The sequence below is a fragment of the Lineus longissimus genome, chromosome 15, assembly GCF_910592395.1.
Source record: "Lineus longissimus chromosome 15, tnLinLong1.2, whole genome shotgun sequence".
Taxonomy (NCBI): domain Eukaryota; kingdom Metazoa; phylum Nemertea; class Pilidiophora; order Heteronemertea; family Lineidae; genus Lineus; species Lineus longissimus.
In genome coordinates this window covers 2,446,703-2,590,881 of record NC_088322.1, presented here as the reverse complement: position 1 = coordinate 2,590,881, position 144,179 = coordinate 2,446,703, and the positions used below count along the sequence as shown (strand labels likewise).

Genomic DNA, 144,179 nt, shown 5'->3' with positions numbered 1-144,179 from the left:
GCACTAACTGTTGTTAGGCATGATGAAGCATATGAGGGTATAAGGGATGAATTCATCGGCAGTGAGGGTTGGTGCTACCGTTTTATGAAACGGCATGACCTTGTCATTCGGACCAGAACAACACTTGCGCAAGCCCTTCCAGCTGACCTTGACGTTAAAGTTATCAGTTTTCATCGATTTGTTATACGGATGCGTAGGCAGCACGGATACTTGATCTCTTGCATTGGGAACATAGATGAAACCCCTTGCACATTTGACATTCCAATGAATCATACTGTGCACAAAAAAGGCGATAAAACTATTGCTGTGAAAACCACCGGTCATGAGAAAACTCACTTTACTGTTGTTCTTGCCTGCATGGCAGATGGCACTAAATTGAAGCCGATGATTATATTCAAGCGTAAAACTATGCCCAGGGATAATTTTCCGGTCACAGTGAGTGTGCAAGTACAAGCTAAAGGGTGGATGGATGAGAACATGATGAATGTGTGGATATCGGAAATCTGGCGCAGGAGGCCCGGTGGAATAAGAAATGGCTTGAGTTTGCTTGTGTTTGACAGCATGCGGGCACACCTTGTTGATTCGGCAAAGCAAAACCTTCGTGAACGGCGTAACACACACTGTGCAGTCATTCCAGGGGGTGTACCAAACTCCTTCAGCCGATTGATGTTAGTCTCACTAAACCTTTCAAAGATGCACTTCGATACGAATGGGAGTCTTGGATGCAGAGTGATGATGACCACACGTTCACGGCAACGGGGAAAATGCGGGCAGCATCGCCAGGAATCATTTGTGCTTGGGTGAGTCGGGCATGGGATAAAGTTGACGCCGGAATCGTTCGAAGTCCTTTTTGAAGACGGGCATATCAAATGCACTAGACGGAGTTGAGGACGACTGGCTGTGGAGAGACATGAACCCCGACGAGAATGAAAATGTCACGGATGAAGACCGCGTGCATGCGTTCGAGGCAGCCGACCAGGATCAGGAGAGCATGGATAGTGACAATGACATTACCGATTGTCAACGTATTCGGGCGTTTGATGGCTACGATGACGATTCAGAATTCGAGGGATTTGATTCAGACAATTTGGAATAGGCCTTTCGCCATGGAACTCATGAAATAGTTATGTTAGACTTGGTAAGTGGCAAAAAACATTTTACATAAACTTTTGGAGCCAAAGTTGATCAGTTTTCGAGTTTCATTGTCCTTCCATTCATGACGGCCCTCTGAAAACAGTGAATGAATAATGATCAATCATCCAGAATAGAAGAAGCCCACAAGTATCAATCATATTGCAAATGAAAAACAAATTATGGCAATGAGCCATTCAGATGAAATCTGGTCTTGTTAGTTTGCTACAAGCATGAGACAACATATGGTCGCATGTCAGAAATAGGTGGAAAAAAGTGTAACATGACAAAAATAACTCATTTTGCTATTTTTTGTCCTAACAAACATACATACATGTACTTTCAGAAAGTGCAATCAAAATTGCTCAAATATGCTTACTTTTTTTTAAAGGGGCCTTAGAAGGCGGTCCTTTTAAGTGTCATTGCATGGATAGACCATGCAAAAAGTGATAACCTGGTGGTTCACCGATTTCAATGAAATTTGGTGGACAGGTACACTTGACCAACTTATGAAAGAATGCAGGATATGAGAAAAAACTATTTGTTATTTATCGAGTAAACTAACAATTTGTAAATTTCGGGGTCGACGAGGTTATCTTCAAAGGATTTTCAATCGGTTATTACAATTGGTCCTCAACAAAAAACGACAAATGCTGCAATATTGCCCCTTTGAAACAAGCTTTCCCATCATATGGCCTGCTTAATTTCAGAAAACCAATAATATATATCCTGAAATTCTGGAGATAGGGGCCAAAGTATAGCCCTTCCACCTTTAACAGGGCCTTTGTGTCGGCAACTTCAAAGGCGAAAATCTCAACTGCCACAGGGATTTGGGTAATAAAACTTTGTGGATGTATGGCCACTTACACCATCTTTCAAACCAGCAATCAAAACTTCGTGCGCTAGTGTAGTCTTTGAATAACAGTCGTCGATAACCATCATGATTTACATGATTTTTCACGTCTGGACTGCTTTTCCCTATTACACCGGTTACACCTAAATCATGGAATGCAGTCTTCAATATATTGAATACTTAGCAGGAGGGCTCTGAACACCTATTGAAACATCTTTTCTAAGCCATGCATCCCAGAGAGGATAATTTGCATGGTTGTAGGGGGGAGTTGCTTGTACTTGGCTCCTTGCACAAGTCCATTCCAGGCTGTTCATGACAGTAAAATACAAATAGCAAGGTAATGTTCATCTGAGAACCTCTTCTATTGGGTTGTTGGGACGGCTTAGAGAATGAGTTACAGTAGGCCCCTACCATCAACAGGCCTTTGCACATGTACTCTCAACCATCATGTGAATATAACCGCATATTCCTCTCATTATGCCGCCATGTTCTCCAGGAGGATACCGCTAGAATTAAGGAAGAAATTAACAACAAGGTCAATAGTAGAGAGAAGCAGTCATGTGTTTCTCAGATTTTTATTATATGTAGAACTAAGAGTAATATTCAGACTATTATGATCATTACACAGTGAACCCCGATGATTGGTTATCCTGGTCAAGGCAAATGCACACTTAGTAATAGACCACTCAACTTTAGTCCTGTAATATGCCATTGAGTTTTGATTCAAAGCACATACTGAACAACAAAACAGACATACTAGTCCTTAGTAATACAAAACCTCATAGGCCTCTATTTTAAAACAGGGAGACATACTAGTCACACTAAGTCCTGTAATACATGTACATTATGTATCATTACATTACAAATCAACCTGTTCAATCACCTGAGCTCGCAGGCTTGATCTTGTCATCATGCTGTCAGCAAGTTGATGCTGGGCATCGGAATGGCTGTCAACTCTATCTCTGCTCAAATGACCACATTTCTGTTGGCAAGCAAGCCGGGAGAAATAGCTTGAGACCTGCTGTGTTGTTAACCACTCATCTTGTGGAAAGCGGCCCTTTATCTTCTTGGCTGAAAGTAAACAGCAGAGAGAATATCATACACTGGTATGCTATAATGTCGTCTTATGAAAAACAATGACTGGGTAGGCTAGGACTAGGAGTAGCCTTACGGTAGGCCTACCTGCTGTTGTTGATGCCGCACTTTTTCCGCCTCCACCGCCTCCTTGTGGCCTGAATCGCAGTCTTTACAAATTGCTGCAATGTAAAAGATCAAGATGTCAAGAACTACCCTAGCCTAGACTGATGCGATACATAGAACTGGAAAGGCCTCCGAGACCTAGGCCTACATGCATGTAGTATCAGTCACGCTAAGTTTGATTGTTGAAAAGAAACAATCAGAGATGGGAGCCAACCTACCTGATCCAATTGGCAGCAAAACATTCCAAATCTGGTTTATCTCCTTCGAGACTAGCGCTGGAATGGCACGGTCTTTACATGGCACGCTTCGAAGATACCGAATGGAGGGGGTGCTGGCATTTACGGGATGGCTTCCAGTCAAGGCCCAGTTTATATCGGTGGGTAGGGCAGATTGTCAAGTCCTGGTCGACATCACCAAACAAACCTGCACGCAGCGCGATCAGCTTCCATTCGGCCTTTGGGCCAATGCTACCTTGCACATGTCTGAGAAGGGGAACTTTCAGTCCGAGAAGATGTCTGTGTATATCCTTCTTACACTTCTTCAGAACAACACAACTAGCCTCGCCTGGATACTTCCGTATCAAGCCACATCTCAATGCAGGGAAGATGCCTGAAAACCCGCAGTTAATGGGCTTTGGGCCCTGTTTTTCAGTCATTTCTAACAGAACTGTCAAAACTCTTCATTCATGCATGCACTTCTTTCTTTTGCATTTACAAGTAAACTTGTAAAGACCAGTTCCGGAGCTGCCGTACAGGTCTGGTTGAACTATAAAAAACGAGTATAGGGCCTACCCTAAGTAGAAGGGTTGTTGAGGGTGGGTAGGGGGTATCTGGTGGCAAACATATGTCTTTTGATGACTTTAACTGAGGGAATGACGGCACTTGCTCGTATCACAGGGGTTTATGCCCATTTCCTGTGTAACTGAAAAACCACTAAAAACCAGGGGTGTTCATGACCCTCAGTAAAAGAAAGGAAAGTACCGCACAAAGTTTTGATTGTTCTAATTGAAAGATTAACACTTCATGATAAAAGATTATTTTCCCAAACCCTGTGGCAGTTGAGAAAACCCAAAATATGTTCAACTAATTTTTTGGGCCCTAAGGGACAGTGCAACTTTAAAGGCCATGATACCCTTAATCCCAAAATGATATGAAGCCCATTTTTTTTCAGAATCAGGCAAATGACCTATACTTCAAAACCCCTGAAAACAATATGTGGTAAATTAGCTGGGGCAGGTGCAAAAAATTGAGAAATGTGGTAGATTTTTGGTTAAAAAATCTCACTTTTTTAAAGGGGAAATGAACAAAACAGAATTTGACCCCTAAAACCGGACCACTGTGTTTTTTTGCCGAAAGGCTTTACCTGCCCACACCCTACCCTAAGACCAAACTTTGGGGCAAATATAAGCCAGATCCGTGATCCAGTGGGTTATCACCTCCTTTTGGTTTTTGCATGGTCCACTCATGCAATGACACTTAATACAATTTGCCTTAGAATACAACAACGTTTTGGGCGTTTTCTCGAAATGCACCTCATTTGGAAAATAACACCTAGTTTCCTTATTTCTGAATATTTTTTCACCTGGTTTGCTGCAAAATGTTCAGAAGAATCCCCTCTACCAGACTGAGTTAGAAATTGTCAAATAACACTTAGAAATCAATGAGCAGTGCTAGCTCAAAAACGTCCATCTAAATTCAGCGTCAAACATGTCAAAAAATGTATCCTACAATGAAAATGAATGATGACTAAAAAAACACAGGTTCTATGCATAGGTTAGAATCAGTAATGCTTGTCTATGCTGTAAACATGACTAAGAGGGACTTGGAGCAAGGTTAACATAACTAAATGAAGCACATAATATCTTCTGAAGGATGTATTGTTCGCCAGCTTGCACCAAGTCAATCCCGACATACAAGACACATTCAACAGGAATGATGATCTTAGCTGAGTTAGCTGATTTTTTATAGATTGTGCCCTTTCTGTTAGATTTGATATGTTCATAGTAGTACCCTTCAACAATGTGAGTGCCCTGACTGTAGCTGTGTCCGCAACATTCAACTGTCTCTGGAAGGCAAACCATCCCATCGGATGTAATGTTAAAAAGAAAATAGTCTTCCAGCGATTGACTGTGTGGCCTGACGGCAACAACACTTTCTTTACTAATCATTTCAAACAATGGGTTTTGGGGTGGGCCAGATTGAACATCATCTGCATTTGAATCCAACTGGTTCTCCTCCTGGTCATCCTCGTATTCAGAGTCAGCATGACCACTGCCACTGTCAACGGTCTCATCGGGTTTCTCCAAGAAATTGACAAGTCTGAATTGGTCAACATAAGATTTGTTGTCGCATTCGTCATATTTTCCCTCGATGCACATCACACAGTAACAAGACAGCATTCTTGTTTTCAGCTGCCCCTCGGCATTCACAGAAGCAACTGAATGGAGCTTCTGGGTTCCTTTTATCGTTTTGAATGTGGCACGGTTTCGGGCAGTGTTGATATCTGAGCGACTGAAGTGGAAGAAGCGCCTCGCATGAAGAGAGACATCCTTTCCGATCGGTTGACTTTTCAAATGAATAGTGGCAAACTCGTACAGGTCTTTGGCATTATGTATGCTTAGATTAGAATCTCTGACCACAGCCTTTCTGGCTGCAGTTTTCAAGTATCCAGCTGCTGAGTCGACCTCCCCTTTCCCATGCCCACTCCCAGAGTAACTACGAATTACTGGTATTTTCAGGTCAATTTCACTCCGAGACACATCCCCAAAGCAATGAAGGGACTTGTATTGAGCTGCACAACCGTCCGTACGTTGGTGCAAGACAGAAACTACACATTCTAACTTCTGGAGTTCTGGAACAAGAATTCGTTCAAGATAATGGTGAACAAAGTTGAAGTCATGAGTTAGTTCATCTGAAATAACTAGCCAGTGTTCCTTCACATGACTAGAATTGTCCATGGAATCACCTGCAACAGTTGGGCGAGTGACCACCATCGAATGAATTGAAACTTGAGTTTTGCTCCAGTGTAGGGACTGGATTTCCTCCTGGTATACCGTAGTGAAATTTTCCGAGAAGTCCATTTCTATAGCACAATGATCAGCTGGAAGGTTCTCAATAAGATATAGCCAAGCTTTCCGCTGCCATCTGGCAGTGAAAAGATGATATGGAAAGTTTTCGAGTGATTTCAGGAGATGCTGTATCAAGTCTCTTGGTGGTGTTTGCTTTTTTACGATGTCTAGATTTCGGACGGTTACACCTTTTTCTGTGGTGAAATCCACTTTTTCGTATCTAAACCACGTGACAAGGGAATCATCATTTTTCTCAGCATCAGTAAAGTTCAGGAGTTTAAGTCCACATTCCTCACACTGTTGCTTGAGGCATTTCAAGTCGTGGTAGGTTTGGCCTTCTGGTTTAGGACAGAGAGTGGACTTCACCATCTGATAAACGTCAGTGAAGACAGGTTCAATCTTGTTTTTCTGTCAGTAATTCATTAGTCCTCTAAATGCCTTCCTCACTGTAACACAACACTGACAACAGCATAGCTCAAGATCTCTCTGTGTTGCAGGTTTCACAAAGAATGGCTTGCATCATCGAAATGAAGATTCACAGATGGTAATTTCTCTGTGTTTGGACCTGAAAGCTTCATACACCTCGCGATACGATTTCGTACAAATATGTCGTGTGTGTTCCAGATACTTCTTGGTAGCAACACGTTTTCGCACAGTGGATCTCGTCGAGTCTGTTGTTGGCCTACTCCCATCCTCAATCCAGAATTCTGTCATTACCTTCGACCATTCAGCAGGGATTTTTAAACATCGTGTTTTACGGTTCACATCTGTGAAGGCTGCATCATCCCCTTCAATGATCTTCTGTCTCGTCATTTCTCGCCCCTTGATGTTCCTTACAAAGAGTCCTTTAGCTGCCTTTGACTTCTTCTTGATAGATTTCACGTTTTCTCCAATCAATATAGCCGATACTTTCTGTCTTATCCTGGTTGCTCCAGTGCTACGCTTTGATTTTATCGCCGACATCGCTGTCTTAGCATCTGCTATCACTGCTTTGCAAAGCAACGTCTCATCCTGACTTTGTGCTGTCTGCATAAGTCCCTTATTCTCAAGAATAGTCCTTGTTTGCTTTGACGGTGAAGCAATCATGTGTTCAATGACAATGGCCTTTTCAGTGGAACTTGTAGGTAATGCCCAATCAAACATCATTTTTATTCTGCTCTTTTTCATTCTATCACACGCAGTAGTTTTTGTCTCTGGAGTTAAGTTTGGCTCCTTGTTACTACAACAATGCTTTTCTAGTTTTGACTTCCTTGTCCATGATTTGCCACATGCCTCACAACGGAATTTCCTTTGATCATGAACCATCTGATGACGTGTTAAGTTTCTTTTATAGGTGAATCTCGCATCACACACTTCACACACATGAAATTGTGACTTGCACTGCCTCGTTACAACAGTTGGTTTTGTCATACTGTCGTTAGCAAGGGGTCGACAGACCTTCAGATGGTCAAACAGTGAATCTTTCCGTGCAAAGACTTTACTACACTTGGTACAGGGAAACTGGGGTTCACTCGCATGCTTCTTCTCGTGGCGTCTAAGAGCATCCTTCCGGGTGAATTCGGCATTGCAACGTACACATCTGTGAACTGAGGTTCCTCGAGAAGTCGGAACTGGTAGCATGTCATGAGTTCCTTCATGCCTCAATAGATTGTCCTTCCTGTTGAAGTCCTTTTTGCACACTTGACAACTGTACACTATGTTAGTTGAGTGTGTTAGCAAATGTCTTTTCAACATGTCAAGGCGTTGGAAATTTTCACCACAGACATGACACAGTTTTTCAGCAGACCCATAGAACCTACTTTCAGCTTTTTCAGGTTTGCTGTGGGTAACTTCATGTTTCTGTAGAAGGTCCAAGCGTGTGAACTCTTTGTGACAAATACCACATTTAAACAGTCTTTCCCCATGATTTCGTAGATGGCGATTCATCGATTTCTTCATCATGAAGACCTTCCCACAGCTGGGACAAGGAAAGGTTGGAACCGGCTTCTCATTATTTTGCTGCATAGCTGCAACTCAATCTCAACCTGAAACCAAAAAAGATCTAGTATAAGTAGGCTAAATCAGAAGATATTATTATTTCTGAAGGTTACCCTACCTCTTAGCTAAAAATTAAAGTCAGCAGGGCAGGGATTAAAGTTCTGCTGATACTGAAACTCTTGAGATAGAACCAACAGGTCATGAAACTGCTTACTGTGTGTAACAATCTTGTGCTTCTGACACACACAGCAGACTCGGCCTCATTATTGTAAACAATTCTATCAGACCTATCTGCACTTTGAGATACTAGGAGACATAAAACAAACCATGCCATGTGTTGATTAAAAAGTAGATGTAATAACTTCTGTTCTTACCTTGCATCAGGAAAAATCAAGTAAATTGGAAAAACAAGAGAATTTAGAAAAGAAGCCAGTCATCCATTGTTTTTATAACTAGGTCAAGTGTATGGAAATTTTTGTGACCTTGACCTAGTTATGGCTTCTTTTGACCTACTAAGATGACATCTAGTGGGATTACAGCTAACTGATGATAAAACAATGATGTAAAATGAAAACAACTAAGGCCAAAGCAGAAATACTGATCTGGCGCCACCCGGCGCCACCGCCTCGCCACCGGATCCACCCCCAACTTATTTTCTTTGAATACCCCCAGAACCTTTGTTAACCATCCAAAATTAGTGGGGATGGTCTCATATCAAAGAGAACATTCAAATAAAGAAAATAAGGTATTGTGTGCCTAATTAGAGCCTGTACTTTTCGAATTAGATAAAAATTAAACCATAAAAAAATTCGGACATGCTACAAATCCACCTTTTTTGGGGTGCCAGTTCCTGACATGCGACCATATCAGGTTAAAATGGACATAATTCTGACCTATGCGTATGCTCCGAAGTAACTTACATTTATAACAATTTGTTATTTCTGCTTTGATATGTTGTAATAATTTTCATACACGTAAATCAGAACTTTTGTTCATTTCATGAAGTCCAGCATCATGCACTGTGATGACTGACTGCTTTTATGCAAGCATTGTTCTCAATTATCAAAAAATACTTCATTGAAATATACTGATTGCTAAAATTAGTACTATACCCACACATGTATCTGCACTTAGGACTCACCATCGATAGCTTGAGTAATAGTTGAACTTGTACTAAGTGGTCCGGCCTGACTGACCATTGCTGCAAAAGGAAATTGAACTTTTGAAATTTTGAATGCCCAACATGTGGAAAGAAGCCAAAACAGTCTCTTTTAGTGGATTTTTATGTATACCCTGCTATGTTCTGACCACAAGGCCAATTAGATACAATTGTGTAAAATGCATTAAAAGGAACCACTTCCCTTTCATTACAAAACTTCTCTAGTGTAAATCATAGTTGACAGGCCTGAGATAACCAAAAATGATGAGGCTACAGGAGGAGTGAAATTTGTACGGTGCAACAATCCTGAGTGAAAAATAAAATTGATAACTAAAAGCCAGATGTTTCTGTCAGAAGGAAGGGGATGAGTTCATGCATGTACTACATGTATTTTCAAAATGATTCATTATTGTGAAATTAAGGTAAAACTAAATGAATCTTATTCAAATCATATGCCCAAGCACTAACCATTCTCAACTGTAGCCATTTTTATATGGTGGTATGGAATGACGTCTGTTAGTCTGTGAAGTCGTAAACATTGTGCCGGACCGAACAGCGCACCTCCATCATGTAGTTCCCCAGAGTGTTCACTTCACAAGTTCCACTGGCGTATTTATTAACTGTATTGCATGCTGAATATTGATAACTCTGAATCGGCGTCCATCTGTGTTACCCAGAATTTACGGACTTTCGAAAAATAAAAATCTGAATATAAATCTTCGTACCGCGTAGTAATTAAAAAGTGCTATTTTTAGTTTCGCACATGTACATGCTTCACGATCGTTTCGGCCTCATGCCGTTGTAGCGTGGTCGTTTCGCCCTCAGTGATTTAGTTTCGCTCTAATGCCGTTGCAGCGTGGTTGTTTTGCCCTCAGTAGATTTATTGTTTAGCCATGCAGGTTTGGTTGAATATGCCCAAGGAATATGCCGTAAAGTTGGTAAAATGAAGATGAATTGATGTAACGACCAATGGTGTACGAATGTTACCAAAATAGGGCAAAAAAGCATGGGTGAAACAACCCAGTTATCTTGTGTAGCGCCAGTTCGTAGGTCCATTTAGTCAATAGAGAGGTTGCGGACCGTCCCCACTCCCACTCCCACTCCGAGGTGATTCCGTTTTGGCGTATTACGTCATCACTGCACGAGGGATTTCCCCGTCTTGCTCCCATGAACTCGGACGATTTTACGAGTTCGTAAGTGTTCTCCCACTTGCATTATCTTAGCTTTTAGACATCTAAATCAAGTGACAATGAAGAAGCAATATCCCTTACACACTGTTCTAGCACGTCACCTAAGTTGTAACAAGATTTTTTGTGTAAAAGACGTAGAAAACTTGTTGTTTTTGAAGTGTTCAAAATTGTGTAGAACGGCCGTGTACTGACTGTGCGTGTACTTGTACACATGTACATTACGTGTTGGTTTGTTTGAAACTCTGTTCCCCTCTGTACTTTTTGGATCTAGTTATCTTAGGACTGAAGTAATTCGTAGTTTTACAATAGAAATACGCACATGCTACAGAGGAAACGGCTTTTTACTAGCTGTAAATTATCAAAATTGTAGAATATTTCGTCTGCTTTATTTACTTTTTTTCTCATACGTCGTTGATTTGTTTGATTTCCAGTTTGACCGTGTGACTCGCAGGCTGGCTGAATGACGTCTCCCAACTCGGTTCCCGTTGGTGCGCGCAACCTACTTTTCGACGTCACGAGTTCTGAGAACGACTCGAGTTGAACTCGGAGTGGGAGTGGGAGTGGGGACGGTTCGCAACCTCTCTAATGTCCACGATACTCGGAACATTTCGCATGAAAATAGTCTGTACAAAATATTCTTTATGCCTAGACTATGCTTTTAATAAAATAGCCTTTATATGTTGTGTTTTGTTCGGATATTGTACTTTCGCCCGCCCAGAAAACTAGATTTTTGTGACCTGCTAAATCGTTGCAGCACTGAGTGCCAGCCGAACTATTTTCGATAGACATTTTCGATAAACATCTTCATCTTAGACTCATTTTGTGGTCATCACCTAACCCAAATGTACATAAGTGCACATACCTCCCTCAAAACCATGCCCCAAAAACTTCCTGTCAACATAGCAGGTACCCCCAGATATTAATTCGGCAGAGAGTTCGCTGGCAGTAGCCAGCTCTGGTTAAAGCTGTTGACTTACATGTAGCCATTGCTGTTGACTTCGACGCTTGACTTGGTGCACATGTAGGGACTGACTTTGCCATTTGACTTGGAGCACGTGTAGGGGCTGACTTTGCCATTTGACTTGTTGCACATGTAGGGGCTGACTTTGCCATTTGACGTGGAGCACGTGTAGGGGCCGACTTTGCCATTTGACTTGGCGCACGTGTAGGTGCCATTTGACTTTGGGTTCCAGACTGAGGCGTTTGATATGTTGCAGTAGCTGTTGTCTTTTCTGAAAGAAATTAAATGTAATGAATAAATCATTTTGATGACACCTGAAAGTAAAGCTGTAGAAGGCTCAGTAGGCTATAGGTTTGCAGATGTGAAATGCAAACAAAACCAGCCTTTAGCAATGCCAAGCGTACAGTAAGACTGAAATTGTAGTTGAAGATGCAAGAAATATATCATAAGGATTGGTCAAGTTTTTATACTGATTGGCCCTTCAACTCACCTTGTGGAATTTTAATTTGAAGTGGCTCAGTTGGTAGAGAGGTCCCGTCTGGGTAACTTTCTCTTATACTAGCGATGACATCAACTTTATCTGCAAGAAAAGTGTTGTACCAATGATAAGTAGGTTCAGTCAACATGGTCTGAAGGAAACTGAGTGGATGATCATTTGAAATGGGCAGGCTGCATGCAGTGATGGCAGTTGAGTTGAAGAAAATTGCCAATGCATCATCTCACCAGGAGTATCTTATCTCCCTCCTGTTTGGTATCTTCAGATAAATCAAGGCACCAAGTCTGACACAAATACATGTTGGTAATAAGATTTGAATAAATGGGTCAGGGAAGTTTTGACAGTTTCCTTTGACCCATTCAATGAGTGTGCACCTTTGGCTTCAGGCTTTACAGTACCGGTCAGGCCACACTAGGTATGTCAGGACATGAGCATGATGATGAGGCCCAACACTGGCAGCACAGCTGAGATGAGCTGGGCTGGGCTGAAGCTGGCAATGAGGGCCAGGGGCCTGATGCACAACAAAGCCCTAATAAAAATATTTCATGCACTCATGTGCATGGGCATGCTCATCATGCTTGCCAAGGCATGGACAAATTAAGTAACAATGGCGAGATGTTCATTTCCTGTACCAGTAAGCCTAATTGGCCATTGTTTGGCGTCATGACAATGATGGTCAATCTGGACAATATAGTGACTGCAAAATGGAATTAGGGCCCATTGTTGGGCTAGAAAAACGCCATCTCGCCACCATTAATGCCGAATTTGTCCATAATGAGGAGCCGATGTCGATGGGCCGGGTGTGGCCGGACTGGGACTAGCTAGTGGGAGGATGGGATGGCCATGGGCATGGGTGCACACAGCCACTTCTTCTTCTTCAGATGGTACACATGTACTCCTGCCCCCCCCCCCCCCCCCCCCCCCGCCCCACATATTAGGGGTTCCCAAATAACAAAATTGAAGGAAACAGCATTTCTTTGCACCCCCTATTCGCGGGCTCTTCTTAGGAAAATGACCCCCTATTTGAAGGAAGGACAGGATATTGCCACCGTTATCGAAGGGAGGATTATTATTATTATTTATTAAATCCAAATAAACAAAATTACATATTGAGACAATTGCCAGGGCTTAGGCTGAAAGCATTAATAGCCCTGGTTACAATGGTATACAAAGAACAAGTTGAATCAAGATAAGGTACTTTGAATGGAAAGAAAGGGATGCAAGTAAAGGTAAAGTAACACAAATAGTTATAGTTTGTACAAAGGTAGTGATTGATGAGGGGTTCAATTGATCTGGCACTAGTTACCAGAAAAGGCGATAATATTACTGAGAAAAGTGGCTGTTTTTTCTACAACAAGCCTGTTTGAAGTAAGGTCCAATGAAAATTGACCATTAGAAGAAAATGGAGCCTCTCATCAACACGAAGATTGAAAAACCTAACAGAAGTAAGGTGTGGCAGCAAACCAGGGAGGATGTAGTGGGAAATGACGACATCGCCAACATCCAGACGATTCCCTCGCTTCAGAAACACAGTGCAGAAAGCGCAGGAACCAGAGTAGTGCAGTCAGGAAGCGACAGGAAGAATCTTTGCACGTTATATAGGCCTACTAAAACCCAGACTAAAACAGGGGCCTTTTTAAAACTATTTGCGGGGGAAAGAAACCCAAAGAAGGAAAACAGGAGAAAATATACCCGTTTTGAGTTTTTGATGGAAAAATACCAGTAATAACACCCCTTTTTATAGATTTTTCGGGGATTTTTTTCCTGAAACGCAGGTGAAAATTAACACCCTTTTTCGGAAATACCGGGAACGCGCATGTGGCCCCCTTGCTTGGCCTTGAGGCCCAGAGTGGGGCGCAAACACCAACACATTCAAGAACTATTGCATCCAAAGGACAATACCATCCTGGAACAAACTGCCGCAAACCACCATCGCAGCGGACTCAATAACGTCTTTTTACACCAGCAATGCTGTCCTCAGGCTTTGTACGCCAGTGCGTCATGGTTTGTGACGTGCGCCACATGTTCTGTTGGTGGCCATGCTGGAGGAAAGAACGGCGGCCATTCTGGATGATGACGTCCTACGGAATGCCTGCTGCATAGGCTCCCATTCTCCCAAGGGCTAGCCAAGCCGCCTAGCCCTAGCCTACTTCTACTAGCATTAGGCCTTAGCTACTACTACTTCTAACTGAGCCTAGGGCCCCATTAGTCTTTGATCAAAACCCGGCACGCTTACCCTACTAGCAAAGCTAGCAGGTTAGTGCACATTGCATACCTATGTAGCTAGGCCTATGCATGCTTACATGTACATGACATGCAGTATAGCCATACACGCACTGATCATGCTGATGACCACCACCACCGAACCAGTCAGTGAATCACACACTGCATGCAATTGCAAGAGCTGTGCACGATTGCTGTGCGAAATACTAACGTTCTGATATCCAAAGAACCTCCCTAGCTGAGGTTACGGACACATGGGCAGTTGGCCTATCATATAAATCGATTCAGAAGATGAATTTATCGCCCGTAGCCTTCAGCTTCTTCGCCATCGGCGCCATGTTGCTGCAATGCATTGTGGGACACTTGCACAAGTAACCCCATCAGCAAGGAGGGTTAGAAGGGCATGCCCTAGACATGTCCAACACCACTTTTCGAACGATGATGGACCAGGTCCGACTACTGACTTCCGGCAAACTACCACACTTGGACATGTCCTAGACAAGTAATCGAACGCACTCTTAATACATCATCCAATCTTTGGGGTTTGTGTCATAATAGGTATCCTCCACGACATGACCTAAGGACGGACGTATACCGCGTAACCTGCGTCGACCTGCATACTCTTCAGAAAAAGGGTTATTCAGCTTACAAAATAAATACAATAGTGATCACATAAATTGTGCTGGAGAGTCTTAGGTCATCGCCTTATCGCTTACCGTAATCGCGGCACTGTACTACAATTGGTCAATCTCGGTGTAATAAATATTCATGAACTACCCCACTTCACTCTCATTGGTTAGCGCATAATGTATACAACCATCGCTCGCCAGCAAGCCAGCGGTTTAAAGCTTCAACGAGATCACTGTCAATAGCGCCAATTGCGCCAATCAATTCAATTTAGTAGTAATAGACATCTAGATTGAAAACAAGTTAATTGACCATTATTGAGTAATCTCATAACACCATGCACTGATTCCACCCCAATTTGTCATAAGCAGAGGTGTTCGAAAGCCTGACCAATATTCGATCAAATTTAGCCGCGCATAGTCAATGTTGTTGCATTGTTTTGGATTCTGAAAGTTTTGAAGATGGAACATCGAGAGACTTTAAAACGTCTTCGGTGATGTGTGAAGCGTCGATGTCTCTGTTTCCTCCCGTTCAAAGCCAGGATTGCTTTGCATTAGCACTTGCAGCGTTCACCAATTTGGATGCCAGCAGCTTTCTCCCAAATGTCTCACCTCCGTCATTTAAAACGATTATGTTCCCAGAGCCTGGTCACCCGTTTGTTGGAAATGATGTTTTCGCCAGATTGCAGCACCACCATCACGTCTGGTTGGATGGTTACGAACGATATTTGCTGTCGCCCGAGAACAGACTTCTGATGACGTTGATTTGGTTGCGAAAGTACCCTGACTTTAACACCCTTTGTGCCATGTTTGACGTTAGTAAAGGGACGGTGATGAGGACGACAAGGCAAGTTATCGACTGTCTTTGGGACTACCTTCAAGAAGGCATAAAATGGCCAACTGGTGACGAGTGGCAGAGGATGAGAGGTCAATGGGAATCATTCCAGATGCTGTTGGTACCATTGATGGTACTGTGACGGAAATCTACATCCCCGAGACAGAACCACAACACCAATACTACAGCGGGCACCGACATCGTCACGCTCTATCGACACAGATAATTGCGGATGTGAAAGGAAACGTTCGATATTTGCAGGTAAGTATTGTTTGGACATAACCGGACCTGCTTCTCTAGCCTATTCCAATATAAACCAACGGCGGATGCCATCTTGGGCGGACACATTTTGGCTACATTTCTGCCAATAATTGCTTTCCCGCGTATTGTTTTCTGCACGGCCGTTCTGCATGTGTTTACTAGGAAAACGTGTAAAGTTTGTGCATACACGTACATGCATTACTTATTTTTTGGCAATTAATTGCTTTTGAAAAATTCAGAAAGAAAAACAGTCCGTATTTCTTGCTGCTCCATGTATATTTCAAGATATATTTAAAGAAAATACTTTTACATTTTAGTCTGGATTCCTTGGCCATCTGAACGATGTCGGTCAACTCCGTCTTATGCCAACCCTGGGCCACAACCGCCAGCTCCACCTACCTGCTGGCACATACCTTCTGGCAGACAGGATATACCCATGTGAAGATCCAATCTTGCCGCCATTGAAAGCAAATCGACTGCGTGGAGAAGGACGAGAGAGGCGTATCATGTTCAACCGAGAACACGCAACGTGCCGCATCACGGTTGAACACGCAATACGACATTTAAAGACGTACTCGATAATGAAAGGACGGTACAGAAATAGTAGAAACCTTTTCTCGAAAGTGGCCGATGTGTGTGTTTGCCTGGCACAGCGCCATATCGAGTTGATAAACACAATTCGTTAGGTCGTCACAAGGTTAAAATGCTTCTTGAACAAATCTTCAAATTGGGCCAGTAATTGATAATTTCCCGGTGACGTCATCACGATCATGAAGCCGGAAAAGTGGCACAGGTGGGGTTCATCACACTACATAAAACCATGCAATTAAATTAATTCTTTGTCTTCTGATGAGCGAGTCCGCTTCAAATGACAGCCTCTGTAACGATTGTAAATGCAAACATTATCATTTTCAATAACTTCGTACAAACACAAATCGTTATTTACTTATGCGTTGTCTTCACTCTTTTCCATTTTGCCTGCTGCCATTTATCCATGCACATCGTCCTGTCCCCGGGCCTGTCCCCCCTTAGGAAAAACACCCCAGGCAATACCGGAACATTACGAATAACAATAAATATGCACAAACTTCCATAGTATTGAAATATTATTTATGTTTTCCTGGCCGAATATCGGGCGGGTAGTGTCAATGTCCCTGAATCCAAAAGCAGGGAGCAAAGACTGGGATTAAGTAGGCGTTCTGACGACGAAGGCTGTCTTTTAGACATCCCAAGTGCGAACATTTGTCGGGCGTTTCCCTGTATTGTGCGCTGAAAGACAGAGTGACATGATTTCCTGTCTTTTCCCCTGTTAATATGGGATTGGAACAACCATACATGTAGGTGTTGCATTTTACAACGTCCAGCCACTTCTACGAGTATTTGTGTAGACTAATAAAATGAATTGGATTCTTGGTTATGTAATGTCTATAATGAATTTTATTTAAACTTAACAAGTCACGTAAACATAAGGCTGAAGTATTTCTCACTCTCGGTACAAATGATAAAACGTAAAAAATAATAAAACATAAACACTGATCATTTAATAAAATCAAGTAAATGATTAAGCCTACCTATCGCGTATGGCACGCCAAAGCGGAATCAATGCCACTTGATGAAAAACACCTCGTCCCCAGGGACTCACGTGTCATTTTACATTGGGAGTTTGCACACATCTTGTATACACCCTGAGCGCGAAGTTGGTAAACTGCAACCAGGATCCAGTCTGCCTATGGTTTCCGTCAGCTGACGACAGAGGGCGCGCGGTCTTGCCGATTTTTCAGTGTTGAACGAACAATATTCCTGGCCTTTTAGAGTTGAAAAAGTTTTTTTTAAGGTGGCATGTTTAAAAAACTGTTGAAGTTGAATTTAGTTTAGTAGTGTATAAATGACAGTTCTAACTCAGAGTCTAATCTCAGTCAAATTTATTCAGTCAAATCTCAGTATAAATTTATCTGAGTTAATTCCTAGTCTAATCTCAGTTTAATTTAATTCCTAGTCTAATTCCAGTCATTTCTCAGTCAAATTTAATTCCTAGTCTAATTCCAGTCAAGTAACTAATGTGTCCAAATTTCCTAATTTTTCTAAATTTTCAAAATTTTCTAATTTTTCTAATTTTTCTAAGTTTCATAATATTCCAAATTTTTAAAAAAGTGAAAAACTTTTTATATAATAAATGAACACCTTTCCATCAAATGCTGAACTTGAAGCACGAGTGACAGATTATACAAAATTTAAAGATCTGCCTATCAACACATGGTATAAAATTAAATCATTTCGAACAATCACCACAAAGATAGGAGAATCAACCATCCTTGAACTAGTAGACGCAGAATCAAAAGCATATACAGTCTGGGCGACATCTATCATCAAACAAAAGTTAAATCCTCACCACAATTACATAAGATTCACAGGAGTGAAAGAAACCAAACAAGGGAAGAAATTCTATGGATTCAATCTTTTAGATTAAAATAAATTGTAAATAAAATGAAAGAAGAATGTATCAATTGGAGACATCTTCCTGATAATACTTGGTATAAAATTGAAAAGATAGAATATTCATCATCAGATAAATATGGGTTTTCAATCTTTTTAATTCCTAAATATTCAACTCTAATATATATTGTAAAATTGACAAAACGAATCAAGGATAAAATTCTCCAACTGGATGAAAAATTAGATTTGAATGATGTCTTCATTTTTAAAAAAGACAATGATATCTCTCAACATTGGGTTGGTTAATACTCATCCTATATCTAATACAAATTATTTTCTTGTAAATAAAATGAAAGACGTATATGCTAAGTGGAAAAATATTCCTGATAATACCTGGTTTAAAATTGATAGATTGGACCATTTATCAATCACAGATAAATATGATTTCCTATTATGGATATACCCTAGAAATGATAAAAAAACAATGTATATTGTAAGATGTCCAAAACGAATCAAGGATAAACTTATAGACCTAGGTGATATAAGCCCTATTCTACACGATGATGTTTTCATCTACAAAAAAGACAATGATATCTCTCAACATTGGATTTTTTAAACAAATTATTTTAGTGTAAATAAATGAACAAATCGGTGAAAGTTCTTATAGGTGTCCTAATCTTGTCAATGACAGGAAATGTTATTTTGACAGGAGTTAATTTTGTACCAAGACATACTCCGATGATAAACATCACAGACTTGCCAATGAATGTCACATGTCTAATGTCTCAAAAAAGAGTGTTAATTAAAAATCATATCTATGGTCATGTGTGTTATAACCCATGGCTTGATATGTCTATCATTGACCTAAGATATTACAAAGATGGCATTGTAAATTTGACTGATATAATTTTATAAGCTCTTAAGCCTATAAAATTACTCATCCGCATTACTTTTGTCTAACCTTGCTACTCGCAAAGCTCGTAAGCTTTACAGCCCAAACTGATTATCTCAGATGAAGGTTAAGTCATTTCAGATTCTAAGATGAGCTCAAATTCACTCGCAGAAATAGTGCCATTGTCCAAATATCTGGACAGTAAATTATCAATACCTCGTAAGCATGCTTTTTTCTCAGTTAAAATTGCTAAATGTTTTTTCTCCTTTTTCCTCAACTTAGGAACAACAATTTTTCCAACTAAGCCTAATACTGTACAAATCGCAGAAATTGGTATGCTGATGACATTACTAATCACAGATGCCGCACCAATGGAGGCGACTGTAACACTGGTAATATACATACCAATTTCACAACCGTGTAAGATTTGACTCGCTTTTTTATAATGTTTATGACATTTTTTTCTTTTATCAATAGCTAGCTCTAATTCATTAATTTTTTCTTTAATTTTTTCAAGTCTAAATTGTTCAGCATCACAATCCATTTATTCTAATCGTAAATCAATGGAAACAGGTGTTAAAAATTCAATAGTCTCATCATTCTGATCTTTAACCTGTAGTTCAATACTAGTATGATCGTGCTTTGCGATCTTTACTTTTTGAAGGGAGGTATATTCATGAATATCACCATAATATTTACCTTTGGGAACAAGTGATGTAATAAGATCACTGCGTTGTCCATTCACTAAATTTTTATGACCATCCACAATGGAACAAGAAATTCTATACTCATGATAAGGCAGAAGTTTACAAGGTGCATTACCAGTCATGTCTGAGCTGATGAAGGTAATCTCATCACGCGTCATGCCTAATATGTCACCTAGTTCTTGATGAAGAATAACTCCAAAGGGTGGATTCACTTTAATGGTTATTTTCCCTAATGCAGGACTATAAGTTAACTCAAAGTCATCAGCATGTCCTTTTTCTTTCAATGCTTCCTTAATCGCTTTATTATACGTCGCAGGCGTATAAAATCCATCAGGAATAACAATGATATCCTGTGCTGTATATTCATCATTAACCACAGTCGCTAAGCGTAGATGACTATTTCCCTTCTTCCTTGAAAAATTATAGTATGTCATAGGAATAATAGCTCTTTCAACCTGTACAGTGTTATACAATTGAATACTACTTGGAAGTAGAGTCCTTAAAACATTATGAAATCTAACGTTCATTTATTTTAGCAGAAATTTTATGTGCTTTTTGTTTAATGGTGCCTATATTGGTTGATAATACTTGAATAATCACTAAAATAGTGACAGCGACCATAATAATCAGATGCTCTGCTAAAAATCCTACAACATTAGCGACTGCTTTCAAGAGAGTAGACACAATAGTGCCTAAAATGCCAGGCAAAGCGAGTAAAGCTTTCTTTCCTAAAGAAAGTAACCACTGTTTAAACTTGGTCAAACCTTGTGTAATTTTTCCTGGCTTAGAAGGAATACTAGGTCTTATAGGTTGACTAGGTCTATTAGGTCTTCCAGGTGTATCAGGTTTAACTGACTTAGAAGGAACACTTGTTTTGACTAAAGAACCTATAGTGCTGCCAATGGCAGACAATGATATAATAACTGCAGTTACAATAGTAGCAAGTTTAAAGCCTTTCAATCTGAATAAGGCTTCAAGTCTGTTTCTTAAAGAAAGTCTTGTATCATTGACTGTATCACGAAAATTGTAAGCTGTTTGTTTAGCTATATTCCTAGTGTCTTTTTTGAGTTGTTCAACAATTTCAACTTCTTCTTTATTAGCCTCTCTTAAATTTTGTTCTTCATTTTCAACTAATGACTCCATTTCAATATCCTCACTTTGTCTCAATCTGGTTATTTTATCCATTATTCGCTTACGTATCAGTCTAAATTTTTCCCTAATGCCACGTAACTTACGTCTGATCCATTCAATAGCATCATCTAACTTAGAATTATTTGTTTTCATAGGCTTGCCTGTTTCATCAAAAATATGTGTTTGAACATTGTCTGTATCTGTCTCAGGTTCAACGTCAACAAACGTTTTTGTTTCATCCGTGTCAAGATTTGTTTCTTGTTCAATATCTTCAGATGCATCCTGTACAACATTTGATTCATTTTCAACAATAACGTCAGGTTCCTGTGGATATTTTGATTCACCTAAGCCTAAATCACCATCTGGATCCAGATCATCACCAGCTTGATTCAAATTTTTTCTGACAGTATCGTCAACTTTTGAAGCATCTTTAGCATTGTGTAAAATAAATTCTTTTAATTGATCCGAATTTCCAATTGTTTTATTGTAATCAGAACCACCATATTCATTGGCACGAAATAATATTTTCCCTCGACCATCTTTAATTATCCATATTTCATTGGATCTTTCCAGGACTTTCTTTAGAAAGTCACGATCACGAGGTTTAATTCCATATTTCTTTTCCATGTGGTCAATAACCCTTTTTTTTCCCATCTCTTCTTGATGATTAAAATCATCGCCAGCTGGATCCATATTATCAGCAGCTTGATTCAATCTTTCACCTAAATCACCATCTGGATCCAGATCATTGTCGAAATTCAATTGTCTTCTACCTGTTTTTTCTCCAACATTTTCATGCATTGGAGTATTTACATTAATTTTTCTAAAAAAGCTCATAAATTCTGCTTTCCCTTTTCCTTTTATAGAGCTAACAGTATAAGGGTCTTTATTAGATCGTGTTAGTTTAATTCTCTCCCCTTCTATTGGGTTAAAAAATACAGTTCCGTTTGGAGTTATTGTCAGTTTGCTACGTAATTCATTTCTATTATCATTTCTTAAATATAATTCATTTTTTTCCATATATTTGTTGATAAATTTATCTTTTCTGTCAATCATGATCTCTTTGTCCATTATACTAATACTTGGACGATTTGGACAACTTTCAGCCAATTCTTCCTCTATCTGTTGCGCTTCCACATTCTCCATATCATCTTCATCATCATCCGGTTCATATCCTTGATTTTTAAAATCCATATCAATGTCATTACCACCTTCAGCCATTTATTTTAAATAAATTTTGATAAAACAGCTGATCCAATCACACTCCCTGCAATATAGGCTTGTTCATAATTTTTCTGAGATGCACTAGGTTTATAATTTAAAGTTGGCTTAGGATTCAAACTGTCATAACAGCGAATAGAATCTTTCATGTCCATCATGTCAGACTGTGCCTGATGTTTTGTCTGTCGTTGCTCTGCTAGGAAATCAAGATGTTTAATTCTATTGTGAGACCACGTGGCTGATTCCTTTTGTAATTTTTCATTTGCTAAATCGTGTCTTTTACGCTCCTCTGCAGCATTTTTTGCATCAAAGGCGTGAAACATGGCATTACCTCCCACAAAAGCAGTCGCATTAGCTACTGCTCCAAAAATCGTTGTTAAAATCATACCAGCCATTTATTTTTAAAAAATAAAGACTATGCCAAAAATGGCATAGTCAAGACCTACCAAATTGGTAGCTCTCCCTTGCTAATTAGTAATATTCTTTGGCAGTCCTTGCTTTTCCAAATAGCCTTTCGTCATAATAGCGAGTGACACCGCTCCAGTGAGCTTCACTGCTTCCATCATATCAGGTTTACTAGGGTCGCCAATATTTGACTTGAGTAGCTTTTTAGCAGCCATGCCATAGCCCACAACAAGTGCGGCTAAAACTGCAGAATGGTAAATGGTGTTTCCAATATTTTTAGTGTCGATCACAGTGCTCATTTATTTATAGTAAAATTCTTTTGAAAAAAATGGCACATCATGATATTGACCAAGAAGAAAATTTATAAGCTTAAATCATATTTTTGTTTAGGTTTAACATCATGTAATTTTTTTTCAATATTGACAGAAGGTGGTGGCTTGGAATAGAACCAAACAAAACCTGCTAAAGTGATGCCACCTATCATTAGTAAAGGATAAGGTATAGAATAATGTTGCTTAATGTCATCTTCTGTTTTACTTTTTTTCTTCCCTTTATTCAATTGACCTAATTTTTTACCCCATTCAACTCTCTTAGGATTCTTTGGCTTTTCAGTTGTTGTAATGTCAGTTGTGTCTTCACTCATTTATTTTATAAAAAAAAGTAGCGACTATTAAAGTGACTATTATTATGACTATTAGCGACTATTAAAGTGACTATTAAAGTGACTATTATTATGACTATTATTATGACTATTAGCGACTATTATTATGACTATTATTATGATTTAAAATGTGGTGATAGTTGATTTAAAATGTGGTGATAGTTAATAAAAATTATGTTGTCATAAATAAAACATGTTTGTAACATTAAAACCAAATGTTAGATTTGACAATTTTGAAGAAATATATGACAAAGTGGTTGACGTATTAGAAGATGCAAGACACTATCAACATGACATGTCATGTGTGCCCTATAATTTGCGAGAGCATCTTAAAATAGCTAGAAAATATGTGATGTTATATTGTAATCATTGGATATGTCAAGGCTGTTATTCCACCCATTGTACACTATTAGAGAATGAAGTGGTGTGTAATGATTGTGGTGATATAGATGGTGCTTTTGTTGGACCCTGTAATGAGACTCCATATTTGTGGACCAATGCTATTTGTAGATCCTATATAGCTGGTTCACATTATGGCATGGAAAAAACGCATACCTATGTGATATCTAAATTTCAAAAATTTAAAGAATTTGCACAAGATGAACCATTGTTTAAGAACGTGGACAATCATATCATTGCTAAAGATGTGAAAAGGTTAGAAGACCTGTTTGAAAAGAATAAAGACACGTTGAATAGAAAGTCCTTCTTTTTTAACAAACATATTTTGAGAAAATTAAATGAACACTATCTTTTAGCACCAGCAAGTATCACTATAAAGATGAGAAAAGAGTTGAAAAAAGTGGACAAGCAAGCAGCTGCAGCAGCGAGTGTCCTCACATCTTCATTAGAAAAGGTGTATGACGATTTTAAAATTTTGGAATGGCCTTAGATTTTATACAGTCTAGACTCTATAAAATTTTTAGGCCTCTTCACTTTTTTCAATGGCAGTTTCAGCTGTATTGACCACAATTGTACCTGCTGCTAAAAGTGTTGGGTTCATATAGTGACCCAGTTGTTTTTTTATTTCATGGTTGACGATGACATTGTCATTTAATTTATCATGTAATTTTTTTTGATCCAAATTTGGAAATACCATTTTTACTGCTTGAGTATAACCGAAGAGTAAGTTAGACACTACATCGTCAGCAATCTGAGTATTATATTTAATCTTATACTCATTATATAATTTTTCTAAATTTTTTTGTGAGGCTTTTTTAATCGTAGCCTCAGATGATTTTATGCCTAGTTTACTAAGTAAGCCTGATTGATAGTGTGACAGTAATTCACTTCGCATGGTGTCTACAGATTCTTCTTCCACACTAGTTTCCATTTATTTACAATAAAAAATACTCAAAAGGCATCGTTCTGCGCAGTATAAGCTTCTTTCCTGCATCAATCTGTGCCATTAAAATGTCTTTTTCGCTTTGTGGAATACAGCGATTTTCTTTGAAAATCTGATCCATAGAGAGTTGATCATTCATGGTGTGAATCACCATATGTTTACAATTTTCTCTAAAATCTTTGACAACTGCATTATATTTTTGAGTCAAAAGCCACACAGAAATGCCATAATGTCTTCCTGAGAAAGCTAGTTCAGTCAATTTTGTACACTTATTCTTTGATTCCCAGAGGTTCGCACAATCATCAATGATAAATAATGTGTGATGATCTTGACTTTTTAAATTGTCAATCGCATCTTCTAAACAACTGTTTAAATCTGTCAGTACTAATTTTGGAGGGTACACAATGACACCTTTATCTTGTGTCATCCATGCTCTATCTTGGTACGTTTTATTCATGTCAATCGTTGGACAAAAAAGCACAATGTCATCAAATTTTTTACGAAATTCTTTTTCAAGTAAATCTAGTATAAAGTAGGTCTTGCCACAGTCAGTCATGCCTACGATTAACATATTGAACGGTGGATCACAATAAAATTCATTGTTCATACTCATTTATTTTTAACATTTTGAAGATGTCTTCAAATTTGAAGACACATGTGACAACTAGTGCAAAATGCCCTTTACGCGTTTATTCTCAAGTCCTACTAATCCATCAGCAACAATATAGACTAGCATGTCATATTCTGTTTCAGTACTTCTGGTCAGTTCAAGCTGTAAACCATGTTTAATATTGCTCATGGCAGTGCCAGATCCATGTAAATAGTTATCCTCTGTACTTCTCAGATCAATCCACAGAGCATATTTATGATTTTCGTAGAATTTTTCGACATCCATCATGCAGTCTTCAGTTTGCTTAAGATCTTCTGACATATAAAGTCGTTTGACTTCATCAAATTGATTATAGGCTTTCATGCCTGACTTGTATATACAGTGAGAAATTCCTTCTGAAGTAATGGTCACATTAGTGATGTCTGGATTTTGAAAACTTGTATTTTCGGCATCATACTCAGCGTAATTTTTCTGGAAAAATATTAGAATACCCTTTGTAGATGCACGATTGACATCTACATTGACATTCATGCGCTTATTCTTCCCAATGGAGTCTGTCCTCAAAAGATGCACGTCTTCATATCTAAATCTAGTATCAGCATAAATTGCTTCGATTTCCTCACTAAGTTCTGTGGAAAAGACTGTTTCATACTCAAGTTGAATATCTTTCACAGCATATGTTTTTGATGATGCAGTTCCTGTCACCACATATTTTGCATCATTGAATTTGATGTTATATTCAATGGATTCTAAAATAGCTGATGGGTAAAAAGGTAGATGATCATCAAACAGTTCTGACTCAATAGGAATACAATATCTATCACCAAATGCTGTTTTAAGTGCATCTTTTCGTTGCTCCTTGTCAATACCTTGCTGAACACGATTTTTCCTTTGTTTTTCTGTCAACCAAAAGTCCTTGAATGTCGTGTAGATGTAAGATTTGTCCACTTCACTCATTGTTTTTCCACCCAATTTAGTAGTAATTCTTTCTACAATATTTCGACCTACATTCGCCACAAATCCAGCTGCTGCAGCATTGGCTGCATTACTTGCTTTTGATGAGGTTGACAACTTAAATGTAAGTTTCAAACTTTTAGGAACAATCACTTGTCCTTTTTCAAGCTGAGGAATTTTCACATAAAGTGTTTCTCCAGGATTCACAGCATTAGGATTGTGAGTAATGACTTCATAATTTCTTTTAGCTTTGAGTCCCTTGGGTACTTTGTTTGATCTATAAGGATCAAGATATTTACCAAACGATGTGTCCATTTATTTATAGTAAAATTTTTTAATTAAAATAAATGAGTAATTTATATTCTAACTTTGATCAAATTCAAGATGTGGAAGACAAGTTCAATGCAGACATCCTCAAGGTTAAAGATAGATTTAATTTGTGGGATTATGAGATTGACAAAGTACTAGTTGAAATTAAAGAAGAGATCCTCAAGGTAAAAAACAGTTCGTGGGGTGCAGACGTTATAACAGCGAGTAAAGTCAATACTAAAGTGGATCAACTTGAGATATCAGTGAATGACAGTTTCACCAAATTAGAAACATGGTGGGCTATCGTTGGAACTTATTTAGACTATATGGTCACTCGTAGAAGATGGAAAAATGTGCCAAAAGAGCTGAAAGAACTTCCTTCATTGCAAATTGAGTAAGCTGTTTATAGTGTGATTTTTTTACATTATAAACATGTTACTTCTTTCTCAACCGTGAGTCAATACTGTTTTCTTTATCAAGTCCTTCTTTATGTTTAAGTGTTGACTCAATTTTAGCTTCTTTATCTGCTTTCTCAACCTCAGAAGAATCAGCTTCTTCATCAATTGTAGCTAGCACTTGCTGCAAAGCATCAAGTCGAACTCTTTCATCATTATTTAAGATAGCATGAACACCTTCAATATGTTTGATAGTGTACGTTCTATTGCTCCAAATCTGTTTGTAACCTTTTGTAAATAGTGGTCTCTTCAATTTTTTTCTCCAATGTTAAACTTGTGTACAACAGGCATAGATTTTTCTGCATTTAATTCAACTAATTCAGTAGCATGAAGGTTAGCTTCATTTGGACTATAGTCTAAAATGCCAGAATGAGGTCTTTCATTGTATGCACTAATGTAATCTTGTAAATGATCAACCCATTTGACTGTATTTTTCTCTGTGAAATCTTTGAAGACCATTTCTTTAATAGTTCTAGATAGTCTATCAATTAAGCCTAATGCATGATGATCACCAATATCCACTGTGCCATGTCTAATGTTTAACTCTTTGAATAAATCTTGAAGTGGTTTGTTTAAAAATTCATTGCCTGAATCTGTAATAATAAGTGTAATACTTCCAGTATCATTATAAATTTTTTCAAAGCCATTTTTCACTTCAAACTTAGTTTTATTTTTTAATGCTTCAGCATAAGCTTTTCTTGTAAATGTATCAATAGCAAGTAAAATCCATTTGTAACCTTTATTTTGCCTTGAGTAATTACTCATGTCCAACAAATCCATGAACCAAAGAGCATTTTCACGATAAGCTATAATGTGACCTTGGATTTTATTGGACTGCTTTTTGTGAAGCTGATAGCTTTTCTGAGATTTTACAAATTGATCAATGTCATCAAATTTTATACTAGGATCCTTCTTTTTCATGATTTTATAAAATTTTAAAGCAGAAGGATATTTGTAACTTGCATATGCTTCTTGCACATTCACGCCGTTCATGGTGTGTTTATTTTAAAGAATAGTTTGAACTAAAAAACCTACAACAATTAACCCTATTGTAAAAGGTAGATGACTCGCTTCATTCATCAAATTTGATGAATGAGTTTGCGGTTGTTCTGTCTTCAAATTTGAAGACAGAGTTTGTGGTTGTTCGGTCTTCAAATTTGAAGACCGAGTCACTTGTCGCTTTTTTCTGACATTGATATGTGAATTGATGCCAAATGTTGTATTGTCTGTAGCGGTTAACAGAGAATTATTATACCCTTCAATCGTGCCAATATGTAATCGCATATGACTTGGCACAAGTTGTAATCCTAACCCAACAGCAAAATCTAATCGTGAACCTGCTTTTTCTAAAGCATAGGCATACGCTTGTTTTGAGTGAATGAGTATACTCGCTGACTGAAATGTTTTGATAGAATCGACTAATGTTTGACCTTGAATAGCATCTTCCACTAAGATGCTAAATTGCTTTTGCGTGTCCAATGAATCAAGAATATCCTGTCGAATCATGGTTTGTGAACCTAGAATACAATAAACATAGGTTCTAATCGATTCATTGATGCGACTCATGCCCGCTTTAGTCAATCCTTGACTGTCTAGGACGATAAAATTTGTCCAATCGTCTGAGTCAATGAATGAAAAATGATCAATATAAAGTCTATGATGGTCTGCATAGACATATCCTTTTTTATCGGCATTAAACGGAAACTTACTAGGATCTTTCAAATAATAGTTGCCATTGTCCATGACAATGTCTAACGCTAGTATTTTCCCTTTGTGAAAATAGTTGAAGTCAACAGAGCCAAATTCAAGTTTCAAATTTTCATAAGCTTGTTTATTGTACGGATTTTTTAATGCATTAAAGTCAGGATTTGATGGCAAAGGAACTTTAAGCTGGTGTAATATCTTTCTGATAGTAAAATAGACATGAAATCTAAAAATACTTTGTACTAAAGGATCAGCATGATTAATATGATTATGCCAGCTTACACCTGAACCTGATGTCGCACACCATAATGCAAATTTAAATTGGTTTTCCCAGTTATCCATCGTCGCATGTTTAATATACTCTTTCACTTGAGCATAGGTAGTAAATTGTCTTGGAGTCACCTTATCCGGAAAAATATCAATGGTATTGAAGTAAAAAAATTCAGTGGGCGTGACATAGATTTTTTGATGGATGAAAGGACTCTTTTTCAATGCATTATTCTTATACTTGAGAGGATAGCTGACATTTGGGTTAAATTTAAGATAGTTAGGAAATGTCATTTATTTTAAATAAATTTTTTCCTAGTGTGCCAAAAATGGCGCACCATTTTTCTAGCTCTCAAAGCCTCAAGGCTTTGTTTAAATCAAGGGCTACCAATTTGCCAGCCCTTGTTTAATGTTTAAAGCCTAAAGCTTTAGTGGAGATGCCATCTTCTAATATGGTACGTTTATCATCATTTGCATTCAATGCGACTTTACACACTTTCTCAGTATACAATTGATGATGTCTTGATCGAAACACATTCATGCTTTTTTCGATTGGTATTTTTTCCAATAGTACTGTCTTATAGTCTTCAAAGGAAATCTCATTTTTCACGACACTCTTCTTCACACCTTTACATTTTTTCACTTCTTCATCTTTGTCAGTTGTATAGGCATACAACTTAGACCTCAAAGCGATGAACTCAGTGATTCTGTGACCAGCTTCTTCATCCTTCATTTTTCCAAGGACTTTTTTATTCGTTTCATCAAACATGGGATGATCCTTTGGATAATTGGAAAAGTCGTATAAATGTGCATCTTCTTTCATATCCTTGTCAAGATCAGGTGTTTCATTATGATAGACTAAAGAATCAGTATCCGTGTACAACAGTTGTGCTTTCTCACCATACTTTTTTAACATATGATTATAATGGAAATTATACATATGTATTTTTGAAAGATCAAGAATCGCTTGTCCCATAAAGATGGGTTTATTTAAACACACTTCTGATTTTTGCGATTCTACCATGATTAAATTTTCACCAAATATTTTACTGGACCTGAAATTGTTCGAATTGACACATTTTCTGAGCTGAGGCACATTGGTCGTCAGCTTTATATTTTTTCTATCTCTCACATTTTCCATGGTTTTTCCAAAACATGAATTATTCATGAGTTTGAAGAAATCCTTTTCAAAGTCATTTTTCGCTTTAGCTCTCTGACTCGTGTTTAAGTCAATGTACTCTTTTAAAAAGTATGATTCTGTATAGCTTATACCTCTGTGAATCTTAGTCAATTTTAAACCTTGGCTCAGATAGAATTTTAATGCTTTGTGATGAACAACATATTTTTTCTTGTTGTGTAAATTAAGCATCAACTTACCATTGATATGTTCAGGGGCTAAAGGATAAGCATTGTGTAATGTGTGTAATTCTTGAGGATATTCTAAGTCTACTTCTAAATTACATGGTATGTTATTCCATCTTTTCAATTCTGATGGTGTCATCCATTTAAAATTACTTTGTGGTAATTTTTCACTCATGGCTATGCCATATAAATTATTCGCATCAAGATCAGCGATATAACTGATAGGCTTTTCTTGATCAAAATCTGTCACATCAGGATTATTCGCTTTTGCATATCTGTGACTTGCTTGACAGATGCCTCCTCTAATGCCAGATTCAAAGAAAAGGTGCATGTCAGCATCTGTTAACAATTCAATATTAACATCTGTTTTTTTCAGCATCGCTTGCCAAGATAGACCTGAGGCTGAGTAAGTCCACACTGGGTCTATATTATAGATGGTCATGCATGTCTGTCTGAAATTTTCTAAAATGTCTGCTAAAAGTAGAACATCTGTTTTGAGGTATAAATTGTGATAATCTCTAAAGGTTTTACAATCAAATGTTTTCCACACATGTTGAGCATGATTATAGTCTTCTTGCGAAATGTGTGTCGCGTTGAGGGCTGAGCTAAAGGCTTGGATAGGAGGTAATGCTGTTTCTTCAAATTTATGGTATGAATCTACCCATTCATAAGGATAGATGCCTTTTTGCGTGACGAGATTGAATTGTTCTTCTTTGAAATAGTGTGAAAGATGTTTCTTTTCAGCATTAGGAAGATTCTTAGCTAGGTTTGCTAGCGAAGACTGCATAAGCCTGTAAGAATCAAGAAATCGGATGGACAGTGTTTTATGCTCATCGATGTGTAATTCCTTGGAAAATGATATATAATTTTCAGAATTTTTCGCAATGACAGTCAATCGTCCTTTCAGATTTTTCACGAATAAATGTGCATCATAACCTGAAAGATTATGAAAGTATACTGGTATGAAGTTTGGAGCTTGTAATTGAAGGTTACACTTATTACAAGCTGGCCCTCTGTATTTGCCTGTGAAATGATTGTGATCACGAACTTTATGATTTTTTTCTGTGAACACCTTGTGACAGACATAACATGTTTTAGCTGTCTTGTGCTTCACCTTTTCTTCTTTGGTTAAAGCTAACATAGCTTTAGGGTTGGTGAAATGCTTGTCATAAATGTCATACACAGCTTTTTCAATCTCTTCACAGAATCTTTCTCCGATATCTTCATCAGAATGGTGGACACTATGTGTCACGAATAGATTGTCATCCTGAATTTGATGTGTGTCATAACATATGTAGAAACTGAATGAATTAGGAATATGTTCTTGAATTTGAACAGTTTTTTCACCGAGATGTTGATTGATTGTTTTTAGCGATGATTCAAAGTCTGCGACGATCATCACAGGATACTTTTGCTCAAATTTTTTCTGTTTAAATTCCATGATCTTTTCATGCTCCTTAGGCATACTCACTCTGACACATTCAAACGTTTTACAATTCTCACTGTGTTGATTGTATCTTTCATTGAGAAGGTTACTATTTGATGCTGATATCACTTTCATGCATCTGAAGCATATTTTCACCTGTCCATCATGCTTAGAATGTGAGGCAGATATAAGTCTTGAAAAATTTCTAATCCACGCATAGTGGTAGTTAGCATTATCTTTCACATCTTCTATTTTTTCATTATCTGGAATATCGTTCTCATCTTTATAGTACAGAAGATTGATTGGATTTTCTATATTTCTCTCAGAGAGTCTGACTGGTGAAATGGGGTAGATAAGACCCTTCTCTTTCTGCTTTGAAATAAATGTAAAGACATTGACTGCTAAATCAGGGTTATTCTTTTCAAATGTATCCATATCCTTGATTTTGACAGGATAGTCTAGGTCTTTGAACATGTGGTCAAAGTCAGGTTTATTGTAATTTGAAACACGTTTTGTGTTTTTCTCTAAGTTTAATAATGCTGCTTCTACTGAATATCTGAAGCATTTTTGATCATCATTTTGGACATTGATGACTGCTCGTTTCTTTTGAATATGTGATGGTAATGGAATATAGCTTGATCCTGACAGATGTGTGTAATTGATGGTATGTAGTTCCATCTTGATGACTTCTAGAAATTTCCAACCTGAACCTTTGTTCACTAGGTTTTCCAATTCATTGAGAAAGTCTTCAATCATCTTGGAATAATCTAGTTCTTGACTCACATAAAGTGTGTGCCTAGAACGCAGTTGAAATTCTTTTAATTCATTCTTCCTCTTCATAAGAATGGTGAGGACTAGATTAATTTTTAATCCTTCCTTATTTTCCTCATTCAATTTATCTTGAAGAGATGATTTAATTTTATTGAGATAGTTTTCAATGTCAATATGAGGCAAGCCTTCCAATTGAAAATGATTGGCAAATCCTCTGAAAGCTGAGTTTACTTTTTTAAATGTTTTAATTTTTTGAAATTTTTCAATCAGGTCTTGAATGACTTTCTTAGTCATGGAATGTTTCACATTAATATCAAGTTACTGTGCTTGTTTGAAAAGATCTGATTTTAAAATACGTTTGACTGGTTCTTTGGTCAGAAGCTCTTTCAGTTTCTTAATATTGAGATTCTGAAAATTTTTATGACCCAATTCTTTTACTTTTTCCAAAAGTGGTTTTCTAATTGATATTTTTGACTTTACAGGTCTTGGTTTAATGTTGGTCAGATTTTCTTGTGATATTTTTTCTTCAATGATATTTTCTAGCTGTTCTTTTTTGAATTTTCTTGGATTTAACCCTAGTCGTTGAGCTAAAACTCGTTTTTCAATTTGTGACAATTTGGCTTGTCAATTTTCACTTCGATGTCGTTGAAACTGTTGGGGATCTGTTCAAGTCCCTCAAGTAACTTTGCTCTTGATAGACTTCCATAATTTTTAAGCTTATGTCTATAAGCTAAAATTTTTAGCTCATCGGTAGACAACAAATCTTGAACATTTGACGATGTAAACATGTCTTTATTTATAGGAAAGTTTTTAATTTTTTCGTTGATGCTCGCTCCATTTTCAATAAAATAATTTGTATTAGATATACGTTTGGGGGATTCCCCTTTTTTTTTAGTTTCGGTTTCAATAACTCATTTTATAATCATAAATGATTATAAAAAAAGACATGTTACTAATAGAGGAGCTATCAACGAACGAGATAAAAATTCTAACATATAGACATAAGATAAAGAATTACGGATCTCTTTCAAGGTGAAATTTAAAATTCTAGTTAATCCTCAATTGAGCGAAAAAATAGAACTTAGGGCTCACCACCGCCCATGAGAATTATAGAATTATCATGGATGGAGTCTTCTTTTATTATAGAAAAAGTTTTTCAATTTTCTTCTAATTCTAAAAATTCAGAAGCTAGTGACACATTTTGATAATATAATTTGTAGTTATTTTTCTTACCTTTTTTCCAGTTTTCCTCCTTAGTAATAGGTCTCAAATTACGCCAGTTCCAACAAAGCTTAAGTTCTTCTTCAACAGTATGGTCAAAATGTGATTGTGGAATAATATGATCAATATGCCAATAATCTCCATGATTATTCCATGTCATATTTTCATCAAATTGAAACTCAAACCACTTGTACAAGACATCAAGGGAACAATCAAGATATTTTTCAAGATAAGATTTCTGTTGTTTATGTCTAATACAATCATTCAACCTCCAAGTTAAATTACATGATTTTTTAAAAGATGGATTATTTGACCTTTTGTGAATTCTATAGTTTGTTTTATATTTGTTTGTACATGATTTACATTTATAGGTTCTTCCAAATTGATATTGTTTATTCTTTTCAAAATCATTCAATAATTTCTCTTGAGAACACTTTGTACACTCTCTAACAAGAGATTCCATTTACCATAAAATAATTTTGATTAGATATAGGATGAGTATAACATTAGTCCTTTTTTAAAAATTTGGAATATTATGAAACTTAGAAAAATTAGAAAATTTTGAAAATTTAGAAAAATTAGGAAATTTGGACACATTAGTTACTTGACTGGAATTAGACTAGGAATTAAATTTGACTGAGAAATGACTGGAATTAGACTAGGAATTAAATTAAACTGAGATTAGACTAGGAATTAACTCAGATAAATTTATACTGAGATTTGACTGAATAAATTTGACTGAGATTAGACTCTGAGTTAGAACTGTCATTTATACACTACTGACCATACCCCACCCCATTTTATTGGACTTAGGATTTTCTGATGATTTTCCGGGTTCAGGAATGGGACAGGTAAGTGGGAGATTAGAGTAGTTTTTGACTGTAGCCGAATAGATGATAAATCAATAAATCAATTTGAATTTGAAATTTTGACTCTTTTATTTCATTTTAGCAGTGAGGATGGGCGGCTACAGGCGGTATCATTTCCAACAACATGTCACAATAAGATACCTTTTTCCCCTATGTGCCAGGAGTATGAGGGGTTGGGGTGGTTAGGTCCTCTCATTCCCAGCTGCCAGTCACAGTCTGGTAAATTTCTGTTTCAAGTATGAATTTTGGCAATGATCATAGGTCGGGGTCCTATCATTCCCAGCCACGAGTCACAATCTGGTAACTTTTTGTCTCACGTATGAAGTTTGGCAGTATCATGGGTCGGGGTCCTATCATTCACAGCCACGAGACACAATCTGGGAACTTTTTGTCTCACATATAAAGTTTGGCAGTGATCATGGGTCGGGGTCCTATCATTCACAGCCGCGAGTCACAATCTGGTAACTTTTTGTCTCACGTATGAAGTTTGGCAGTGATCAGGGGTCGGGCTCCTATCATTCCCAGCCACGAGTCACAATCTGGTAACTTTTTGTCTCACGTATGAAGTTTGGCAGTGATCATGGGTCGGGGTCCTATCATTCCCAGCCGCGAGTCACAATCTGGTAACTTTTTGTCTCACGTATGAAGTTTGGCAGTGGTCATGGGTCGGGGTCCCATCATTCCCAGCCGTAAGTCACAATCAGGTAACTTTTTGTCTCACATATAAAGTTTGGCAGTGATCAGGGGTCGGGGTCCTATCATTCCCAGCCACGAGTCACAATCTGGTAACTTTTTGTCTCACGTATGAAGTTTGGCAGTGATCATGGGTCGGGGTCCTATCATTCACAGCCACGAGTCACAATCTGGTAACTTTTTGTCTCACATATAAAGTTTGGCAGTGGTCATGGGTCGGGGTCTCATCATTCCAAGCCGTAAGTCACAATCAGGAATTTTTTTGTCTCACATATAAAGTTTGGCCAGGGGTCGGGGTCCTATCATTCACAGCCACGAGTCACAATCTGGTAACTTTTTGTCTCACGTATGGGCCCACTCATTGTTAATTCAAGAAGCGGATAATAGACGGCGAAAGCATCTGGCCAACTGTGAACTGTCTACTGTGTAAGTGGAAAATGGAGACAGTGAAGAGTTCACTGTTTTGTGCGGAGCATGCTCTGAATAGTGATACCGAACGCAGTTAGATGTCAGGACATGGGATGTACGTGCGGGTATCACAAGTTCGAAATTGAGTCGTTTCATGATGATCTGATAAACGCGTGCATATCGGCAGGCAAAGATTCAATACCAAAAATTAATCGTAATCGTCCGAATGGAAGAGCAGGGTGGAACCCCGTCCTCGATGAATGTAAACAACGAGCCATTTTCTGGCACACCATATGGAAAGAGAATGGCAGGCCCAGAAATGGTGTTGTAGCAGACATTAGACGTCGAACAAGAGCGCTGTATCACTATGAGGTCAGACAAATCAAGAAGGAGCAAGATAGGGTATCGGCAAACAAATTAGGGAGTAAAACAAACGTGTGGAATGAAGTCAAGAAAATAAGAGGCAAATCAAACGAATTGCCAAAGACGATGGATGATAAAGTGGGAAATGAACAAATTTGTAACCTCTTCGCAGAAAAATATAAAACGTTATATAACAGTGTCTCGTACAATCTAGATGAGATGGAGGAACTGCAGTCTGATATTGACAAAGGTGTGGCGGACAAATGTTGTAGAGGTTTATGTCATAGCAATCATAACATAGATGTCGAAGACATTAAAGCAGCGTTAACATGTCTAAATAGTGGTAAACAGGACAGCATCCCGAGTCTTTCTACGGACCACTTCATCCAAGGAGGGGATAGGCTCTCGGTATATATCGGTCTCTTGTTGAACACTATGGTGCGACATGGGTACTGCCCCAATGGTTTCTTGAAAACTTTGGTAATTCCAATTCCTAAGGACAGTAGTAAATCCCTAAGCGCCTCAGAAAACTACCGCTTTATATCTCTCAGTAGCGTTCTGGGGAAGATATTAGACAATGTCATTATCAGAAATCATAGCCAGGCACTGGCGTCTTGCGACGCCCAGTTCGGTTTCAAAAAGAACTTATCGACAGCAGATTGTAGCTCTGTAGTCAATGAGGTCATAAGATACTATAACAATAGAGGATCTCCGGTATATTGTGTCACCCTGGATGCAAGCAAGGCCTTTGACTGTGTAAACTTTGTGAAGCTATTTCGAAAGCTGATTAATAGAGGAATATGTCCATTGATAGCAAGGTTTTTAGCTTGCATGTATACAAATCAACAGATTAGCGTGAAGTGGGCAGATTACGTATCAAATCCGTTCACCGCCACAAATGGGGTGAAGCAAGGTGGTGTATTGTCACCGATATTATTCAATCTGTATTTAGACCACCTACTGGTGAGCATGCAGGAGTCGGGAGTGGGGTGCCGCATAGGCCATGTTTATGCCGGAGTGTTTGCCTATGCGGACGACGTAATAATACTGGCACCCACCATCTGGGCGTTGACAAGGATGTTAAAAATTGCCAAATTATACTCGTTAGATTACAAGATAACATTCAATGCGAAAAAAAGTAAATTTATTGTGTTTGCCAAAGGTTTAGATATCGTAATAGACTATATAATGTTTGACGGAAATAGGTTATATGCAGTGGAATCGGAGGTCCACCTCGGATTTCTGTTAGGTCCAGATGTACAGCGTAGAAGAGTTGACCTTGGTATTAATGAACTATATAAAAAGACTAATATGGTAATGGCGTACTTCGGTCATGAAAATGCAGACATTCGATATGCTCTCTTTAAGAGTTTTGCTACCTGTCTATATGGTTTTCAGTTCTGGGACACAACATCTCATTACATTGAAAATGTATATACAGCATGGAGGAAATGTGTAAGAAAGATTATGTGTATACCGAGTAGGACTCATAATCAGTTAATTCCGCTTATAATCAGTGATTGTGATATGGAGACACTTTTGGAAAGGAGGACATTGAGATACATCGAACATATATTCAAATCAGATAACATTTACTTAATGTTATGTAAGAACTTGTTACTGGAGGGAAGCGCGTCGTACCTGAGTAAAAACTTTATCAAAATCAGTCGGAAATATGTTTTTTGTAAATATGACGCTGTCCGCATAAATTGCTCATATTCAATTGTAAATGGAGTTGATGAGAACACTGAATCATTTAGAATCGCACAGCAAATCAGAGAGCTACTAAAATTGAGGGATTCCGGCCATTGTCTCTTATCAAAGGAAGAGTTAGGACAAATTATAGACTTCCTTTGCACTATTTAATAATACATAAGATACGTTTTTGTAATGCACTTAAGGTTCAAAGACAAGTTAATCTGCACTATGCACAACAATCTGTACTAGTTTTGTACGAATAAACATATATATATATTCTCCAAAAGTTTAAATCCTTTCCTGACGACAGAGTTTATGCTACGGATAATATGTACCTGGGCTAGGGCAACGTTCTCTTTTGGATTAGCATAGGCCAGCGCGAGCGGATTGTGTTGACCAAAGGTCGTAAATTTGTCTAGTCCTTCTTGGATATAAGAAAACGAAAATAGAGGATTCGGATGTTGTTTGTAGAGCTGATCAAGACTCGACAGCAAGGTTGTTTTTCCCGCCCCAATTTGGCCTTCAACTGCTACTAACAGTACCTTCTGGGCGAGCGACATCCTCTGTTTCTAATGGAATGGAACAATTGCAACAAAACCATCTGCAGTAGACGTTTCGAAAGCGAGCTTTTGCCGATTGTCCACAATCGGGTGCGTCTAGAGGAACCACCTCGGATTGTTCTGCACCCGAAGACGCAGTTGTTTCTGTCACAGCTGGCGCTTCTTTGGACATTGTTTTCAGCAGATAATGTGATTGGAAATTGTCACCTTCGAAAGAATGTACTAAATTGGGATTTGTAACGTTCGAAAATGTTCGATGAGTCTAGGCTTGTTTCTAGCCATTCACAAGACAGTCTTTTTCCGAGTCTGAGGGGAGGAGCCGAGGATCTCGTTTGACAATTGAATATTCTACCATGGATCCATTTCACTTGGCTTAACATTTTTTTTCACTTTCTTCTTCGACGATTTTGATGAAACGGGGGTTTTCTTGCGTTTCGTGTTTTTCTTCTTCTCCCGTTTAGTACGACTCTCCGTCCACGAGTCGTCCTCGACGTCTGTCTCATCGCTTTCCTCATGCGGAACCTCATCGGTGCTAATCGAGTCTTCTTTTTCTTCTGACTTCTGCTCTGCTAGGAACACCTCTCGAGCGGCGGACTTTAATTCGTCTTCAAGCGACAGCAGTTTTCTCATCTCCTCCGCGCTAATACTTAATGATTTTTTGTTCCTGTGGAAGTGGAACTACGATTCCTGTTTCCACCTGCTGACATTAAGTGTCAAGCGTGCAGAAACCTCTATGGCGACCAATTCTCTTGGTTGTTTAGACGAGGCCATCATCTCCTTTGACATAGTTGTTAAGACAACCTACGAGTTCGATTCACATGACTGTTTTTTTAGTTTTAGGTCTCGTTTATCAAGGGTTGATCTTGTGGCAGGAACATTATCAATTAACCTCGATAATACTCTCTTTCTTCTGACTTCGAAGTCTACCATTTTTTCATACATGTAAACATATGAAATACAGCGTCTTAACCTTCGCAAGCCCTATCAAAACTAGGCGAAGGTGAGGGAGATGGTGGCCGACGTGAGCATCGAAAATCGCCATAGGCATAAGTCTGAATACCATCGTCGCAAACCCAGCGTTTTAGATCCAAGCAAGAAAGTCCCTTCTTCTCAGCAGATATGGTGAACAAATCGTGTTTGATGGAACGAATTGTCTTGTATTGGTGTTACAGATCGGTAGCTTGTTTAGTCTTTGCTTGTACAAGTACTTGACAGTTTAAGTAGGCCTATATTTTGGTGAATCATAACAGGGTTTTTGTCTGTGCCGTGCCCAATCAAGGTCGTCATTTCTTATTTTAGCATGTGATTAGATAATGTTTGATGATATGTTTTGTAACTCGACATTGACGCTATGACAACGAAATATTATTGACGTAGGCACGAGTTTCATAAGGTGTACTTTGATGTATTATGTCATTTGGCATATATAAGTTATTGGCCAGCTGATTTGCTGATGGGACTGTTGCTATGCGATTAGAAAATATTTGGGTCCATACGTGGCCTTCGGGGGGAGTTCTGGAATAGCTGTCCGTACGACAACACCTGTACAGGAAACGCTGCCGTTCTCGTTTCTCGTTTCTCGTTTATCATCTATCGTCTATCTCGTCTATGCAGCCCTTATATATTTTGGAAGCCCAAGAATTACGTTTTTAAGTAAAGTACAAATAGTGATTTTCTTGTTTTGTCGGATTCACAATCCTAGAGAAACCTGCAGTTCCTTCTACAGACGTGCTCTCCAGTAGCCTTCTATCGACTGCTGGATGGGAGCAAGATCTTCGGAAAATACGTAGCTAGCAAACTACAACATGGTGGAGAACCCGGGTAATTGAAACATCGTCGTCATCGTGGAAGGAACCTCACAAAACAAGAATGGCTGTTCTACTCCCTGCGGATGTGGAAATATTATTACGAACAAACGGACTATGTGTGCAAAACGCCACTTGGAACTTAAGCGCTAGTTCAGAGGGATTTACAGTGACTCTAGAATGGTTAAGGTATAGTGATGGACCTGTTATTCCATTTAATCAAAACTACCATCCACTTGACAATAGATTGTTTAGCTACGGCGGCTGGAAACCTCCATCAAAACGAGATCGTGATCGTGAGCGCTTTGAAAGATTTTTGAACAGGAAGAAGTTAAACAGTGATTTCAAACCAGTTACGAAAAGTGAGGAAAAATCGGTGCAGGTGTGCATCTATGAAAACATGCTTGCAGATGTACCGGACTTTATGGAGGACATTCGTTACGTCATGTGCATTAATGAGACCGGTAAAGAGGATGCCAATGCAGAATTACACAACTCGTCGAAATCAGCCTGTGATTCGTCCTTGATATATAATTCCACCAGTACACAGACTACCAAAACCATATCTGAAGCCAGGGAGGAAATATATTTGAAACAGGGAATAGCTCAAGTCAACAGACCCCCTGGAGGACTGTGTTTGGCGCGTCGTTCGAAGCCATTTAGACCCGGATCGCAAGCCCAAAGGCCTACAACTACATCTATGATTGAAAACGAAGATACTACTTTCCTACAGCAGAGCCAACTAGCCCCGGGATCAAACCCCCCTAACCAAGGGAGAACATTCCGCGCCCGTAGAAGTCGGCCATTCCGACCAGGAGACGGTAGTACCCGAATTGGAAATATTACTTAGCTATAACTGTGATGAACAGAATTAGATTAACTTGGTTATAACGACGATTGACATTCGATTAATGGACTATCAATTTTTGTCTTTTTAAGATTCGGGACGAATCTTCTCCAAAGGGGGGAGTTGTTACAGATCGGTAGCTTGTTTAGTCTTTGCTTGTACAAGTACTTGACAGTTTAAGTAGGCCTATATTTTGGTGAATCATAACAGGGTTTTTGTCTGTGCCGTGCCCAATCAAGGTCGTCATTTCTTATTTTAGCATGTGATTAGATAATGTTTGATGATATGTTTTGTAACTCGACATTGACGCTATGACAACGAAATATTATTGACGTAGGCACGAGTTTCATAAGGTGTACTTTGATGTATTATGTCATTTGGCATATATAAGTTGTTGGCCAGCTGACCTGCTGATGGGACTGTTGCTATGCGATTAGAAAATATTTGGGTCCATACGTGGCCTTCGGGGGGCGTTCTGGAATAGCTGTCCGTACGACAACACCTGTACAGGAAACGCTGCCGTTCTCGTTTCTCGTTTCTCGTTTATCATCTATCGTCTATCTCGTCTATACAGCCGTTATATATTTTGGAAGCCCAAGAATTACGTTTTTAAGTAAAGTACAAATAGTGATTTTCTTGTTTTGTCGGATTCACAATCCTAGAGAAACCTGCGGTTCCTTCTACAGACGTGCTCTCCAGTAGCCTTCTATCGACTGCTGGATGGGAGCAAGATCCTCGGAATATACGTAGCTAGCAAACTACAACATTGGCAGCGTTGTGGTTTACTCGGTTCAAACAGTGCATCGCAGTAATCTTCAAAACATAACTTTTGCAGTGCTGTTTTTGGGATACCCTTGGCTTTGGCCTCTCTGCCATCAGATAGAAATTTGAAGCAGTACATTTTCGCCCGAACCCCGACGAACGCGACGATAGTTTCTCCTGGATATTCAATTTTGAACGTACTCTTGATTTTCTTATTCGTTGTGCTGTACAATTGGTGTGTTTCTGGGAAATTTTAAAAGTCAAAATACTGCGGCGCAAGCGTCGTGAAAACAACTTTTGGCTCAACATTCTTCACCAGGTACACAAGACTATCGGTGTCCGTCATCAACAGTTGGCAGTTTTCTGGACCTCCAAGAGCTGGTAAAACGAAATTGTAGTGAAATTTATACATGTGCAATTTGCTGAGTTCCAAGACTGTAAAACCAGCGACAAGCGGACTGTTTAGTTCTACGGCAGCTGGGTTAGACTGCACACCAACAAGTTTTCTGTCGTAGAATGTGACAGACTTGAAATTCGGTTGACTTGTTAACCTTTTGAAGGTTTTCTCATCACTGACTAATTTCATGTTGACGTATTTACTTTTGTCTATTAGCAGACGTCCAAATATGCTATTTAAGATTAGCTTCCAGAAGCTGCTCTCGAATTCAGAGACGGATTACGAACGTTTGTGCGTTATGAAGTTTACAAAATCTCGCATCCAGCACTTTTGTTCAAAGGCCAACACACGTCTTACGCGAAGCAATCGCATTCCGCATTTGAGGTAGTATTTCAAATTCTGGTAATGCACCACGTAGTCTCGTTTCTCAGTCAGATCCGGTACAAGTTTTTCAGGTCCGGTTTTGAAAAAAGACGGATCGTTCAGCTTGAGTCCGAGTTCGTAGGTGTAATCCGACCACTGAGCAGGAGGGATGGCCGTTTTGTGTGGAGCCAAAGGGTACATTGTGTGCGATTCATGGAGCTCTGGCGGGTAACTCAAGTCTACGCTAAGGATATAGCCAATCTTAGCATCGTCGGGAACCTCGCTTATCTTTAGTTGCTTAATTTCCTGTCTGGTCAACCATCGATAACTCTTTTCGGGTAGCTGTTTACTTAAGGCATGACCGTACAAGTTCGTACAATCGAGCGGCACGATTTCTTGTCGGGGTAGTTCTGGGTTGTAGTTCGGGCCCATTTCTGGAAGATTTGCCTCTGCGTGTCGTAGCATGACAGAAGCGACCCCACCTCTAATTCCTCGTTTTATCCAGTGCACCATCTCTAGATCGGTCAATATTTCCAACTGCACCTGTGTGTATTTCAACATGGCATGGTATGCAAAGTGAGGCAGAGTTAGAAACTTGCCGGTGTCCATTTGGAAATATTGCATTGACAAATTGCGAAATTGTTCGAAGCAACTTGCCAGCAATAAGACATCGGTAATCAGATACACCAGTAGATAGTCTTTCAGTGTCTCACATGACATTGCCCGCCACACATGTTTTGCATGTTCATAATCAGCCATTGTAATGTCGATCTGATGAAGCGAATCGTAAAACTGATCTCTTGGCGGAAGCGCGTCGAGTTTAAGTTTCTCGATCTCATCCAGGAAATCATAGCAGAAAACACCTTTTCTAGTCATGAGCTGATATCGTTCCTCGTTTCTCTGAACATACTCCCATAAGAGGGGGAACGCGATTGAATTGCGATCCTTTTCACTGCTCATGGTGCTTTTATCATTCTTCATAGAGTCTGCAATCGATGTCAGGGAGGCTTTCATGAACTCAAACGAGTCTTGAAAGACTAATTCTCCATCAAACACAGCTAAATAATGCTCAGTGTTTCGCGGTAAAATCCGTGGAGGTGATTTCCCACGTTTTTTATTCCGTCGCGCTATGGCCTTTATTAGAAGGTGCTGATCAAATCGTACGCCTCCATGAGCGAAACACGGTACTGATGCTGTTGTTTTCTCACTACCATAAGTCAAGTTACAACGTTTGCACAAAGCGAAGCGGAATTTTCCAGAAAGATGACAATGATCTTTGTATGGAGAGTTTAGCTCGGTAAAAGCCTGTCCGCACATTTCACAGGATGTTTGTCGATGAAAGCGAAACCAGTCTTCGCGAGTCATTTTCAAAGGCTGGTTTTCAGTAGCGTTTATGATCTGAATCTCTTGTCGTTGAGTGTCAAGCCAATCGAGGAAGCGTTCGACGCAATCTAGACCGACCCGATGATGTAGTGACGAGTTATACGTTCTATTGGAGTTACATATTCTGATCGCTGCCACAGCAATAGGCACGTGTCTACGTCGATTATTGTCTTCTGGGCAGGAGATTTGCATTGTTTCAAAGTCGTAATAGATGGCAAATCGGCTCATGGACATTTTTTTCAAACTGAGAAAAACGGACAGTTGTTGGAGCACTCGGTGTTTTGTAAAGCTGCGCTTTTTGGGAGCAGCAACTAATCCAATGTTCGGTCCGTCGTTCTTCTGTCGGGAATCTGCAGAAACACGACCGACAAACAAGTTTCTTTCCCTGAGAAACGTTATTACCTAAAATACGACTTAAACTTTTTATTAGAAAGTAGTGTTTTCGATACAGCAATAGGTCAGTGCAGCGTTCTTCCGTTGGGCGACTGGTCAAATTCTTGCTTAGATAGTAGATTCGAAGGGGCGGGTGATCCCTTTTTTGTTTTGTTTCGCTGATGTGGCGAATCGCTGGCCTCTCGAGGGGATAAGCGCCCTCGAAATGACCAGGTGTTCTTAGTAGATCTTGCCCCCTTAGTGCCGTGGCGATACACTAAGTGGCAAACCAACCTCTCTCGTTTCCAACACACAATTAACGCAACGACTCATATGAACATCACAAAATATACTTTAATCACTAAAGTACAATAATATCTAAAACCGGGAATCAATATGGACCAAATTGGTCTTACCTTTTTATGGGGGCGGGTATCCGAAGTATGGTATATCTACACAAGTGAACAGGTCTAAATCCAACTTGGTAGAAATTCACAATTTTGAAACTTAGAAGGGAGTCTGCTTCTCGTGATGATCTCTCAAGGTGGAATTCTGCCTGGATGATCCCGAACATTCCCTTATCAAACCCTTTCGCACCCACGTGACGCCCCCGAAATACCCTAACTCCGCCAATCAGAGCTAGTGTCTACCATAACGAAGGTGGTCCAGAGCACCACGTGGCTGTTTCCGGTAATTATAAAATGCGTGTCCGAGCACGAGATATTACGAAAGCTTCTAGAAGGTTCCAAAATATAATTGACTTGTTTACGAAAGAAGATAATTGACTTCTCACAAATGATTATCCAAACAATGAGTTGGTGTAACCTTAATAGGCTATACTCAACATGAAGAAAAGGAGGTGACAATTACAGACGACCTCTGACGCACATCTATCGCAAACAGAGATGCCTAATTGCCCCTAAAAGTGATACTGAGATCATATTTATGCAATTACCACAACAAATAATGAGTGGCATTGTTCAAGTGATAGGGTAGCTAATGAGGTGTCAAAACCACCTTAGACATGATCAGCCGTCCAGTAGAGTTGATAATTATGGTATCCAGTAATAAAGTGTTGCCGTACTAATTACAAGCGCGTGCATAACCTGGATCTGGACAAGATCAAGAATAAAATATTGCTCAAGGGTTTGATACTGAGAATCCCCAAAATCATCTCTAAAACGATACTAAGGCAAATATACAAATCAAGACAATGCAAATTAAAAGACCTAACTTCTTTTGGACGAAAGAGTCGTAACACTCCAAACATTTCGATTCCTAGTGAAACGTCCTCCGTTTGGGCCAGCCAAACAAAGGCCACTTCACCCAAGGACTTCACAAGACAAGCCCCAATCAGGCATCGTACCCAAGAGATTCCTAAAATGTGTCTATGATCTAAATAATCATGATTAACTAAGAATATACACTAAACCCTTAAATCATGTGAATACGAAATGTTCGTCATGAAATGAATCAACTAAATATTGTTAACAATGTGATACAAATTGGCTAACTGTAACACTGACTCCAAACACGCTCAGGACTAGAGAGGGAATGTTTCGTTCAAATATTGCCATTTGACTCAAAGGTGTAGGAAAACTTAAACCCGAAAAGTTAAGCGAGCTTTTCGTGTACCAACTCTCAACTTTATATCGAGGAGGTGGTTGTGTCCACCTTCCCCGATTTTCAAAGAGTAGTAAACAGTCACGGAAACACACATCGTCTTTGGCTTTCGGAGGAGAGACACAAGCGCGTTTTCCACTCAATGATCGGGGTAGTACGCTGTGTCGCCTTATAAACGGATCCAGTGCACCTCCTCGAAAAGGTGTGAAAGCCGATAGATAGAGGCGTAAGCTCTGAACACACACAAAGCTCCAGCCGGACCCTTCGTGGTGGAAAGTATCAACTTTCCCAGAAATTTCCTCTAGCTGTTCTTGAATATCGTCCCCGATCTTGTCTTGTCCTGGCCATGGGTATATACTGCGATTTTTAGTGTTGAACCACGGTTCTGCACTATGCTCTACGAATTCCCTAGCCGTGTTATCTTCGGATCCCTCCGGGTGAGCAACCGGTACCAATTTACTGAATAAAACCTGAAGTTCAACATGATACTTTAAAGCTTCATTGTTTTTTGCAGCAGTGGCTAGCGTCTTTCTAAGCTGCCGGACTATTAACGGACGTGCTACTTTAGTAAAAAAATAACTGTAAATCGTTACTCAATCGTACCGGAGGTCGTAAACATATTTTTGCGCCGTGCGAACTTGTGGTCCAAAAATGTTTTTGAGGCGAAACATGATCTTCGTGAACGTAAATCACAACACTAAACCGGTATATTGCTTTCTTGGATTCTAATCAGTGATAACACGACAGACGTTTTCTCAGATCAATTAGTTTAACTGATTGTCGATTGTCGCCTTCGAAAGTGCAAGGTACAAATAACCTTCCCCCAGGCAAAATTCACTTCTTCACCGGATTCGTGGCGAATGTCAATGTCTATCTCATTAAAGAATGTACCATTTAATGGTAAGTATCGAGGACGAACGAAAGCGTGTGAGAGATGTTTTGCGCGATCCCGTGGATTGACAGGAAGACTCATTAGTAAAGGCGTATACACATTGCCGACAGGCGTAGATTTTACAATGGAAGAGTATATGAACAAATTGTACGCATTGTAATCGAGATTTGGTTTGCGAGACGCTTTAATAAGGTAACGTTTTGCGTCTTTCAGTCGTTGATCTGTGGCGATCAAGGCGCTACTCGAAGGTCCAGAAGCTCGTTCATCGGTTTCAGTGTGCTGGTGAGAAGCTCGATCCTCTTGCATGTCCTCCGAGGTGATTTCACTCGGCATAGAAGTAGGTCTATCTATGTGTGCAGTCGTCTGTGGCTCGGACGAGCTCGCCGTGTCCGTGGAAGCCAGCCGAGAAGTTTCAATGTCTTTTTCCTTTTACCTTCTCTTCGATCGAGTCTTAGAAGCTCCCTCAAAATCCTCTTCTTCAAATTCGGAATTACCCGACGCTGTTTGTTCTCGTCGACGTTTCTTCACGGACTCTTCATCTTGCTGCTTACCCTGGACGATCAACTTGTCCTCGGAAAACGGTCCCTTTGTTTTAGACTCTGTGCCGTCATTGAAAAAGTACTTAGTATTATCAAATCCTAGAACTTCGGCCACATCAGAAGATAGCTCAATCGCTTCGCCTTCGAATAGATGGATTTGAGCAAACCCCGTCGATGACAAACGAAATTTTCCCGCCCATATTTTATTTGGTAAATGATCAAGTCGTAGTCGTCGGAGATTGAGTCCTTCGATGAGGTCTTCTGCACTGCCATAGTCCAATAGTTCTTTCCCTGCCGGAAGACATGCTTTCTTTACAACTGCGGGAATCAAGGGTTGTCGGATATCTGCTACAGCCACCTCATATGAACATCGAGATCCTCTGAAATATGTTGACCATGAGTGTGGAAATGTTATTTCTACGAGAGCTACTTCAACTTCGCCGGGTATTAAACTCACGTCTATAGGTTTCGGCAATCGAATCACAAATTTATTCGCTTTATTGGCAGGAAATCCTGCGGGTACGGGTGTATTCGAGGGGCAGACTACGAATCCGACATCGGTCACATTATGCGGGTCCACTCGAGAGGTCATAATTCTAGATGCTCAGCTTTGAGGTGTTCATTATACTAGTTCTAATCACATGGGGCTTTTGCATCAGACCTTTTAGCCGTTTGGAGAAAGAAATTATGAAACAAACAAAAAACCACGAGATAAAGAAGCACATGCTTTTTATTATTCTTTCAAATCACCCTTCGATCTTACAGCGTTGATGAGCCAGCCGTGGACCAGTTGATAGTATAAGTACGCGGCGCGGGATATTTCTAAATGGACAAGAAAACACTCGAGCTTTTGTAACGAGTCACGACAAACGATTTGGAACAAATTCCGGCGAACGTTGCACCTCGATTATTGTACTTTAGTCGACTGCGGCTCGCTTTGAGTTGGACTATACAGAAATATTTCCTTTATCGCCCGGAAAGTACAAAAATCTAGAATATCATCCCCGTCGTGTCGGTCTACACCCCCTAAGACCGGACGTTATCTCCGAATACTCTTTCTAAAACATTGATACAGGGGCTTTCCGGGTCGCATGCCCGACAGAGATGACCGAACGGACACTTTCGTAAGACCTCCGAAATGTTTTTAGGCCTGGCCAGAGTACCAAGTACAGACCGACGACGATGCAGCAACCGGTCGGTAATTTATTTATCTATTTATTTCGTACGAAGTACAAAAGACAGTGAGTTAATAGGGTGCATGTACATGTATATTTGTGCAATTACAGGCGTTATAATAAGAACATAGTTATTACATACAGTTTAATCAAGTCTCATCTGTACACACTACATTTAACATCTGCTCCATCTCTGTTTTACTTAGAATAGAATAATCCCAGCGGTCGCGCATTCTCAATAGGTCCCTAATTACTGGTCCGTTAGGCTCCGTTTCCTCAAATGTCTCCTTCTTTACTGGTAGGTTGTCTATAGTACACTGGAACAAGTCGCATATTTTCAGCAGATTTCGTGATGCACTCGTTCCGCCCAGAAGAGTCAATTCGACACTTATTGAAACTCTCTTGCTTTCACTGTTCATACAGCTTTTAAAGAATCTCGCAAATCTCTTAAAAACCTGGATATCGGACTGTTCATCTCTACAAATAGACGGCAGCAGTATACAATGGGTTCTGCAGGGTAACCTGAATAACTTTCGAATGCAATTTCTCCAAGCAGTGTTGAATCTGCTGAAGGATCGGTGAGAATAGTCCCATAGAGCGCTACCGTACAATGTCATAACATATGATTTAAACAGCCTGTACTTTACTTCGAAATCACAGAAACCGAATAATGATAACAGACAGTTTGTTCGTTTGTACATTTCCGCGATGACATCGTTAATGACGTTATCCTTAACGTCAACGCCAACCATGTGTCCTAGGTGTTTTGTGTGGTCTTGGGCAATAATTCTGCCGTTCCATATAATGAATATCTCCTCGTTTGGCTTCTTTATACCGTAGAAAAGCAAAATGCTCTTTGTGGGATTAAACGTGACATGATACTCCACTGAGAAAGTATCGCATATCTTCAACATTTCCATCAACCCGCTTTTCATTGGAGATAGAATGACAATGTCATCGGCGTAGCCAAAGGCCCCCATAAACACGTGACCAACATGACATCCCAGTTTGGAACATTCCAATCGTTGAAGGAGTACATCCATATATATACAAAAAAGAATTGGGGATAAAACTCCCCCCTGTTTAATCCCGTTTTTAACACTAATTGGCCTGCTCAGTGCGGTTTTCCACTTTACCCGACACCGTTGAGTCGCGTAAAGTCTAGCAAGAAATCTGGCTATAAGTGGACAACACCCTTTCTTTTTGAGTAGATTAAAAAGTTTGATATATTGGACTCTATCGAACGCTTTACTAGCGTCTAGGAACATAGCGTACACATTGGACCCATTCTTTCTGAAATAGTCGATAGTTTGTTGCATGGTAAAGGTGCATTGCGTGGTAGAACCTTTGCTTTTAAAACCGAACTGTAAATCTGATGACTTAAACGTGCCGGGGCACTTCTTAATCACAATGTGGTCGAAAACTTTCCCAAGAATGTTACTCAACGTTATACCCCTATAGTTTTCTGAGTCGCTCAAAGACTTTCTAGTGTTTTTAGGAATAGGAATGATAACTGAGTTTCTGAAAGTTTCAGGGACATATGAGTGCGTTAGCATACCCGTGAGTAATGCAGCCAGAAGTTCATCTAAGTCTGTAGTGCCATGTATTAAATGATCCGAGAAGAGAATTTTATGCCCTTCATGCTTTCCTTTGTTTAAAAGTTTAACCGCACCGCGGACTTCTGCCGGTGTGATCACGTGACTTTTGCAAGCACACTTATTCTGCATACAGCCATTGCCGATGTCTCTGTCCAGTGAATTAATCAACTCATGCATTTCTGCCTGGTCGTACCCCACAGACGAATAAAGTTGTTCATATTTGTCAGCGAAACTCTCAGCTATTGAATGTTCATCATTGGCACCGTCTACTTTGTTTGGAGTTGGTTTCTTGCCTCCCTTTACTTTGTTTACCATTTTCCAGAAATCTTTATCATCGTGTTGTAAATGGGCCTCGGCAATATGCATTTGTCTCTGCGCGACGTTCTGTTGTTTTAGTCCTTTTATAGCTAAGTGATATCTAGCTCGGGTTGTTCTCCTAATATCAGCAACCACTCCGTTTCGCGGACTCCCGGCATCCTTCCACATGGAGTGCCAGAATATTGCACGTTCGCGCACATCTTTAACGTGATCGTTCCACCCTGGAATGCCTCTGTTTTGGGTGTCCTTAGGTCGACCTTGAACAGGTAAACATTCTAAACCTGCGTTAACGCATGCTTTAACAATAGAGTCGTGAACATAGTCGATTTCGGCTTTGTGGTCATTACACATGAAGTTCCGACAACCTGACATCCCGATAGGGAGGTCTATTTCGCCCAACTTATTATCTAGACTTGTCTTATACGCTTGAATATCGGTAGGTGAGACCCTATTCCAGTTCACTACCGGTTCATTTCTCACTGCCGCACCATTGTCCTCATAATCAACGCTTAAATCTGTTGTCAGCTTAATTGGGGAGTGATCTGACAGGTTGTCAACCTCGTGACGTACCTCGCATGTTAAAACGTTCGGAACCATATCCTCAGACACGAAAAAGTGATCAATTTTGGACCGGGCAAAGTTTGCCTTACTTTCAAACGTGTAATCTATATTTGGCCCGCTACTAGCCGAGCTAAGCGACTCGTTACCTATAAAATATTCCAGTATTTGGGTATTTCTACTGAATATACGAAGTCTGTCCACATTATAGTCACCACCGAGAATAATGCTGTTAAAGTTTTCGGTAGCGCATAGTGCGCTCACACTTTGTAATGTTTCTAGGAATTCATCAACTTTATCTTCGCCGGGCATGTACACATTGATTATCAGACATCTGTGATTGGCATGTTCAGCGATGACCGCACATATTCGCTTTGAATCCATTTTTACTGGAATTACCTGAGCCTTGATACTATTATTCCACAGTATAGCAGCGCCCCCATACGGTCTCCCAACGAGTAACTCCGTTTCGTTCATACCGGACATCCCATAACAACAACAGTTATCTAGTTCCCTCTCGAATCTATGAAGCCCGTCGCTGAACTGCCAATGCTCTTGTATCAAAACAAAGTCACACTTGTCTAGTAACTTTTGGATATAGTTCATCCTACCGGCCCCAAGGCCTTGAGAGTTGTAGCTTGTAACTATCAAGTTCATAACAAACGCACAGATCAAAAAGATATTGTTTTTACTGTTATTACTACTTATCATCAACTGGTGGTTGAGTGTTCTTAGGCATCTCTGTTTTTCTGCCCTCCCTTGGAGGTGGAATAAACTTCCGGACACCAACACCCCGAGGCCACACGGAGTCAACGAACAACTTTGCAAGTTGGTCTTTCGGGACAATTACTTTAAACGATTTATATTTAGCATCCTCATGAGAGAGGCAGTTCACACCAAGCGCATTGAAACCATTTTCCGTTAGAAATGTCTCTAGGTCCGCTTCGCTTGTGGCTCTATCGAGCCTGAAGACGAAGAGATCCCTACCAGGCTCTGGAGCCCCCTTGATTGAACACTTGTCAGATGAGTGTTGGCCATACACTACACGTCTTCTTTGCTGCTTTTCTTTTTTCTCAGTTTTCTTATTTTTTACAGTAGTAAATCCTTGAGAATCAACGCTAGTGTTCGAATTCAAAGACGCGTTACTACCCCTTAATTTCGTCACCGTCGGGGGAGCTAACATGTTTTACCTGCCAGGGCCAGGGCCCCCGCCAGGACGCCTGCCCCTACCATGAGCACCTGATCCCCGTCCTAGGGGTGATGATGGAGAACAATATTTCGACTTATTTTTGAGGACATCCGAAAAAGAGTTAACTGTCTTTTCGACATTTTTTGAATTATCTGGTATTTTCCAATCCTCATCGTTCCACGCGTCAATTTTCACATTTGACCAGTCCCCCTTTGCCTTGTCATTCATTAGCTCTCTTAACTCGCTTGAGTTCTGCACTACATTGTTTTGCATGTCGCGAAGTTTGTCCTCCAGATCAGCAATGCGATCAACAATCGAAATGCTACAAGTTTCCTCAGGCTTCGATCTCGGTATTTTTCCAAGAGACAAAGCGGATACGACAATGTCGGGCATTCTCCCTGCCCGGTCTAGTTTATGCAGAGCCGAGATTATATCATTCAAATTAGCCTCACCTTCCGATCGGCCTCCTGTCATACGGCGAGCGATGTTCTTTCCCACCAGTTTTTCAGGAACATTATTCCACAAAGCGTTTTTTGCTGCGAGAATTTGTGCATCTAGGAAGAAGCCCATCACCACTGTCCTTATCTTCTCAACAGTGCCAGACTGCATCGAATATACGATATACGCCAACAACGGATCGCTTATCACATTCCTATGACCCTCCGTGTTGTCACCTCCACTTGCGTCATCTGTCGTGTTTACGTTGCTGGTTAATCCGTCAGTGTCAACATTCGTACCCATTTCGACCTCGGCCGATTGGCTTTGTTCATTCTCAGCTAATCTCACTACTTTGAGGTCTGGACTGGTCGATCCTTCAGCCGGCGAACGCTGATCGCCTTTACATTTACTCCCTGCCTGCCTTGGCGTTTGAAATAAGTCCTCAATTGTCGAAATGCTCACTATCCTTTCCGCCCAAGCGTGACGAACTTGGGATTATGTCCCGTACTACTGCGTTCGATCGAAATACACGTACTGGTATACTTGTGTGTACATATGTACATGCAAAGTTCTTGTGGCCGTTTTCAAGAAAAAAAACGGCCAGCTTTCGGCGACGTTTTACAGGATTGGAACCTGATTCTCACGTCTCTCACCACAGTCTATATTATCTATATGCTGTAACACTCACTTTCTTGATATCGATCAAAGTTCATGCATCTGCATTCCACTTTTTTCCATCAAAAACACTCGAGCTGAATAAATTCGACCGGCGCCGCCATTCGTCATGTCATAAGCGAGGGAGCCGAGGTGCAGGTCTAATTCTTCGCCATTTTCGGGTATCCATGACGGGTCCCGCATGGAGATATTTGCTCTCGAGAATGACTGTCTGAATGTCTGGTTCTACTTTGAATTTTTCATTGCAGACTATAGCGTCCATATCGCCCACAGAAATTAAGTGTGCCTGCTTCGGATAGGCTATAGTGTGTTCGAACACTGACAGGAATAAGATTAGCTTCCTCTAAATCGAAATATACGTAGTCTTTTTCAGCTGACAATTCTTCTCGGATTTTGGTAAGGATGCCATGATACTCGCTCTGAACGTGAGGATCCAATTTGGCCCATTGGGCCAAAGCGTACAAGTATAAGTAATAATCATAAGTAGCACCATTAGCCAATGTTAGTTCACAATTGTAAAGGAACAGATCTCGGGCTGTAGTTTTGCGATCAATCAGAAAGATCTTGGCTGCGTTGCCCCCGGCATGATGAGGGGATATGTCCCGATTTGCAGTAAAATACGCCATCGCTGGTTCTCGAACACGCACACTATACTTGTATTAGAATGCTTGGAAGGGGAGAGGAGTCACATAACAGAAAGTGTATGTCTCAGCTATTCTCCAGCAACGATTCAAACTAGACAATGAATTGAAAGTACACTTTTCTGTCGTCTTTCGCAAGCAATACGTACAGTACATTTAATATTAAAAACCAGTCGAACCGAATCCCTTCTCAGCCCTATCGGTTGGCTCTAAATCACGTCTCTGTTCCCAGAGAGGACTAGCGTAGGGTAAAATCAGGATTTGGGCAATTCTCATTCCCTTCTTCACATAAAACCTTTTGCGAGACGATCGCATCAAAATTCCAATTGTCCCGCGATAATCCATGTCAACGACTGCGTGAAGAACTTCCACTCCTTCGATAAACGCCAGACCGCTCCGACTCATGATCTGAGCATAATATCCTCTCGGAAGTTCCAACGATAAACCGGTACAAATCCGGACATACCGTCTATTCTTCTCCAGGATTGAATCGTTTGCAGCATAGACGTCGTAACCGGCCGATCCCTCTGTCCCGCGACTAGGTAAACGTGCGTCTTCGTTTCGTAGCGTAAATTTCACTACTAGATCAGCGCAACAAGCAATGATGTCAAGCACTTCTCAAGACAAAATTCTTTCGCAGAAAAGACAAAATGCTCAACAGAATGCGCTTTGTTTTCTTATGTTTCTACTCTTTCGAAAACTATTGCTACAAGACTGTTTTTAGACCGAGTTCTCTGTTTACATTTAGTAGGGCAATGTTGACTCCAATTCTGCACAGGGTACTCCCTGTTCTGCCCATTTTGCTATTTCATGGCCGTGGCAATGAAGCGGAGCACACCAGCAAGCTAACACACAGTTTTTCAATGTGTAGGCCAGCCGATCCCTGCCCCCAGCAATCATATAAGCGATGTATCGTTGGATGATGCGCTCACGTTCACAGGGCGTTGTTGCTTGCATCCGAAATGGATTGGCCCAATATTGTGCCGCTCGAAGTTTTAAGACGAGCCGTTTGTCAGCTCGATTCAATTGTTGAAATGCTCGAGATTTACGAACTTTTCTTTTTGTTCCGTTCAGAAAATGTCCCCAAGTCCGGCCGTCGTAATAACAACAAAATATTTCTGCCGATGTAGAAATGTCGGTGGCTCACCAATAGCCAACGCTTGAGATTACCTACATCTTGAACACGCACGATTCGGACACTTCCGTAACCGCTTGCCATAGACATGATAGGTTCGACAGTCAAAGAGCAATGGAATTTTAAAGGTCTAGTTTAGAAAAGAGAATTATCACAACGGAGCTTTCTAAGTTCTCTGACTGTGTTTAATAGGGTAACATCGACTCTAATTCGGGTGAAGATGACGGTCCCTTTCGTGCCCACTTAATCAATATACGGCCATGGCATAAGAAACTGGTGCAATTACAAGCGAGGACACAGTTTTCTAACGTACAAGCCAGTCGATCTCTACCCCTAGAGCCCATGAAGGAGATGAATTTCCTGACGACCCGATGTTGTTCTCGATTCGTAGCTGCTCGCGTTCGATACGGGTTAAGCCAAAATTTGTTGGCCCGGAGCTTGATGATAAGGCGTTTATCATTTCGATTCAGTCGTTGAAAGGCCTGTGAACCATAAACTACTCCTTTCGATCCGTACAGGAATGGAGCAAGATCTGCACGACGCAATAAAAACAAGAGATTTCGTCCAATGTAGATATGACGGTGGCTTACCGTTAACCATCGCTTGAGATCCTCTATATCTCGAATGTGAATCATTCGGATGTGCCCCTCGTCAGCCGTAGACATGTTAAATTATGCGGTGCAATAAATGACTCCTAAAGAAATTTACAGTGATTTTGATACCACAACTCGAATCTGCTGCGGATACGAATAACCGACCGTAAACTCGACAGGGCCAAGGCGCCATCGCAACACATCCAGACGGGTTCATAGCCGGAGGCGAGCAAATGATTCCGTCCAGAATCAGCCGCGAACGGGTTCTCGGCGTAAAGCGTGTCTTATTCACCGCGGTCAAACGCACCGCACACACGCGCAGATATACCAATAACCGACCGTAAACTCGACATGGCCAAGGCGCCATCGCAACACATCCAGACGGGTTCATAGCCGGAGGCGAGCAAATGATTCCGTCCAGAATCAGTCGCGAACGGTTTCTCGGCGTGAAGCGTGTCTTATTCACAGCGGTCAAACGCATCGCACACACGCGCAGATATACCAATAACCGACCGTAAACTCGACAGCGCCAAGGCGCCATCGCAACACATCCAGACGGGTTCATAGCCGGAGGCGAGCAAATGATTTCGTCCAGAATCAGTCGCGAACGGTTTCTCGGCGTGAAGCGTGTCTTATTCACCGCGGTCAAATAACCGACCGTAAACTCGACATGGCCAAGGCGCCATCGCAACACATCCAGACGGGTTCATAGCCGGAGGCGAGCAAATGATTTCGTCCAGAATCAGTCGCGAACGGTTTCTCGGCGTGAAGCGTGTCTTATTCACAGCGGTCAAACGCATCGCACACACACGCAGATATACCAATAACCCACCGTAAACTCAACAGGGCCAAGGCGTCATCGCAACACATCCAGACGGGTTCATAGCCGGAGGCGAGCAAATGATCCCGTCCAGAATCAGTCGCGAACGGTTTCTCGGCGTGAAGCGTGTCTTATTCACAGCGGTCAAACGCACCATGCACACAGATCAAGCTTAGAGTAGCAGGTTACTTTAGTGGTTGGAATCTCTGTTCACGTGCAAATCAACAAAGTTTGATAAGCGGTTCAAATATTTCATTATCACAATCAACAATTTCCAGCAGCAGTTCTGTCTCATCTTGATAGATACTCCGCTTGATGCTATTTATGAGTCAAACGTATTTGTGATCAGTAAAAACAAACAAAAATCCAGCACACAAAACAAAGGTCTTTATTCATTCTTTTTGAGACAAAGAATATAGCATTATCTATAAAGGTACATGTGTCTTCTATTTTGCGCTCAAAATGAAAAACTACATTGTGCATGAACAATTGGAGAAGGAAAGTGAACATCAAGCAAATAAAACAGAAACAGTATGTACATGTATCTTAGGAAGCTTGAAAAATAAGTAAAACGCTTCTGAGACTGGACTAAATCTTGTCCAATAAATTGTAAAGTGTCTCGATCGAAATTTAGCTCGGTTGGTTTGATCTTGCATCGGGAAGAAGAAGATGATCATAAGCTACAGCGAATATATTTTACATTTTACTTCACTAATGAACAACAAGAAGATTGTGAAGATCGAACGCTTGTCTTTTGAACATCCGGATGATTATTACTGATACAAGTCTAACTATACTAGTATATTCATTTGGCTCATTTCAACTTTTATATACTACCATAATTATGAGTAGGCCTTGTGCACAATGCAAGGTATACTCCAGTTTTGGTGATATACATGTAAATCTGGTTCTGAATAGAAAATGAATATACCTGTAGGATCGATGGTTGCTCGCGAAGCTTGGGAGTATATTCAATGCGAGTTAAAAATAACTTCGTGTGACAGAAAGTTGTGTGACAATCGGCACTACCATGTTCCAACTTGGGCCTTTGTTAAGATTTCTTAGCATCCGATCAAGCAGTCTTAACAAGATTCGTGAAACTTGAGAATGATTACGACTATTAATATATTGTGAAGAGGCTATTTAGTCAGTGTTGGTGCAAGAGTTTCACATCTAGACCCAATTCTACTAACAAGCATATACCCATGGAGCGGGCAAAGTTGAAATGTAATATACATTAGTTAAATGGGCACGATGATTGAACTACATTAAATTTCTAACGTTACTGAAGTTTTATTAAAGGTTAAACACGAAATGAACTGCATTTAGGGACTTTTTGCTGCTATCTACATGCAACCCCCAATAGATTGATTGGAGTACGCTATTTTGCACAATGCATTGAGACCAGTGACAGCAGGTCCTGTTCCAAATAAGGGCCTCACATATTAGGCATATCACATACCCACTCCCGTACCCAATGCCACTGTCGGACCAAAGCCAGGCGCATGGAGAGATGCAGAACGCAATTCAAACTGACAACATCAATCAGTAAAGAATAAATCAAAGAGCAAGCGCTGGCCACTGTACATATTTTGTCCATCCTGGCATAACTGTTTATTGATACCCTGACTGCATGTTCCGGTAGGCCACCCTGCAGAATTTGCCTTATCACTCCGGTCAGTTTTTCTCGAATAGAACTAAAATAGAACAGGCTAATCATTAATCTCCCTGCTAATACCCTGCACCATGGAACAGGTTGTATAGCACTACATACGTGCTGGAAGCTAATACTGATGTGGCAGGGAGAATATGCGTGAAGTTTGTGTAGCATATACCCATGGAGCGGGCAAAGTTGAAATGTAATATACATTAGTTAAATGGGCACGATGATTGAGCTACATTAAGTTTCTAACGTTACTGAAGTTTTATTAAAGGTTAAACACGAAATTAACTGCATTTAGGGACTTATTGCTGCTATCTACATGCAACCCCTAATAGATTGATTGGAGTACGCTATTTTGCACAATGCATTGAGACCAGTGACAGCAGGTCCTGTTCCAAATAAGGCCCCCACATATTAGGCATATCACCTACCCACTCCCGTACCCAATGCCACTGTCGGACCAAAGCCAGGCGCATGGAGAGATGCAGAACGCAATTCAAACTGACAACATCAGTCAGTAAAGAATAAATCAAAGAGCAAGCGCTGGCCACTGTACATATTTTGTCCATCCTGGCATAACTGTTTATTGATACCCTGACTGCATGTTCCGGTAGGCCACTCTGCAGAATTTGCCTTATCACTCAGGTCAGTGTTTCTCGAATAGAACTAAAATAGAACAGGCTAATCATTAATCTCCCTGCTAATACCCTGCACCATGGACCAGGTTGTATAGCACTACATACGTGCTGGAAGCTAATACTGATGTGGCAGGGAGAAAATGCGTGAAGTTTGTGTATGCTTTTGAGAATGAGCGGAGCTCTCCAGTCGACGTGCTCTCTGAAAAGTTGTTATTTATTCCAAAACCACCAAGATATTCGACGTATGACACCCTCAGTGACACTCTTACTTATGATCCACACCTACGAAACCAAAAGTTGCAAAAATTCGAGGCATTTTCGAGGCCCAATTTTGAAACAAAAATCGCCTCCTATTTAGCGGCCACAACGCGCATTATAGTATAGATGTACGCCGTTCTATACAGGTACCCTTCAAGCAGCGTCTCCACGGTATATTACGCGAACTAGTTCTTTCTACATGATATTTTGATCTGTTTATTGAAACTTCTTGACGATCTGCTTCAATTTCAAATTAGTTCGAGTGTTAAAAAAATGCAAAACTTGGTCGTATTGTCTGACTGCACGTTTTTCACGTCGAAAGCGAACAAGTTTATCGTACTTTTCTATAACACTTACATTTTTGTTGACAGGCCAGGCAAAATCTCTTGCTCTGTAGGGATAACTCGACTCCAATTCGAACGCGACCGGAGACGAGTTATCTAATTGTCAATTCGTACATGTACTTTTGGTTTTGCCCTTCTGGCGTTTGCCTCCAGTTGTAGGTACTTTGACCGGCCGAGTTGGTTTTCGAACACATTGAGAGGTGCTGGATAAATTGTCCTCACAACTTGAACGGGAGGAGCCTAGGTTTTTTTCGAATATTTTTTCTTGCGCTCGGCGCAATTCTTCTTCGGTTTGCGGGAAAATGTATTGAATTTCTGATGGTAAGCCCTCCTAAACAGCTCTTTACCTAAAGATTTGTCGTTTTGTTTGAACTGGCATTTCCGCTCGGCACAGCCAAAGCACTCACCCTTCCCTTCCCCAGAGAACCATCTCTCTGCTTTGACAATGGGTCTATAAAGGTTTACGGAGTCTTTTCTTAGCTTTAGGACCTCCTTTTCGAAAGCGGAGTTATCGGGCTTGATATATTTCAAGTCTTCTTCCACGCGCTCAACAAACCGTTCCGCCGTATCGCAGAAACTTGTCACTAACCTGCGAGCATCGGACACAGATTTGCGGATGTTTTTTCCTACTTCCAGCTCAGCAAGTTGTAACTGCTTTCTGTGCGTCAGGACATCAGCCCTGAGAAGGCGTTTCGCGTATTCATTGACGCGTGAAAAGACTTGCCGTTGGTTTTTTTTACTCCACACAGACTTCGAGAAACAGATCAAAACCCCAGGTAAAGAAATTTTCGAATAGCTTTCGCTGCCTAGGGTTGTTCTTGAAGGGAGTAGCTAAGTGTGAAAAAATGTAATCAAAAAATGATGCTAAATTTCGCTCCGGTAAAGTGAGCGAACTCACGTCCATCCGGCGCTGCAACCGTCGCCAGAAAAGCCCGAGAGATTGAGGATCATCCTCATCATCGACTGATGCAGCTATGAGCATCGCGCGACATTCAGGGGGGTTGACTTCAACATCTGTACGCAATTCGTTTTCCTCGGACGCATCCGGATCGATTTGCATTCAACTGTTTTCGCCGGAAGACACCTGATACATGTATCCGCGTCCTTTATCTTCAACAAGATTCTTCGTCTTTTTCTTCTTCTTTCCCCTTTTCTCTTTGACGAGCTGAAACAAAAGAACAAACAAATAAAAATCTTGACTTTGATCGTGTGGTCGCACTCGAAATGTTTCTTTTTTACATGCATTATCTCCCGATATTTTTTTAATACGGCCCTTGGCTGAAAAATCGAGATTGAAATTAAAACGGACAGAACGACAAAGGTCTAAAAAAGTATCAATCAGACTTGTGTATCCAAAACCATCAGGACGTGCAAAGACAAGCGATGGATCTTCACCTTATTTCTGTTGGTCTCCTGTCCAGTGAATTAAAATACAAAATGTATCAACTTTAGGGAAAGGACAAGCGATGGATCTTTTCAATCTTTCTGTTGTTCATCTGTCTAGAAAAAGGCAAAATGTATCAACGGTACCTCATGATTATCTTCTACTTCTTCCCGGTGAGGTGTAGGCGAATCTGGAAGAACTGTTTTCGGGGCTGCGTGATCATTAGAGAGGTTGCGGACCGTCCCCACTCCCACTCCCACTCCGAGGTGATTCCGTTTTGGCGTATTACGTCATCACTTCACGAGGGATTTCCCCGTCTTGCTCCATGAACTCGGACGATTTTACGAGTTGGAGGCCGCGAACTCGTAAGTGTTCTCCCACTTGCATTATCTTACCTTTTAGACATCTAAATCAAGTGACAATGAAGAAGCAATATCCCTTACACACTGTTCTAGCACGTCACCTAAGTTGTAACAAGATTTTTTGTGTAAAAGACGTAGAAAACTTGTTGTTTTTGAAGTGTTCAAAATTGTGTAGAACGGCCGTGTACTGACTGTGCGTGATATTGGAGGACAGGAAGACTCGCACGTCGTAGGCCTGTCGCCCCAAAATATAGTTTTATGAATGAAACTCTGTTCCCCTCTGTACTTTTTGGATCTAGTTATCTTAGGACTGAAGTAATTCGTAGTTTTACAATAGAAATACGCACATGTTACAGAGGAAACGGCTTTTTACTAGCTGTAAATCACCAAAGTTGTAGAATATTTCGTCTGCTTTATTTACTTTTTTTCTCGTACGTCGTTAATTTGGTTGATTTCCAGTTTGGCCGTGTGACTCGCAAGCTGGCCGAATGACGTCTCCCAACTCGGTTCCCGTTGGTGCGCGCAACCTACTTTTCGACGTCACGAGTTCCGAGAACGACTCGAGTTGAACTCGGAGTGGGAGTGGGAGTCGGGACGGTTCGCAACCTCTCTATTGTCTGCATCATCGACCTCTTCGGCAAGCAGGAGATGACGTTCAGGAGGATCGACTTCAACACCTTCGGACACCGCGCGTATGTCCCCAACAAAATGCTCTCCTTCATGATTCTTTTTCCTCTTTTTCTTCCTCTTTTTTGTAGTGGCCAGCTGAAACAATATCATATACATGTATATATTTCAGAGATAATATATCGAGAGCCGTCGCACTCGAAGTTCCTTTCTATTATCGCCAGATAAATTGTATAGGGCTGTTTGCTGAAAAATTTAAATCAAAATTAAAATGCACAATGCAAATGCTTAATGCAAAATGCGAAGAATATTTGAAAAAAAAAAAAAAAATGGGACGGAGCTTTTCATCTGAGAAGTATAATCCGACTTGTACATCACTCCGGACGGTGCAAAAGACAAGCGATGGGTCTTTTCGTTGTTCACCTGCTCAATGAATTGAATTGCAAAATGTATCAACGGTACCTCATGATTATCTTCTCCTTCTTCCCGGTGAGGTGTAGGCGAATCTGGAAGGACTGTCTGCGGGGCTGCGTGAGCATTGTCTGCATCATAGACCTGTTCGGCAAGCAGAGGACGACGTTCAGGATGGTGCTCCTCGCGTCTCGCACGCTTATGGGAATCTCTTCCTTCATGATTCTTTTTCCTCTTTTTCTTTCTCTTTTTGTAGTGGCCAGCTGAAACTAGAACAAATTTATTTCAGAGATAATATATCGAGAGCCGTCACACTCGATGTTAGTCCTTTCTATAATCCCCTGATAAGGGTGCTGGCTGAAACGAAGTGTCGAGAAGGACAACAATGCATATATATATAGATACGCACACGCCTAATTTCAGAGACTAAGCTTACCATCTCAGAAACAGATAATCAGATTTTATATGTCAACAATAAGCATCCTGGCGAGCAAAAAACAATGAGCGATGGATCTTCACAATTTTCCTATTGTTCACTAGTGAAGTAAATAAATATATTTACTGTACCTCATAATTATCCTCTTCTTCCCGATGCAAAACAGTTGTTTTTGCTATGGGTGACAGACACATCATCGGCCTGGTTTGCTCTGCAAGAACTCTGTCCGAACTCACAGCATGCGGTAAAACTCTAAACGCGAATCCCGTGGCCGCACATGAGAATTTCTCCGCCTCTGAATCCAAAAAGTTTAACACCACTCTTAACCACCTAAAACAGTCTTGGGCTGGACGTTCATCTGTGTTTGAATTTGCTGAGGTAGCGAGAGCGTTATAAGCGTCCATACTGAATTGCACAAGATCAAGAAAGACACCACTTGTAGACTCTTTTGTTGAAAAAACCTGAGCTAGAGCAGGTGTTTTGAGTAATTGGTGTGCAAATTTAGCCAGTATGCTGTTAAAATGTAAGTCTGGTTGATTCACCAGTCCAGAGCACACAGCCGGAACAAATGCCATCGTTAAGTCAAGAAGATCTTCCTTCAAAAAATATGTGATGTAAATAACATCTAACGATGAGTTAGATGCATCGTCTCCTAGATAATACTTTACATCCTCGGGTAAGTCGGTTTTACCAACACTCAAAGCAATGCGCAGTCCTGTATATTTTGCAACAGTATCTACAAAACGTGAACTAAAAGCGGGTGAAAACAGGGAATATGAACTGGTGAGTGTCTGCAATGGTACCATCAAATCTAAACTGTCTGTTTTAATTGCACCACCAGAACATTCTATGGAGAAACTTGAGAAAAAATTACAAAAGTCTACGTCAAACGTAGCAGATTGGACTATAATTCGTTTAGGTATCATCTTGAGATTGTTCGCTTGAGATGACAGTATAGCGACTGCGCAATGAATTCAATTGCCTAGGAGTCGGGTCCGAGACTTTGAAGAAATATTCAGCTTGGTGATCTGAAAAATATTCACAAAATTTTACAAAGTGTTCTGAAATCAGCCAGATCAAACTGAATCCTGAGCTGTTTATCGTGCCCTTCAAAGAGTCATTATTAAAAAAACGAATACAGGCGTTTATCGGTTTCTTTCTGCTGGGGATCTGTTGACTGAAGTAAAATCCTCGACACAAATTTTCGAGTTCAAAACCATGCCATAGTTTAATTCGCACAAAAATACCAGTTTCTGCAGAAAAATCAGAGAAATAGTCTTGCACAGCAAGAAGTATATGGTTCAAAGGAGACTTCACAAAAAGGCGTACCAATTCTCGAAGTTTTAATCCGGAATTAGTCGGTGAGAAAACCACCGCACCTTGAAGTAGTTTGAAAACGGCGTTTTCCGCACAGAAATTATCTCGGTGAGCTTTGGAGAAAAAACGAATTAACTTCGCATCAAGATACGCAAGAATCCGATGAAATCTCTCGTTTCGTAACCAATACTGTGAATTTTTCGAAAAATATATATTAACGAAGAGCCTTTTAGATACAGCTATGGTAAAATCCTCATACCGTTTCGTAGTCCACCCGCGAGGGGTAAGATTAACACGTGCCGTTTTCTTACTGTTAAATACCTTTTTTAGGCCAATACACACTTTCCTTTTAAGTCGTGGTGGCCGAAACTGAAAAACTACCTGGCCAAAGTCACATTTTAAATACGGCTTGACGAGCGAAAAACGCATCTGCCAGATGTAATTATTGAACTCTGTGAACGGCTGCCTTCGTCTCCCTCAATGCAGTACTTACATATCAAATCACTCCGTATTCAAAAAGGCAATTTCACTGAAACGAAAAAAACAACAAAATAAGTCTCCCATCAGAACAGAAATCATAAGTAATCACTGGCCTTATGTTCTATTAGTTTAAACATAACTCTCTAAGCAGGAGTTGTTTACACAAGACTAAAAACAAACTACTCAAAAGAAACATACTACTTAAAATAAACAAGACTCATTGCCGTGCGTGTGCGAGATCAGTTATAGTAAGTGCGGAGAGCAATTAACAGTGAGTGTTGCCATCTTTAGATATATTTCGCAATGAATTGGTTCCATGTGGTAGATGTTCTTTTGTTTCCCGCTTATTGGTAATCATCATTTGGAAATAGAAAGATAAGACCCTTTTCATGAGAGAGAAACGTAAAGACTTACCAAATTTCGTTTATCTCGTCCAATAATCCACAGATCCATGTCGCTACCTTTATATCAGTTCTTCAAAAACAACTACATTTGGATCATCACATCCAGCCAGATTTAAGACAAGGGTAAAAATTATTCCAACTTTAAAAGTGCGGAAAAAAGATAGTCGATCCTCCTGAACGTCTAGCGCCGTTAGCCGCATCGAGTAAAATGGGCTGTTGGGGCGTTGATGATATATCTTGACCTACGGTCACAGGAGATTTTTCTGTGACGTCGTCAAAAATACCGACCATCATTGGTTCAGAGCGCCTAAAACCTCTTGCCAAATGTCATAATTTGAATCCCGGGGTCTACCTAGGGACTTGGCGAGAGTGCAAAAATATAAGATACAGGTATAAAAACAGGAAATACGATTCTCTTGTTTTCAGGTAAATTGAAACTCTTGAACGGAACAAAAACAGACTTCATAATCACCAGTTCCGGAATAACAAGTAATGATACGGTCGTTAACATCAAATATTGATGGATCACAGACCAACAAACTGCGTCGTTAGCTTCGTTCGCTTTAAGACCAACGCGTTTCCAATATACAAGATGGAGATATGCCAAATGGGCCAACTCGTTATTGCGTTTGCTGACTTTACTGAGCGTTTCTTTCGGAGGCTTACCTGGTCATATTCAAAGCAGTCCTTTCTGCTGTGGTATTCTGAAACTTAAAACAGATGAAATCCCCCACATGCGAAAGAGCAGTTGGCAGGGAGAGTAGCAGCCTTCCTAAAAAAAAAAAGATATCGCAGGGATCCCAACATTCCGTGTCATAAACCAGGATATACGCTGTAGTTCCGTTTGCTGATGATTTCTTGGTGATTTTAAACAAACACATTTTAAATGCAAACGCTAATTTTCGTTGCGTTTCCATTTTCCGTTGCGAAGCAAATGAAACGGTTATGCATTATCCTGGCACAACCATCGCTATTTTGTCGGTCACTGACAGGCCAGATCCCAAAGTATCTGCAACTGATATAACGAGTGGTGCAGACACTATTAACCTACATAGATGTGTTAACGAAGAAGAGCAGTTTAGAAAAATTCTTGACCGCTATGAAGAAGACCCCGATAGCGTAGATAAAGCCCTGTTTCCAGCATTGGACTGGACACCACCATCCCGACTAGACGCATGTCAGGGCACTTACATTGGAATGGCCGAGACGGGGTCAGTCGTTCTCCGCGAGAGGGCGTTCTTTACAAATTAACGACGATTTCTCTTGCGTTTGGACACTGTCTTGTCGTTGCTTTTCGTGCTTTTGCCGCCGTTATACTAGTTTGTGCCTTTTCATTTTATTTGTTCCGAAATACTAGCGTTGGGATTGCTATTCGCCATCATGTAATCGGTAAATATTATTGCTTTACGGTCTGGATGATTTAGGGAAAAGTACAGTAGAAGACGAACAAGTTTTTTTCGTTGATTCTGTGAGAAAAAGACGCTAACGGGCTTTATACAACGCTTACCCGTAGGCGTACCGGTGTGCGTTTGCATTATCATATCATTCATGCAATCGATGCATGGCGTGTGTGTTATTGACACTGTCAAGTGTGTGATGCAGATTTGAGACTACAGTATAGGCGCTCAGGCTACAGGCTACATCATGTCTGTGTTAGCCTAGTGCATGTCACTCGTCTCAGCTAGTCTTACTCTGTGGCTGTTAATTGGGTGTGCATTAATCATGATATTAGTGAGGTTTCGCAACCACCCGGTTAGGCCCTACGACGACGTTTATCTATTGTGTGAGTTCACCCGAACAATAGATAAACGTCGTCGTAGGGCCTAACCGGGTGGTTTCGAAACCTCACTATTGTATTTAACAACACGTCGTGGAGTGCATACTATATATCGGTACTAGGCCTAGGTCTATATCACCACTTAGGGAATAGACGAATTTGAAGAAGACGGAATCGGTGCCAAAACAAATCGAATGCGCACACTCGGAATACGTCAGAAGGCCTAGTAAGCCGACTTCGGACAATGCCTAGAGAGACAATACAGACATGGCGATCCTTTGTTCAAGGGTCAATGCAAACTTCTTCGAATTTGTCTATCAACGTAATGACGTAACTGGTGAAATAACGAGGAGTAGTGGTGAAACAATATTGCGCAATGTTATTTTGGTAGAAGGTTGTGGCAATGAAGGGACTGTGTGCATGTGTTCCGCGCAATTTGCCGATCTGCGCTATCTCAAAGAGGTTGAATAGCGCCTCCAGAAGCAAGCAACAGCGCCACCCGTAGCAGAAATAAGCACTGCTTAGTGACGTCATGGTTTCCATATACGGCATCTCATTTGCATATTTTTACAACCTTATTTACTACGAGTTATAAATATGCCAGTAGCACGTGTATCATGCCGGGCGGCGCTGTCAGGTGTTTCCACTATGGGTTACATAATCGGCTACAAAGAGGCCAGTGTTCTATAATAGTAAATGAAGTTAGCAATGATAGCGAAAGAATGTTAGTGTATGTTACGCAGTCAGTAGCGATAGTAGTGAGTTGGAGAGAGGAGAAAATGGAAAATGGAGAGAATGGTAGTATGGATTTCGAGTCGCCGGTGGATTATGGGCCGGTGGAGAGCGAGGCCTCTGATCCGAACAGTACAGAAGAAATGGAGCAGCATATTATCCAAGACTTGTTTGACAACCGTGACGACTCAAGATATTTGCCAGAATTGCCGGTGTAATGTTTTTGAGTGTTTCTGTTTTTGAGTGTTTCCCCTCATTGTTTGGGAACGCTCAAAAATAGATTGACGAGTTTTTCTGTGTATCCCCCCTATTGAAAAGTCATGGTCTCTCTAGCTGCCTATTGTTTGGAAACACTGAAACATGGGGAACAACCACAGATGTTACACCGGCAATGAACATGAGTGAAGAGGAGATGGGGCCATTCCAGCCAAGTGACCTGTCACTGCTCATGGCGAATGTCGAAGCCTCTAGAGACGCTGGTCTCGTCAGTACGCCAACGGCATTGAAGTGTCCCCGAAGGGTGGTGCAGACGCCAAGACGTGAGACTAACACCGGCGCGGTGACAGCTGTAGCAGATGGAGCCACGCCACTAACATTTTTCAAGCATCCGAGTGGTACCTTACAGATCCGCAAGGGGCGCGTTACCGAAAATGTTGCAAAAATCAATAACGTGATCGTAAATATTGTCATATTTTTCAAGATGAGAGTATGTAAATGATACGCAAAGGGTAAACCAATTAAAGGCCAGTATCTATTGAACCTTACAAGTAATTTGGGGGCCTTGAAACTCCTTATATCTATCAATGAAACCTTATTCCCGCCTACGGTTTTGACCGGGCCGTCCAAAACTCCCCATTTTTTGGCGGGCCCTTCCCTTTAAGATCGCGCTGCGCGTTTTACCGATCCTATGATTGCGCGGCCATCTCGAGATCGCGCAAGGCGGTTTAGGCCTATGCTGTGCTGGTCGTTAGATTGTGCCGCGCGGACTTCTCTCTGTAGGTCCTGGAGTGTATCCAAATATTCCTATGAGTATTCTTATGAGTGAATATATTATGACGATTCTAATATAATTTGCATAGGTCGTGGTCGTCGGTCATGATATGGGTGGCTGTCTCATCAAAAATTTTGTGGATATTGGAATCGACCTGCTACTACAGTTTGAACATCTTTATTGACACCCTTCCCTTGGGACTGAGAAATGGGCTACTCATACTGTCCTTGAATTCAGAGGTGTCCTAATTCAATGCCAAAAAGTGTGCATTGTGTCATTCTAGTATTCAAATATTCATGATTCGGAACAAAATTTTATTGCTATATTTTATATTATTTCCAACTATAAGCACCCCATAGATGGGTAGGTAGTGTTGTAGCAAAAATTGAATATTGCCGTGAATAATAATAAGAAAAAACCACCACCGAATCGACATGGAATGACCATAAACTCGGATCCAAAAAAGCGCAGATCCTAAAAATGCGCAGGACCGGCCTTGCGCGATCTCGAGATGGCTGCGCAATCATTGGATCGATAAAACGCGCAACGCAATCTTAAGATAGCGCCGATCGGTAATTAGCGCGGAACACATGCACTTGAGGGAGTGTGTTCATCCAGATAGGCCTGTTTGAAGAAGAGGAATCGGCTCCAAAACAATTTAAACAATGAGTGCGCACACTCAGAACACGTTACTCGTCAGAAGGCCTTAGCTGACTTTGGACAATGCCTAGAGACACCACGATCTGGTCAGCACCAAAACAAACTTCTTCGAATTCGTCTATTTATAGGACCTTTGCATCATTTCCAGATAATGCCGGCACCACCTAGGGTCGCCAAAACAAACCATGTTTACAATAGATCTTCACAGAAAAGGATGCACCTTGGCTCGAGACCACATTCGAAAGTCGGTCAGCCGGTAGCATATGTGTGGACAGCATAATGCACTGTCAAGATGTTTTACCAAATACAATTTTTTAAAGGATATTTGATTGACGGGACGCAATAGCATCGGTCAGCATCGGCCAGCATCACCATGTCAATGACGGCATGAAAGAGGCTCGGCATCTCCAGCACATATTTCTTTTTGTTTTGTAGATTATGATTGCATTGGGTTACAAAATCTTGGTAACTCAATTTTTAAATGTGGCATTGCAGGCCCTCCGTGCCACCCCTGGGGTTTTTAATGCCACTCGTGCACACACTCAGTGTTTTGAAGAATGTAAAATCCGTAAGTATACTAAAATTTTAATACAGCCTTTTATTTTACAATACAATACGGTTACTACTGTTGTCCATTCATGATAAATTATTTGTCCGCATCGTTTTTGGGCTGTGGATAATGGAGTGTAAACGAGTGGACTGGATGGTCAAACTTTTTCAATACAAATTTTTGATTTAATTGATCTGTTATCGCTTGGAATTGAAAGTCATGGCATCGGTCGTTTTTTTAAAAAAAAACTGCTTGTCATTTTTATGGCATGTGATATTTGACCCTTTATATCCTAACCGGCCGATGTCCGGCCACTTATTTTTGTCTAGTTTCCTGGCCTAGCTGCCTGCCAGTACGTACCTAATTTCAAGCAACACCATCGCCATCATGAAACTAAGGCTGGTTTTCGGGCGGTTTAGGGGTATGCAATATACTTGTTTTCATCCGTTTGATGAAATAATACTAGTGAAATTAATTAGCTGTCTTGTACATGGGGGGGGGGGGGGGGCATTTGGAGGTCGTTTGGGGTGAAAATTGCTGAAATACTGGGAAACACAAAAAAAAAATCAAGGATAAAAGAGTTAAAACAGAATAAAATCTTTTTTTCATCTGACTCTGAGTTGGGCTTTGTGCTGGGTCAAACTTCTTTTCTTAAAATTCATACATGTATGATGTATGAAGTTCACCTTCATACACACGCTCAGCTCCTGCATCATTCAGTCCATAAAGCTTTTTACTTCTCGTGCTACATGTATGTAAAGGCAAAAAAGGTTTGACTGTCATTGTCTGCACTTAGACAGCCGCAGAAACGTTTCTTATGTCTTTATGATGAATATGATTGTCAAAATGTTTTCAAAGGATTCAAATTGTTATTTTTTTGCAGAGTGTGTGATAAACATGTGTAAAGAAATATTTTGTAAGAAGCCAGAAGAGCTTTACAACAATCTTGGACTGGGAGGTAAGAAACATGCAATTTTTAAATTGCCTTTTAACCATTCATGTCTTCTCCATCAGTTCATCTTCCGACTTCGTCATGGATAATTTGCCAGAGGTGGGTCGGAAATTTGACAAATGGTCAGCCTTATTGATGGTATCTCTCCATGAAAGTATAGCACATGACAGGCGAGAAACTTGAAGCGAATTGGGTTAAACTGACCGGCTGCAACCAAATACAGTGCCTAGAGATGATTTTGAATCACTTCATGCATTGTCCTGTGGATAGTCATGAAACAATAAAAGACCTACGTACAGAGATGGGTACATTTTCAGGCATATGGAATAATTTGTGCTCAGAGGAACGCAGTGGCACAACGTTTGAGTATCAACATTGTGATCGGGAGGTCCTGGGTTCGATACCCGGCATGTGCCACTTTGTAACTCTTACCTTCTGGATAGGCTGGGTAATGAAAGCTCTTTCAAAGCGCCATATAAAACTCCTTGTTATTATCGTTATTTGGGTAAAATGTGTTGGGAAACACGAAAATATGTCACTTGATTGTCCACTGCATTCTTATTATATACTTAATTTGTTATCAAAGTAAAGCATTATCATCACATCATAGATGAAATTTCATAATTTGATTTTCCAGGCTATGATTTGTTTAGTACAACAATGCGAGGGACTTAACAAAATTGAGGCGGAAATGTTCTTGAGGCAGTGTCGGTGCATGGAAGAAACGGAAACATTGGATTAAGGATTTATTTCATAGTGAATTACACAATCACAAATGGATTACACACGCTCTGGATTAGACTAGTTCCTGCTGCAACTGACATTTTTGCAGGTACCCACTCGTAGGCGATTCCTTGATGTCTTCCTTGGATTTTACATGATATTATGTCACTTTCGCCAACATCGGGTTTTGGCGCCAATACGTTTGTTCCGAGAACGGTTGATTTAAATGCCGAATGTGGTCAGTTTTAATTTATATCGCAATTTTAGATGCTTTCTGCTGAATCTTCTACTACTACTGTTTTTACTGGGGTTTCATCGATGTTTTTTGGTGGAGTGTGACTCTCAAGTAATAGGCAGCTTGTTATGCCCCCGCCAATGCGTAAAGCATTGCGGAAGCATTATGTTTTACCGATGTCCATCAGCCGGTAGGCATCAGGCGTCTGTAAACTTTTCGTTTCCGCTCATTTTAACGAGAACGCTTTGAGTAATAACCATGTAACGTTTTATGTGGGTAGAAAAAGATAACGTGTACAGTGGGCATTACAGACCAATAACTCTTTCACGATGTCAACTAAACCCTGTCAGCTATGACACCAGCTGCCCGGGGTTGTCTGAAAAACACTTCACTTTCCTAATACACCAACTCAATGTGCTCACCGGGGCATATGCTACGCCCTGCGTTGCTCTTGTTATTGCAGTATTTTTGTACTTCCTCTGGTTAACCTATAAACTATTTTTCCAATCTCCAATCATGTTTGATGCTTTAGCCATTTTGTTTCAGCTCTTAGATAGTAGAAAAACGTCATTATTTCTAGTAGCACAAGTCCTGGCACGAAATACCTTTCCTGCCATAATATCAGTACCAAGACGTCACAGAGTAGGTCCTAACTCCAGTGAAGGGGGTATGCAACTCTTCACAAACGAAGGAGAACAGACGACGGCTTTAACCAATGAACAAAGAGGTTTAATCTGCAAATATAAATGATTACAGATATTCAAATACAAGTTTACAATGATTCACTAGAATGGGAAAAATAATAACAAATTTGCCTGAAAACAGAGAACACCAAAATGCTCTAAAGGGGTACACCCAAATGATTGCTTAAACCCATCCAAATAGTCGAAAGAATATCGCCAAGATTATTAGAAGGTTACCCAACATTGATACTCAAGACAATCATTTAAAGCTAAAGTAGTTCCAAACAGCTAACTAAAATCCTCAATAATTTTCTCAGATAATTTCACATCACTGGTAGGTGGAGACATCTGGCCGAAGCAACACGAAACTAAGGTACATACAAAAATGTGCACTCGATTGTCGGATAAAATGGAACATTTTGACATGACCCATGTACTAAACGTATCTAATTCCGGACAAGCAAAGGGGCTAGGAGGGGGTCCAGACCGATCGAAACAGACTCAAATATATACATAGGACCTTATAAAAGGTTGTTACATGGTCTTCTAGGCTTGACATCGAGCAGAAAGTAGTTAAATTGAGATGAGAAGTTTTGATTCTGAGAAAAACAACATGGCGATTTGCCAAAAACTTTGGATCGAAGGTGCCGGCCACTTTAGGCCAGGATATCGGCGATACAAGGCTGGACACACATGAAAATGATTGTCTAAACAATAAAAGGGTTTACTTACTCCACGTTGTCGTCTCCCCCGCAAGAGTATCTAGCGTTTTTAGAATGAAATGGCCAGGGCCATTGTGCTCACCTCATGTGGAGGAAAGATGGATAAAGAGCATGGTATTGTGTCATGTAGTGTTAGGTTTGATGTAGGTCCAAGCAATTACAATTTCCCCAAAAATGGCCAATTTACAGTACATTCGACCTCTGTGACCTTGAAAAGTAGGTCAAATCAAAGAAGACCCGGGTGACACATTGAATGGTTGTTAGAATTAGATGTACCTATGATATAAAATTGGTGCCAATCGGGCAAGTCATTACTAGGAATAATGGCATTTTGAAGAATTTAGGATTTGGCCCCCTTCCTGGAGGCCAAACGGCAGATCAGATCGCACCAAACTTCGGTACCTGAGATCACCTGACCAGGGGGTACATGTGTACTTAATTTGTGATCAATAGTCATTGCAGTTAAGAAACGTGCCATAGTTACGGCCTGACGGCGAATTTACGCCATTTGACCTCTGTGACCTTGACAAGAAGGTCAAATTAAAAACCTGTGTGACATATACTGTATGGTGGTTAGATGTACCCATGATATCAAATTGGTGGCAATCGGGCAAGAAGTTAAGGAATAATCACATTTTTAAGGTTTTTGGATTTTGCCCCCTGGTGGTCAAGTGGTGAATCATATTGGACCAAACTTCGGTCCCTGAGATCACCTGACTAAGGGGTAAATGTGTACCAAATTTGGTATCAATAGTCATTGCAGTTTAGAAACGTGCCATCGTTACATCCTAACGGCCAATTTACACCATTTGACCTCTGTGACCTGGAAAAGGAGGTCAAATCAAAAACCCGGAGGATATATGATGCACCTTTGCTAGAAGTACCTACCATACTTTTCTCTCCACCGTGTTAGGAGGGATTTCACATATTTTTTACCTCGCAATGCGGACTACCCGCCGAATTGTGCGTCAAAGGGGCAGTCCACACAAGACAGTCAGCCTAAAAAGCCTCAAAATGGCCTGATCGATGGAAAACCGGAGCCTTGCAAAATGGCCCCATAGCCGACCGACCTGTCCACGTAATTTTCAGAAAATACAGTGACCGTACTGCAGCGACCCCTAGCGTCATGACCTAATTAGCTCATGTCCCCGTAAGTTTATGTTCCGCTTAAAATCATTAAATACGTATAAGATATTTATACTAAGTTCTAGACGGACTCGTCCCCTTATAATCTGATACCGAAGGTGTCCGCGTACTTAGGCAGAAATGCGTATACGGGTTGTATACCAGATGGCGGCACTACTGTGGAAGATACTTGTACTATCTACCAGGCGGACCATTCCCCTTAAAGGGACAATTTGGGCGTGTGATTTACCTGGCCAGGCGGACAATGTGTCAATTAAAAAAACGTCGTCCGACTGACTGATAGACCAAAATCCTTCGCAAACAAAGGGCATGATTCACAAAGGACACTTTGCGCCTAAGTCTGCCAATAGCATTTTTTCGCGCTATTCACTCTACCCAGCCTGCGTAATTTTACGCGAATTGTAAAGTCTTACTTAAAAGACCAGTAAAGTAACTAAGGGCAATATTACCACGCCCTCGGCTGCCTAGTCACCTCCTATTCGGCACAACAGTTTCCATCATCAAATTGCACAAAAAAATGGAAAATTTCATAAACTGACGAAATTCTCACGTTTCTCCGATTTCATTTCCGAGTGAAGCCTCCCTGCTCCTTGCTCCCTGCAAGATAATTTTCCTGCATATCAATGCACTGTGATGCGCTGCGCGGGGTTTGAAATCTACAATCTGTCATCGATGACGTCAGATTGTAGCTGCGACACCCCGCTTCGGCGTCGAGCCAAGTTTGGCAAGTCAGGTATATTGAGAACCTTGTGACGACTCCTTGGTTGTCCTGGCATAGCCCCGCTACAGCGAGGGAGCTGCAAGTTGGACTTTGTTTACTGTCTGAGGCTAGAGTTACTCAGAGAGGTTGTAGGCCATTTCTCGGTGAGGCGGGGGTGCTTGCAGAGGTTGCAGTTGATTCCACAGTTGATGATCGCCTATCACCGAACATCTTGAACCTCATGACCTATACTCCTATAAACACAGCCGGGTTTAAATCTTTATAAAGATGCAATAAACATGTGGTCAATATGATCAACGAACAACGGTTTGATAGACTGACAACAGAATACATTTTACCTCATACATATATTTATTACGAAGGGAAATATCTACAACAGATATAGAGCATGCTTATAACAATGGTAAAAGTTGTGCAGACACAAGAAAAGTTGATGATGCTGGTACATCGAAGCTAACTACTCTTATGATGCAAGGCACAGAAAATATAGGTGAAGAATACTGTAGACCTCAAAATTATTGCAATGTATCGAGGGCTTACATGAAGGGGGACTATCCTTATGAATGCACTTCGGCACAACCGGCAAAACAAGGCCAAGCATTCGGTCAATCTTGGGACATACCATGCAGAACTGTTTAAAATGGGGAGTAATTTTGACAAAAGATCAGCATCCATGCAACAGGGCCAAAGTTGAGTGGCAGTATAAGGGCCTCTAACTCTTAAACATTGCTTTTAAGATCTGGATTACGTATGGTAATAGTCCCCCTTTAAGGGTTTATAAGCAAAATTATATTCTTTAATGCATTTTCCATCAAAAAATATGAAGTCACAGTAAATGTTCCGGAAGGTCTAAGAGTTTGCGAATGATTAATGTGGTCTACAATATTGTTGTACAAATGTTCTATCAATTCATTCTAAGAGGCCACATGAGACGAGCCAATGATTGTGATACAGTCATGACCAGGGTAACCCGGTGACCTCCTCATTACCCAAAGGGCAATCTAGACTCAAATACCTCAAAATCAACCAGGTTTGTTATAAAATTTTACGATAGCTTATTTGATAAGGAATGCGGGAGATTCTGAGCAGGTTTCAGAATCGAACACATGACAGCCGGCAATGAACTTTAGACCTCTGTGACCTTCAAAAGCTATTGCCAATAGACTTAAAGTAGCTTGAAGTACCTATGTTTCAATTTCTTCTCAATAGTATGAAAAAAGCAATATTATTTTATGATTCCCATGCACGCAACAACCAGAAGAGAATAGGAAACACAGAATTATAGGAAATTTATGAAAAAATTACAGCTTCACATTCATTCGGTTTAAAATCAGAAACTCTTTACCATCCAATTCATTCAATTCAGAGGACAAGGATACGACTATACTAAGATACAACTGTAGTTATTGGAGAAATATCTCAAAATGTTTATATTTGATATGTTTTTTTACATGTAGCGCGTGCTGTCATCAGATTATTTCAACTGCAGTTCATCATTTAATGGCCGCTACACTTTGAATTTTCTGAAAAATGACCAGTAACAATATGTCGTTCAGTAATTCCAGTATATTTCAATGAATCAGGTCAGAACATTACACGACATAATGTATACACATAACAAATGCACGTCAAAACTGAAATTACCCAGATTCCGTACTAATTGCTCAGTTAACACCAGCATATTAACTTTTCAAATTTTTACGAAACTCTGAGACAAATTTTCACATAGATTGTAAATCAAACGGCGAATCACCAGCCCAAGCCTTCGAAGCGATACCAAATATAGTACTGAGTATAGGCTCCGAAGCGCCACCCAATGAAAAGGAAATCAAAAATTAATTTGTCATTGCTTGTTTTCTTTGCATAGATCAGTGGGTTTTTTTTAAGCTTTGGCAACTTGCAGCTTGCAAATACCTAACTCATAAACCTTTTTTCCGCCAATTTTTGAAAGTTTGTGAATTTCGGGGAAACCCTGGCACAGGCATGGAGGTATTATAATTATAATTTATAATACCTCCATGGCACAGGCTAGTTACTTAAGGGGGGACTATAGGCAGGAGTAGAGGTGCTAATTTGGCAAGCTTTGCCAGGTGACTAACATAGTAGTGAGGGCCCTGTGTCATGTCCAATTCAGCACTATATATACCCGGTATACATTCTTCTTACAAACATGACTCATTTCAACGTACTGTGATATGTGAGAGACCCCTATTGGCGACTTTGAGTAACTTTATCTCACCTGCATAGCTACTGCCTAAGTTTTCCCTTTAAAGCTGACATGCATGCATTAAAACGCCAAGCAGCCAGGTTAGAAAACACAAACGCCTTACCACCAAACGTCCAACTCCACTTGAAAATGAAACATGACAAACACCCAGTGACAGGTCCCGCTTGACTGCACAAATAACAAGTTTATTGACGAGACAGGTCACAGAGGCGATCCGGTGAAAAAAAAATGAAACGTCCTTGGGACATTGCGCTGACTGGTGTTGATTTATTCCTAGATATTGTGACAGATTTGTACTTTGGTAGTTGACATGAATTAAAAGGCGTGGATGAAGGCTAGGGTTAGGGATTACGGTTGAAATATTGCCCAATTTAGCTATAGTCTACAAATAGAGAGGAGCTATCAGCATTCATGAGATATTGACAAAGTAAGGTTTTCAAAGATGGCTGCCTGGAGCCCAGAAAGTAGGTCAAATTAAAATGATTTTCGGTACGTCAGGTCATGCTGTCATAAGACATCCACACACCAAGTTTCAACCTCCCAGACTCAATGGTGAGCAAACGTGCCACCATCGTTGACGGACGCCGGACAAGACGTGACGACATAAGCTCACGCAGGTGAGCTAAAAATTAACAAGAGGCCCATGGGCCTGGCGCTCAGCTGAAATATATGCAAATCCGATAGATCTCTTTCAACCTCAGTTTTGGTTGACCGTAATGTCTATATATCAGGCAAACATTACACCAAAGTAAAAAGACTTTTCAATGGTCACCGAAATGCCACTTATTAGTCAAATTAAAGAGCCTGAGCCAGGCCGACCTTGAAAAGTAGGTCAAATCGAAAACCTAGGTGATATTATGTAATTGAGACTTACTGTTCGCCAAAATTTAAGTCACTCTGGATACAGCATGCAAAGGCTTTAAAATGACAAAAAGATATATTTTCAAGATGGCCGCCCACCATTTCATAAAAAAGTAAAGAAAATGAAATATACAAGTGAAAAAAGTAAAAATTTAAAAGAATAAAAACATTTGACCCGAAGTGGGGTTGGAACCCACAACCTTCGGAGCCATACAAGAGCGGGAAATTCAAATCAAACTTAAAACTTTTTTCTGTAAACAGTATTTTCTTCCGGTGTTTATATATAACACCAGATTTGAAGTCTGGAAGGCATTCAAAACATGGCTGATGGTGGTTCAGAACATGGCGGACGGGCGTTAAGTCTTTTCTTACTTGACCGCTAGGGTCTTTATGCATGCATGTCAGCTTTAACTCAAACAACCCTGGCACCGACAGTGTTATAATCAGGTATCAATACATATTGTGTACAAACAACAATCAGCCATGCAAATTAAATAGAAGTAGGAATACAATAGATGCTAGGCCTTTGAAAAAAAATCAAAAACACAAAATCAAAACAATTTTGTACAAGGGGGGTACAAAAATTTGCAAATTCATGTGTAAGTACATGTACCCTAACAACTCGGCCACATTTACACAGGCTGAAAAAAATATTTTTTTACAGACCTACTAAAGAGCAATACGACTTGGCCACATATTTGTTTTCATACAGGCTGAAAAAAAAATCTTTTACAGCCCTACTTTGAGTTTTGCTATCCCAGCCTTTTATAGCTGCCACCCTTTGAAAGGATTTATGGAATAAAATAACTCTAAATGAAAAATACCCTGTATAAAGCCAATAAATCTTGCAATGCAATAAGTTCTTTGAAAAGAGATCGTTCAAGTATTACATTTGAAGCGCGCGCACGGGGGGGGTCTCCCATGCGTATGGCGAGTGTACAGGGGGAGGCTGTCTTCATCACCGGACATAATAAGATTTACATTACACTTTACAGATCAAAACTTTTGAAAATTTTGATTTTAGAAGAGCGGAGAAGTGATTTCCGGTTATCTGAGAGAGCAAATATTTCACTGTACATAGCAAGAAATCACAACAATAAAGTTTCTCATGTAAAAAAGAAATTCTTGAATCTTTTAGGGTAAGGACTGGTAGACTTTTTTCAGCGTACTAGTCTTGTACCCCAAGTTCCCTCTGGTGGAAACCCTGATTCATGGTAGCATTACTTAACTTTTTTGTTATTAATTTCTATAAGAATTTTACTCAAAATGTGTCCGTGTAGGAATTTTGTGATTTCATTAGGTCATTGTTACATCCTCGCACGCACCTTGTACGGAACATACAAGCCCATCTCTGCTTACAGACGTATGCACCTAGATCGGTCACTGTTTACATGTATATGGCATGCTTGCCTCTGTCAATTATACACTCAGCTTCAAGATGACAGCCAATTGATAGGAGTGCACTGGCCATTTTTTTATTTCAATGCATATTAACAACAATGAAGTAAACATTCACTATATACAACAGGAATACTGGTGTTCAACCAATCACAGGTTTTAAAACTACAAAATCACCTTTACCAACACAATACAACTACAAAAAATGACAGTTCAAATATGTACATATAAAACTCCAATCTACCCTGTTTAAACTGAAGGCCTTTTTTTCTAACTTGGTTTAAAGGAGATTTTTGCAAAAAACAAGTGTCGGAGGCAAAAAATCCACCTTCATACATCTGCTACAGTCTTCTACAACATTAGGGTGGGCCAATGAAACATCCCATGAATCAAGATAAACTTCATCTTTTCAATGAAGAATAACCAGGAAATTAGATTTTTTGGAGGTGTGCACTTATCACAAAATGAGGAAAACTACCCATTTTCAGATATACAGTGAGTACTTAGTTAACTGGTGCTGGTCTAAAATTTTCTAAGTCCATAATAGGTCATTATAATATGCATTTTAGGCCCAGATGGGTTGTGCAGGGCCTACATTCCTTTTGAGAAGCATGAATGGGCTAATAATGACAACTTGAGCCTACTGCACATGTCGGCATTGATACCTATTGACTATGATCACTTTCATCAAGTACTCAGAAAGTTTTAATAGCTTGAAATCCGACATGCAGAAAGTCCATCCAAGACCACGATCACTGGCCAGTGCTTTTCATGGAAAATGAATGTCGTTACAAGCTTTTTACAGGGTAAACCCTAAAAAAAGTGGCATTTGAATCAGGGAGGGGATGTGAGATTTTTGCCCAAAAGTTTAACTTGGGGGGTAAAGTAACTAACACTTACATAACCGATGCCATTAACAACATTTACTTATTCACTACTTTGCACTACAACTGTTTTACAATTCCAAGTTGTCGTCAAAATTTAAGTTATCATCATCGTTATCGGAGTCTGACAATTCGTTTTCACCAAGCAACAAATCATCTGCAACATCATCACGATAATGACCATCTGGTTGAGGTGTTAAGCCAGCCACTTGAAATGACTTAGCCGCAGACTCAGGAGCTACATCATTCCATGCTCTACTTATAATGCCGAGTACATCCTGTAATGTAATTTTGCGGCAATTTCCGTCAGCCTCAGTTGCATCACATTTCCATAACTTCCAATACTTTCGCATTATAGCTTTAAATCCCCTCATAATAGTGAGATCTAACGGCTGAGCCAGCGATGTACATCTAGCAGGAATATTGTCTAACAGTATGCCTGCTTCAACCATTGGGTAACAGAAATCCTCTGCTTGATGCGGTCGGAATCTGTCCAAAAGCAGAAGGATGTCATTAAAGTCAAAATCGCCAATGTAAGGGAAAAGAACATTGTCCAACCAATGTTGCAGTGTCTCTCCATTCTCCCAACCAGACCTCGAGGATGTGACCCGTACGTTATCTGGAATGTTGTTCAAATCTCTAATCTGACGCACGAAGCCCGGCTGCCTGAAAACAACATGAGCAGGCGGTTTTTCTCCGTTGGAGCCAACTGTCAATCCAACGGTGCACCCGAGTTTGGCATTTCCTCGCGATGTTTTCACATTTACATCTACTGTACCTCTGGTCTCGGCTGTATACATCGGAGGGAAGTCCAACTGAGCAAACGTTTCGTTAAAGTTCAAGAGCGTGTGGACATGGTTGTCAGCTACAGTTTGCCTAACGCCAGTCTGAAATTCTCTCACTCTCTGTGGTGCATCAGCCGGTACAGTGGTGGAATCTTTCGTTTTACGGCGGAAAACAATCTTTTTCCGTTTCATAAAATTTGTAACCCAACCCACTGATGCAGAAAACTGGGACCTTTCGGGGCGACGTGCTGCAATGTCCTCAAGTTCATTGTGTGGGAGTTGGCCCCACCAGTTCTGAAATTCAATCGTTGCATCATTAACAATGTCCGACCGAGAAACGGGCAGGGCAATATTCCTCCGTTCTTGAAAATGCTGGTGCACGATATTCTCAACTTCCGGCCAACAACCATCATGGTCGGTTCTGACTCGCCGGCGTTCTGCATTTTCCTCCACTTGATCCGTCATTTCATCAATGTTCTGTATCCATCTCCTGAGCGTTGTTGGGGATAGTCGATAGCGCCTAGCATACTCATTGACATTTAGAATGCGGCCATGTTCAATTGCTGTTTGGCAATCCAAGGCATGTCGCAGCCTGGCTTCAACAGTGTAACTGTTACATCGTCGAGGGAGACCAAATGCTGCAGCACCATTCTGCTGATCGGCATCATCATCATCATCATCGTCATCATTGCCAGCATCCATCATTGACTGACACATGACAAAGAGCGAAAGCATCAGCAGTAACAACAACGTTGTGTTCCTCATGATTTGAACTTTCAACAGGAATGACCAATATGATTGTTAGGGTAAAGGGCCTAGGAAATTACACAACTGCAATTGCCTTTCATACCAACCATTGATTGATAAAATTGGCCACAGAAGACCAGATCAAGAAATGAACATGTAATCAAAACTCTGTCATTTTCTTCATTGAAATGTGATTAGTATAGGCCCTACATGGTCGTAAATCGACATTATCCCATTCTGGGCCTCTATTAGTGACTTAGAAAATTTTAGACCAAGCACCAGTTAACTAAGTAGTCACTGTATTTTACTAGAATGGCAAATTTTAGCATTGGCGATCCCGTAAAGCCAGTAAAAAATGGCCTGAGTTACAGTCCATCAATATACAATTTATCTTGAAATCATCACTTTTGATCATTCATTCAGCTGGTTTGAATCAAGTTAGGCACGGTCACATCCATTCTGACCCTATGAAATCGAAGCCAATAATGGATGCCTAAAAATGGTGACTTCAGCCTATGCAGAGAATAGAGCCAAGCACAAAATTTCATTAGGTAGCTACGGTACAAAATATTTCATCTGCCAAGTTCCCAAAAAGAAGGCTTACCCAGATGGTGACTTAAGCCTACATGTAGAGAATAGAGCCAAGCACAAAATTTCATTACATAGCTTGGGAACAAAATGTTCATCTGCCAAGTTCCCAAAAAGAAAGCTTGCCCAGATGGTGACTTAAAACCCATTAGGCGCCGTATCGCCCTATGCCGCCCTGTTCATTTTGTGCCGTATCGCCCTAAGCCGCCCTGAAGTTTAGAGGCCGTTATGGAATACTTGTGGCGACAACAACCAAACACCAACATCGATTCCAGGTGGCTGGAATCCTAATCATCATAATTCATGCATTTTTTTCATATGGTCGTGTGGAACGATAGAGTGTATTTTGAAGTTGAAGTTCGGGTTCCCGAGGTTTGACCTAGCTTACTGCGACACAGAAATTCTATTGTAAGCGTACTTTGTGTACAATGGCGAAGAATCTATTGTCCGTTCAAGATGTGTTGGCGAACCTTGACGAGAGTGATTATGATGCTCATGAGAGTGGGGATGATGATGAGGACCCCTAGGGGGACCAGGGGGGGTCAGATATGGATGTCGAAGGGGGTTATGACGAAATTGACGAAGTAAGTTTTTCTCAAGTTTTCGTGCATGCTTTCTTGCCATTTGGCGCCAATTTCAAACTAAAGCAGACGATCTGTGTTTGGGTTGATTTTATCGTTGTGTAGTGATTGAGGGTGTGGTTGGGGGTGGGGGGGGGGGGGGGTGGGGGGGTGGGGGGGGGGGGGGGGGGGGGCCCTGCCACGCCCCCAAGATAGCTAAAGGTGTTGCAGGTGCATTGTTTTGGTTTTATTCACTGTAATAATGATGAGGTGAGGTGGAGTTGGGGTAATCTGTGTACTAGTAATTAGAGGGGAGGGGTGTGGTCCAGGGGGTGGGGTCAGACTGGGGGTCCGTGGGGGGTCTGTGGGCGGGGGGTCTGTGGGTGGGGGGTCTGTTGGAAGATAGCTAAAGAAGCTGAAGATAGCTAAAGGTGTTGCAGGTGCATTGTTTTGGTTTTATTCACTGTAATAATGATGAGGTGAGGTGGAGTTGGGGTAATCTGTGTACTAGTAATTAGAGGGGAGGGGTGTGGTCCAGGGGGTGGGGTCAGACTGGGGGTCCGTGGGGGGTCTGTGGGCGGGGGGTCTGTGGGTGGGGGGTCTGTTGGAATTTTTCTTCTGTTATTTCTTTTAGAGAAGAGGCAATTTTTTTATTAGGCCTTCGCCCTTAGATATCAGTAACAGTTGGTTGAAGGGGGGGTCGGGGTGGCTGGGGGGGGGGGGGCTCCATTTTTGAGTAGATACTAGTTTTTTTTCTTCCTTTCAGACATATGATAATGATGACAGCACGGAATTAGATGATGAGGAGGGGAATGATGATGATGTTGATGATGATAACCCCCACCCCGCAGAAGCTGTTGCTGATGCCAATCATGGCGACACTGCTGAAGACATGGACATTGCTGATGCCGATCAAGATGTTGATGGTGACCAGGACATGGCAATTCCTGATGCTGATGCTGATCAAGACTTTGATGGTGTTGCTGATGCCCATGTTGATTCTGACACTGATGTTGACGATCCAAACTTTTTTCCAGCAGCTCACGATATGTCCGATTCAGACAATTCTGATATCGATAGGCCCTTACCTGATGACAATGCTGGTGATAATGTTAGGGGGCGTGGTAGGGCACGAGGGAGAGGGAGAGGTGGGCCAAGAGGGAGACCAAGAGGAGGAGGGCCTGGTAAGGGGAATGGGCGTGGGCAGAACCAAGCTAGAGGTCAAGGTCAGGATAGAGGCAGGGGCAGAGGTAGAGGTAGGGGCAGAGGCAGGGGCAGGGGTAGGGGCAGGGGCAGAGGTGGCCTGCAGCAGGGAAATCCTGTAAATATTACAGCTGGTTGATGGGAACAAATTCTGGACCCACAGGTACATCCTTTTACTCAACCTGTTGGGCCCTCTTGTCCCTTGGGGCCAGATGCCTCAGAACTCCAGTTTCTCATGCTTATGCTAGGAGATGATTTTTTGGATGACTTGGTTGAGAATACCAACCTGCATGCTGCTAAAACAATGCCACCTGATGTCCCTGACCCTGCCAACCCCTATGCAACTTCCCACAAGGAATGGAAGACAACAACAACTGAGGAAATGAAGGCTTTTATTGGGATAAATATCCTGATGGGAATCAAGCAGGTGTCTGATTACAGAGATTTCTGGTCGCAAGACACGGCTCTTCGTGATGAGTACATCACATCAAAATTTCCAAGGAGGGCATATGAAAGGCTTTGCCGATTTATTCATTGCAGTAACCCTAATCAGGTCAATGCAAATGATAGATTGGACAAAGTCCGCCCTCTCATCACTGTCCTGGATCGAACCTTTCCAGCCATGTTCGAACCCGATTCAGAACTGTCAATTGATGAGGCCATGGTCAAATTCAATGGTCGTCTAGTATGGAAGCAGTACATGCCGAAAAAGCCAATCAAATGGGGTATGAAGATCTGGTGTCTTTGTGATTCCAAAACTGGGTATTGTTTGGCTTTTTCGGTGTATACTGGTGCTGGCGACAATGATGATGCAGTCCGAATTTTTGGGCTGGGATATGCTGTTGTCATGCGACTCATGCATGATTATCTCCTGTCTAATCACAAGTTGTTTGCTGACAATTTCTTTTCAAGTGTTACATTAGCAGAAGACCTCAGCCAGGCCGACACCTACTACACTGGCACAGCAAGGTACAACAGAAGGGACTTCCCTTCAGAAATGACTACTCCTAGATTACAATATACAGAAAGTATCAAATGGCAAAAAGAAACAACAGGAGTAGTAGCATGTAGGTGGCGGGACAATAAGAGGGATGTGTACACTATTAGTACATGCCACGGGGCACAAAACGGGTCGCACCAGATTTCGGCAAAATGAACTCATTGACGTCCCTCAAATAATAACCGCTTACAATGCATCAATGGGGGGCGTTGACCATTTTGATCAACTAAGAGCCTACTTTTCAGTAGGAAGAAGTGGAAAGAAGTGGTGGAAGTTTCTTTTCTGGTCGCTAATAAACATGGCAATCATCAATGCCTACATACTGTGGTGCCATGTCTGTGTTCTCAATGGTCCAGACCAACCACCGAAAAACAAGCGGAAATGGGGTCTGAGAGCCTTCAAATTAAAATTAGTGCATCAGCTAGCTGACAATTACAGTGGTAGGCGTAGAACCCCCCACAAATCTGCTGGTGATAGAGAAGTGCTACTGGTTGTTGATCGAGATGTTCTTGCTGGCCATTCCAGGGTAAAATTTGGTGGACTAAAAGAAGACCTGTGTCCAGTGCAACAGACAACACCGGCGTACAGGGGCCGGGAACTACATCCAGACGAGTTATGGGTGTGACTCTTGCAAAGTCTTTCTGTGCAGAAACAATCTCTGTTTCCTGGAATTCCACAATGCAGCACCCCAGGCAGCACCATGAATGATGTTGAACTGAACTATGATGTTGAACTGAACTTTCTGTAGCAAATTGAACTTTTTTGCTAAAAAATACCAGTCAAAACCGGTTGTTTTACTAATTTATATCATCTATATTCATTTTGGACACTTGTTTATGAACATATGTAACTGTAAACATGTCAGCAACAATGTTTTTGGAGAACAGGTGTTGAGAAACAAGAAATCACTGAAAATTAAAATTCGCGAAAAACACAATTTTTGACACTTTCCCCAAATCGTTACAAAGGGGTTAATTTTTCCCAACAACTGTCAATTTTTGATGTGTACCTACTGTAACTAATGTTGCTGACATGTACCCAACAATTCATGCCTATACAGGCAATATGGGGACCAAAATTAAATTTCATTGATTTTTGGTCATGGTCCGGGTCAGGGGGGGTTAATTTTCACTATTTTTTACATTTTTGAAGAAAAATATATTGTAACATGTCCATCATGTTCTAAGGATCAAAATAAATATTACTTGTAATACATCATCTCCAACTTGTTCTATCTCATTTGTGCAAAAACCAAAGCATGGTCGAAAATGTGAAAAACTGCAAAAACCTCTGAGAGAAAAGCTGCATTTAATTTTAAACGTCTGGCGCCTAATCGTTTTGGCATGGGTGTGCCCTTGGTACATCTTTTGAATAATATAGCTTTTAAACATTTTGGTCTTAATCCAGTGTTTGACTTTGAACGCTGATTAGTCGTCCCGTCTCTGGGCATTGTTTTTTGACTGTATGCTTGATTAGATGACATGTAGAGAATAGAGCCAAGCACAAAATTTCATTACATAGCTTGGGTACAAAATCTTTCGACTGCCATGTTCGCAATAAAAGCCTACCCAGATGGAAACTTTAGCCTGTAGAGCATTATTCTGTAGAGCCAGTTGCACAAACTCCTCAAGTTCTCAAGATTGAAGGAGTGGGATTTGGTGACGGACTCTATGAAAGACTGCTGCACCTTATGGACTGATATTTCGTTTCCTGACTTCACAAGAAGAATAAGGCACCAGCCAGTTGGATTGATCATCAAACCAAATGTAGACATTTGAAAATGCATCTGGGTGAACATTTGCTTTATACACTGCATTATAGCCGCATGGGAATCATCTTCCTTACGCTTGCACTCAACATTCAGAACAAAATATCCCGGGTATTCTTGCAAGTACCAAACATGATCAGGTACCACCTTATGATATTTAGGGGTAGTCGAAAGTAGCCCATCCCCGCTTCCACCAGAGCCATCAAAAATGGAGGATCGTGATGAGACACTTTTAGGGCTGGGTGGTTCCACATATCCAAGGTCCCATGTCAATGTGTCAGATTTTGGTACAAGGGCTATTGAACTATTTGTCCTTGATGACAGCACAGGTGAGTGATGGGACATCCTCCTCACGCTGACCTGTCCAACTTCTTGAATGCATTCGAGCAGCGTGTCAATAAAATCTTTTGCACAACCATTACCCATGTTGCCAGCTAACGCCAGATCCAATCTTGAAACCAACAACGATAGATTATCAGGTAACTCATCATCAAGAGTAACATCTGAAATAATGAGAATAACAGCATCATGCTTAGTTCCAAAAAGATTCTTCAGCTTGGTAGCAGAAATGTTCGAAGATTATCATTACATTTACAAGCACAAGCAAAAAATGTGATTACCATACTACCAGATAGGACTGTTGTTCAGGGTGACTCTTTGTTGGTCAAATCGTCCCACGCCATAGCTTAGTTGCCATCACCACAATCAACAAACAACGAGTCACTCCTAAAGAACTCATGGAAAGACATCTATCTTCCCATCAACCCATCCATCCCATATTCATCAAAACAACCATCCAGTCCTTGGATTTGCACAAGGACATGAATGAAGAGGAGAGAAACACCAATCCAATGGACAATATCTGTCTGTTTGTACCCAGTTGGGAGGTCTGTTGCTAAAGTCCAAATCACATAGGTCATCCCTCTCGCGTCGTGTCACTATCAAATGACGAGCCAGTGACGCAATTTAAGAGCCAGTTTTTATGAGAGTCAGGCAGGTGGTGATTCATGACCCTCTCAGATTTGTTCCAACATTTTTTTATTGGTAGATACATAATACACTGGTAACCACAAAAATCTATGAAAGTGCACATTCCTCCGTGTTTTTTCTGGATTGTCCGTGAAAAGTCTGAAAAGCCCGTGATTTATCCGTGATCTTCCTAAAACAGGAAACCATCTAAAATTTTGTGAGCTCCACTGCACAGGGCCATCAGAGGAACAAAGGCACAGCTGATGAGGCATAAACATTGGTGTAATTAGGCATGTATAATGCCAAACTCCGAGTCTGAGGACCAGTGGTGTGTCATGCTAGAATGCCCTCAATTTGATTTTAGGAAAGTCCAACTTTGAGAAAGCAGGGGTGCATAAAGGCAAGTCTTTGGCACACAAATTGAAATAATGTTTAACTGATCTAACTGCTAGTATACACATTTTTACAAAATACATTTTAATACGATAGTCTGTTGTCAGGACTTGTACAAGTTAGTGAATAACACCTTCTATGGAAAGACCAGTGAGATTTCCTTTTAACTCGGACTGCATGAAAGGTAGCATTAGTTTGTTTGTTTGTTCTCACATGTGTCATTCTGCTCTGCCATCCCCGCAGATCAAAGGGAAAGAAAAGATTCAGCATAATTACTATAGGTACTCAAACAAAATAATATAGTTGTTTTTTTAAAATGAGCACAGTTTAATTGTTCTGCCAGTAAATCATATAAAGTATGCGGCTTATGTATGCACTCCTTTCTTATCTTAGCTTTAATGTCCCAGGCTTGAGTAAAGAACTACACAAATAACAATAAACAGAGTTCAAATTGGTGTTTTTTCTTGTTAAATTACCCTGATAAATTGGCATTTGTTCATGTTTAATTACCATGGTCGTTATGCTTAATTAGGATTAATAAAAACTTTCAACTAAGTTTCCCTTTGATCTGCAATATGGTTGTCCCAAACTGCAATTAAGAACTGCAGGGATAACAATAAGCAGAGTTCAGAATTACATTTTGTTGTGCTTGATTACTATGTTCAATATACTTATTTTAATTAAGATAAGCAATTGCTTTCTACTCAGTTTTACTTTTGATCCATTAATTGCTGTTTATAAAACCAATCCTGCAAAATGTTCAATTTTTTTCATGGAACAAACGGCTGTTACTTTTTACACAATATCAGGCAAAAAAAATCAGAAGTTTTCCCATAGAAGGTGTTATTCATTAATTTGAACAAGTCTTGACAACAAACTATTATAATACTATTCTGTAAAATAAAAATCAATTACACTTTGTTTATTTACTGTTTTGTGTATTCAATGGCAAAAGGCCTTGTTTTATGCAAATACACCCCCTTCTTTTACCATGTTGGATTTTCCCACAATTCGATTGAGAGCATTCTAGCGTGACTCACCCCTGGTCCTCAAGAGTTTGGCCATATGAATGCCTAATTACACCAATGTTTATGCCTCATCAGCAGTGCCTTTGTTCCTCTGATGGCCCTGTGCAGTGGAACTCACAAAATTTTAGATGGTTTCCTGTTTTAGGAAGATCACGGATAAATCACGGGCTTTTCAGACTTTTCACGGGCAATCCAGAAAAAACACGGAAGAATGTGCACTTTCATAGATTTTTGTGGTTACCAGTGTTAATAACGGACGGAAATCACATTTTCTATCCTCAATGGGGTCCGTTTTTTGTAGAGGCCCCTGGAATATTGGGGTCAAAATGGGCCTAAATGGCAAAATAACCAAAATGTGGTTTTTAGATGCTGGTATCAGGTTCTGTGCGCCATTCCTTAGTGAGCCACAGAGATTTTCATGCTTGTACAAATGTTGTAATTCTATTTGGTATTGACTTTATGAAAATGTGAAAATGTTGGCGGCTGACTTAGGGCGAAGCCCATAGGTGGCACTGCAAAACACCACATTTCGAAATTACACACACCTTCCAAGAGGTCGTGTGGTTTGCGCCCTAAGTCAGCCAGGGTGTTTTATGGGAATTATGATACAATTAGCACCTATTCTTTGATTTAAAATGAAAATTACGGCGGCTGACTTTGGGCGCACAAGTATAGGGGGCGCTTTTTGCTGCCTAAAGATGAAATTACCACCTTTTTGCACAGCAAGTTCTCCATGCGCCCTAAGTCAAAATTGATCAAATATAGCTCAAATAGTCACCCAGCATCTCTAGTATCAGTGGTAAGGGGGTCTATGATGGTGCCTAGACATGTTTGCATCTTTCTAGAAGGCTCATATGAAACCATGAAATTATTCTTATTACTTTTCCCCTTTTTCTCCCTTTTCTCCAAATGCGACAAGCGACTGATTTTGTGGGAGCACCTCACAAATGAAGAACTAGAGAACTCAAATGGTCGATTAGTTTTGCCTTAAACAGGTAGCTGCCATATAAAAGGTGTGGGTTGGGACGAGGCTGGCTTTTGCCAGTAAGATATTTTTGAATTCAGAGCTCCTGCCATTTGGGCCAGTTTATTCAAAATTACAAGAGTTTGAAAAGGCAGTTTTCAATGAAAAGTTGATACATTTATCATGAAGTTTCATGAAGCCATATGCCCACTTAGGGTTTATGAGATGGTCTATTTGTCGGAGAAATTAGGTGGGAAAGATTTGTAACTGAAAATTTGCTTCATTAATAATGCATAAATGTACTATGTGATAGACAGTTTGAGGTATGATTGGCATGTGGTAAGGCCAAATATGGACATTGTAAACAAAAGCATGTGACTGTTGTGCAGGAAAATTAGTCCCCTGAAAAAGCATGCAAAATATCCCCAAAAAAATGTGGAAAGGGGCCTACTTTTCATTGGGGGTAGTCCAGATGTATTCCATGATTTATATTCCACCAAAACATGTTATTATTCACCTATTTATATTATTCACCTTTATGTTCAATGTTATGAAATATCCACTTCAATCATGTTAATCCACTTGCTTTGCATCACATAAAACTAGTGTACTCCTTCACTGAATTCAACACAAAAAAAGTCAAATCTAAATCTAAATCCACAATAAATGATTGTTTAATCCATAGAAGAATTAATGCCAATGATGGCCAACATAGCGAATTCCTGGAGGGTTCGGATACAGTCCCCTAACCAATGTGATAACACAATCAGGGATAATTTCCCGGTCACTGGTACAGCTCCAAACAGTCTCATCTTCACCCATATTTTGCAAACTCCTCTGCTTTTTTTGAAGATAGCGATAATCCATCCATGCAGCCCTGTCCTTGAGCATCTTCCAATACCTCTTATAAAAACCCTTTCTCAAAGTATTGTTTTTTTTCTTCGCTGCTTGACCAGCACCCAACCATCTGGGACGTTTGGTGGTGACACAAGGACGACAGTAACAGAGTGTACACTCTTCACTGGCAAGGTCCGGCAGAATAAATCCATGCTCTCTTTCTTCATCGTGTCCACCTTGATTTACAGGGTCCAAGGGAGCCACATTGTTCCAAGCATCGCTGTCATGATCGTCTGAGCTATCCTCCATGTTAGGTCCATCAACTGTAGATGATGATGATGGCACAGGTTCAACAGCATCCTGGACTGATTCAGTTCTGATACATTGTATCCCTTTATCCACCATTTGTGGTTCTGCTTCCACTAAGTCCATCCCATGAAAAGTGAAAATACCTCTTATCAATTCCCTTTCTTCCTCTGTGACATAAATTTGGTATAGCAATTTTTGAGACATGGCAAAAAAGTTAGCATTCAAAGACTGGCTCTAGTCTAAGTGTGTGAGAAAAATCAGAGTCAGCAATTTCATCTACCTAACCCGAGCAATAGAATTGTCCTGAGTCAAGGGGGGATAGGTAGGCCTAATATAGGACTCAGATTACTATGTATAGAAACTTTGTATCCATTGCTCCCAAATATCTGACCAAAAATTAAATCTCTTTTTCTTTTTGATTTCTCGTCCCACCATTCGCCTTGGATTTCTAGAGTCCTTTTCCAGCACAGTGGACGTCACCTCGCTGTCTTGGTGCTCATTCCAGTCCAGGACTGACAAGTTGGTTCGGATTTGGTAGTTGGCCCTTTCGAATACGATTCTTTTGTTGTGATATTGGAGCAGAGAATTATTAAAACTTTCGACATAATGCGTATCCCTGCATCCAATGTAAAGATGCGGTGATTTATAAACCAACAGACTGTGAAGATACTTCTTGTTAAGGATTGAGAGAGTCGGAAGTTTACGATACATTAACGTTTATTCCGCGACGACGTGGTCAACAAGGACAACGCAACAAGTGAACTAAAATATACAAAGAAACATACATAAGCTTTGCATCAGGGAGTATAAGATACCTACGGTTAAAACGGCAATAAATGACAAATTGGGCAATAAATGACAAATTTAAAGATACGAAAATTACCTACCGAATTTGCCCGCACCAGTGCAACGTGGGAACACCCGGAGTGAAAGACCAAAAATGCCAACTAACATGTCGGGGAGGCGTTGCCGAATTTATAGTCGGCCCAGAAAATGATGTAACAACCGTGTCAACCCTAGTCCCCATTGATCAAGAACTTCATACCGTGGCCACGGACTTAATAATCAGGAGATCAATAGAGGCCAAGGTTGACACAGAATCTAGGCCTAGAAATTTGGAGGAAAAGAAATTTAAATATTACTTAATGAATTCTGAACACATCGGCCCCCCTGATGCTCGGCGTTAAGACGACATCAGCACAAATAAGACATAAACACACGAATAACAAGTAACGGGAATACAAATATAATGTAGATCTAAACATAGATATAATATAGGCCTAGTCCAAGGCCTTACGAGGCCGCAAAGTAAAGAAATGGGAGTGTAACTCTTTGTAATACTCCATAGCGAATCAAAGACTAAATTAGTCGGTTTCAAATTAATTAACAGTTACACAACGTTTCAAAGGTCATGTCCGACACAAACGCCACATGTTCAACGAAGTATATTGTTATCTTTACTTAGGAAGCATTATACTCATCATTTATTTACTTTCTTCAATTAGACAAACCTGTGATACAGGACGTGTGTAAACAGAGTTTCTAGCCTTCACTTTCACAACACGCACGCGCCCGTCATTTCCTGGCAGTACTTCCACAACACGTGCAAGAGGCCACTGACACCGAGGAGCATTAGAATCGATAAGAAGCACAACGTCATCTGGTTTCAGATTTTTGACCTCTTCATTCCATTTAACCCTTTTGGATAAGGTGGGGACGTATTCCCTCCTCCACCTTCGCCAAAAGTGGTCGGTCAATACCTGAGACTGTTTCCACCGCTTTCTACTGGAAATATCAGTGTCAGTAGTTGAAACTGGCAAAGACATTGGATGTTCGTTGTGCAGCAAAAAATGATTCGGTGTCAGTGGTTCAACATCTGTACACGTGCTGTCAGTACTTACATAGGTCAGTGGTCTGCTGTTCACTACGTGTTCTATTTCACACAACACAGTTTGCAATGTGTCTTCCTGTACGACATTATTACCAAGTACGGCACGCAAGGAAACCTTTACTGATTTTACTAGGGATTCCCAGGCTCCTCCCATATGAGGACCCTTTGGAGGGGAGAAATGCCATTGTACTGATTTCTGATTCAATGTGGCGTGTAGTTTATCACTAGCATTCCACTCACGTAAGGCGATTTTTAGTTCCTTTTGAGCGCCAATGAAATTGGTCCCATTGTCACAATACAAGTCACTAGGACACCCGCGTCGAGCTATAAAACGCCTGAGAGCAAGAATGAAAGAATCAGTTTCCAATGATGCAACTAGTTCCAAATGAACAGCACGGACTGTTAAGCAAGTAAACAAACAGCCCCATCTCTTTTCACGAGATTTGTACCTCTTTTTTACCATCATTGGACCCCAGAAATCTAATCCAGTGTTGTTAAACACCGGCATGGAATGTGACAGTCGAGCTTCTGGGAGATCAGACATGAGTGGAATGCTTGGTTGCACACGTTGCCTGTGACACTTGAGACACCGAAATATCACTGACCTTACTATCTGCCTGATGGCTGGTATCCAAAATCCACGTCTCAGCGATGAAACAACATGTTCAACCCCACTATGAAGTAAATTCCGATGCACATCTTGTACAATCAATTCAGTCACAACGTGTTTCTTTGGTAAGAGTAACTGGTGTCTGGCAGCATAGGGCATCCTTGCACTGTCAACACGACCACCAACACGAAGCAAATGTCCATTTAAACCCGGTTTCAATTTGTACAGCGGGCTACCACGTGGTAAAGTTTTACCTTCAGACAACAAGCGAATTTCTTCACCAAACATTTCATGTTGGGCGACCTTGACCAAGTATAATGTTGCTTTATTCAATTCAGCAATTGAGAGCCTGCCAACCTCACGATTTTTATTACGCACGTTGTGAATAAATCGAAAGCACCATGCAACAACACATTTCAAGGGCACGAGACTGGAAAACTTTGAAATGTCCACAACTGAATGTTGTAGACCTACTGTAGAAATTACTGCAGTGTGTTTCACCTCATTGACAACTTCACTAGACTCCAAATCTAATTCCCTATTCAACACACTTTGTGAGGGCCAACCATTTTCATTGACACAGTGTAGAAATTCTGGCCCTTCAAGCCAACGGTGACCAGGTCGAATTTCATTGGCCAACAATCCGCGTGAACAATCATCTGCAGGGTTCAATTGACTAGGCACGTGTCGCCACTGAAATGGATTTGTTTCTTGTCTGATTTCAGCTATGCGGTTTGCCACAAATGTTTTGAACCTTTTTGAGTCATTTCTGATACAATGTAGAACAATACTGGAATCAGACCAGAGATAAACAGCAGTCAGCTGAACATCTATCTCTTCACGAATTGTACGAAACAAGCGTACCGCAAGTACAGCAGCCTGCAACTCCAGGCGAGGTAAAGTTAACCTATTCTTCCGCACAGGGGCGACACGTGTCTTAGCCATAATAATAGTACAGTGAACCAATCCCTGGGATGAAATAAGCTGCAGATACGCAACAGCACCAAAGGCTTGTTCAGAGGCATCACAGAACACATGAAGATTGAATATCATTGGTATCAAACCATTTGGCCAAAAACATCGCCTCAAACTGAAAAGACGCAAATCTTCAAGCTCTGACAACCATGTTTCCCACTTCAAATACTCATCGAGGGGAATGGGATCATCCCAATTGAGACCCTTCTCCCATAGACTCTGTAAAAGAATCTTTGCTCTCACAATGAAAGGGGCTAGAAAACCTAATGGGTCAAATACTGTACTGACTATACTCAGTAGGATACGCTTAGTCAGGGTTTCCACAGTTGGTAAGCTCACAGTGTCAAATATGAAAATATCATGCGTCAAATCACAGGCGATTCCTAGAGTTCGAGTAATCACACTACCATCTAAATCTAATTTCAAATGGGTTTTGATACCATCTACACTTGCTACAGCCTCTAACAACTCTGGGCAATTGGAGGCCCATTTGGTAAGTTTGAAGCCACCCCTGCTATTCAAGTCGATCAATTCCAACGCTAGTGATGTAGCTTCCAGAGGGGTACCATCAAACCCTCTAAGCATATCATCAACGTAGTATTGTCTGAGAATTGTTTCCCTAGCTAAACGACTGTACTCTAAGTTGTCAATAGCTACGCGTTTCAGAGCATAACTAGCACAACATGGAGAGCACTTTGCTCCAAATATATGGACGCACATTTGGTATTCAGAAGGTGGGTCTGGCGATTCTAAATGGTCTTTCCAGAGGAAGCGAAGAGAATCCTGATCAGATGTAGGCACACGCACATTATGAAACATGCCTTCGATATCGGCGGCCATGGCTATTACACCCTTACGAAACCGCATCAAAACTCCCGCTAAATTGTTAGTCAAATCTGGCCCCGATATCAACTTAGAATTCAGACTATGTCCACTGTACTTAGCGGCAGCATCAAACACTACACGTAGTTTTTTGGGTTTTTTTGGATTTACAACCCCATGGTGCGGTAGGTAATACGTCTGATCAGATTTCAATTCAGCTTCCTCAGGTGACAAACGACGTGCATGCCCCTTTGCAATGTAGCCATTCATTTCAGTTTCATATCTACTTCTCATGTCAGGATTTTTATTCAACTTTTTGCACAAAGACTCAAACCTACTTTCAGCCATAGTTCTATTGTTCACCAATTCAACTGGAGATTGTGCCCACAACATGCTAACTTGGTAATGGCCTTCAGGTAACATGCAAACAGAGTCATTCAACAATTTTATGGCCTGCTGATCTTCAATAGAAACTGATGATGCATGCGCATAAGAACAACCAAAACTTTCTGTTGACCAAAATTGTTTGACCTGTGATTCTAGTTTGTCGTCAGGTAGACCTACATACCCACACTTAACATGCTCCGAAACTAACGTGTTAGATTTCAGATCCGAATTCTCTCCCCCCAACAATGTCCATCCAAGCGGACCACGCACGGCCATTGGCAAGTTGTCAGGGCCCAGTCTAGTTTCTAATTGCTCAAATGCCCGTTTGACACCGACACCAACCAGAATCATAATTTGCGAAGAATCTACATTAACCAGATCTAAATCTCTGGTATGAGGCCAACTCTTTTTCCCGCTTGAAATCTTTTGTGACGGGAAATTGAACGGAGTTTTGAATGTCCAGGCGTCCCTCACTTTCAAAGGGGCCATGGACTGAGTTTTAGGATCACTAAGCCAGAATGTGACCTTAGAAGAATTTTCCGGCTGTTCATTATTCCTTACATTACCAAGCACTAAAGTAGTGCTCTGACCACTTAGGCCTATATCATTGGCAAATGATTCTTGTATTAAAGTTGCCTGGCTACCAGAATCCAAAAGAGCGAACGTATCTATCACACGACCATTTGGTGTATGTATTCTGACGGGTAAAGTTTGAAGATGGACCGTATCATTCTGCACCGCAACACCAACCTTGAAATTGACACTCGCAGTAGAACTATTGTCATGCTGGTTCACTAGCGCTTGGTGTAATAGTGAAGAATGACGACGGCCACAGTTATTGACTGTACACCTGTACTTAGAATTACATTCAGAGGCCTTACAACGTTTCCGGCAACACAGAAAACATCTGCCCTGGGATTTTACCCATTCTACCCTTTGTGCAGGGGTTTTTTCTTTGAATACACTACAGGATGACAAGAAATGTGGGCCAGAACAAAAGTAACACTCTTTTGGAGTGGCAGCACTAGTTGTTGACAAAGTTGACTGTTTGACTGGTGTATAAGGCCTAGATTTATTATTTTGCTTACTTTGGGAGCCCGTGTCAAATTTCAACCCACCAAATCTCAGGGCTTGCTCTTTCTTGGACAACCAGGATTTGAATAATTGAACCGTTGGGTTACTACCGTTTTTTACAATGTAGGCGCCCCAGGATTCTCTCATATAGATCGGCAATTTGGCCACAAGATCTGATAACAGACCCATTGCATGCAAATCAGCTGAATAACCCATAGTTGTGAAAATTTGGACCATCTGTGCAACCTTCGTGGCGAAATTACCAATCTCGGAGAGTTGTTTAACTTGCGGCCATTCCCTAATTTTCCTTAGGAAAGACTCTACAACCAATGCAGGGCTACCATACCTAGTTTGTAATTCTTTCATAGCCTTGGCGTAATTAGCACCATCTAACAATAAGCCATAAATTTGGCTTTTAGGTCCATCTCCCAAAAAGGTTTTCAGGTACCCAAGTTTCTGTGACGGAGACAAGCATGAATTTTCTTCAATGAGATTTCGGAAGTTCAAAGACCATTCCGGCCATTGCGCCGGATCACCATGAAATATGTCCACTTGAAATTTGGGAAGACCCTGGAACCCAATGGGCGAAAAACCTACAGCATTGTTTGCATTGACTGGAATTGGAGTTAATGGAGTTGATGTAGCCAACGGACAACGACGGTCTTCAGGAAGATTGTCAATCCACGTTCGATTAGCTGCATTTTCGACTGGACCTGAAACACCTTTGTGTTCCGCTAATGTTTCGAATTGAGTTTTCAGGTTATCTAATTCCTGAACAGTTTTTTCTAGCTCGCCTTCGAGGACCTTAACCTTGCTTCGATTAATACTGTTTTCCAAGTATTTTATTTCATTTTCGACGCGAGATAACTCGTGCTCAGCCGTTTCAAGTTCATCAACAACTTTCTCTCGATAGCTAGCCGATTTAGGCCGTCTCGGCGGCATTGTGGACGGCGTCAACCTATCCGGAGGTTTGCTAACTCTGCCTACCTTGGTGATGTACATTTAGCTAGTCCGTTCGGTCCACTCATGGCGACGACGGGTACACAGGTTACGAAGCGTAGGACTAATATGTTTACGTGAGCAGCATTCACGGGAACTCTGGTCTGCGTGGAGCCGGTCTGGGTTTCTGCGGATTCGTTCACGTTGTTAAGGATTGAGAGAGTCGGAAGTTTACGATACATTAACGTTTATTCCGCGACGACGTGGTCAACAAGGACAACGCAACAAGTGAACTAAAATATACAAAGAAACATACATAAGCTTTGCATCAGGGAGTATAAGATACCTACGGTTAAAACGGCAATAAATGACAAATTGGGCAATAAATGACAAATTTAAAGATACGAAAATTACCTACCGAATTTGCCCGCACCAGTGCAACGTGGGAACACCCGGAGTGAAAGACCAAAAATGCCAACTAACATGTCGGGGAGGCGTTGCCGAATTTATAGTCGGCCCAGAAAATGATGTAACAACCGTGTCAACCCTAGTCCCCATTGATCAAGAACTTCATACCGTGGCCACGGACTTAATAATCAGGAGATCAATAGAGGCCAAGGTTGACACAGAATCTAGGCCTAGAAATTTGGAGGAAAAGAAATTTAAATATTACTTAATGAATTCTGAACACTTCTTGAGGGCTGCCTCTGCAGGGGCTGAAGATATTTCTCGCTTGCTGGGTTCATAGTCATGATCAGACCGACATGGGGACTCCTGATGACAATTGGCATGATTGTTCTTATAGTGCTCAATCACATTATCTATGCTGGCTTTTAGTCTTTCTGTGTCCCCCTCACAGCGTTTGATGCACCAATATATATGAGTTTTTTACAGATGCTGACTTATCTGCCAAGTCAACAAACCAAGACCTTCCTTCTAAATATTTCCTCCCCTTTGTCAGTTTCGCCATTCCTTTGGCCACACCCTTTGTCATATGCCAGGTATCTAAAGAAGTAACGGTTGGGGAGCGTTCCACACGGACAAACTTAGTGATCGAGGCATTGTTATCATGTGAATGCACTCTGATTGGGACACTCTCTCTGTCAAAATATTCATATATCCTCCGTGTTCCCACCATTTCGTGCCTTTGAGTGATTGGATCGTCATCTTTTGAAATTACCTCATTCTGTAGGACCTTATGCGTCTTTTCGCCCAGGCAGACAACATCAGTAAAGCGGGCATTTTTTCGCCAACAATGTCTAGCGTCAGTAGCAATGTCAATACCATCCAAGCCGGTACTTTCAACAGAAGCAGCAATTTCTTCCAACAAAGCATCTGATTTTGACTCCTTCACAACTCCATCCGTGACAGGAAGATACGAATCTTGGAATTTAGTAAGTGTCTTGTCTCCCATTTTTCCAATGTCAGCTGCATCACATATACGTTCATACTGATTCGGCAGGATTCCTGAGACAAAGTAACTATGGGCCATCCTTAGATTCACCGTAAATTTGCCTCCTTCCACATGGGGTGAAGTCGTCCAATATATGTTGTGTTTGCCTGTTTGGCAAGTGACATGAAATAGACCGACATGGCCATCTCTTGCAGTTTTTTCCTCCCGGACTGCCATTTTTGATGTACATGTCCTGTGGTGCAAGCAAACTCTGTCCAACAAATTGTCCAAAGATTGAACTGTCATTAAATATATTGGTGATTTGGTTTCATTCTTCTGGCAGTATTGGTAAGAAGTGCCACTAGGTTCACTTTGGCATTTATCAGTTGATGATGATGATGCATCTTCGTTGTCCCCCTCAAACGTGTTGTGCAGTTTATAAAAATCGACAAGTTCCTTCAAAAGCTGGTAATTGGTTATCTTTGAGGCAGTTCCTCCACCAAGATATCTTTTTATGCCGTCTATGTCATCAAATAGGTTGACTTTTTCGTTTTCAGAATTCGCCTTGAATTCTAAGCATCCCCGAACGATAAATGATGTCTTCTGGCTTTTTTCCTTCCTCTTTCGGACTTTCGAAGGACTGTCAGATGGGAATCTCTTCCTTGGGTTCTCCAAACGCTCCTTTTCTCTCGATCTTACAGGTACAGGAATTGGTGACGGATGTTCATTTGACGACCCTCCAGCAACTGATGCTGAACTCAGACTTTGAAAGTTTTCTTGTTCAGCCATTGTAAGATTCAGCTTTGATACACAGCCTACTATTGCATTATGTTTTCAAAGAATTACCTTTCTCCCCATCTCAAAATAAGGGATGGACTCTCCCAATCCTTCCTGCACCCTGATGTACTCAAAAACTGTTATAGTAGCACTTCAAAGACCTTTGGCATCTGGCAAAACCATCCCAATCCCATTTTCCCCCAGTAACACACTTTGCCAGCTATCATTTGACTTCCTCAGGTCAAGAGTGCAATGAACTATAAATGATCTATCACCCCACCACCTCCAAGGAAGGGGGTGTATCATAGAAAATGACTGAAAGACACCAGGATACAGGTATCACCAAGATAGGATGCACATCACCAAAACCTGAGATGACCCCTCAAAAACTCAAGAGTCTGTGGGCTAATACTGTACCAGGATATCTCATGTGGAAGACTATCACATAACAGATTCTGCACATTGCCCTTGGTCATAAACCACAAATAAAACACAAATACTATGTGTGTGAAGAGATGAATTTTATCCAGGAAGTGCACCAAAACCACGTTGTATTTCGTTACGAGTGACGTAGCAACCTATTTATACCTATCACCAAGACCTAAATACTGCCCACTCCGCTCAGCAGGATATCTACCTGGGAATACATTAACTCGTGGCCTGGCCACTAGCGGTACGTGTTTAAATGGTACTTACTATTATCAGCAGTGAATTTAAAAGCTGGGCCTGCTCAGGTAGATTTATGTAACATTTGACAATAGTTTTGCAGCTAATATGGATGCATGTGGCTATAGCAGCAATAGTCCAGTCAAGCTGTGACTGGACCTGGAAAAAATTGCAACAGAATTCATTTCACTTGCATAGGATTCAGGAAACCCCCCTCTACAACATATCAGAAATCCGCAAAAAGTTGGATAGGGGAAAGTTCTCAAAATTGCCTAATCATGCTAATTAGCTTCCACCATAAGCCAAAAATTGAAAAGCGCACATAACTTTGCAACAAATTGTGCTATCATTGCAAAGTTGGTGTCTATACCCATGTTTTGAAGGTCAGTGAATCCAATGATGATAATAAAAACTTCCCACGGGTATTACGTAACTCAGATTATGCTAATTAGCAGTCGCCATAAGCCAGAAACTGAAAAGCGCATATAACTTCGCAACAAATTGTGCTATCATTGCAAAATTGGCGTCTATACCCATGTTTTGATGGAAATTGAATCCAATGGTGATAATAAAAACTTCCCATGGATATTACGTAACTCGGATTATGCTAATTAGCAGTCGCCATTGCCTGAAAATCCACATATTCTCATAACTCCGCAACCGGGACTATAATCCAGCATGATCAAGGTCTGTACCCATGTTTTGAAGGTCGAGAAATGCAATGATCACAATATTAACATCCTTGGCTTAAGTACATGTATTACATAATATATCCATCACCAGTGGCCCTCCATGACAATCCAGTCATCCTTAGCTTTCAACGTGGCACTTATGCTTATTCCAAAAGTTCATTTTTTCAAGGCCAAGGTACCAATTGATCCTATAGTCATATCAGTCTTTCTCATCAAGAGTCGTTCTCATGTCTTATCTGTTTTGCTAATAGTTATTGTCTTATACTCAAATCAAATATTTCAGTGTTGTTGTGATGAATAGTGAGTCGATATCCCATTGTAGTTTTCCCATTGTGGTTTGATAATCATTCATCATCAGAGCCAAATTCATCAAGGGGCTTAGGTGAGTTGCTGCAGCTTAGTCCTTAACAGTCACCGCACACAGCGGTACAACCAAGTGCATGTTTCCTAGAGGTGCATCGCTTGGTATCACATCCCACCAGACAGTTGCAACGGAAGATACAAAGGGTGAGATCATTAGGATCTGGTGCCATGTCCGATTTCAACGGCATACTTAATAGTGGTGCAGATGTTGGAGGCAAGTCTCGATCTTCAAAAGGTTTGGACCTTCTGAGTACCTTTTCTGTGAAATGTTTGTAGCGCAGTTGCCCAAGATCATTGTTGGGCTCTCCATTGCAGAGTGCAAGCAGGGCCTTTTCTCCAGCATGGACAATGTCGTCTTTATTGGCATTTTCTTACATGAAGATCTTTGCTTCATCATAGAGGCTGTTATCGCGAATCTTTGAAAGGGCAGGTGGTTTGCCCATACCATGTCATCGAGATGTAGTATCACAGCCTGAGATGGCGTGGGCAAACAGCAAGCTGCTGCTAAACTCCCCCCCCCCCCCCCCCCCCAGTGGTTATCCTACCCTTTTTCATATACCGTCCTCGAAGATGAGGATGATGGACGTCGCAATCAGAAAAGAATGGGTTCAGAGTCTAGCTGCTGCAGATTTCTTTTCGAGTTTTGCTTCGGCTCGGGCCTAAAATCGAGTCAGTTGCCCTGTGTGACTGCATGGTGATGAAGCAAAACAATCAGGTCCGTGTCATCACCGACGAGAACTGTGTCCTGGGACTGAGCGGATTCAATGGCAGCTTGAACGTACATCGCCATCTCAAGTAGGCAAGATGAACACTGCTGCTATTATACTGTACATAAGAACAGCTTTTCTTTTTGTAGTCCAAGTGAAGCACAGTTCCTTCACTATCATGATCGGTGTGCAAGCTCAATGCCTTTGATCTGACACTGTAGTTTAAAAAGTTTTGTTACATGTATGTGAATTTGATTGAAATGGTGCATACTGATATACTTTTCTATATTCATATCTTTACTTCCTTATGAATAATTTTACTGAAGTTACAATAAATATTCTACTATTTTGGAATTACAATGCTATTTAGCCTATACACCGATCATGATAGTGAAGGGACTCTGCTTCACTGGGACTACATCTCCTTACACACCAATCATAAAGGTGAAGGGACTCTGTATCATTGGGACTCCAAAAAGAAAGGACAATAAGTTAAAAATTTACAAGCTGTTCTTAAGTACCATGTTAGGCAAAACTAATCGATAATTTGAGTTCTCCAGATCTTCATTTGTTGAGTTCTCTGTTTACCAATACCCAATTTGGAGTACATTTTCAGTGAATTTCAAAGCAATACCTTATTTCAGTCCTAATCAGCAATCTATTCAATTTAAAAGGTGTGCCAGGCAAGACAAAAGTCAGTTCAAAAACAGTATGATCTGTGAATTCAATGTTGGTTTAGCCATTCACCAATAAGTGTTCTTCCTGTCTAAGAGTAAGACATCAAGCCCCGCCCCCCCCCCCCCCCCACTCCCAGGATTTTAGGGGTACCTAATGCTTGTTCCAAGGTTTTTTCGGACGCCCCCCCCCCCCCCCACCCTATGTAAGGGATTGCATTTCAAAACACCCCCCTTTTCACGGGGTTTTTAAGAAATTTACACCCCCTTATGTAAGGGATGACAAAATAACACCCCCCTAATGTAAGGGACTACATATGAACACCCCCCTTATGTAAGGGAAATTGAAAAGAAATACCCCCTTATGTAGGGGAGCACCTGCCATTAGATTTGATGTCCCCTGATACAGGGAACAATCTTTCCATGAAAGCAACACTCATGAGAGGGCCAAGGATAATGACATGTACAACAATGGCAGCCCCATGGCCACCAAATTCCCTTATATCAGTGGCTTACCAAGTCATGTGGAAGCCAGAAAAAGGTAATGTTCAGAAGACAATCCTGTTGACTGGCCAGTGCAAGGAAGGGGGCATCATAACCACAGAGAAACTGTCCTCCGATCCCATTAGACAAATCTCATGTAGCTTTGCCATTTTGCTGCATATCCACACTGGTGTGGTGCGGCGGGGATGCGGAACTGAAGTTAACTGGTAGCTCGTCTGTTTGTAGACGAATACACATGGCTCGCTGTCATTTCCGGATATCCTTTGAAGAATGTTGATGCTCGATTGATACTCACCTATTCTCGTCACCAGCCGGCCAAACTCGATCTAATACCATACCAGTATTGTACTTGAACAGTTAGGGACAGGGCTGGTTCGATGCTGGGTGGGAAGGCGACCACGGGGGAGACCAGAGCTTGCGTCCCGCGCGCTCTTAAACTTAGAACATTCTTAAAGGAAGATAGGACCCCCTATCTACGGGATATCCTGACTACCACCTTATCTACGGCAGTCAAGGCCTGAAAGGTACCCCTTTTTGGCAGTATCTACGGGGCGTCACCAGAAAATATACCCCTTTTTAAGGAAATCGACGGGATTTCTCCCCGTAGATGAGATCATGAAAAACACCCCCTTCCCGTAGATAAGTGGGACACGCATGCGGTACCTTGGCACCCCTGAGTGGGGGGGGGGGGGGGGGCGGGCATCAAGCATGACAAGACATTGCCATGTGGCACGACATTTTAAAAAATCTGTTTTAATCAAACACTTTCTGCCTACACAATGCTTTTGCAGTTCTTCCCTTTTCTCTAGTTCGCTGCTTAAATGACATTGAATGAGTTCTGCCGATTACGTAGGCCGACAACAACTGATGCTCTGCCATGGTGAAGACTCAAATCTGAGCCAAAAAGAAATAAGTTACCTAGCTGGTATGTTCCTTACCAGTGGGTTTCCATCTATTCTTCACCAACTTGTAATTTTTTCCTTCCATTGTTTTAAACATCTTCTCCCATTCTTCATTCTCGATACACGTTTGATGTTTAAAGGACAGACCTCCGATGCACTTGCTTGATATGACAGCTTTGAACTCTTCCTCCTTAGTTTCATCAAAAAATGACGAAATTACATCAAAGTTGGTGCAAACTGGCATGACTGTTTTATCACTGTCTAAATCCTCTGGCTTTGGATGACGTGTGAATAACTTCACAGAAAGCGGCATAGAGTTGAAGGTCAACTCTGGTTTCTTTCCAGCCTTAACCTTGGTGTCTATAAAAAACCGGGTCAGCACAGCCCTCGAATGGTATGAGTTGATCCAAAACTGTAACAATCAAAAGAGTTCATCATTCATTATTCTGATCTACCGAGGCATTCCATATGAAATCAACCTATTTAGGAAAATCTTCCCAGGTCATAGTCTCAGAATAGGCTAATTTTTACATATTTTGTAGGTTATGGGGCCAATATGAAAAGTCCAAAATATTTTTGTCATATTCCTGACGGTTAGCCCCCAGAAGGGTCCAAAAAAGGGGGCGTGGCACCTTTTTAGGGGCGGCCGCCTATTTCCTAGCCAACTTTGAATTGCTATATCTCCGAGAGTATCAGAGATATCCGTCTAATTCTTTCAGGGATTGTTCTTCTTGGCCAAAGGACTGCTTTAAACCCATTAATTATATACTGAGACCTATTGGATGAAAATTTGTGGGGTTTCAATATTAGGCGATTTTTGTCCAAAATTGCATTTTCGGGGGGCTCTACCACCCATACTATAACAGGGTGGGGACAAATGAATGGTTGTTTTGAAAATATCCTGTAATGACATTGTCTTGATGTAAAAGAAACATTCTGAAAGATTTAGAAGTTTCTGAAAAGTGGTCCTGAAGTTGGTCCCGCCCCCAAAATGCCACATTTTGGGGGTCCAAAATGACCAGGTAGGAAGGGGTTAATGAGGATAAAAATAATTTTCCTCAAGAGACCTTGGTACCCTCTACTTGTGAGTAAAAAATCTTTTTCAAACCAGCACTCCTTCCAGTGGAAATAAATAGCTTCCCTAGTCAAGTTTGGTGTGCCACTCGCCCCTATATAACATGTACATTAATGTGCATAAATGTACACAAAATCAACTTTTCCATATAATACTTTACTTATAACAGGAGGAACAACAGGTACAGTATTTGAATAGCCCTGTAAACACTAGATTGTCCATACTATTCTTCTAAGAACCATAGTCCAGTAAGTCCCATACAGTTTGGTCTACATGTAGATCACAAAACACAGTGCATGAACCGCTGATACCCTGCTTTCATCAGGTGAGGAAATGAAATAACTGCGCCCTAGGTTGATTTTGAACCATTGGTGAAGTAAACTGCACCTTCACACCTGACAATCAGTCAAATTAAGCCAGCCCTGCTTATATTTTAGTGTTGGACCTTGTTTTCCTATTCAAGTTTGGTGTGCCACTCGTCCCTATATAACATGTACATTAATGTACACAAATGTATAGAACCAGGTTTTCAGTACCATGTGCTTGTTTTAATGATTTAAGGAATTACTAAAGGTCCAACACTTAAATATAAGCAGGGCTTGCTACATTTGACTGATTGTCAGGTGTAAGGTGCAGTTTACTTCACCAATGGTTCAAAATCAACCTAGGTCGCAGTTCCTCAGCTGATGCAACAAGGATAAAAGCAGGGTATCAGCGGTTCATGCACTGTGTTTTGTGATCTACATGTAGACCAAACTGTATGGGACTTACTGAACTATGGTTCTTAGAAGAATGGTATGGACAATCTAGTGTTTACAGGGCAATTCAAATACTGTAACTGTTGTTCCTCCTGTTATAAGTAAAGTATTATATGGAAAAGTTGATTTTGTGTACATTTATGCACATTAATGTACATGTTATATAGGGGCGAGTGGCACACCGAACTTGGCTAGGGAAGCTATTTATTTCCACTGGAAGGAGTGCTGGTTTGAAAAAGATGTTTTACTCACAAGTAGAGGGTACCAAGGTCTCTTGAGGAAAATTATTTTTTTCCTCATTAACCCCTTCCTACCTGGCCATTTTGGGACCAACTTCAGGACCACTTTTCAGAAACTTCTAAATCTTTCAGGATGTTTCTTTTAGATCAAGACAATGTCATCACAGGATACTTTCAAAACAACCATTCATTTGTCCCCACCCTGTTATAGTATGGGTGGTAGAGCCCCCCGAAAATGCAATTTTGGTCAAAAATCGCCTAATATTGAAACCCCACAAATTTTCATCCAATAGGTCTCAGTATATAATTAATGGGTTTAAAGCAGTCCTTTGGCCAAGAAGAACAATCCCTGAAAGAATTAGAAGGATATCTCTGATACTCTCTGAGATATAGCAATTCAAAGTTGGCTAGGAAATAGGCGGCCACCCTCTTTTTTGGACCCTTCTGGGGGGCTAACCGTCAGGAATATGACAAAAATATTTTGGACTTTTCATATTGGCCCGATAACCTACAAAATATGTAAAAATTAGCCCATTCTGAGACTATGACCTGGGAGCCACTTGTTGATTTCATATGGAATGCCTCTACCTTATAGTAACATACTGCAAGTCCTCAACTGGGATCAAATTGTGTCAAAAATGGCTGGCGATCAGGACCAAAATTGAAGGGATCGTCTCTTATTTCATTGATGCCCCAAGGGACGAAAGTATTTATGATAGTCTTTCTCTTGACGCCCTCTCCTGAAGTGAAAGAAGAAAACCAAAGACAAACAGACAGATGCTGAAGATGACCGAGGAGTAAAAAATGAAACGGCCAGGGGCCATTGTGCTCACCTTAGGAATATTTAGTAGACAATTAATTCATGCTAGTTACAGAAAGTGTTACTTCAGTATGTAGCCAAATAAAAAAGTTTTATGAGGTAAAATCAAAAACCATGTGCAAGTACATGTAATACTGTATGGTGGGTTAGCTGGTCCCATGTTCATCAGACTGGTGCTATAATCACAATTCTTAAAGTTTTCAGATTTGGGCCCAAGGTGGCCAAGTTGAGAATCAGATTGGACTGGAATGTGTTATCTGAGGTTATCTGACCTATACGGCCATGTATACCCAGTTTCAGGTTCATAGCTTCAGTCGTTTTAAAAGAAACGTGCCAAAGTTACACTCTAACAGCCAATTTTTGCCGTTTGACCTCCGTGACCTTGAAAAGTAGGTCAAATTAAAAACCCGTACGATATATGATGTATCCTTGCTATGAGTACCTACGACAAAAGTTTTATCGAAAACAAGTCATAAGCAAGATATCACACTTTTAAGACATCCACATTCGGCCCCCTGGTGGCCAAGTTGAGAATCAGATCGGACCGAAATTCAGCACCAGAGGTTATGTGATATAGGGGGTTGTATGTACCAAGTTTCAAGTTCATAGCTATAGTGGTTAAGAAACGTGCCATAGTTTACACTCCAATGGCCAATTTACGCCATATGACCTCTGTGACCTTGAAAAGAAGGTCAAATTAAAAACCCGTATGATATGTGATGTATCCTTGCTATGAGTACTTACAACAAAAGTTTTATCAAAAACAAGTCACTAATAAGCGAGATATCACACTTTTTAGATATCCACATTTGGCCCCCTGGTGGCCAAACTGAGAATCAGATCGGACCGAAAATCAGTGTCAGGGGTCAGCGGACATAGGGCATTCTGTGTACCAAGTTTCAAGTTCATAGCCCCAGCAGTTAAGAAACGTGCCACTGTTAGGATACGACGCCGCCGCCGACGACGGACACAGCGGTATTATATAGACTCCCCTAACGGTGAGCCAATGAGCCAACAGACCCGTTGATTTTGAGGATTATTAGGCCAGCATACCTATTGTTTGGGGTACCAGGTTGCGGCTTGTCACTGGAGCTAAGAATGGTTAACCATGAACATTGCGCTCCATCATAAAACTAACGTAAACTATGCGATTGCGATAAATGCAAACTCAGTCACATATTGGCAGAAATATATCCGGTTTTAAAGGGCATAAAGCAAGGCTTTTTGTCATTTCCTACTATAACTAAGAGACATTATCAGAAGGGCACTAGTAGATTAACACAACACAGAAAACCCCATGCAATTTTCTCCATCCATTCCAAAGATATCCATTTACGTGTTTGAGAACTGGCCATGGAGAACCTAAGGGGACAGCTTAGCAACTGGCTTGTTAGAGCCAGGCGGCGGGTTCACCCAAATCAATGATGTAGATCAGACTATTGCCCTTCTTGGGACTATAAAAAAAACATTATAATCCAATGAGGAACCGGAGGAACTAAAACTACAGGCGGTGCTGAGGCACAACTCAGTCTTGACGATAGGAGGCGTCACGATATTTTCCTCTAGAACAGAGCAAATGGCGACATCATGCCTTGCGAGTGGGGGACGTAGTGACGCGACACGACGTCACAGTCATTATTTTATCCTGGCTGCAGGTCAGCGCCTCTGTTGAACTGAGTTGTGCCTCAGCGCAGCCTATAATCTTAGTTTCCACGGCGGTTCCTCATTGAAATTGATACTTCAGATCTGTTTTTTATTTGCATTTGAGAAATAATTTATTGAAAATATTTGAATTTTTTGAAAATGTGCTATAATATTTGTTTTTGAGCCTGAATTTACCATTAAAAAGGGTATTTGAGTTTATGTATTAAAATGTGAAAACTATGTCAATCCCAGAAAACAACATAGACCCTCACAAATGTTCCAATTTAGATTTTTTACACAATACATGCAATTTTTTAAACTTTACTGCTTTTTTTCAAATTTGGTTATATTTACAGAAAATTGCACCAAATGCACCTACATTGTATCGATGCAATACTTAAACTATTATACTGCATTTCTAGTTCAAAGCTATTGTACATCTTACCCTATTATAAGATTCTTATAATAGGGTAAGGTAATATTAATAAAGATAAATTTATTGTGAGAAGTGCAATATCAGCCTGACCTATGTCAGGGACTTTTGAACTTTGACCTCTGTGAACTTGAAAATGAGATCAAACCAAAAACCTGGGTGTGCTGATACATCCTCAGCAGATACACATACCATGTGAATTTTATCAAATTCGGTCAAGTTGAATAGTCAGTTATTGCCAATTTTGTGTTTTCAGCTAAGGCCCGCTAGGGGTGAAACGGTGAATCGGATGAAGACGATTTTAGATAGCGACCTGCTCCTACTGATAAGCTTTACATTACAAGTCATGCAAGTACCACATATGAAATGAAAATCTTGAAGCAGTCTCAAGTTAGAGCGTTTGTAAACGTCGTTGGTCCAGGGACTTTTGACCTTTGACCTCTGTGACCTTGCAAAATATTATACATCCTCAGCAGATTCACATACCATGTGAATTTTATCAAATTCGGTCAAGTTGAAATAATAGGACTAGGAGTTATGGCCAATTTTGTGTTTTGAGCTGATGCCCCCTAGGGGTGAAACGGTGAATCGGATCGAGGCGGTTTTAAATAGCGACCTGCTCCTAGTCCTACTGATAAGTTTTACATGTACACTCATGGTCATTAGTTTATGGACACCAATTTTTGCACATTTTTCTCAAAAACGGCAAATCCTCTTGAAACCCAATATCATATAGTTTATTCAGACCAATTGCATAACAAAGTTATTACATAATTTTGAGAGGCATCTTTTTTTCACTTTTTTGTTGATGGATTTTTCCAAACCAAATTTACCCTACATTACCTTACACAAAGCTAAGATTTTCTGTGGAAAAAATTCGAAAAATCTCATTTTGGTTTTGAGATATATCAAATCAAAATTTTGATATTTTGATATTTTTGTTTTTTTTGCAATTGAAACATTGAGAACACATTCCCAAATAATGATTGGCACCAATTTAGCACAGCTAGTAACTAATATTGCTGAGAAAAAGGTCGATACTTGGAAGTATGAACATTTTCATATTATAATTTTGAGATGTTCCTTTAGTTGAAAACAAGAAAAAATTCACCATTCAATCAGGGGACATGATTGTGTACTACCAGGATATATAAAAAAATCAGAAAAAATTCAAAATTTTCAGAATCTCAAGATTTTGATATTTTGATATCATGAAAAGTAAATGATACTTTCAAAAAATTTCTTCACAGAAAGTCTTAACATCGTTACATTGTATAATCTCTGTGATGCAAGATTACTTCGATTTTTTAAAATCCATCAACGTCGTCTCGATGGACGGACAGACGGATGCCCCAGATGACGACAATACCCCTCGGCAATGCCACACTGGGCTACCACACTGATACAGAATTTATCCCAGATGACTTACTTACATAAGAATCCTCCAGATGCCTCCGTCTCAACTTTGCCTTTGGTTCACCTGCACCTCCTTCATCTCCATCCCCGTCGGCCAATCTTTTTGCTCTGGTACAAACTTCATGCATGTCATGACCTTCAGCCATTTCGGCCCTAGTAAAAGGAAAGGACAGCAAAAAATATTTTTTTTAAGAGCAACTTTCCGAGATAATAAGATTGGTTGTGGAGCTGACCAACCTAGTCGACTGAGTAGGATAGCTAGGACCTTTTGGCTTTTGTTTGTGGGGTACATGAAATGCTAAAATGAAAAAAAATATTTTCATCAGGTCCCTCTGTTAAGACTCAGTCATTGCAATTGAGAGATTCACTTCAGGCAATCTGAATTGTTGACCCCCCTGGATTTGGCTGAAATTTGGAGAAGTTGTTGGCTATACCTCCCAGACTTTATTTCGACCAAGTCGATCTCAGTCAGACCAACTCGACCCGAGTCACCCCCCCCCCTGTTGGGAACAGATTATAGTCGCCGCCAATAGCTGGTCTATTGGAGTTATTGAATGTCTTTTAGAAACATGTATTTCTGAATCATGTAACTATATCACATGTTCATTCTGACTCGAGTCTAGTAATAAATCAGTTGAAGTTTTACATAGAACTGGGTGGTCGTTATTCCCTTAGAACCTGGGCATCCCCGACATTTTGGTGCCGTGACTAGGTCCAGGACTCTCTCTCGAAGATGGCAACGCACACTAGAATTCGAAAGTCAAGAGGCGCGTACCGCGGACAAATCTCGAAGTCCATCACGAAAGCCGAAACGATCACCAGTATAGAATTAACAGAAGACCATCTAGATCAACTCACAGCAGTCGAACAACATATAACTAAGGCATTCGAGCAAGTTAAGAAGTTAGATGCTGAGCTGCTTGAAATTACTAAGGACGACGACGTAGCAGAGGTAATCGTAGAGGCTGACGACCATAACGCTGAAGTTGAGGAATACCTCCTGAAACTCAAAAGACATATTGAGAGACAAACACACAAAAAAAAGCCAACGCCCACTCCCGCAGTTGTACCACCGAAGGCGAAGACCGTCCGACTTCCTAAACTAAGCCTAACGTCCTTCGATGGGGATTTACTCAAGTGGCAGAGCTTTTATGACAGTTTCGCAGCATCGGTGCATAGTGACCCAGACTTAGACGGTTTCCATAAATTCCAGTACCTAAAGGCTCAGCTTACAGGAGAAGCATCTCGTGTTATTCAAGGACTAGCATTAACTAATGCAAACTATGCACACGCCCTGGAACTATTACGAAACCGTTACGGACAACCGCATAAACTTTCTAGTGCATACATGAAAGCTTTATGGGACCTCCCTAAGCCAAGTGGTGAATTCACTGGATTACGTCACTTCTATGACACTCTTGAAATTCTTATTCGTGGATTAGATACCCTGGGAAAGTCAGAGAATACCTACGGTGACCTGTTAGTACCTATCGTCCTTGAGAAGCTTCCAGGATCTATTCGACAACAATTGGCAAGAACCCACGGTAGTAGTGATTGGAAGTTGAAAGACTTACGAAAGAATCTTTTGAAAGAAATCGAAGCTATTGAAGAAGGAAATGTGACCAGTTACACAACTCCCAGTGCTATCTCGTCTTCAACTGCACTTTCCATACGGATACTAAACCGTTTCATAAGACATGCGCATTCTGTAAGGACGCTTCACATAATTCGGTGAATTGCAAGACAGTAATAGATCATGACAAACGTCAACAAATCGTAAAGCGCGATCGTCTTTGCTTTAACTGCCTTGGCAATCACAAAATAAAGGACTGTAAGTCGAAACGAACATGTCGCCACTGTAGCCGGAAACATCACACGTCCCTCTGTAGGTCAACCAATACGGGATCCGAAACATTAGTGACGCAATCAACTACGTGTACGGATAACGAAGTTAAAGCCTGTCGAAATACGACGCAAGTTCACGCTAAGTCGGTGTCAGCAGGTGACGTCAATGTTGACGGTTTGTCGAAGTCGGGAACAGTTTTACTGAAAACAGCCGTTGCTGAAATCTCTTCTGGATCAAATACTTATACAGCGACGATACTTTTCGACGGAGGCGCAACACGATCGTTTATAACGAAGGATTTCGCACGAAAGTTGGATATCACGCCGGAGGGATCGCAGAAAATTCAACTTGCTGCATTCGGTGGCAAACCTTCTCATGTCAAATCCTACGATAAGGTGTCATTCGCAGTGCATACGATCACCGGTGGAAAGATGGATATTTCAGCACTTGTAGTTCCGAAAATTTCCGCTCCCATCAAAAACTTCGTTAATGCTTCACTCTTGGATTTACCTCACCTACGGGAATTACCTTTCGCTCATCCAGTTTCCAATGTGGATTCGTTCGAGATATCGGTTCTCATCGGGGCCGATTTCTATTGGGATTTCATGATGGATCACGTAATACGAGGCCCTGGACCCACTGCAGTGCAGTCCAAGCTCGGTTACTTACTCTCTGGCCCGATATACAAGGAATCTCATGAATCGAACACTACGATATTACACATAGCTACTAATATTCTCGATGAGAAAACCAAACTTCAGGAATATTGGGATTTAGAAACGATAGGTATCAAAGATGACCCATCTGACCTATGCAAGTCAATGGATTTTGAGTCATACTGTGAAACGCATTTACGGTTTGAGGACAATGGCTACATTGCAAGACTTCCGTGGAAAGCAGAATATCCACCCTTGCCAACGAATTATGACGTGTGCGTGCGACGTACACGAAATATGATTCGAAAGCTATCACCCGACTTACGCAAGATGTACAATGACATTATCCAGGATCAAACCAGACGTGACTTCATTGAAGAAGTTCCCATAGATGATGTAGCCTGTGGTCACTATCTCCCACATAGGCCAGTCAAGAAAGATTCAGCTACAACTCCAATAAGAATAGTATACGACTGTAGCTGTAAAGTTGGTGAAGGAGCTAGCCTTAATGACTGTTTAGAGACGGGACCGCCACTTCAGAACGATCTTGCTGCAATCCTTGTTAGATTTCGCCTACATCACTACGCTCTAGCAACTGACATTGAAAAGGCGTTTCTGAACGTTGGGCTTGACGCAGAGGATCGGAAGTTTACAAAATTTCTGTGGTTGACGGATAGTAACGACCCAAACAGTGCCTTCAAGGTGTACCAGTTTAAAGTGGTGCTTTTCGGAGCAGTGTGCTCACCTTTTATTCTAAACGCCACTGTCAGGTCACACTTAGACAAACACGAATCCCCAGTTGCAGCCGATATGAAGGACAATATCTATGTTGACAATGTAGCGAGTGGAGCTGAAAGCACACATGACACTGTGAAATACTACCAGGAATCCAGAAAGGTAATGAAATCTGGTGGATTCAATCTCCGAGCATGGTCGTCCAATTGCCCTGAACTTCGGAAATTGGCTGAAGCAGACAACGTTTTCAACCCAGATCGAATTGCCAATGTGCTTGGACTAGACTGGGATACTGAACAGGACATTCTGCGATATTCAAAGCGGAAAATTGAACCTTCAATAGACAATCTGGTGACAAAACGTGAAGTTGTTCAAGTTACTAGCAGTATATACGATCCACCTGGACTTCTGTCTCCAGTACATGTTATGGCTAAGATATTTATACAAGAGCTATGGACACACAAGTTAGATTGGGACGAACCGCTGCCGGACGAGCTTAACCATACTTGGAGAAGGTTGAGTCAGGAGCTGTCAACCGTGACACAGTCATGTGCCATTGATCGCAAATACTTCGATTGTCAAAACACTAGCAACGATTTGTATAAGCTTCATGTATTTGCAGACGCGAGCCCAAAGGCCTACGGGGCTGTTGCATATTTGAAATGTGGCGGATGCACTTCACTTGTGATGGCAAAAACTCGGGTTGCGCCGATCAAACCCATCTCGCTGCCTAGATTAGAGCTAATGGCCGCTTTAATCGGATCACGTTTACTGAACTATCTTCACAGAAACCTCAAACCACTGATCAACATTGAACATGCATTCCTTTGGTCGGACAGTCAGATAGTTCTACACTGGATACACAGTGAGAAAAAGCTGCCTTTATTCGTTGAGAACCGTGTAAGAGAAATACGTGCTTGCCAAGTCATAACCAGATTCAAATACTGTCCCACAAAGGATAACCCTGCCGATATTCTTACTCGGGAAATGAATGCATCAGATCTTCAAAACGCCATACTCTGGTGGAACGGTCCACACTGGCTTAGAACTTCTGAGTGGCCACAATGCGAGCTATTCGATGGTAAATCGCATACAATGGATACTGACAACGCTGATCGTGATCCGGTCGTCATTGTAACCAACGCAGTCGGTGAACCTGATGTAGACATGCGCATCACCAACGTAATCGACCCCGAACGTTACAGTTCGTATACGAAACTGTTGCGCATCAGTGCTCTCGTACTCAGATTTGTTGCAAATGCGAAAAAAAATCCCCAACTACAAAACGTTGGACCGCTCACGGCAGGTGAAATTCAAGACGCAGAAACAATGTGGATTAAACATGTTCAACGTCAGAGCTACGGAGATGAGATCAAGACGTTAATGTCAAAACGTAGGACAGCAGGTCCACTCGTGAAACAACTTCGGTTATTTCTTGACAACGATGGAATATTACGCGCAGGCGGACGATTGCATAACGCGCCTATTGACTACGGAACGAAATTTCCGATTCTGATTCCATCTAGACATCGATTCGCGGAACTTATCATTTGGAATGCACATACGAACGTTCTTCATTCAGGATTACAATCTACTATCACGCATATTCGCCAGCGTTTCTGGATTACCAACATTAGACAGCGCGTAAAATCGTTGTTACGGCAGTGTGTCACTTGCAAGAGGGTTATGGGGAAACCATATAGGTCACCTATTCCACCACCATTACAAGCGTCGAGACTACTTAAGGCACCCCCATTTACTGTGACTGGTGTAGATTTCAGTGGTGCTTTATTCATACGAAACGAACACTCAGAATCGAAGGCGTACGTGTGCCTCTTTACATGCGCCGTTATCAGAGCCGTTCATCTGGAACTTGTTACTGATCTCTCAGTTGGAACATTCCTTCGTGCGTTCAGACGTTTTGCCGCCCGGAGATCGCTTCCGAGCAAAATGATTTCTGACAATGCGTCAACCTATCTCTCTGCGGCTGCAGAACTCAAGCAGTTGTTTGAATCTGAATCAGTCAAAACCTATTTAGCTAACCGCCGTGTTGAATGGTTGTTCATACCGAAACGGGCACCTTGGTACGGTGGTTTTTGGGAACGGTTGATTGGGTTGACAAAGACAGCCTTGAAAAAGGTGCTAGGCCGCCGTTTCTTAACGCTTGATGAGTTACAGACTGTCCTCACCGAGATTGAGGCCATACTCAATGACCGACCGATCACATACCTGTCCTCAGATACTGATGATTTACAACCGCTTACGCCATCGCATTTTTTACATGGTAGATCACTGTCTACTGTTCCTCATGAGTTGTACGATACTGATGAGTTGCGTGACCCAACGTTTGGCAGTCAGTCAGAATTGCAACGACGCGCTGTGTTGATGGCCAGTGTGCAAGCACAGTTTTGGAACCGGTGGTCACAAGAGTACCTAGCGGCTTTACGTGAAAGAGATCGCAATTGTGGTAAGGGCATTACGCAAAATCAGATTCAAGTTGGGGACATAGTGCTCATTCATGAAGACTGCGTACCACGTGTAAAGTGGCAACTTGCGCGTGTGTTGAGATTGAATCGCGGTAATGATGGTTTAGTGCGTTCTGTAGACATCAAAACAAGCCGTGGTCAGACAAACCGCCCGATAACCAAATTGTATCCTTTGGAAACCAACAATGGCGAGACATTATCGAGGCCTATTGAACACAACTCGCGTGTTCCTTTGTCAGACAATTCCGAGTGTGCAGCTGAGCACAGGCCTGTTAGACAAGCCGCCATTGAAGCGCGCCGACGCATTGCACTTATGTCCGATCCGTAAATGGATTTCATGCCTTTATTGAGCTGAACATTTTGAATACTGACCTGAGTGTTTTGATGACATGACATAATCTTAAACGGTCAACTGATTCTAGTGTCAATATTTTGATTCATTTTATCTGTTGTTTACGCATTTCATCTTTGCTACATACTTCGATGGTTTTAATCATTCTTTCACATTTGGTTGCGTTTGAATCTAGTCACTCAATTCTATTTATTCAATATTTGTATGTTTGAGAAAATCCAAAAAATAGTTTGCCATTTCATAACATCATTGTATTTTGATGTGCGTTTCACCCAATTATTAGTTTATGTTCCAGTCACTTCCCGCCCGGGAGTAATGTTGGGAACAGATTATAGTCGCCGCCAATAGCTGGTCTATTGGAGTTATTGAATGTCTTTTAGAAACATGTATTTCTGAATTATGTAACTATATCACATGTTCATTCTGACTCGAGTCTAGTAATAAATCAGTTGAAGTTTTACATAGAACTGGGTGGTCGTTATTCCCTTAGAACCTGGGCATCCCCGACACCCCCCCCCCCCAAAATTCTGGCCTTTTTTGGGCAATTGTGGATGGTAACAACTTTGAAGCCCACAATTTTCTTACTTCAAAAGTGTCCCAAATGGAAACTTTTTGATAGTGGACGTGGTAGATGAGAATGTGTCACAACTGCGTTTTATTTAGGACACTCATAAGTGGTCAAATAGGTGGCGCTAAAGTAGCTCTGGAGAGCAATTTTCCTGAAATTGTTATGGCAGATACTGGAAACTGAAAGAGTACTCCAAATGTTTCTTTTCAGTAATTAGTTTCCTGGGAGTATCTAGATGAGATACCAATGGCAGTTATTTGGGGTACTTTCTAATTGAATATCTACAGTGATCTAGCAATAGCATATTGTCTGTAACATGTACCAATCAGTTTTCAAGTTGACTATTGAAGTAACCGGATAAGTGTCCGAACATACTGCAGTTTTGCGAAAACAGCCATTTATGAGCTCCTGTTTCTCCTTACCTAGAAAGTACCCCAAATAACTGCCTTTGGCATTGTTTGGTATCTCATCTAGTCTAGATACTCCCAGGCAACCAATTACTGAAAAGGAACATTTGGGGTACTCTTTTAGTTTTCATATTTTTGCCATACATGTAACAATTTCAGGAAAATTTCTCTCTGGAGCTACTTTATCGCCACCTATTTGACTACTTCATGAGTGTCCAAAATAAAAAGCAGTTGTGACACATTCTCATCCACCCATAGGTCCACTATGACTATCACAAAGCTTTTATTTGGGACACTCTTTAAGTAAGGACATTTTGGGCTTCAAACTTGTTACCATGCACAGTTGCCCAAAAAGGGCCAAAGGTGGCATAACTCCGGAACCGTCGGTCTGATTGTGGAACAATTTCAGTTTTGAGGAATGGGGGTTATAGTCAACCAACACTAAAAATTACAGCCTGATCCAGGGGTTCAACAATTCAAAGCGCCAGATATTGCCCGATTCTCTCGAGTGTCAGTCACGTTCGCAAACGGAAATCTGCGGATTTGTACTGAAGTCAGAAATGGCTTGATGTTCGGTACAAGGCAGACATGGAAATAAACACAACCTGTTTACATGTTGGAAAATGGCTGCCACTGTTTTCTCAATGTACAGGAACTCGGAATGCCCGGATTACGGGCAAGGGTTTGTTTACAAATAGAGGGGTACAAATGCTGTACTAAATAGTCACTGATGCACACAAAACTCACTTATTCGAAAGAATAAAATAACCTAACTTTCCTTGAGCATGGCAACATACAGGGTCCCTCCACCAGGTACTGCAAAAAATTCAAGGATATCTCAAGGATATCTCAAGGTCAGAAAAAGCGAAATTCAAGTATCCCAAATTATTTTTAAACAATTCACATAAATTACGAAGACATAACTACAAGAAAAACATAAATGAGTAATTTTGAGGATGGTGACAGTCATGGAGTTGGCAATGTGTGTGTACAGTAATCAGCTCTTCACATGTACTCGAGCCTGACCGGCAGGGAACAATCAGGATCGTAAATTAGGTTTGATGCAAAAACAACACCGCCAGGGCCCAAACAAACAAGCTCAGAAAATGAATGTAAGCCATAACAGTTAATTCAAGGATAATCCCAGAATTTAGGCCTGAATGTACTGTAATTCAAGGAAATCAAGGTTTTCAAGGACAAAAGGCATAATTCAAGGATTTCAAGAAATTCAAGGATGTGGAGGGACCCTGAACATAAAGTCACCCCCTAAACAATTAATCATAACTTCTAAAGTATCAATGAGAATGCAATGAAAATTGCAGGACATTATGATACCATACTTTGACACAATGGGTAAAAGTTACAGCGCAATACTTAATACGCATGAATGAGCCTCAATTGAATGAAAAGAGTGCCATTTCAAAAATAACAAGATTGGCCCAACAAGTTGTCCGCACTGAGTTGTTGACCAGTTCTTAACCAGAGGAACATTTTAAGAGGATGGTTTGGCCAGCAAATTCCCCGGATTTAAATCCGATTGAACACCTTTGGGACTAACTCAAGAGGTGAGTTTATCGTAGGATCACAGAACAATCCAACTTGAACGATTTGGCAGCATACCTGCAACGGGACTGGTGTGGATTTACATCCGACAGCAGGATACGGCACTTGATCCACAGAATGCGCAATAGGTACCTTCAAGTCATAAGAATACAGCAACAGTGGATACACCAGCTACTGAAAATGTTTAACAGTAGCCGAAATCGATCTGTAATTCGAAAAGAATACATTTTGAAAGATATACAAGGTTTTGTTATTTTTGAAATGGCACTCTTTTCATTCAATTGAGGCTCATTCATGCGTAACAATATGTATTGCGCTGTAACTTTTACCGATTGTGTCAAAGTATCTTATCATGATGTCCTGCAATTTTCATTGCATTCTCATTAATACTATAAAAGTTATGATCAATTGTTTAGGGGGGGGGGACTTACTTTTGTTGATGTGTATATATTTGAAACATAATCCCATTAACAGTTTTGATTAAAGTATTTTTGACTTCATCTAAAAAGGAAAATAATGACAAAAAGTTGAGAATATTTGGTCACATGATGTGCCATGTGACCAAATATTCTCAGCTTTTTGTGAATGTTTTCCTCTTTATTCAGAGTCTGAAACAGATTAATGAGCTAAAGTTATTAGGAATATGATTCATTATATCATTTCATCACTCAAATGAAGTAAAGTTACTGAATTCCTCAAAATAAGTGAGTTTTGTGTGCATCAGTGACCTTTTAGTACAGCACTTGTATACCTCTGTTGGTAAACAAACCCTTGCCCGTAATCCGGGCATTGGTTCCCCGATTCATAAGGTTTACTTAGTCAAAATTACTTCGTGGACGTGTTTATTGTGGAGTTTAGACTCTTGTGAACATAATGGATATCAAAATGTGACGGTGGGTTCTTTGTGGGAATGTCAAATGTGCGCCCCAAAAAGGTTTAATCTCACCACTGCTGCCTTCCCCTGCGAGAACATGTACTCGGCAGGATAGGAAAGGTCTCAAACGATTATCCGCCGAGTTTCATGGCATAGCCTACATGTATGTACTAATGATTATCAAGTATCTGACATGTCTGAAAAGTGCCAAGGTTGTGTTGGGAGAGGTTTTGTTTTGGTAAAATTTGATGACTTTCCAAGTTGTTACATGGCGATTGTATTATAGTCGGATTCGTAAGTCAATGTCACTGCCCTTTTGGGTCGCTGTGCAAAAACTACTGGGCCAATTTCCTCAAAGTTTGGTTTTTCTTGAATCAAATTTTGGGAACCAAGAGGATTTTCATATTTCAGTAACCATGGTTACGAAATAAAAATGTTTGTATGTATTCGTGTACATTGACGTAGTGCATTGATTTTGACAATTTCTCCTCTGTACTGCTTATTTCTGGATGCATTTTGCTGAAACGTTCAGGTTAATTTTTTTTCGTGTGTATCTCCAAAGGAGCTAAGTTTCATTTAAAACGATCCACAAAAAAAATCGGGGCCTGTCTGGATTTCCCCAAAATGGCCGAAGGGCTCCAAAGTTGACAAATTTTTTCTTCATAATTTGCAAATCTCTAACTTGGAAATCCTCTTGGGTCCCGAAATAAGATTCAAGAAAAACCAAACTTTGAAGAAATCGGCCCAGTAGTTTTTGTACAGCGACCCAAAAGGGCAGTGACATTTACTTATGAATCCGACTATCATGACTATAGCTCTGTACTCCGGTAGACGTACATTGGACAGCGCTTGGACTTGGAGGAATGCCCGGATTACGGCAAGGGTTTGTTTACAAACAGAGGTATACAAATGCTGTACTAAAAGGTCACTGATGCACACAAAACTCACTTATTTTGAGGAATTCAGTAACTTTACTTCATTTGAGTGATGAAATGATATAATGAATCATATTCCTAATAACTTTAGCTCATTTTATCTGTTTCAGACTCTGAATAAAGAGGAAAACATTCACAAAAAGTTGAGAATATTTGCGCTTATTATAAACCGTGAGATGCGAAATCGCGATATCTTGAGATGGGTAATCATTTTTTTTCTACTTCACTAGACCATCACAATAACCATCATTTCCGATACCTAGGCCTAAATTTATATATGTGAACTTCTTCTTTCAATGAGAGTGGGGCTAACGTCAAAACAAAGACTACGTGCAACTGTATCTTCAAACACAGGACAAGTTGAGAACTTATTCGCATCAAATATTTCTGCAATACGCATATAGCGTCATACATGTTAGTCACCACCATACAGACAGCGATTGACCGACACAGGGCATTGCACGCGGTGACCGTCTCGTCATGCCTAAAATAGCACTAGGTCATAAAGTCTGACCCGGCCACACTCCAAACAGCTATTCATCAGATCGATGTATAGTACAGAGCGAGGCATTGCATATTGGAGTATATTCAAATGGGATCATCAAAATAAGGATACCTCCCCAACGTGGCCTCGGTCTCATGAATGTTCGCCTTTTCAGGTTCCTATTTGCAATACTTCATGTGAGCGGGTGGTACTCTCACCGAGGTTGGCATCTCGCGATTTCGCACTACGCATCTCGCGGTTTATAATAAGCCGAATATTTGGTCACATGGCACATCATGTGACCAAATATTCTCAACTTTTTGTCATTATTTTCCTTTTTAGATGAAGTCAAAAATACTTAAATCAAAACTGTTAATGGAATTATGTTTCAAATATATGTTGCCATGCTCAAGGAAAGTTAGGTTATTTTATTCTTTTGAATAAGCGAGTTTTGTGTGCATCAGTGACCTTTTAGTACAGCATTTGTACCCCTCTATTTGTAAACAAACCCTTGCCCGTAATCCGGGCATTATACTTGACGGTCGGAGTGTGATTTCATATATTTCACAATCCAGACCAAAAAATCAAAACGGTGGTTGTCTTTCCACTGTTCCTTATCATATAGGGCCTATCTATTGGCCCTTTTTCGATCAATATCCTCTATGCCAAAGGGGGCGATGAGAAAGAAATTGTCCGAAAATGGATTCCCAGCGGCCAGTACACTGTACTACAGTGCCAATCAGTGAACAGGCTTAGCATGCTCTGATGCTAGAAACAATCAGTTGCCGGATGCAATAATGGCCAAAGGAAAGCTTAGGCTCACAAATTACACAGCAAATGAATTGCTAAGTAACTTTGTTTCAATAACATTCAAATAATTGATCACAGGCCTAAAACATGAACACAATAATGTTCTTACCTTTTCACGTTGTCTCCAACAAGCTCAGAAACCAGGCATGCAGCAGGCCAAGCGCGGGATTGGACGGACCGTAGGCGTAGGTCTCACTCAAGGGTTCGGAGGGTGGTTATGGTTTACATAAAAGTAGATCGTACTAAGGTCTCACTCCACAGTTTCAAATCGGCCCAAGTTCGTATTAAAATGGTGTGTTCCATTGAATCAGCCGTGCCTTGGCTACCAATCGAGCCTGTTTATTATGGAAAACATCTTTAGTGAGCTAGAGCAACAGAGATTTGGCCTCTGTCAACCAAAATGTGTTGGTCACGATGATTTCGTGTTTAGGCTAGGGTGCGAAGTGACACAAAGCTTGGCACTGGGTGAGATGTCCCTTCAAAACGTGACGTCATTTTGGGGTATTCCTGCTTCAACGGACGAATAGACCACTTTGCGCCGTTTTGACACCGGATTTTCTTTCTAAAATATGAAAGTACATTAAATAGCCTATCTCATGGTGGTAAGCGCATGCTCCAGATAATTCTTCTTTCTGAGTATATGCGGCATGGACTCTGCAGACCTCAATTTTTTTTTTCCTCATTCTGGACCACCGAGCAGGATACGGGTGGTATCAAGTGTGGCGCCACCTGCTGTTAACGAAACTAATTAAGTACTAAAATGCCCTAAAAAGCTTCCTTAAGACTCTGCCTCCATAAACATGTGCAGGTTTGGGTATCTAGTGCCAGCAGTCTGTTCCCAGCATCTATTAGGTGATGTCTTGTGTGTCACACTAGGCACTGGCTTGACGTCGGCTTGACACACGCGTTTTGGGGTGTTCCCGGTTCAAGGGCAGAATAGACCGCTTTGCGCCGTTTTGATCCATGCCTTTCTTTCTAAAATTTAAAACTACATTAAATGGCCTATCTCCTGGTCGGCTTATGTGCCAGTAAATTTCTCCCTCCGAGTATATTAATTCAGCGTAAACTTGGCCAACTTTTCCACATTTTTTTGCTCAATTTTGACCGCTTGCTGGAACTGAGTGGTATCAAATGTGGCGCAACCTACAGGCATCGAAACTAATCAAATGCACTAAAAGTGCCCTAGCAGTTTCCTTAGGACTCTGGCTCATTAAAAATGTGCATGTTTGGGTATCCAGTGCCAGTAGTCAGTTCACAGTATCCATTTAGGGGTTGCCTTGTGTGTCCCATGAGGCGCTGTTTTGACGTCACTTCTGATGGATTTCATGAAACTGTGGAGTGAGGCCTTAAGCCTGCATATGGCATATTCTAGATATCAAAATATCTCAAATCATCCACTCCAGATGCACTCAGGGTCCAATGCAGAGCTCAAAACCATGAGAATTATACTCCTACGGCTAATAGAGACCTCTCAGGAGCCACCGGAACATGATAGGCACTGAACTTGAATTGGCTAGAAATCGCGCATCTGTAAGTGAAATCTCTGTCAAATGCGGGTTCGCGGCTCATATTTTCGGAGGAGCCCCAGTGCCATCCTATACATCTGAGACCCATGTGTAGCATATCAAACGACTCGCAGACGGCATGACCACTACTGTACTTGGCGCCTTATATAGACCACTACGGCAGTGCTCGCGATCAGTCGTGAGCAGACGGCATGACCACTACAGTACTTGATACCTTAAAGAGTCCATCACGGGGATGATCGAGATCAATTGTGAGCAGACGGCATGACCAGTACTGTACTGTACTTGACACTTTATATAGACCGCTACGGCAGTGACCGAGATCAATCGTGAGCAGACAGCATGACCACTACTGTACGTGGCACTTTATATAGACCACTACGGCAGTGACCGAGATCAATCGTGAGCAGACAACATGACCACTACTGTACTTGACACCTTATATATATCACTACGGCAGTGACCGAGATCAATCGTGAGCAGACAGCATGACCACTACTGTACGTGGCACTTTATATAGACCACTACGGCAGTGACCGAGATCAATCGTGAGCAGACAACATAACCACTACTGTACTGTAATTGACACTTTATATGGACCACTACCGCCGGGACCGAGATCAATCGTGAGCAGACGGCATGACCACTACTGTACGTGGCACTTTATATAGACCACTACGGCAGTGACCGAGATCAATCGTGAGCAGACAACATGACCACTACTGTACTTGACACCTTATATATATCACTACGGCAGTGACCGAGATCAATCGTGAGCATCCCGTATGACCACAACTGTACTTGTCACCTTATATAGACCATCACGGCGGTGACCGAGATCAATCGTGAGCAGACAACATAAACACTACTGTACTGTAATTGACACTTTATATAGACCACTACCGCAGGGACCGAGATCAATCGTGAGCAGACGGCATGACCACTACTGTACGTGGCGCCTTATATAGATCACTACGGCAGTAACCGAGATCAATCGTGAGCAGACAACATGACCACTACTGTACTGTACTTGACACTTTATATAGACCACTACCGCAGGGACCGAGATCAATCGTGAGCAGACGGCATGACCACTACTGTATGTGGCGCCTTATATGGATCACTACGGCAGTGACCGAGATCAATCGTGAGAAGACAATATGACCACTGCTGTACTTGACACCTTATATACACCACTATGGCAGTGACCGAGATCAATCGTGAGCAAACGGCTAAACCACTATTGCACTTGACGCCTTATATAGACCACTACGACAGTGACCAAGATCAATCATGAGCAGACTGCATGACCGCTACTGTACTTGACACCTTATATAGACAACTACCGCAGTGACTGAGATCAACCGTGATTAGACAACACGACCACTACTGTACTTGTCACCTAATGGACCATCATGGAGGTGACCAAGATACACGTGAGCAGACGGCATGATCACTACTGTACTTGGTGCCTTATATAGACCACTACGGCAGTGATTGAGATCCATCGTGAGCAGACGGCATGACCACTACTGTACTTGACACTTTATATAGACCACCACGGCAATGATTGAGATCAATTGTGAGCAGACGGCATGACCACTACTGAACTTGTCACCTTATGGACCATCAAGGAGGTGACCGAGATGAATCGTGAGCAGACGGCATGACCACTACTGTACTTGACACTTTATATAGACCACTACGGCAGTGACCAAGAACAATCATGAGCAGACAACATCGCCACTACTGTACTTGACACCTGATATAGACCACTACGGCAGTGAACGAGATCAATCGTGAGCAGACGGCATGACTGCCACTGTACTTGACACCTTATATAGACCACTACGGCAGTGAACGAGATCAATCGTTAGCAGACGGCATGACCACTACTGTACTTGACACCTTATATAGACCACTACGGCAGTGACCAAGATCAATCGTGAGCAGACGGCATGACCACTACTGTACCTGACACCTTATATAGACCACTACGGCAGTGACCGATATCAATTGTGAGCAGACGGCATGACCGCCACTGTACTTGTCACCTTATATAGACCATCACGGCGGTGGCTGAGATCAATCATGAGCAGACAACATGACCACTATCGTACTTGACACCCTATAAAGATCACTACGGCAGTGACCGATATCAATTGTGAGCAGACGGTATGACCACTACTGTACTTGTCACCTCATGTAGACCTTCACGGCGGTGGCTGAGATCAATCATGAGCAGACAACATCGCCACTACTGTACTTTACACCCTATAAAGATCACTACGGCAGTGACCGAGATCAATCGTTAGCAGACGGCATGACCACTACTGTACCTGACACCTTATATAGACCACTACAGCAGTGACCGAGATCAATTGTGAGCAGACGGCATGACCACCACTGTACTTGTCACCTTATATAGACCTTCACGGCGGTGGCTGAGATCAATCATGAGCAGACAACATCGCCACTACTGTACTTTACACCCTACAAAGATCACAACGGCAGTGACCGAGATCAATCGTTAGCAGACGGCATGACCACTACTGTACTTAACACCTAATATAGACCACTACGGCAGTGACCGATATCAATTGTGAGCAGACGGCATGACCGCCACTGTACTTGTCACCTTATATAGACCATCACGGCGGTGGCTGAGATCAATCATGAGCAGACGGCATGACCACTCTTGTACCTGACACCTTATATAGACCACTACGGCAGTGACCGAGATCAAACGTGAGCAGACGGCATGACCACTACTGTACCTGACACCTTATATAGACCACTACGGCAGTGACCGAGATCAATTGTGAGGAGACGGCATGACACTATTGTACCTGACACCTTATATAGACCACTACGGCAGTGACCGAGATCAATCGTGAGCAGACGGCATGACTGCCACTGTACTTGACACCTTATATAGACCACTACGGCAGTGACCGAGATCAATCGTGAGCAGACTGCATGACCACTACTGTACTTGACACCTTATATAGACCACTACGGCAGTGACCGAGATCAATTGTGAGCAGACGGCATGACCACTACTGTACTTGACACCTTATATAGACCACTACGGTAGTGACCGAGATCAATTGTGAGCAGACGGCATGACCGCCACTGTACTTGTCACCTTATATAGAGCATCACGGCGGTGGCTGAGATCAATCATGAGCAGACAACAAGACCACTACTGTACTTTACACCCTATAAAGATCACTACGGCAGTGACCGAGATCAATCGTTAGCAGACAGCATGACCACTACTGTACCTGAAACCTTATATAGACCACTACGGCAAAGACCGAGATCAAACGTGAGCAGACGGCATGACCACTACTGTACCTGACACCTTATATAGACCACTACGGCAGTGACCGATATCAATTGTGAGCAGACGGCATGATCGCCACTGTACTTGTCACTTTATATAGACCATCACGGCGGTGGCTGAGATCAATCATGAGCAGGGCCTCTTTGGAATTGAATATTGTCAATTATTTTCTGTATATGGTACAAAATTGCTGTCCAATGACATTTGAGACAAAATTGGCACATGCAGCAAGGATAACTTTTTTTACACATAACTTTTCATACACAGACAGCATGACCACTATCGTACTTGACACCCTATAAAGATCACTTCGGCAGTGACCGAGATCAATTGCGAGCAGACGGCATGACCACTACTGTACTTGTCACCTTATGGACCAACAAAGAGGTGACCGAGATAATCGTGAGCAGACGGCATGACCACTACTGTACCTGACACCTTATATAGACCACTACGGCAGTGACCGAGATCAATCGTGAGCAGACAATGACCACTACTGTACTTGACACTTCATATAGACCACTTCGACAGTGACCGAGATCAATTGGAAGCAGACGGCATGACCACTACTGTACTTGTCACCTTATGGACCATCAAGGAGGTGACCGAGATAAATTTGAGCAGACGGCATGACCACTACTGTACCTGACACCTTATATAGACCACTACGGCAGTGACCGAGATCAATTGTGAGCAGACGGCATGACCACCACTGTACTTGTCACCTTATATAGACCTTCACGAGGGTGGCTGAGATCAATCATGAGCAGACAACATCGCCACTACTGTACTTTACACCCTATAAAGATCACTACGGCAGTGACCGAGATCAATCGTTAGCAGACGGCATGACCACTACTGTACTTGACACTTCATATAGACCACTTCGGCATAGAACAAGATCAATCGTTAGCAGACGGCATGACCACTACTGTACTCGACACCTAATATAGACCACTACGGCAGTGACCGAGATCAATCGTGAGCAGACGGCATGACCACTACTGTACTTGACACCTTATATAGACCACTACAGCAGTGACCGAGATCAATCGTGAGCAGACGGCATGACCACTACTGTACCTGACACCTTATATAGACCACTACAGCAGTGACCGAGATCAATTGTGAGCAGACGGCATGACCACCACTGTACTTGTCACCTTATATAGACCTTCACGGCGGTGGCTGAGATCAATCATGAGCAGACAACATCGCCACTACTGTACTTTACACCCTATAAAGATCACATCGGCAGTGACCGAGATCAATCGTTAGCAGACAGCATGACCACTACTGTACTTGACACCTAATATAGACCACTACGGCAGTGACCGAGATCAATCGTGAGCAGACGGCATGACCACTACTGTACTTGACACCTTATATAGACCACTACGTCAGTGACCGAGATCAATCGTGAGCAGACGGCATAACCGCCACTGTACTTGACACCTTATATAGACCACTACGGCAGTGACCGAGATCAATCGTGAGCAGACGGCATGACCACTATTGTACCTGACACCTTATATAGACCACTACGGCAGTGACCGAGATCAAACGTGAGCAGACGGCATAACCACTACTGTACCTGACACCTTATATAGACCACTACGGCAGTGACCGAGATCAAACGTGAGGAGACGGCATGACCACTATTGTACCTGACACCTTATATAGACCACTACGGCAGTGACCGAGATCAATCGTGAGCAGACGGCATGACCGCCACTGTACTTGACACCTTATATAGACCACTACGGCAGTGACCGAGATCAATCGTGAGCAGACTGCATGACCACTATTGTACCTGACACCTTATATAGACCACTACGGCAGTGACCGAGATCAAACGTGAGCAGACGGCATGACCACTACTGTACCTGACACCTTATATAGACCACTACGGCAGTGACCGATATCAATTGTGAGCAGACGGCATGACCGCCACTGTACTTGTCACCTTATATAGACCATCAGGGCGGTGGCTGAGATCAATCATGAGCAGACAACATGACCACTATCGTACTTGACACCCTATAAAGATCACTTCGTCAGTGACCGAAATCAATTGCGAGCAGACGGCATGACCACTACTGTACTTGTCACCTTATGGACCATCAAAGAGGTGACCGAGATAAATCGTGAGCAGACGGCATGACCACTACTGTACTTGACACCTAATATAGACCACTACGGCAGTGACCGAGATCAATTGTGAGCAGACGGCATGACCACCACTGTACTTGTCACCTTAAATAGACCATCACGGCGGTGGCTGAGATAAATCATGAGCAGACAACATCGCCAGTACTGTACTTTACACCCTTTAAAGATCACTACGGCATTGACCGAGATCAATCGTGAGCAGACGGTATGACCACTACTGTATTTGACACCTAATATAGACCACTACGGCAGTGACCGAGATCAATTGTGAGCAGACGGCATGACCACCACTGTACTTGTCACCTTAAATTGACCATCACGGCGGTGGCTGAGATCAATCATGAGCAGACAACATCGCCACTACTGTACTTTACACCCTTTAAAGATCACTACGGCAGTGACCGAGATCAATCGTGAGCAGACAACATCGCCACTACTGTACTTTACACCCTATAAAGATCACTACGGCAGTGACCGAGATTAATCGTGAGGAGATGGCATGACCACTACTGTACTTGTCACCTTATGGACCATCACGGCGGTGGCTGAGATCAATCATGAGCAGACAACATCGCCACTACTGTACTTTACACCCTATAAAGATCACTACGGCAGTGACCGAGATCAATCGTGAGCAGATGGCATGACCACTACTGTACTTGTCACCTTATGGACCATCACGGCGGTAGCTGAGATCAATCATGAGCAGACAACATGACCACTATCGTACTTGACACCCTATAAAGATCACTTCGTCAGTGACCGAGATCAATTGCGAGCAGACGGCATGACCACTACTGTACTTGTCACCTTATGGACCATCAAAGAGGTGACCGAAATAAATCGTGAGCAGACGGCATTACCACTACTGTACTTGACACCTAATATAGACCACTACGGCAGTGACCGAGATCAATTGTGAGCAGACGGCATGACCACCACTGTACTTGTCACCTTAAATAGACCATCACGGCGGTGGCTGAGATCAATCATGAGCAGACAACATCGCCACTACTGTACTTTATACCCTTTAAAGATCACTACGGCAGTGACCGAGATCAATCGTGAGCAGATGGCATGACCACTACTGTACTTGTCACCTTATGGACCATCACGGCGGTGGCTGAGATCAATCATGAGCAGACAACATTGCCACTACTGTACTTTACACCCTATAAAGATCACTACGGCAGTGATCGAGATCAATCGTTAGCAGACGGCATGACCACTACTGCACTTGACACCTAATATAGACCACTACGGCAGTGACCAAGATCAATCGTGAGCAGACGGCATGACCACTACTGTACTTGACACCTTATATAGACCACTACGGCAGTGACCGAGATCAATCGTGAGCAGACGGCATGACCAATACTGTACTTGAGACCTTATATAGACCACTACGGCAGTGACCGAGATCAATCGTGAGCAGATGGCATGACCACTACTGTACTTGTCGCCTTATGGACCATCACGGCGTTGGCTGAGATCAATCATGAGCAGACAACATCGCCACTACTGTACTTTACACCCTATAAAGATCACTACGGCAGTGACCGAGATTAATCGTGAGCAGATGGCATGACCACTACTGTACTTGTCACGTTATGGACCATCACGGCGGTGGCTGAGATCAATCATGAGCAGACAACATCGCCACTACTGTACTTTACACCCTATAAAGTTCACTACGGCAGTGATCGAGATCAATCGTTAGCAGTTGGCATGACCACTACTGTACTTGACACCTAATATAGACCACTACGGCAGTGACCGAGATCAATCGTGAGCAGACGGTATGTCCACTACTGCACTTGACACTTTATATAGACCACTTCGGCAGTGACAGAGATCAATTGTGAGCAGACGGCATGACCACTACTGTACTTGTCACCTTATATAGACCATCACGGAGGTGACCAAGATGAATCGTGAGCAGACGGCATGACCACTACTGTACCTGACACCTTATATAGATCATCAAGGAGGTGACGGAGATGAATCGTGAGCAGACGGCATGACCACTACTGTACCTGACACCTTATATAGACCATCAAGGAGGTGACGGAGATGAATCGTGAGCAGACGGCATGACCACCACTGTACTTGACACCTTATATAGACAATACGGCGGTGACCGAGATCAATCGTGAGCAGACAGCATGACCACTACTGTACTTGACACATTATAAAGATCACTACGGCAGTGACCGAGATCAATCGTTAGCAGACGGCATGATCACTACTGTACTTGACACCTTATATAGACCACTACGGCAGTGACCGAGATCAATCGTGAGCAGACGGCATGATCACTACTGTACTTGACACCTTATAAAGATCACTACGGCAGTGACCGAGATCAATCGTTAGCAGACGGCATGACCACTACTGTACTTGACACCTTATATAGACCACTACGGCAGTGACCGAGATCAATCGTAAGCAGACGGCATGATCACTACTGTACTTGACACCTTATATAGACCACTTTGGCAGTGACCGAGATCAATTGTGTGCAGACGGCATGACCACCACTTTACTTGTCACCTAATATAGACCTTTACGGCGGTGGCTGAGATCAATCATGAGCAGACAACATCGCCACTACTGTACTTTACACCCTATAAAGATCACTACGGCAGTGACCGAGATCAATCGTTAGCAGACGGCATGACCACAACTGTACTTGCCATCTGATATAGACCACTTTAGCAGTGACCGAGATTAATCGTGAGCAGACAACATGACCACTACTGCACTTGACACCTTATATAGACCACTACAGCAGTGACCGAGATCAGTCATGTGCAGAAATCATGACCACTACTGTACTTTACGCCTGATATAGATCACTAGGGCAGTGACCGAGATCAATCGTGAGCAGACGGCATGACCACTACTGTACCTGACACCTTATATAGACCGCTACGGCAGTGACCGAGATCAATTGTGAGCAGACGGCATGACCACCACTGTACTTGACACCATATATAGACCACTACGGCAGTGACCGAGATCAATCGTGAGCAGACAGCATGACCACTACTGCACTTGACACCTTATAAAGATCACTACGGCAGTGACCAAGATCAATCGTTAGCAGACGGCATGACCACTACTGTACTTGACACCTTATATAGACCACTACGGCAGTGACCGAGATCAAACGTGAGCAGACGGCATAACCACTACTGTACCTGACACCTTATATAGACCACTACGGCAGTGACCGAGATCAAACGTGAGGAGACGGCATGACCACTATTGTACCTGACACCTTATATAGACCACTACGTCAGTGACCGAGATCAATCGTGAGCAGACGGCATGACCGCCACTGTACTTGACACCTTATATAGACCACTACGGCAGTGACCGAGATCAATCGTGAGCAGACTGCATGACCACTATTGTACCTGACACCTTATATAGACCACTACGGCAGTGACCGATATCAATTGTGAGCAGACGGCATGACCGCCACTGTACTTGTCACCTTATATAGACCATCAGGGCGGTGGCTGAGATCAATCATGAGCAGACAACATGACCACTATCGTACTTGACACCCTATAAAGATCACTTCGTCAGTGACCAGGATCAATTGCGAGCAGACGGCATGACCACTACTGTACTTGTCACCTTATGGACCATCAAAGAGGTGACCGAGATCAATCGTGAGCAGACGGCATGACCACTACTGTACTTGACACTTTATATTGACCACTACGGCAGTGACCGAGATCAATCGTGAGCAGACGGCATGACCACTACTGTACCTGACACCTTATATAGACCACTACGGCAGTGACCGATATCAATTGTGAGCAGACGGCATGACCGCCACTGTACTTGTCACCTTATGGACCATCACGGCGGTGGCTGAGATCAATCATGAGCAGACAACATCGCCACTACTGTACTTTACACCCTATAAAGATCACTACGGCAGTGATCGAGATCAATCGTTAGCAGACGGCATGACCACTACTGTACTTGACACCTAATATAGACCACTACGGCAGTGACCAAGATCAATCGTGAGCAGACGGCATGACCACTACTGTACTTGACACCTTATATAGACCACTACGGCAGTGACCGAGATCAATCGTGAGCAGACGGCATGACCACTACTGTACTTGAGACCTTATATAGACCACTATGGCAGTGACCGAGATCAATCGTGAGCAGATGGCATGACCACTACTGTACGTGTCGCCTTATGGACAATCACTGCGTTGGCTGAGATCAATCATGAGCAGACAACATCGCCACTACTGTACTTTACACCCTATAAAGATCACTACGGCAGTGACCGAGATTAATCGTGAGCAGATGGCATGACCACTACTGTACTTGTCACCTTATGGACCATCACGGCGGTGGCTGAGATCAATCATGAGCAGACAACATCGCCACTACTGTACTTTACACCCTATAAAGATCACTACGGCAGTGACCGAGATCAATCGTGAGCAGATGGCACGACCACTACTGTACTTGTCACCTTATGGACCATCACGGCGGTTGCTGAGATCAATCATGAGCAGACAACATGACCACTATCGTACTTGACACCCTATAAAGATCACTTCGTCAGTGACCGAGATCAATTGCGAGCAGACGGCATGACCACTACTGTACTTGTCACCTTATGGACCATCAAAGAGGTGACCGAGATAAATCGTGAGCAGACGGCATGACCACTACTGTACTTGACACCTAATATAGACCACTACGGCAGTGACCGAGATCAATTGTGAGCAGACGGCATGACCACCACTGTACTTGTCACCTTAAATAGACCATCACGGCGGTGGCTGAGATCAATCATGAGCAGACAACATCGCCACTACTGTACCTTACACCCTTTAAAGATCACTACGGCAGTGACCGAGATCAATCGTGAGCAGATGGCATGACCACTACTGTACTTGTCACCTTATGGACCATCACGGCGGTGGCTGAGATCAATCATGAGCAGACAACATTGCCACTACTGTACTTTACACCCTATAAAGATCACTACGGCAGTGACCGAGATCAATCGTGAGCAGACAGCATGACCACTACTGCACTTGACACCTTATAAAGATCACTACGGCAGTGACCGAGATCAATCGTTAGCAGACGGCATGACCACTACTGTACTTGACACCTTATATAGACCACTACGGCAGTGACCGAGATCAAACGTGAGCAGACGGCATAACCACTACTGTACCTGACACCTTATATAGACCACTACGGCAGTGACCGAGATCAAACGTGAGGAGACGGCATGACCACTATTGTACCTGACACCTTATATAGACCACTACGTCAGTGACCGAGATCAATCGTGAGCAGACGGCATGACCGCCACTGTACTTGACACCTTATATAGACCACTACGGCAGTGACCGAGATCAATCGTGAGCAGACTGCATGACCACTATTGTACCTGACACCTTATATAGACCACTACGGCAGTGACCGATATCAATTGTGAGCAGACGGCATGACCGCCACTGTACTTGTCACCTTATATAGACCATCAGGGCGGTGGCTGAGATCAATCATGAGCAGACAACATGACCACTATCGTACTTGACACCCTATAAAGATCACTTCGTCAGTGACCAGGATCAATTGCGAGCAGACGGCATGACCACTACTGTACTTGTCACCTTATGGACCATCAAAGAGGTGACCGAGATCAATCGTGAGCAGACGGCATGACCACTACTGTACTTGACACCTTATATTGACCACTACGGCAGTGACCGAGATCAATCGTGAGCAGACGGCATGACCACTACTGTACCTGACACCTTATATAGACCACTACGGCAGTGACCGATATCAATTGTGAGCAGACGGCATGACCGCCACTGTACTTGTCACCTTATGGACCATCACGGCGGTGGCTGAGATCAATCATGAGCAGACAACATCGCCACTACTGTACTTTACACCCTATAAAGATCACTACGGCAGTGATCGAGATCAATCGTTAGCAGACGGCATGACCACTACTGTACTTGACACCTAATATAGACCACTACGGCAGTGACCAAGATCAATCGTGAGCAGACGGCATGACCACTACTGTACTTGACACCTTATATAGACCACTACGGCAGTGACCGAGATCAATCGTGAGCAGACGGCATGACCACTACTGTACTTGAGACCTTATATAGACCACTATGGCAGTGACCGAGATCAATCATGAGCAGATGGCATGACCACTACTGTACGTGTCGCCTTATGGACCATCACGGCGTTGGCTGAGATCAATCATGAGCAGACAACATCGCCACTACTGTACTTTACACCCTATAAAGATCACTACGGCAGTGACCGAGATTAATCGTGAGCAGATGGCATGACCACTACTGTACTTGTCACCTTATGGACCATCACGGCGGTGGCTGAGATCAATCATGAGCAGACAACATCGCCACTACTGTACTTTACACCCTATAAAGATCACTACGGCAGTGACCGAGATCAATCGTGAGCAGATGGCACGACCACTACTGTACTTGACACCTAATATAGACCACTACGGCAATGACCAAGATCAATCGTGAGCAGACGGCATGACCACTACTGTACTTGTCACCTTATGGACCATCACGGCGGTGGCTGAGATCAATCATGAGCAGACAACATTGCCACTACTGTACTTTACACCCTATAAAGATCACTACGGCAGTGATCGAGATCAATCGTTAGCAGACGGCATGACCACTACTGTACTTGACACCTAATATAGACCACTACGGCAATGACCAAGATCAATCGTGAGCAGACGGCATGACCACTACTGTACTTGACACCTTATATAGACCACTACGGCAGTGACCGAGATCAATCGTGAGCAGACGGCATGACCACTACTGTACTTGAGACCTTATATAGACCACTACGGCAGTGACCGAGATCAATCGTGAGCAGATGGCATGACCACTACTGTACTTGTCGCCTTATGGACCATCACGGCGTTGGCTGAGATCAATCATGAGCAGACAACATCGCCACTACTGTACTTTACACCCTATAAAGATCACTACGGCAGTGACCGAGATTAATCGTGAGCAGATGGCATGACCACTACTGTACTTGTCACCTTATGGACCATCACGGCGGTGGCTGAGATCAATCATGAGCAGACAACATCGCCACTACTGTACTTTACACCCTATAAAGATCACTACGGCAGTGATCGAGATCAATCGTTAGCAGATGGCATGACCACTACTGTACTTGACACCTAATATAGACCACTACGGCAGTGACCGAGATCAGTCATGTGCAGAAATCATGACCACAACTGTACTTGCCATCTGATATAGACCACTTTAGCAGTGACCGAGATTAATCGTGAGCAGACAACATGACCACTACTGTACTTGACACCTTATATAGACCACTACAGCAGTGACCGAGATCAGTCATGTGCAGAAATCATGACCACTACTGTACTTTACGCCTGATATAGATCACTAGGGCAGTGACCGAGATCAATCGTGAGCAGACGGCATGACCACTACTGTACCTGACACCTTATATAGACCGCTACGGCAGTGACCGAGATCAATTGTGAGCAGACGGCATGACCACCACTGTACTTGACACCTTATATAGACCACTACGGCAGTGACCGAGATCAATCGTGAGCAGACGGCATGACCACTACTGTACCTGACACCTTATATAGACCACTACGGCAGTGACCGAGATCAAACGTGAGCAGACGGCATAACCACTACTGTACTTGTCACCTGATACAGACTTTCACGGTGGTGACCGAGATCAATCGTGAGCAGACCATATGACCACTACTGTACTTGACACCTTATATAGACCACTACGGCAGTGACCGAGATCAATTGTGAGCAGACGGCATGACCACTGCTGTATTTGACACCTTATATAGACCATCACGGCGGTGACCGAGATCAATCACGAGCAGACGGCATGACCACTACTGTACTTTACGCCTGATATAGATCACTAGGGCAGTGACCGAGATCAATCGTGAGCAGACGGCATGACCACTACTGTACCTGACACCTTATATGGACCGCTACGGCAGTGACCGAGATCAATCGTTAGCAGACGGCATGACCACCACTGTACTTGACACCTTATATAGACCACTACGGCAGTGACCGAGATCAATCGTGAGCAGACAGCATGACCACTACTGTACTTGACACCTTATAAAGATCACTACGGCAGTGACCGAGATCAATCGTTAGCAGACGGCATGACCACTACTGTACTTGACACCTTATATAGACCACTACAGCAGTGACCGAGATCAGTCATGTGGAGAAATCATGACCACTACTGTTCTTGCCATCTGATATAGACCACTTTAGCAGTGACCGAGATTAATCGTGAGCAGGTGGCATGACCACTACTGTACTTGTCACCTGATACAGACTATCTCGGTGGTGACCGAGATCAATCGTGAGCAGACCATATGACCACTACTGTACTTGACACCTTATATAGACCACTACGGCAGTGACCGAGATCAATTGTGAGCAGACGGCATGACCACTGCTGTATTTGACACCTTATGTAGACCACTACGGCTGTGACCGAGATCAATTGTGAGCAGACGGCGTGACCACTACTGTACTTGTCACCTTATATAGACCACTACAGCAGTGACAGAGATCAATTGTGAGCAGACGGCATGACCACTACTGTACTTGTCACCTTATATAGACCATCACGGCGGTGACTAAGATCAATCGTGAGTAGACGGCATGACCACTACTGTACTTGACACCTGATATAGACCACTTTGGCAGTGACCGAGATCAATTGTGTGCAGACGGCATGACCACTACTGTACTTGACACCTGATATAGACCACTACGGCAGTGACCGAGATCAATCACGAGCAGACGGCATGACCACTACTGTACTTTACGCCTGATATAGATCACTACGGCAGTGACCGAGATCAATCGTGTGCTGAAGGCATGACCACTCCTACACTTGTCGCCTCATTATTGCCCCCGAACTTTGATTACCCGTCTTTTAAAACACCCTGTAGTTTCCCATATTTGTTGTCGAATGAATAGAGGCATTTTTTATCCATTTATCATACCGGTGTAGAGGTTAATGTCGTAATCAGAATTAATTTTGTACAATAAGTCTAGATACTTTTTCCGGGGGGACACTTTTTACTTTTACATCGGCACATCGACCCCAATGTTTCGAGCCATGGCTTTAGAATTCTCGTCGGTCCAATGCCTAGGGTAAAAAGAGTTAATTTTCTTATCATTGCGATTTTAGTGTATACGCCTGGAGCAGCATTCCGATCTGAAAAAAGAGTGGATGTTGACCCATTTAATGAAAAAAACCTCGAGTATTGCTTACAACGCGACAGGCCTACATATCTGCTGATGCATGGTGATGGTAGTAAAATGTTGGTGAGATCATGGCGGTATACATCCATGGTGAGAAAAGAAGGAGTAGGTAGGCCTAGAAGATGGGGGGGGGGGGGGGGGGGTGATTTTGTCACAGTTGTGGCAAGATTTGCTCTTGCGCCGTTGTTCCTTCAGATTGGTACGGGGAAGTTATATTCAGCTATAAAGCACCACCATGTTGTCTATAATAGAACGTGAAATCTTAGAGCAATTAGAAATCCTTCAAAATGAAGTGAATCCAAAATTCAATGATGGAATGCAATTCTCGTTTCTCCAGGGAACTGCATCCCACCCATGAAATTGCATGGTATCAATTTCGTTTTGAGGGAGTTCTAATAGCCCTAAGATTTCAAGCGCTAGCCAAAATAGTAGCCTGAGTGCCTACGGCCAGGTCAAGCCACGGCGTTGGAGCCCCAACGGCTTGTGGTATTCGACTCGATGACTCGACGACGCGATGGCTCGATGACGCGATCGTTGCTATGGATTTTGCTAAAATACGGAATCCCATGATCCTGGTCTCCGGGCTACCGCTGCAACAGCAGAGGTTTTAGCTCGGCCTTCCCATACCCAGCTACGGTATGTGGAAGGATGTGCCCCCCCCCCCCCCCAGCCATGGCCACTGAAGATTGGTCCCCGCGATTGATTTTGATATTTAAAGGACCCGCGGAAGTTTCATAGCATGCAAAATGACCTGAGATTTAATTGGCCAATGTCAGATGTCATATGGTAGTCTGTCAACAATCGGAATTTCGCACATGTGCAGTTTTTTAGATTCAGTCACTCAGTCCCTCTTCCGTCCCTTGACATCTGCCCCCCCCCCCCCCCCCCCCAAGACATCAGCCCCTACAGGACATTTATGGACATGTCCTGGTTGGAGATGCCCCAAGGGGAAAGATGTCATACGAGGATTTATAATTCCCAAACTAAACTGACACTTAAAATAATTCTCGGAGTTCGATTGGCTGCATGATCATTGGCAGCTGGTGTTTGCTGATGTGTGGCCTCACTTGGCGGTCACTTCTTCTTCGCCGATCTGGAGACATCTTTTGGCCGTGGGTTCGAATCCTTCACTGGGACTTTTGTTTTATTTTGCTTTTATGCCGAAGAGGAGTTGTCCTCGGAAGAGACAATGTCCGGGGGGATGTCCGATAATCGTCCAGTATATACAGGGGCAGTATATTTGGTCAGGACCAATACTCTTTACCTCTGGTGGGGTTGGCAAGACAGGAATAATCTCAAGAGTACACCATCCATCCTTTATTTGATAAGTGATATCAACACATGATGCAATAGAAAAACTAATCATATTCGTTAAGTTAAAATCTTTATTCTTTTCAACAAACTCGTAAACTGTGCATTATATATTGCAAATACAAACTATCAAAAACTTAAAACACCCTGAGGTGAGACTGAAGACATTGTAAAGAATTCAAGTTAGTATAAACTCAGAACATAAAACTTCAACTGTAAATGTATTAGTAAGGATATATCAATATATTTTGTACATACATACATACATACATGAACATAGTTTTGATGAATACTGTGGAGACGCTATTAAGCCGGTTTAAGGGTGCCTGCACAAAAGGCTTATATTCCGACCGGCTAAATAGAGTCTACGCAGTATATTGCACAGGGTATGGACTAGCCATGATTCCCATATTATGCACTCACCACTCGAATGAAGGGAAGGGAACCATGCCACAAAAATAAATCAAGTGTCATTTCCAAATGGTGTTTCATTGCAGCACGACCTCAGTTGACTAAAAAATTTATAAATCATGATCATGCCCTCTTGAGGAAGCCACAGTACGGCCATATCCTGTCAACATAAAATTCTCAACTTCTCTCCCCCAAATGCACTTTCCTTTAGATGCCGAGGTCGAGATTTCTCAGGGGGTTCTCAAGTTTGTGGGCTTTTCTGTCATGAAAAGACACTTGAAATGTTGTATCGATGATGTTAAGCTCGCTCCCAGGAGCATTCTCAACCTAGGCATATAAAGTTGTTGGCTATAACATGTATAAGGACTTGGCTATCATGGACAAGCACAATTGAACAGGAATAGGATGTTAAGGCTGGTTTCCACAAGAGCGGGTAATAAACTGCTGCGCTTTCCACAAAGAAAAAGCTAAAATTGCATTGAGTATGGTTTTCTGCAGTGGCGACCTCAGTGGAAAACATCTCTAGTGGAAACAGGCCTTAAGGGTTCAACACAACAACTAGTCGGAATCACCGAATAAATTGGCTCTCAAATACCACCTGTGTGCAGCTGAAAGCTGTGGCAGTTCAGTATACAAAGTACGACTGAAGAATGGATGGCGAATCATCACACATGCCATTGAGGCATGGTAAAATACAGCCCGTTCTTTCTTCCTTGTGTACACCCACGAACCTGTACTTTTGTCTAAGTACTCGTAACGCTCAAAGTGCTCCAACAAAATATCATACGGGGGGATTCGCAGAGCCTGGGGGAAATCATTACCACAGGACGCACATTTCTTGGCAGATGGGCAATCCTGTGTTTTCTTCAGAAAGAACTGGTTGTTGTTGTGGTAAGGGTGACTAAATAAAAGTTCAGCACCAACTGTTAGCAAATCGGCTTGCAGATTTGCCTCATCTGCATGCAGGACTGGTTTACTTCGGGTATTGTTGGGGCCTTTCCGTTTCTTTCCTCCCTTTTCCCCAGCACTCTTGCTGACCTGACTATTTAAGACATCACTCCATGATTCCTTGTCTCTTTGTTCATTTATGTAAGTAAGAAAAGGTGCAAGGGACCCTACATGCTCTGCGACTGCCAAAGTATGTCCACATAGACCATACTCAGCAAAATACGTGCATTTCTCGCACATAAAAGAATTGCCCCGTTGCTCAACTATGTGACACTCCTTTTCAAGCACTGCCGTTTTATGTGGATTCTGCGGCACCTGTACCAACCGACAATTTTCCCCAAGATATAGACTGGCATCCCTCCATACAGAACTCAGAAATTGGGTGTTGACCGACTTCAACCCGCTGTCGAGAAATGAGATGGAAAGTTCTTGTGCAATACAATCATCGCCATCAGTGGAGAAAATGGCGAATGAGTTTGGGTCACACTCTTTGAAGACTGTCGCTAAATGAGCTTTTCGTTGGGCCTTGGTCATGTCAATCCAGGTTTCTGTGGAAACTAACAAATTTGAACACTCGGGGACAAACTGATAGGGACCCATTCCAAAGACAGCTTTCTGGAGATCACTATACACACGGTTTACCTCTGCCTGTATGGCATTTGCAATTCCATCCCAAGTTTGCTTCTCCCAATTGATAGACCTCTTGAAAAGGGAATTCCACGATTCATTATCATTTGTGGTAAATCTTTGTGGTGGGGAACCAAGACCAGCAGCTTTTCGAACCCCTGCTATCATGCAGTTTCGCATTGCAGTAGCATGGTTTTTCAAGAACCAATCATAGAATTGAGATGCCTTCGTTGTCTCTTTAGTCTCCTCCTTGTTCATCTTATCCCTCAGGTCATCGAAGATATTATCAAAAGCCTCAGGACAGTTTGCGTCAACCAAACCTGGTCGTCTATGCCGACCTGTGTCATCTTGCCACTCTTTGCCAAAAAGTACAGTTATGAACCGAGATTTCAGGCCTTCTGAAAAATTCAGAGTTGTCATCTTTCGCTTCAAATTATCAATCATGTGCAAGAAGCATCTTAAATGGGTGCTAGGGGCAAGAAAACTGGAGCAGTTCTTGAATCCATCAATTAAGGCACTTTCCCCATCAGTGCCCCAAGCTCTAACTTTCATGTTCCCAAGATGACAGTGGTCACGGATTTTTACCGCCATGTATTCATAATCTTCTGTCGCTCTTGACACATGGATCATTGCTGAACCTGGTACTAGCACATTGTTACCAGTCTTGGCATCAACGAACCAAGGATGGCGAAAGGTAGTGAAGGTTACATAAAACTGGCCCAAGTTAAATGTTGGGTCAATACCTAAAACAGTGCTGCACTTTGTTGAACAGCAGAATGACTTGAGGTCCTTCACCTGCTGATCAGTAGCGAGGAAAGCATGAGAATTGTTTTGCGCACAATCAAAACTACGAACAAATTTACCCTCCATGCTGAGTTTCAAGATTTCAGTAAAATCTGTTTTCTTATTTGTCCCACCCCTTTGAGACTTGAAATGCAGTGGAACACTCTTGTTCACGTTGTAGATCTGTTGCCGATCGCGCACAACAGATCCCTGAGACTGTATTCCCAGTGCACCACCGGCCGATTCGAATATGTTAGCAATCACTTGTTTCGGTGGCAGATCTTTAACCGATGTTTTCATTTGCCTGATCACACTTGGTTTGGTATGCAGTAATGGCTTCCTTGATTTACTGTTGCCATGAGCTGGGAGAACGACCTCCCTTACAATACCATCTTTAAAATAGTACTGCAGTATACACCTTAATGCATTCTTCTGGCTGTCATACAACGTATAGGTTGCTTTGTGAAACTCAGGGGTACCTTTGTGGCGGTAATAGTATCGAGAAAGCACATAACTATGCTTCTCGCCTTTACCTACTTTCACAAGACTATCTCCTTTCTTACTTAAATATGTCTTGTCCCCTGATGGCTTCCCCCATATTCCGTTTTCATCTGCAACAAAATCACGGGGCTCCACTTGGTTCATGTTGATCAAAAATGTGGCATTTTCTCTGCATCGCAATGGAATGGATGAAAGTAAAAAAATGTCATTGTCATTGTTAGTTAAGATACCGACAGCTTCCTTGTAACTGTAGCCTGTCACCTTTCGGCTATATATGGGCCACTGTCCTTTAAATGACATCTTGACAACATTTTCTGGCATTGCAACAGCTGGGCTGATATAGGCAATGTCGTTTTCCTGTGGAATGTTGGAGTTGATTTTCCC

General features: G+C 41.6%; 4 protein-coding genes and 1 long non-coding RNA gene across 5 annotated transcripts; 1 reads left to right on the top strand and 4 right to left on the bottom strand.

Annotated features, from left to right (window-relative positions):
* Positions 1 to 27,079: 27,079 nt before the first annotated feature.
* LOC135499330 (uncharacterized) lies at positions 27,080 to 39,071 on the bottom strand. The gene is made up of 6 exons (XM_064790075.1): positions 38,832 to 39,071; positions 38,217 to 38,450; positions 32,986 to 33,037; positions 30,586 to 32,757; positions 29,645 to 29,928; positions 27,080 to 27,223 (listed from the first exon to the last, which is right to left on the bottom strand). Exons 1-6 carry the CDS (start codon positions 39,069 to 39,071, stop codon positions 27,080 to 27,082), a joined length of 3,126 nt encoding a protein of 1,041 aa, XP_064646145.1.
* A 3,460-nt stretch (positions 39,072 to 42,531) lies between these two features.
* LOC135499329 (uncharacterized) lies at positions 42,532 to 44,232 on the bottom strand. Its single transcript, XM_064790074.1, has one exon. It carries the CDS (start codon positions 44,230 to 44,232, stop codon positions 42,532 to 42,534), a length of 1,701 nt encoding a protein of 566 aa, XP_064646144.1.
* Positions 44,233 to 56,988: 12,756 nt separating this feature from the next.
* On the bottom strand, positions 56,989 to 65,072 carry LOC135499572 (uncharacterized). Its single transcript, XM_064790429.1, has 6 exons — positions 64,899 to 65,072; positions 64,498 to 64,533; positions 62,819 to 63,715; positions 62,303 to 62,520; positions 60,998 to 61,978; positions 56,989 to 60,632 (listed from the first exon to the last, which is right to left on the bottom strand). Exons 3-5 carry the CDS (start codon positions 63,611 to 63,613, stop codon positions 61,741 to 61,743), a joined length of 1,251 nt encoding a protein of 416 aa, XP_064646499.1. The 5' UTR covers positions 63,614 to 63,715; positions 64,498 to 64,533; positions 64,899 to 65,072; the 3' UTR covers positions 56,989 to 60,632; positions 60,998 to 61,740.
* A 17,746-nt stretch (positions 65,073 to 82,818) lies between these two features.
* On the top strand, positions 82,819 to 85,658 carry LOC135499328 (piggyBac transposable element-derived protein 4-like). Its single transcript, XM_064790073.1, has 4 exons — positions 82,819 to 82,854; positions 83,597 to 83,954; positions 84,282 to 85,002; positions 85,559 to 85,658. The coding sequence occupies exons 1-4, from the start codon at positions 82,819 to 82,821 to the stop codon at positions 85,656 to 85,658; spliced, it is 1,215 nt and encodes a 404-aa protein (XP_064646143.1).
* A 19,354-nt stretch (positions 85,659 to 105,012) lies between these two features.
* Positions 105,013 to 122,974, bottom strand: LOC135500021 (uncharacterized). The gene is made up of 3 exons (XR_010449384.1): positions 122,888 to 122,974; positions 111,080 to 111,215; positions 105,013 to 105,089 (listed from the first exon to the last, which is right to left on the bottom strand). It is a non-coding gene; the product is annotated as an uncharacterized LOC135500021 (long non-coding RNA).
* Between the last annotated feature and the right edge of the window lie 21,205 nt (positions 122,975 to 144,179).

Coding starts and splice junctions, on each gene's coding strand:
- LOC135499330 (XM_064790075.1), bottom strand. CDS start 39,071: ATGAGAAAACTGCTGTCGCTTGAAGACGAATTAAAGTCCGCCGCTCGA. Junction 32,758..32,985: donor GACCAAAGAACCAGTCAAAC/GTATTTTAAAAT, acceptor CATCTCTTCAAG/ATAAATTGAATGAGGAAAAT. Junction 27,224..29,644: donor CCTTTGAAGACTATAAGACA/GTACTATTGGAA, acceptor GATGCTTTGCAG/CAAGTGCTAGCTACAATTGA.
- LOC135499329 (XM_064790074.1), bottom strand. CDS start 44,232: ATGTCCATGAGCCGATTTGCCATCTATTACGACTTTGAAACAATGCAA.
- LOC135499572 (XM_064790429.1), bottom strand. CDS start 63,613: ATGATACCTAAACGAATTATAGTCCAATCTGCTACGTTTGACGTAGAC. Junction 62,521..62,818: donor AAGAAGAGGATAATTATGAG/GTACAGTAAATA, acceptor AATTTGTTCTAG/TTTCAGCTGGCCACTACAAA. Junction 61,979..62,302: donor AAGGAGAAGATAATCATGAG/GTACCGTTGATA, acceptor ATATTGTTTCAG/CTGGCCACTACAAAAAAGAG.
- LOC135499328 (XM_064790073.1), top strand. CDS start 82,819: ATGGATGTCGAAGGGGGTTATGACGAAATTGACGAA. Junction 83,955..84,281: donor TGATAATGTTAGGGGGCGTG/GTAGGGCACGAG, acceptor TGCTTATGCTAG/GAGATGATTTTTTGGATGAC. Junction 85,003..85,558: donor TACTACACTGGCACAGCAAG/GTACAACAGAAG, acceptor TGGCCATTCCAG/GGTAAAATTTGGTGGACTAA.